The 141,387-nt window shown below is 50.7% G+C and overlaps 2 protein-coding genes and 1 long non-coding RNA gene across 5 annotated transcripts; 2 read left to right on the top strand and 1 right to left on the bottom strand.

Moving 5' to 3' along the window:
* The first annotated feature begins 3,170 nt into the window (after positions 1–3,170).
* SNAPC1 (small nuclear RNA activating complex polypeptide 1) lies at positions 3,171–17,231 on the top strand. Its single transcript, XM_077323916.1, has 10 exons — positions 3,171–3,372; positions 4,751–4,910; positions 5,233–5,373; positions 7,830–7,937; positions 8,907–9,065; positions 9,864–9,914; positions 12,401–12,463; positions 13,513–13,657; positions 14,689–14,802; positions 16,803–17,231. The coding sequence occupies exons 1-10, from the start codon at positions 3,242–3,244 to the stop codon at positions 16,835–16,837; spliced, it is 1,107 nt and encodes a 368-aa protein (XP_077180031.1). The 5' UTR covers positions 3,171–3,241; the 3' UTR covers positions 16,838–17,231.
* A 2,703-nt stretch (positions 17,232–19,934) lies between these two features.
* SYT16 (synaptotagmin 16) lies at positions 19,935–130,566 on the top strand. Of its 2 annotated transcripts, XM_077323913.1 has the most exons (9): positions 46,843–47,089; positions 63,131–63,310; positions 81,485–82,109; positions 99,975–100,187; positions 107,089–107,345; positions 115,393–115,836; positions 116,961–117,150; positions 125,242–126,686; positions 126,823–130,566. In XM_077323913.1, exons 3-8 carry the CDS (start codon positions 81,569–81,571, stop codon positions 125,553–125,555), a joined length of 1,959 nt encoding a protein of 652 aa, XP_077180028.1. In that variant the 5' UTR covers positions 46,843–47,089; positions 63,131–63,310; positions 81,485–81,568; the 3' UTR covers positions 125,556–126,686; positions 126,823–130,566. The 2 variants fall into 2 exon arrangements, with proteins under 2 accessions (XP_077180029.1, XP_077180028.1); XM_077323914.1 differs by lacking the exons at positions 46,843–47,089; positions 81,485–82,109 and adding an exon at positions 19,935–20,279.
* Positions 130,567–132,428: 1,862 nt separating this feature from the next.
* LOC143830838 (uncharacterized) lies at positions 132,429–138,846 on the bottom strand. 2 transcript variants are annotated; one of them, XR_013228610.1, is made up of 4 exons: positions 138,722–138,846; positions 137,327–137,441; positions 136,020–136,376; positions 132,429–132,604 (listed from the first exon to the last, which is right to left on the bottom strand). It is a non-coding gene; the product is annotated as an uncharacterized LOC143830838 (long non-coding RNA). The 2 variants fall into 2 exon arrangements; XR_013228609.1 differs by lacking the exon at positions 132,429–132,604 and adding an exon at positions 135,127–135,385.
* Between the last annotated feature and the right edge of the window lie 2,541 nt (positions 138,847–141,387).

Raw genomic sequence — 141,387 nt, 5'->3', positions numbered from 1 at the left:
CAGCCAGGCAGGAAGGTCACATCGCAGCAACCCCCCCTCCCTCCCTCCCTCCCTCCCTCCCTCCCGTGCTGGCCAAAACTTCCTCCCCTTCGCCTTCCCCAGCGCTGCGGTCCGAAGGTGGCGACCCCTTTGCCGAGCGAGGATGCTTCTCAAAGATGCAGGAGGGCGATGCAAATGAGCCGAACTCCGCCGGCCAATCCCAGCCGCCCGGCCACGCCCCCCATACGTGCGGTCCGGCACCCGAGACGGGAAGGAAGGCGCTACCCCGCCTGCGCATCACCGACGTATTGGCCCACCTACGTGTGTTTGGGCATGTTGGAGGAGGCAGCCTGCCTGGAGAGCGCTCAGCCCGACCTCTGGAGCCTTGGGGCACCTGTAAGGCCAGGTCGGTGGGGTGAGGCCAGGGCAGTTAAGATTTGGGCTCTCCCAGTCTCTCTGTATCTGCTTCCCTCCCAGGCGTTATGGGTCTCCTGGGAGCAGGAGCCTCTGTTGCATGGATTTTTTATTGCACGGGGCTTCTTTTACTTGGGAGATTCTTTTATTGTTACCTGCCACCAGCCTTCTAGGAGTCTTGGGATAGAAACCCAAGTATAAATAAAATAAATAAATAAAAGAATCTCCAGGGATAAGCTTTCCCTGTGCAGTCAAACGTCTTCAGAGGCACTGCAAGGGATACCTTACAGCGGCCTTTCTCAACTTAATTAATTGATTAATTAAATTTATTACCTATCACTCCCAAATGGCTCCTGGCGGGTTATAGTCTGAATAAAATCCCAGTAAAAACCCCATTAATACCCTCCCCCCCCCCGTACATAAAAAAAACATAACACAGACCCAACTAATCACAATAACAAAAAGGAGATACGGTGGAAGAAACTAACTCAAGTCACTATCATTCCTCCAAGAAGAATCTCATAGAGGGGTGGGTGGGAAGAAGGGTGCAGATGGGACCCACATTGAGAACCCCCTGAAGGGTTCTTCAGGCTTTGAGAACCCCCAAAAGTGGTGCCATTGTGCAGGCTCACCCGGGGCCCCTCCCCTTCCCAACCCCACCCGGTCCCTCATTGGCCGTTTTGGGAGGGGGGAACAGGTAGCCACGACTATTTATCGTCATATCATCTGATAAATGTTTCACAATTTTTAAAAAATATATAGAAAAAATAGTTAACTCCCACCTATTCAGGAAATCCTTCTGGGGCTGTCAAGAAACTTCAGGGTTTCACGAAACCCTGGTTGAGAAAGCCTGCCTTACATACCAGTAGAGAGAGGATGGGGTGGGGTCACGTTCGGTTGATGTAACACGTGTGGAACGTGCTATGGCTCACGCTTCCAGGGTCCTGCACACTGCCTCCCCCTCCTCCATGGATCAGGGTAGTACCTGTCTCCTCCCCCTTTCCCCTTTTTAAGGACATTCACACCCCTTTCCACTGTGGGGGGCTCCTCTGTCCCCAGTCTGGCTGCCTCCAAGGCTGTTGTTCTCTGCTGGCCCCCTGCAAATCCTTCAACTGGCTCTGGTGCTATGGGCTCAGCGAATCCTTAAACCACACCTGGGTGGAATTAGTTGCCAGGAAGAGCTAGTGAGGGTCAAGATGCATAAGTAACTGGGTGATAAATATAGCTTTGGATTAAAGCAGTTGTCGGACCTGTGGATGGCAGCAAACTAGCATGAAATGAACAAGAGTTAACACACAAATGCGAAAACTAGGGTTACGTCCAGTGGCACCTTTAAGACCCACAAAGTTTAATTCTGGGAATAAACAAGAGCTGAACAATTTTCCTTCTGGGCAACCAGCAACATCACTCACCTATATGTGAGGCTTGACTAAAATGTTTTCAATTTATCTGAAGTTGGCACGCACACAAAAACATATACCCAGAATTAAGCTTTGCTGGTCTTAAAGGTACCACTGGACTCAAATTTTGTTCTCAAAGGTCTATTGTGTGGTGGACTGCCCACTTGGCCAGTTGTCTGAAGTATGGTCTGAATTGACAATTAATGGACAGAGAAAGAAGTAAAAGAGGAGTTGGTTTTTATACTCTCCTTTTTACTACCCAAGGAGTCTCAAAGCAACTTACAATCACTTTCCTTTCCTCTCCACACAATAGATGCCTTCTGAGGTAGATGTGGCTGAGAGAGCTCTGACAGAACTGTTGAAAGAACAGCTCTAGCAGGACTAGGTCAAGGTCACCCAGCTGGTTGTATATGGAAGAGTATGGAATCCAACCGCTGCTCGTAACCACTACACCAACAAAGTGTAAACAGTAGAAACAAAAGGCAATTAAATGCAAGGGCTACAGAGAAACCCTCCAGCATATATCATTGCATTTCAGGTCCCCCAGAAGAGTGTATGTGTGAAACACAGAGATAATTGTTTTATATGCATTTGCCAAACAAGAATGCAGTTTTTCCATCTGGTGAAGCGAGCTCAAGTCCAGGAAAGCTGCTTTCACAATAAAGCTGCTAGCCCTTAAAGTGGCCCAAGACTCATCTTCCTTCCAGTCAGCAAAATATTAAGCCCCAAAACCCTTTTTTTTTTAAGTCAGCTGATCGAGACTTCAGGCAAATTACACAGTGCAAATCAGTGCAAATCAACAGGAAGGGAATCCTTCAAGGGATTTCAAGGGATTGTAGCATAACAACAATAATAGTAATATAATGATAGTAATGACTCCTTCCAAACATCTAAAATGAATAGTGAAAAGAATGGAAATATCTTAATGTACGGAAAAATTACAGGATTGGCTAAGGATGCCAACCTCCAGGTGGGGCCTGGGAATCCCCCGGAATTACACCTCATTTTCAGTTCCCCTGGAGAAAAGGGCTGCTTGGGAGGGTGGACTCCTCAGCGTTATACTCCACTGAGGTCCCTCCCCGCCCACTCCCACCTCCACTTTCCGAAGCCTCCAGGTATTTCCCAACCCACAACTGGCAACCCCAGGAACGGGTCATACAAACCAGGTTGAATAACAAAAAAAATAACAAAAGCATTTCCCTTTTAAACCATTTTCCAAACGCGGACCAAAACAAGCCTTCGGATAGGAGGACAACTCAGCCGGGGCGGATCGAAGAGCCAAGCGGTGACGTTGATTGGTTGAAACCGCCGGCTCGCGTCTTTCTTAAAAGGGCGATCCATCATAAAACGAGGCTTAGGCCTCCTTCGTCTGTGGCATTCCAAGGGTTAATGCAGCGGCCGGGAGGAAGCCGAGTTTCTTTGCGCACGCGCAGTAGGGCCGCGGAAAGATGGCGGGCGGCTGGCCGGGCTTGAAGGCGGACTGCGAGGCGCTCCTCAGCGCCTTCCAGGAGACCGAGAACGTCCGCTTCGAGACCTTCGTCGCCCTCTGGCGGCAGCGCCGCTTCCACACCATCTTCCAGTGAGCGCGGGCGGAGGGAGAGAGGGCTGTCTCCCGTACGGTTGCCAACCTCCCGGCGGGGCCTGGAGATCTCCCGGAATCCCAGCCGGTCTCCAGGCTGCAGGGGTGACTTCCCCTGGAGGAAACGGCTGCTTTGCAGGGCGGCCTGGGAGGCATTTCCATTTACTTCTTGACATTGTCGCGTCTTTTCGTGCCGCCCTTCCCCGAGGGCTCACCCCGTCTCCAGGCGATGAACGAGATATAAAAACATTTATCTTTTAAAACCTGGATTTGCATTTGGAAGCCAGGGTGCTTGCTGCTCTCTCTCTCTCTGGTGTAGAGTGCTAGGATGCTTTGGCCTGTATATATATTTAAGATATACATTTTATTTATCCAGAAAAGGAAAAAAAAGAGATTCCATGATAGAGAATATCAAAAGACACTACAAGTTTCATTTTCAGAACTAGAAATATCACGCTGACCTGTCACCTCCTATAAGTCCATGGTTTCTTTCCCTCTCATTTGCATCAAGGTCTTGGAGGCATCATTTCATGTATTGTTGATTAGTTGAGGCTCAGGGCGGTTTACATTAAACTAATCAACAATACATGAAATTATGCCTCCAAGACCTTGATGCAAAGTGAGTTGTCTTGGTTAGAGATTTGGAGCTGGGTTCAAATGAAGGTTGCATGGGGGGAGTGGTATTTGAGACTGTCAGAGTTTCTAGGCCTAGCCTGCTTTGCAAGGTTGTTGTGTGGATGGGAGGACTGTGCGCTCCGTTCTGAGCTTCTGGGCAGTTCAAGCAGGTAACAAGATAAGAATTGGAAATAAACAGTGGCTGTCCACTGTTTTATTCGAGGTTTAAGCTTTCACTTCATCAGATGCAATTAAGCAATGTACGCCAGTTCTGTGTACACCATCACGAGATGTCATAGTGAGGGGTGATATGTAAATTGAATGATTAATTAAAAGTAAATAGCAATAACGGAGGGAGGATGGTGACGAGGAAAGGGCCATGCACAAACGTCTCAAAGTGGTGGCATCTGCACATGTCCAGAGTGATTTTTGCATATTCAATAATATGGTTATGTGTTATGTACATAGAAATGTTTAGTCAGAGGATATAAAACAGGGGTGGCCCCTGGGGCTCATGGGAATTGTAGTTCATTGAAATCTGGAGAGCCACAGTTTGGCCACCCTTGTGGCAGTCAAGCAGACTTCTGGCCCTATTGCTGGTGTTCCCTGTTATTAGAACAAAAGCCCTGTCTGCCAATAGAAAAGTTTCTTGTGTCCCTCCTTGGCTGAGCCACACCAGGCAACTGGCCTCATTTCTGCTACCGTATTCTGTGGTTTGTGATTCTGTGAGCTCCACCCACGATGTGTCCTTTATTTTGTCTAGTGGGAAAATTAGAGCTCTGGAGCAGAAGAAGTTCACCAAAGAGTGCATGGCTCTTGCCTGGCCCTACTTCTTGCCTCCGTACGCTTTCCAAATCCGGGTTGGCGCTCTTTACCTCCTCTACGGGTTGTACAACACGCAGCTTTGTCAGCCAAAACAGAAGGTAAGTGAAAATCGGGTCATGTTTCCTTCCTTCCTTCCTTCCTTCCTTCCTTCCTTCCTTCCTTCCTCCCTCCCTCCCTCCCTCCCTCCCTCCCTCCCTCCCTCCCGATTGTCTGTCTCACTGTATCTCTTTCATTCTCTCTCTCTGCTTAGCTCTTAGCTATTAATTGGCACCACTGTCATTTGCATCTTGGTTAGCAACATAAATAATAATAACAAATAAATCTGTATTTCCCTAAGCCTCCCTTCCCGTGAGCTTTTCTCAACTTCGCTGTCTCTGGATTGTATTTCTGACCTGAATCTCTGTGTGATTCTCGTCCCAGATCCGCGTTGCGCTCAAAGATTGGCCTGAAGTCATGAACTTCCAACAGGAGCTGTTAAACGCCCAACATTATGACACGGCTTACATTTTCAGGAAGCTCCGCATGGACAGAGCATTCCATTTCACTGCAATGCCAAAGCTGGTGAGTTACCAAACCCTCCGACTGTTTTGTGAAATCACTTTATGTCCTTTTTGGGGAAAGGGGAAACAGCGCCGGCTCACTTTTGATCACGAATTCTTATAACAAGATCGGAGAACTCTTGATATTAAAAATGGACTCTTAACATCGATTGGGCTTAAGTGTGCAGTTGGGCACTTTTTGTGTGCTCCAACATGCGTAATAATGTATTCCCAGCATGTCTCCTTGGCCTGTAGAATCCTGCTGGAGATTCTCTGAGCCCCACAACATCCTCAGATCAGATGATGAAGAAGAAGAGTTGGTTCTTATATACCGCGTTTCCCTCCCCGAAGGAGGCTCAAAGCAGCTTACAGCCGCCTTCCCATTCCTCTCCCCACAACAGACACCCTGTGAGGTGGGTGAGGCTGAGAGAGCCCTGATATTACTGAAGAAGAAGAAGAGTTGGTTCTTATATGCCGCGTTTCCCTCCCCGAAGGAGGCTCAAAGCAGCTTACAGCCACCTTCCCATTCCTTTCCCCACAACAGACACCCTGTGAGGTGGGTGAGGCTGAGAGAGCCCTGATATCACTGCTCGGTCAGAACAGTTTTATCAGCACCGTGGCGAGCCCAAGGTCACCCAGATGGTTGCATGTGGAGGAGCGCAGAATCGAACCCGGCATGCCAGATTAGAAGTCCACACTCCTAACCACTACACCAAACTGACAAGGAAACACAGGGTCTACCAGTTGCGACCGAATCGTGGCGATCCCGTGAAGTTCCACTTTGGGATTCCTTGACCTCAAGCCTTACAGAAACAATATGTCCCCCACAGGGCATGGCGCTTGGCTGGTAACCCCTATCCCCGAGGACGTTCGCTTGGTCTCGACCAAAGCCAGGGCATTTTGGCCCTGGCTCCACCCTGGTAGAATGGGTCGCGAGTTGACATCTGGGACCTGATGGAGCTGTCAAAATATTTTTTAAATTTATTTATTTAATTTGTATAACGTCCCTCTCAGACACGCTGTCTCAGGACGGTGAACATTGTAATCAAAAGACTATTTATTGCAGTTGTAAAATTCAGGACTTAGCTTAAAAGTTTCAAAATTACACTTAAACCAGTTGTCAGGACGGTTGACGTAGTTTCCGGCATGGTCGCTTTACAACAAGGACATGTGAGGAATCGGCAGCCCTCTTCCGCCAGGCCTGTGGTTGAGATCAGGGCAGCCCAAAGTGTTATCAGTCCCCACCTCCACCTCTTTGGCTCCCCACTTTTTTGATATTATCTTCAGCCTAGTGCAGCTGGCGGAGAGCGCAAGGTTGGGGGGGGGGTGATGGAATATTTCCCCTGATAGTCTCCAAGCAGCGGCTGGACAGGATTCTAAATTTTATTGCATTTTACTGCGACATTATTATTATTATTACTGTAATTGTTCTTATAGAATGATTTATTGTTGCGAAACTCCCCAAGCCCATATGGGGAGAGGCGGTATAGAAATTTAGTATTAGTATTAGTATTAGTATTAGTATTAGTATTAGTATTAGTATTAGTATTAGTATTAAGAGCCTCTTGTGGCGCAGAGTGGTAAGGCAGCAGACATGCAGTCTGAAAGCTCTGCCCATGAGGCTGGGAGTTCAATCCCAGCAGCCGGCTCAAGGTTGACTCAGCCTTCCATCCTTCCGAGGTCGGTAAAATTGAGTACCCAGCTTGCTTGCTGGGGGGTAAACGGTAATGACTGGGGAAGGCAAACCACCCCGTATTGAGTCTGCCATGAAAACACTGGAGGGCATCACCCCAAGGGTCAGACATGACTCGGTGCTTGCACAGGGTATACCTTTACTTTTACCGTGTTAGTATTAGTATTAGTATTAGTATTAGTATTAGTATTAGTATTAGTATTAGTATTAGTATTAGTATTAGTATTAGTATTAGTATTAGCATTACTTTCCTGCTTTGTGAAGACGACTACTGTTGTCTTTGTGGAAACCGTTGTGGAGATTCCAGAATGTGTCCAGCATCAGCACCTAGAATCAGAGAGTCGTAGAATCAGAGAGTTGGAAGGGGTTTCCAGGGTCCTCCAGGGTCATCTAGTCCAACCCCCTGCACAATACAGGAACTCACAACGACCTGCCCACCCAAGGTGACCCCAGTTTTATGCCCAAGTGATCCCCACCCCCACAAAAAATCTCCAGAATCCAGGCTGGCCTGGAGGAAATTCACCTACCATCCCACAGTGGCAATCAGCAATTCCCTGGGTAGGCAAGGAAGGGCCACAAGAGACAAACCTGGGCCTATCCCTTCCTGCCCACCCACTCACCATCTGCAGAAGTTCATTCAATCAGCATTGCTGTCAGATGACTATCTAGCCTCTGTTTAAAAACTTCCACACTCCCCACCTCCTGTTCACGTTTCACTTCCCCAGGGTCCCATTTGATCCGTGTGGCTTCACATCTTTTTAAAAACCCCGACCTTCTCCCCGCAGCTTTCTTTTAGGGCTAAAATGACACCACCCAAGAAGGCCGAGATCAAGAAGGAGTTTAAGGACCTGAGCGACCGGGTTTCCACGCTTGCGACCGAGGACGTCTTGGAGGTATGTTAAGTTGTTCCCTTGCATGTGCTGGATTGTGCTTTTTAATCTGACATGGAGCCTGTAGTTGTTGAGGAATATACTATTAAGCTCCATCTGTTTTATCTGTTTGAACTGCCAGTGCCCTTTCCCACTTTATTATTTATTATTATATTTATATACCGCCCTCCCCGGGGGCTCAGGGCGGTTTGACATCACCGCTGGGGCGCTGTTTTCTGTCCGCCCCCCCCCCCCCAATTTACCTTGCACATGCTCTGCATCGGACATTGCTGTGTCCTTGACAAGACCTGTTGATCTTCATTGCTTCCCTTTGCTGTGTCTTTTGAAGTGAGGGGTTTGGAGACCAAGATGTATGAGGAAAGGTTGGGGGAGCTCGGTCTGTTTAGCCTGGAGAGGAGACCACTGAGAGGGGATCTGATAACCACCTTCAAGTATTTAAAAGTCTCCCATGTAGAGGATGGAGCAGAGCTGTTCTCTCTGGCCCCAGAGGGACAGATCAGAACGAATGGGATGAAATAAATGCAAAAGAAATTCCAGTTAGAGTGATTTCTCAGTGGAACAAGCTTCCTCGGAAGGTGGTAGGTTCTCCATCTTTTAAACAGAGGCTGGAGAGCCATCTGATGCAGAGGCTGATTCTGTGAAGGCTCAAGGGGGTGGCAGGTGACAGTGGATGAGTGAGAGGGTTGTGAGTGTCCTGCACAGTGCAGGGGATGGACTAGATGACCCTGGAGGACCTTTCCAACTCCATGATTCTATGATTCTAAATTCCGTCTAAACCTCCAGAAGAAGTTCCTGACAGTGAGAGCAGTTTCTCAGTGGAACAGGCTTCCTTATTTGGAGATTTATGGAGATCCATATTTGGAGATTTTTCAACAGAGGTTGGAGAGCCATCTGACGGAGAGGCTGATTCTGTACTAGGATACTCATGCCTGAGTTTAGGAGCTGCTTTGCCACTTTCTTCTTCCTTTTAAGGAGCTTGAAAACGTTCACAAGCACTACCAAAGCATGAAGTGCCTGATCTCCACGGACAAATCCAGGCCTGACAAGGCCCTTGATCTGATCAAAGATGACTTTATAGTCAGTCTCAAGAACATGGTCCTGGAGCATCAGCAGTGGCAGAAGGACAAGTTGGTAGGTGACTCATACTCTGATTTCTGTTCAGATTGCATAACTCTTTCACCTTGTACTGAAGCAGGTAGGGGACTTCTATAATTCTGTGATTCTAAATTCCGTCTAAACCTCTGGAAGAAGTTCCTGACAGTTAGAGCAGTTTCTCAGTGGAACAGGCTTCCTCGGGAGGTGGTGGGTTCTCCATCTTTGGAGATTTTTAAATGGAGGCTGGGGAGCCATTTGATGCAGAGGCTGATTTTGAGAAGGTTCAAGGGGGTGGCAGGTGACAGTGGATGAGTGATAGGGTTGTGAGTGTCCTGCACAGTGCAGGGGTTGGACTAGATGACCCAGGAGGTCCCTTCCAACTCTATGATTCTAGGAGAGCCTTGCTAGATCAGACATAATAGTCCAGTATCCTGTCTCACAGAGAGGCCAACCAATTCCTGTGGAGGGTCAGCAAGAGGGCATGGAGGCCAGGGCCTTCCCTGATGTTGCCTCCTGGCTCTAGAATTCAGAGACTTAGTGCCTCTTATTGTGGAGGTCCACTTAAGTCACCATGGCTGGAAGCCATAGATAGACGTATCCTCCATGAACCTATCTCATCCCCTTTTCAAGCTGTTTCCTCCGTCACTGCATCCTCTGGCAGCGAATAGCACATTTTTATCACTCCCTCTGTAAAGTAGTAAACGTGGACGTCCAGAATCTGCTCCTGTTGAGGGGTTAGCCATGCACGGTACTAATAACCACAGTTCCTCTTGGTCATGTGGACCTCTCACCTCCCTTATCTCTATGTTGATGTTGAAACATTCGCTCTTCCAGGAATCGTCTTTAACAGGCCGGAGCAAAGAGGGAACTTCTCAAGAGTCAGAGGTAAGGAAGTTCCTATGGTGATTCCTAGGACTGAGAGTGAAATCCTAAACAGAGTTATTCCAGTCTAATCCCACTGAAAGTAACTCCCCTTAGAACAGAAGTAGCTCTCCTTAGGACTGCATTGCAAGGAACCTGAGAGTCATTATCTGGGTCGGTGAAATGTCCCACCAATGGAAGACTGAACCATTGTAAATTTAGGGGAGTCCCGTGGTGTGGTCAGATTTCAAAGGGAGCCTGCCTGGTGCAGTACAGTTTAGCTACTGCTGCATCATAAACACCTTTACCTGATTTAATTGTGCAGGACAATGAGGTGGTATTTGGGGACAAACTGGTACCTCTTCCAGTGATGAGTCTCCTGTTGTCTGTCAGTCAGTCAGTAACCTTTTATTGGCATAAAATATGTATGTTGTTATGTGCGAAGCCGTGTCCGACCCATCGCGACCCCATGGACAATGATCCTCCAGGCCTTCCTGTCCTCTACCATTCCCCGGAGTCCATTTAAGTTTGCACCGACTGCTTCAGTGACTCCATCCAGCCACCTCATTCTCTGTCGTCCCCTTCTTCTTTTGCCCTCGATCGCTCCCAGCATTAGGCTCTTCTCCAGGGAGTCCTTCCTTCTCATGAGGTGGCCAAAGTATTTGAGTTTCATCTTCAGGATCAGGCCTTCTAAGGAGCAGTCAGGGCTGATCTCCTCTAGGACTGACCGGTTTGTTCGCCTTGCAGTCCAAGGGACTCGCAAGAGTCTTCTCCAGTACCAGAGTTCAAAAGCCTCAATTCTTTGACGCTCGGCCTTCCTTATGGTCCAACTTTCGCAGCCATACATTGCAACTGGGAATAAATATAAGATGTGTATAAGACATATAAAAATAGGGTTTAAAATTTCAACTAATAAAATTGGCCATGGGGTTACATAACCAAAGATCTTAAAATGATTAAATAAACTATAAAAGATAAAATACAAGGTAGGCAGCATATTATAAAAGCATCTTAGTTAAAACTCTAGCAACTAAAATGGTTACCTCTGGGTCTTTGTCAGAGAGCAGAAATTGCAAGGTCATAGGTTTACTTACAGAAGACTTGTTTCCCAGCAAAGCAACAAAACTGTCATCCCGACACTGCTCATATAAGGAGCAATCTAGCAAAATGTGTGAGACAGAGTCAGGGCAGCCAGAACCACACAGACAAGAGTCTCGCATGGTATGGGATACGATGGAATCTCCTGTTGTGTGCTGAAATGCAGCATGTTTAGGGGTGGGCACAAACCGGAACGTTCCAAATCACTTCAGGGTTGGGGGTGATCCCAAACAGACCCCTCCCCCCAACCCGACTGGCCCCAAAGTGCCGGCTGGATTTGGGCTGGTCCGTTTCCTTCCCTCCCCAGGCTTATAAATGGGAGGGAAGCCAAACAGAGTGCCGAAACAGCTGGCAGCCACTTTGGTCTTGCAGTGGACAGACAGGCATGCTCTGCTGTGAAGCCAAAATGGTGAGGGAAACAAAACAGAGGTTTTAAATGTCCCAAAGCTAACCGGACAGTGTTTGGGGGAGGCACCTCCTCCAAATTTGGGTTCGGGGGTGGGGTGGGATGGGGGATGAACCGGTCAAATCTGTGACCATTTTAAGGTTAGGAACCAGTTGGTGCCCATCCCTGGTCATGTACTCAAGACAAGCAGCTGCCTTATACGAAATCAGACCCTTGGTCTGTCAGGGTTGGCATTGCCTACTAGACTGGCAGTAGCTCTTCAGAGTCTCAGGCGGGCTGAGGTCTTTCCCATCCCCTCCTGCCTGGTCCTTTCACTGGAGATGCCGGGGATTGGACCTGGGACCTTCCGCATGCAAAACAGGGGCTCTACCGTTGAGCCACGGCCCCTCCCCGCAGCCGTGCCAGTCCCTGGGGCGCTCTCCGGTGTGGGTGCGAGCACTGCAACTCCTCCCCAACGAGAGCTGTCCAGACAACCCTTAAGGGGCAGCAGTTCAGAGGGCAGGAACAATCAGTGCCCTTGCCCCGTCTTTGAACTTTTCTTCAGGATGTCATAGAAATAATTATTCTCCAGCTCGGGAAGGGCGAAACAGGTGACCTGTGAAACTGGGTGTGAACTTTCCTAACTTTATTATTTGTTTGTTTGCTTATTTCATATATTTGTATATTATTACTACTACTACTACTATTACTACTGTTACTATCATTACTAGTACTAGTACTATTGTTACTACAACTATAAGTACTACTATTATTAGATATAGGCTAGATATCAGGAAAACATTTTTCACAGTCAGAGTAGTTCAGCAGTGGAATAGGCTGCCTAAGGAGGTGGTGAGCTCCCCCTCACTGGCAGTCTTCAAGCAAAGGTTGGATACACACTTTTCTTGGATGCTTTAGGATGCTTAGGGCTGATCCTGTGTTGAGCAGGGGGTTGGACTAGATGGCCTGTATGGCCCCTTCCAGCTTTATGGTTCTATGATTCTGTGATTCTATTATCCCTCCTCAGGCATTGGAAAGAGGCAGACTGGCAACCAGTGTCGTATCCAAGGGTTACTCTTCAGTCGTTCAGGTGTGTGTACAGCGTTGGTGGGGGCTGGTGCTTGTGCACATGCAGAATGCGAAACATGTGCAGCAGTCAGGAAACAAACACCTCCAGCCCCAATATATTTGCTGGGGCATCGCTGAAATTGCTGCCTTGGACCGGGTGGGTTGTCCTTGGAAGGTTCTCGGTGGCAGACGTGTGACCATTGGAGCAGGTTCTGGTTTTGCCACTACTATCCCCCCTCTGATTAAAATGCCCATAAAATGAGGAGGGTTTCTAGGCAAGGAGCCATAACTGGACTAAAGGAAAAGAAATTGCCGAGATATTTTCTTCTTCTGATAGTACCAAGGGATAAAAGGGCATTTATGGCGCAGAATGAATGCTCTGCTGTCAGCAATTTTAATTAATGAATTAATTATATTATATTTATATATACCGCCTTCCCTTCCGGTTCAGGGTGGTTCATATTGTAACTCTCACACGGTGCAGTACGATAAACATTTAGTATAGAACTGCTATAGCAGTAAAAAACTTGTGTCAAGCAGTGTAATAAACAACAGTATTCAATAACAACAGTAACAAACAGTGTGATACAAAACTATTAATGGCAAGATATCAGGATATACCATTTTCTGATAGATTAAGGACCTGTGGTTCAGATCGAACAGCCCGCTTGGTGTAGTGGTTAGGAGTGCGGACCTGTAATCAGGTGAGCCAGGTTTGATTCTCCGCTCCTCCTCCAGATGCAGCCAGCTGGGTGTCCTTGGGCTTGTCACAGTCCTGATACAGCTGTTCTCACAGAACAGTCCTGTTAGAGCTCTCTCTGCCCCACCTCCCTCACAGGGTGTCCGTTGTGGGGAGAGGAAAAGGAAGGCAACTGTAAGCCGCTTTGAGACTCCTTCAGGCAGTGAAAAGCGGAGTATACAAACCAAAATACAGCATGTTGTCCCTTGAAAGTTGAAGAATTATAGTGCTGAATTTATTATATTGTTACTTTGTGAACATATTCCTCAGGATTTTCTCCCCTCCCTCCCCCCATTACTTACTTTTTACCTGTCTGGCTTGAAAATTTCCAGGTTTCCAAATCGAGGCGACATCGTCAGGTTCAGGTAGTGCCCGCCACAACGGGGTCAGGTCACAAAGCGAGGAAATCCCAGAAAGCGAAAAGAGCCAACCCAAGATTGCAGCCCGTGACGAAGAGAGGTTCTTTACAGAACACAGGTAGCCAGGAGATGAATTTTTGCCGCTATGAATGTAAGGTAAAGGTAAAGGTATCTCCCGTGCAAGCAGCGGGTCATGTCTGACCCTTGGGGTGACGCCCTCTAGCGTTTTCATGGCAGACTCAATACGGGGTGGTTTGCCAGTGCCTTCCCCAGGCATTACCGTTTACCCCCCAGCAAGCTGGGTACTCATTTTACCGACCTCGGAAGGATGGAAGGCTGAGTCAACCTTGATCCGGCTGCTGGGATTGAACTCCCAGCCTCATGGGCAGAGCTTTCAGACTGCATGTCTGCTGCATTACCACTCTGCACCACAAGAGGCTCTTGCTATGAATGTAAAAGGTAAAGGTGAAGGTATCCCCTGTGCAAGCACCGAGTCATGTCTGACCCTTGGGGTGACGCCCTCTAGCGTTTTCATGGCAGACTCAATACGGGGTGGTTTGCCAGTGCCTTCCCCAGGCATTACCGTTTACCCCCCAGCAAGCTGGGTCCCCATTTTACCGACCTCTGAAGGATGGAAGGCTGAGTCAACCTTGAGCCGGCTGCTGGGCTTGAACTCCCAGCCTCATGGGCAGAGCTTTCAGACTGCATGTCTGCTGCCTTACCACTCTGCGCCACAAGAGGCTCTTGCTATGAATGTGTTCACTCCCTAATGGTGCACTTCGTAATGCAGGAGTGCAGAGAAGTTAAGACCTGGGGGGAAAAGTCATTTGTTTTGTTTTTGTCTCGAGTGACCTCCCCCTCCCCCCTCCCCAATTTTTCCTGTTTCAAAAAAACTGGACAATTTGGGGGGACATTTTTTTTTTTTGCGGGCGGGACATCCTTTGGAACACTTTCTCTGTTTGTAATGGGTGATACGATTTTTAATGCAAGCGTCTCCTCGCTCAAAATACATAGGATGGGACAGCTTTCTGCTCCGACCAAGCTCTTAAACCAGGGGTGGCCAAACTGACGGGCATGTAAACGTCACCTAAACTCCGGAGTGAATCCAAAGCGAAGTTAATTTTTTTGATTGTGCTATTTTCTTTGCAGGAACGTCTCAAGCCACCAGGGAAGAAGGGGCTGTGGTGAGACTGAGCATGCCCGTGATCACAGAGGACGAGGTGGAAGAAGAGGATGAAGAAATCGATGATTCTTCTGATGAAGGTATGCTGTAGGGCAGGATTCCCCAACCTGGTGCCCCCCATTCCTTGCACGGTGCCCCCATTCCCTGGACTAGCGATCCCCAACCTGTGGGCCGTGGACCACATGTGGTCCTTCGACTAATTGGAGGTGGGCCCCGAAGGGCGCCTTCTCCCCCCCCAGCCCTTTACTTCATCCCCCCCTTTACAACACACTTCGGGTGTCATTGTCTCCCATCACTCCCAGACGGGACTCTTTCGTTGCAAAGAAACAAGCTCAGGGTTCCCATTGATTTGTCATTGTCATGAGTTAAAATGTCCATGAAAATAAAATGTTCCTTATGTTCATTGTTGTGGCGTGTCTGTCTCTTATTTTGAAGGGATGTTTAAACATTACCATTGCGATCAGAGAGTGTCAGGGCAGTGGTTGAGAGTAGAGGAGTAAACTACCCCCCCCACACCGGGCCTCAATAAAATTGTCAAGCTTTGAGTGGTCCCCAGTGATAAATGTATCATGTTTCATGTATCATTGACTAGTTTTAATGTAAACCGCCCTGAGCCTTTGGGGAGGGCGGTATATAAATCTAAATAAATAAATAAATAAATAAATAAAAAGGTTGGGGACCACACCATCCAGGTCCTCTGCACAGCAACCCTGGCCTTCCCTGGGGGTCTCCCATCCAAAACCTGACCAGGGCCAACCCTGCTTAGCTTCCATGATCTAATGAGATTGGGCTGGCCTGGACCATCTGGGTTGGGGCAAGAGATGAGCAGAGGTGGCGGGCCTTGCCAGCCTGTGCACAGCAACCCTGGCCTTCCCTGCGGGTCTCCCATCCAAGTACTAACAAGGGTCATCTTTGCTTTTCTGAGATCTGTCTGTACTGGGCTAGCCTGGGCATGCAGTGTGTCCATCTATCCTGTGGATTTAACTCCCAGGAAGAGCGTTTCTCTGGATTGACCTCTTGCTGGAATGAACTTCTGCTTACTGTCTGTCCATGTTGTTTGCAGGTGGCAGCTAGTTGGCCACATTTCCTTTGAATTCTTTTATTAAGACATCTGTCTTGATTTAAGCACTATGTGCGTATCCTCACCTGATGTGGTGTAGTGTGTGTGTCTACCAGTACCCAAGACATAGTGTCCTTTTTTAGAAGAAGAAGAAGAAGAGTTGGTTCTTATATGCCACTTTTCTCTACCCAAAGGAGTCTCAAAGCAGCTTACAATCTCATTCCCTTTCCTCTCCCCACAACAGACACCCTGTGAGGTGGGTGAGGCTGAGAGAGCGCTGATATCACTGCTCGGTCAGAACAGTTTTATCAGTGCTGTGACTGGCCCAAGGTCACCCAGCTGGCTGCATGTGGGGGAGTGCAGAATAGAACCCAGCTCACCAGATTAGATGTCCACACTCCTAACCACTACACCAAACTGGCTCTCGAGAGTTGAACTAGAGAGTCGAACTAGATCTGGGAGACCCAAGTTTGTTTCCCCCTTTTCTGGTCACTCAGGCAGTCAGATGCTCGCAGCCTCACCTACCCCGCAGGGCGGTTTTCAAGATAAAATGGAAAAGAAGATGAAAAAGAAAAGCTGTTTTTTTTTTGTACCCTGCTTTTCACTCCCCTAAGGCAGGGGTAGTCAACCGGTGGTCCTTCAGATGTTCATGGACTACAATTCCCATGAGCCCCTGCCAGCATTTGCTGGCAGGGACTCATGGGAATTGTAGTTCATAAACATCTGGAGGACCACCAGTTGACTACCCCTGCCCTAAGGAGTCCCAAAATGGCCTACAAGCACCTTTCCCTCCACCTCTCCACAACAGACTTTCTGTTGGGGGTGAGACAGCCCTAAGAGAACTGCTCGAACAGGACTGAGACTAGCCCTAGGTCACCTAGCCGGCTGCATGCAGAGCAGGGAATCAAACCCGGCTCTCCAGATGAGATTCCACGCTGGCTCTTGACATCATCAGCTTTGGAATAAGTAAGGAGAAGCTAGCACAGCTATTTATCAATTCGTTCTTTTTTTATGTTTCAGATTTCCTCCCGACAAAGAGGAAGAGGAACCTTTGAAGGGTCATCCAAAAAGGAAAATAGGTTTTTGATTGGACTGCGAATGTTGCCAGTGGAAGGGGCAGAGACGGGCCTGAAAAGGCACAAATGCCAATTCCCATGTTTTCGAGGCACAGAGCAAAAACTACCTCTGTGCAAAGAGAGTCTGAATGAAGGAATGCATACTCTGTGTGTCCCACAGTTTCTCAGAGGGCTGTGCGCTTCGGGGAGGGGTATTGTGCTTCCGTACCTGGATACTTGCTGATGAGCTGTTCTCAGGTACAGATGTCAACTTGTACAGATAACTCATGTTTAAAGCAGATGTTTGATAGAACATCTGACAGTGTGGAAGTTACATAGATTTGCATTGTAGTTAATTGATTTTGCAATATACCCAATTAAATTATTACTGTTATATTTTGCAGCTTCGTATGTTTCCAAGCTATCCTCATGTTCGTAGCTATGGTAGAATCATAGAATTGCAAGGGGCCATCCAGGCCATCTATCCCAACCTCCTGCTCAGTGCAGGATCAGCCTCAGGCTGCTTGAAGACCGCCGGTGAGGAGGAGCTCCCCACCTCCTTAGGCAGCCCCTTCCACTGCTGAACTAGACTCCTAGAATCCTAGAGGGGGAAGGGGCCATCCAGGCCATCTAGTCCAAGCCCCCTGCTCAGGGCAGGATCAGCTTCAAGCATCCAGGAGAAGGATCTGTCCAGCCGCTGCTTGAAGACTGCCAGTGAGGGGAGCTCCCCACCTCCTTAGACAGCCCCTTCCACTGCTGAACTAGACTCACAGAATCCTAGAGTGGGAAGGGGCCATCCAGGCCATCCAGTCCCACCCCCTGCTCAAGGCAGGATCAGCCTCAGACATCCAGGAGAAGGATTTGTCCAGCCTGCTTGAAGACCGCCAGTGAGGGGGAGCTCCCCACCTCCTTAGGCAGCCTATTCCACTGCTGAACTACTCAGTCTGTGAAATAATTTTCTTCCTATCTAGCCAGTACCATTCTACACGTAGTTTAAAGCCATTCCTGCAGGCCCTCTCCTCTGCTGCCGACATTAACCGCTCCCTGCCCACCTCTAAATAACAAACTTTCAAATACTTCAAGAGGGCCTTCCTGACTCCTCTCCACGTCTTCTCCAGCCTGAACATCCTCAAGGCCCTCAGCCTCTCCTCCAAGGGCTTGGTCTCCAGGCCTCGGATCATCCTCGTCGCTCTCCTCTGCTCCCTCTCCATTTTGTCCACGTCCTTTCTGAAGTGAGGCCTCCAGAACTGCACGCAGGACTCCAGGTGTGGTCTGACCAATCCGGTCTCCATTGGGACATTTAATTTCCGTACCGCAAGCACCACTCCGATCCATTTGTGATCCGGGAAAAATGAGTTCTTCAATGTGTTGAGTCTCTTCACCATCAACTGCTCTTGTGACATGTCTGTTTTTTGTGGCAGTTGTTCTTTTTGTCTTTGTAGTGATCTTTGTAATCGGCTGTTCTGGGCCTTCCTTAGTTTCTGACCGGAGGGTTGTGTCATCAGCATACCGAAGATTCCTTATATTCCTTCCTCCAATCTTAATTCCAGGGTTTGATTCTTGGATTTCAGCCTCTCCCGTAATGACCTCAGCATGCAAGGGGGAAAGAAGACAAAATTGGTGCAACTCCTTTCTCTGTTTTGAACCAGTCAGTGTCACCTAATGGTGTCCGTACGACGGCTTCTTAGTTGGCATAGAGCGACTGCATCAGGTTAATCAAACGCGGCGGCACCCCTAAATTATCATCAGTTTGGTGTAGTGGTTAGGAGTGCGGACTTCTAATCTGGCATGCTGGGTTCGATTCTGCGCTCCCCCACGTGCAGCCAGCTGGGTGACCTTGGGCTCTCCACGGCACTGATAAAACTGTTCTGATGAAGCAGTGATATCAGGGCTCTCTCAGCCTCACCCACCCCACAGAGTGTCTCTTGAGGAGAGAGGAAAGGGAAGGCGACTGTAAGCCGCTTTGAGCCTCCTTTGGGTAGGGAATAGTGGCATATAAGAACCAATTCTTCTTCTTTATCAGTGAAGCAAGTGCCTGTAAAACGTTTGTGGCTGCCGTGTAGGCATTCACACAACCCCTGTTCAGTTGATGGGGGTTCATTGTGCTAAGCTCACAACACGTGCGGGTGTCCTACCCATGACTCTGTGGGGGTGCCACCTCCAGGTTGGGAAATTCCTGGAGACTTCTGGGGGGTGGAGTGGAGTAGGGTTACAGCATCCAGGTGGGGCCCCCAGAAATCTGCTAGCATGAGTGCTCTCCCGGCAGGCAACAGAGATTGGTCTCCTTGGAGAAAACAGCAGCTTTGGAGGGGGGACTCTGGCATAGGACTGTGCTGACGCCTCTCCCCTTCCCAACTCCCCCTCCCCAGGCTCCCCCCCAAGCGTTTCTCACCCCACCCCTAGGATGGACCTCAGTGGTCTACAATGCCAAAGAGCTCCCCCTCGAAAGCACCATGTTCTCCAGGGGAGACCAGCTGTAATTCTGGGGGATTCCCAGGCCTCATGGAGGGGGGCAGCCCTGGGGGAGGGTGACCAAGGCTCCTATGCACAGATGGGCCCAGGATAGTTCAGGTCCATAGCCTAGAAGCATCATGAATTTATACTGTGATTTGTTGGCCGCCGCTCTCTGCGTCTTACAAAATCAGAACTAACAATGAAACTCCCAGTCTCCCCTCTATATAACAACCGTAAAACTGAAGCCCCAGATGTTTCCCTGGCAGCTCCATGCTGAATGAGGAGGAAGAGGGAAGGACTTTTTTCATCCGGAGCAAGTGAGTGGAGGGAGAGGGGGGTGGTGGTGGTGGGGTGCCCAAAGACCCAACCCCTGGAGGGAGAGCTCTGTCGGGGGAGGGGGGGAGCGCAGCTCTCCCGGATGCTCATTCCACCAGGCTGTCACTCCAGGAGAGCTCCACTCTCTACGGATGCCAACCTCCAGGAGAGAGACTGGAATTCCAGACAGAGATGGAGAGAGCGGCTGCTTTGGAGGGGGGGGGGGAGCACTCTGGCATTCCGCCCCACCAGGCTCCATCCCCAAATCTCCATGCCTGCTACACTTATGCCCCCCAATATCCCTGGCAGGCCACCTTTGGGAGCTGGAAACAGCCAGGAATCTCTTCTGCGTGGAGCAGGAGGTGGGGGGGGGGGGGTTGCATGCACGGTCTCCCCGGAGCCAGATCGCTCCAGCCCCACTCCATCCCGCATCCCCGCAGGCCCGACCCGCGTTCCCACGTTCCGCACGCGCGCTTCGTCTCCCCGGGCAGGGCGCGCGCTCGGGCAGGAGCCGGCGCTCGCGCGCGTGCGCCAAGCCTCCTCCCGGGCTCGGCTCGGCTCGCCTGGAGACGCAGCGAAGATGGGCTGAGCGCAGCGGCAGGACCAGACGGGACGGGACGGGACGGGAGCGCGGCGCCGGCAGCGCCTTGCACAGCCGGGATGGCGACGGACAGTAAGTGGCCCGGACTGCTGCTGCGGCGGGGATTTTTTGGAGAGAGGCCGGGGATCGAACCCGCCACCTCGCGGGCGCCGAGCGGAGGTTTCCCCCGGGAGCCAGCGCGTCTCCCTCCTTCCGACCCCGCCCTGGCCGACTGCTTTCTCTCCCCCCCCCCCCCCCGGTCCTGAGGATGCGGCGGCAGGACGGAGCCCCCCGCGGTGGGGCAGGGCCCGGCCAGGCGGAGAGGGCGAGCGGGTCCCGGAGGGATTCCACGGCTCTGCGTGGCCCTGGGGAAGAAGGCAGAGCTCCCTGCTCCAGGCGCAGCCCGGCCCTGGGTCGGGGAACGCAAAACGGGGGTCACCTTTTGGGGGTTATCCGGGAAGGCCAGGATGTACGTTGTCGCTGCTGCGGCTGCTCTCATAATGATAATGCGAATAATATATTATTAATAAGAATAATTTGGTGGTGGGTCAGAACAAGTCTTTTTTTGCAGACAAAAGGGGTTCAATCCGAAATGGGGTCAGAGCACGTACAAAAGGGGTTCAATCTGGCGCTGGGCCAGAGCATGCTCTATCTATCTATCTATCTATCTATCTATCTATCTATCTATCTATCTATCTATCTATCTATCTATCTATCTATCTATCTATCTATCTATCTATCTATCTATCTATCTATCTATCTATCTATCTATCTATCTATCTATCTATCTCTAATAATACAAAAGGGGGTTCAACTTTTATTGTTACCTGTCTGAGCAAGGGAAGGTCAGGGTATAAATTTATTACTATTACTATTACTATTACTATTACTATTACTATTACTATTACTATTACTATTACTATTACTATTAATTGGTGCTGGGTATACAGAAAGGGGTTCAATCTGGCACCGGGTCCGAGTCCATCTTTGTGGTATCTAGGACGGTTCAGTCGTGAGGAGACCCGTGAGGTCTCTCTGGGACCCTAATTGCTGTCAGTCAAGAGGAGAAGATGCTGACCCAGGTGGACCCCTCATAAACACAGGTTCAGATTTTCCCCTCCCCTTCCTCATCTGCACATGCTGAAAGTTCATGGGTGGCTGAATCCCCCCCTTTTTAAAAAATCACCCTTTTTTGTGTTGACTGTTCCTCCTGGGAGAGCCCAGGGATTTTGGATGTTACGAAATAAACTCCCTTTCTCCAAATCTGACTTTCGAATGGCTAAACTTCCTAGAAAAGAGAACTACGTATACATTTGTACCTGTGCCTTTGACAATTTCCGGCAGCTTTCCCCCCAGGCTGTTCCCCTGCTTAATAACCGATGTATTAGTGCAAAACACAAACAAGAGCATCAACACTATAAAACAATGCCCCCCCCCCGAAGTTTTCCAGTAATTAATGTTTAAGCTCTTTACTTCCAGTAATTAATGTTTAAGCTCCTTTTACATCCCGTTAGCCAACTTAGAGAGCCGATGTGAGGCAGCTGTTAAAGCATTGGATTCGGATCCGGAGACCCAGATATGAATCCCTATGCTGCCCTGGAAGCTTGATGGCTGATCTTGGGCTTTTATGGAATCATTGAGCTGGAAGGGCACTCCAGGGTCATCTAGCCCAACCCCCTGCAGTATGCAGGGCATTTACAACTCTCAGCCTAGCCTACCTCACAGGGTTGCTGTGAGGGTAAAAACGGAGAGGAGCCACAGTGCAGTGACTAGATTTGGCCACTGAAGAAGGCCGTTTGGTCGAAACACATGTGGTCAGGGTCGCAGGAGGTCTATATCCCATATAATTGTATGATTTCATTCTGCCTGCAGGCTTATAGTTGGGCCTGGAGGAATGAGTTGCCTGCAGAGATCTGAACCCTGTTGGTACTCACTGGCAGTCTTCAAGCAAAGGTTGGATGCACACTTTTCTTGGATGCTTTAGGATGCTTAGGGCTGATCCTGTGTTGAGCAGGGGGTTGGACTAGATGGCCTGCATGGCCCCTTCCAACTCTATGATTCTATGATTCTGTGGCCTGTATGGCCCCTTCCAACTCTATGATTCTATGATTCTATGGCCTGTATGGCCCCTTCCAACTCTATGATTCTATGATTCTCTGATACTCTCAGAGTGCCGAGGGGCCTGCAAAACTTCACTCTTCAGCCGGGCATATGCTGGAGGACAAAATGGGCCACGAAATCAAACTGGGCCTCCCTTCTCTCCTCTCTGCTTCCCCTTCAAGAGTAATTGAGTCAGCCTTTTTCAACCTTTTGACCATGAAGGAGCCCTTGAAATAATTCCCCGTATCGCCAGATTAGAGGCCGCTGCTCTTAACTGCTACACCAAGCTGGCTCAGTGTTAGGTACTGAGATATAGCATTATGGGGCCTTTACATCTGGGTTTCTTTAACCTTCTGGTAGCTTTTCCTTTAGACGGTGCAGCTAAATTGTGCTGTTCCGTATGCCTTTGCCTTGCTTCCGTGGGCTGGTCCGTCCTAGGCCGTTCTGCTTTTGAACTGCAGCCAAAGCGAGCAGGAAGAGTTTTGGGGACCCTCTTTAGTCCAGAAACAAAAGCCTGTTATTGGGCTCGAGCCCAAAATGACCAAAAACCAAACCTAAACCAATGTGCAAGATTTTGAGTCATACAGAGTTCCTCATCAGGCTGATGAGGAGTTCTGGAGAACTTGAAAGCTCACATGCTGTTTTATCTCACGCACAAAAGTGCCTGATGTTGAATCAGACCCTTGGTCCAGCAAGGTCAGTGTTGTTTACTCAGACTAGCAGTGGCAGGACTCGGTATGTCCCTTTCTTAGCACTCCAAGAGTGCCCATGGGCTCAATCAAGAATCCTTGATTGTTAAGCCAGATTTTAGATCACAAGCCCGTTGGGTAAAATCCCCATAAGCCTCGCTAAGCTCCAGCGATGGGACCGAATATTGAGCCAACAAAGAAATCAATGCATTTCTTCTTCTTTTGTTAGTGGATCAGATGTGCATTACAACTGGGCAAGGAACCGCCGGTCAGAACATAAGCCGGGCTTAACCATTATCCCAGCTGATACTGAAGATTCCCTTTAAATCAAAGAGTTTTGGGAAGTACAGCTTCTCACATTATTGTACTGCAGTGGACGAAAAAGCTCCTGAATTCTCTGCTTACTGCAGCTGGTGGTAGAAAGTTAGTCCCATTAGAGTTCTAACAACCCAACAATAAATTCACACTCAGCATTTATGAATTGCTCTTCTAAACCACTTGCAACTTCTGCATGTATAACAACATCAGGAGAGCCCTGCTGTAATAGAGCAGTGGTCCATCTAGTCCAGCCTCCTGCCTCACATAGGGGCCAGCCCGTTCCTCTGGAGGGCCAGCAACAGGGCAGAGAGGCCGAGGCCTTCCTAAGGACATCAGGAGAGCCCTGCTGGGTCAGACCAGGGGTCCATCCAGTCCAGCCTCCCGTCTCACACAGGGGCCAGCCAGTTCCTCTGGAGGGCCAGCAACAGGGCAGAGAGGCCGAGGCCTTCCTAAGGACATCAGGAGAGCCCTGCTGGGTCAGACCAGGGGTCCCTCCAGTCCAGCCTCCTGTCTCACACAGGGGCCAGCCAGTTCCTCTGGAGGGCCAGCAACAGGGCAGAGAGGCCGAGGCCTTCCTAAGAACATCAGGAGAGCCCTGCTGGGTCAGACCAGGGGTCCATCCAGTCCAGCCTCCTGTCTCACACAGGGGCCAGCCAGTTCCTCTGGAGGGCCAGCAACAGGACAGAGAGGCCGAGGCCTTCCTAAGGACATCAGGAGAGCCCTGCTGGGTCAGACCAGGGGTCCATCCAGTCCAGCCTCCTGTCTCACACAGGGGCCAGCCAGTTCCTCTGGAGGGCCAGCAACAGGACAGAGAGGCCGAGGCCTTCCTAAGGACATCAGGAGAGCCCTGCTGGGTCAGACCAGGGGTCCATCCAGTCCAGCCTCCTGTCTCACACAGGGGCCAGCCAGTTCCTCTGGAGGGCCAGCAACAGGACAGAGAGGCCGAGGCCTTCCTAAGGACATCAGGAGAGCCCTGCTGGGTCAGACCAGGGGTCCATCCAGTCCAGCCTCCTGTCTCACACAGGGGCCAGCCAGTTCCTCTGGAGGGCCAACAACAGGGCAGAGAGGCCGAGGCCTTCCTAAGGACATCAGGAGAGCTCTGCTGGGTCAGACCAGGGGTACATCCAGTCCAGCCTCCTGTCTCACACAGGGGCCAGCCAGTTCCTCTGGAGGGCCAGCAACAGGGCAGAGAGGCCGAGGCCTTCCTAAGAACATCAGAGGAGCCCTGCTGGATCAGACCAGGGGTCCCTCCAGTCCAGCCTCCTGTCTCACACAGGGGCCAGCCAGTTCCTCTGGAGGGCCAGCAACAGGGCAGAGAGGCCGAGGCCTTCCTAAGGACATCAGGAGAGCCCTGCTGGGTCAGACCAGGGGTCCCTCCAGTCCAGCCTCCTGTCTCACACAGGGGCCAGCCAGTTCCTCTGGAGGGCCAGCAACAGGGCAGAGAGGCCGAGGCCTTCCTAAGGACATCAGAAGTGGTTCATCTACTACAAGCTTTCTGTGTAAAGTAGTTTTTCCTTTTGCCCATCTTGAACCTCCTGCCCATCACCTGAGGTTTGGGAGTGTGAGGAAAGGTTCACTTTGTCAACTCCCCTCCTCCCATTCATAAACCTCGATCATTCCCCCCCCCCCCCAACACCCTTTGGTGCCTCTTTTCTCAATGGAAAAGTCCCAGACTCTTCAGCCTGTCCTCATGGGGAAGGGGCTCCCACCCCCTCATATTCCTCTTGGTTATCCTCTTCTGGACATCCTGAGCTCAAACCTCCAGCTCATTCAGAGCTGACCGCCGTGGCTATCCTGCAGCGTTAATGGCTTTTTGAATTGCCACCCAAATTAAAATCTCAGCCACCAGCGCTCCTTTGTTTTGCTCCTTGTCTCACAGAGAGGTTGCTTAGCTACCAGAATTGTTTCGGTCGTTGGCCCAGGGTTGAATTAATACGTCGTGCACCAGGGACCTGTTCCGTTGTTCATCTGGGTCCCTCCTCTGCAGGGCTGGAGTCTTCCGTGGACGAGAGTACGAAGTTTATAAGCAATGTTGTTTGGGGCAGTTTTCGGCTTTGCCCTTGCCGCTGGATCACGCCCCCAGGAACAGTTTTCTGGGGGTCAGAGAGACTGTCTCCCCTGGGAGTCCAGCAGCTTTGGTGGGGAGGGCTAGTTGGACCTCTCCCTGATTTGGGTGGTGTAGGCCAGGGGTAGTCAACCTGTGGCCCTCCAGATGTTCATGGACTACAATTCCCATGAGCCCCTGCCAGCATTCGCTGGCAGGGGCTCATGGGAATTGTAGTCCATGAACATCTGGAGGACCACAGGTTGACTACCCCTGGTGTAGGCTGACCCTGCCTTGTCCAGTCTCGGAAGCTAAGCAGGGTCCGCCCTGGTTAGGACTCGGATGGGAGGCCACCAGGGAGGGGCTACGGCAGGGCAGCCAAACTGTGCAGGGGAATTCAAGTCTGTGGACATCTGGGCCTATTCTGCACACATAGGATAATGCACTTTCAGTGTGCTTTGTCAGCTGGATTTTCCTGTGCAGAACAGGAAAATCTACTTCGAAAGTGCATTGAAAGTGCATTATCCTATGTGTGCAGAATAGGCCCTGGTGAGCCACAGTTAGCCCCCCCCCCCAGTGCTATGGAAAGGGAGGCCGTAACAGCCGTTCCTCTGGAATGGTGGTCCTGGCAGAGTTGTTGTGCGGGAAATCTGTTGCATAACTGAATGGAAGAAGTTGTCATAAAATATTTGCACTCAACTTTTGCTCTCGACTTCCGTATCGTCTTGCCCTGTGACCCTGGCTTCGTTGCTGAGCCTGAACAACCCTGGCGTAGATGGACTATTGATCTGACCCAGCACAGCTCTTCTGACATTCTTGTTACATTTTCAGGACCGATGCTGCTTAGCTCCTGAGCCCATTCAAGATCAGGCTAGGCTGGGCGTTTGAAGTCAGCATTTCCCCTTCTGTAGCCATGCAAATTCCTATGCAGTTCTATCCCCTCCCTGCTCTCAATTATCTTTTTGTTCTAAACGGAAACGTTTCCAATGCTCCAGCCTCGTCTTTGCTGGGAAAGCGACAGACCCTTTTGGTTGATTTTTTTCCAGCACGGCATGTCACACCTCCCTCTAGCTGCTGGAGAAACAAGAACTGTACGCGCTATTCCCAGGGCATGTCTGTCGAGAACTAGTTTATCTGTTTTTAGATATTTGTGCCTGCCTTGAACTAGGCGGCCCAGTCTGGTTTTTGAGTGATGAAGCAGGGCTGGCCCTGTCTAGCCCTTAGGTAGGCGACCAGCAAGGAGGGCCAAGGTGGCTACGTAGACGCAGGTAACAACAAACCTCCTTGCTCAGCTCTTGCCTTGAAATCCTGGATGGCCCAGGTGAGCCCAGACTTCTCAGATCTCAGAAATCATGCAGGGGTGACGCGACTTAGTATTTGGATGGGGGACCACCAAGGAGGGCCTAGGTTTAGAGGGCAGTGATGCTCTGTCTTCTTGGTGCTTGTGGGGCAGCAGTGGAAAAGCTGCTGGAGACCTTCTAGCCCTGCTGGTCGACCTCCTATTGGGACCTGGGGTTTGGGCATTCCGTGTTGGACTGGATAGGCCATTGGCCTGAACCAACATGGCTACTCTTTTCTTTTCTTTGCGTGCACGGGTATGTGTGGAGATGTCATTTGGGTCTTCCACCTTTGGCTGTGGAATGTTTTGTTTGATTTACAAAATTTGCATGCCACTGTTCCGCCCAAACAAGACCACAGAGGCAGCTGACTATTAAAACGAAACATTATAGAAATAGCTCATGCCAACAATTAAACCCCAACTGCAAATGCACCTTTGTTGTTGTTAGGTGCGAAGTCGTGTCCGACCCATCGCGACCCCATGGACAATGATCATCCAGGCCTTCCTGTCCTCTACCATTCCCCGGAGTCCTTTTAAGTTTGCACCGACTGCTTCAGTGACTCCAGCCAGCCACCTCATTCTCTGTCGTCTCCTTCTTCTTTTGCCCTCGATCGCTCCCAGCATTAGGCTCTTCTCCAGGGAGTCCTTCCTTCTCATGAGGTGGCCAAAGTATTTGAGTTTCATCTTCAGGATCCGGCCTTCTAAGGAGCAGTCAGGGCTGATCTCCTCTAGGACTGACCGGTTTGTTCGCCTTGCAGTCCAAGGGACTCGCAGGAGTCTTCTCCAGCACCAGAGTTCAAAAGCCTCAATTCTTTGACGCTCGGCCTTCCTTATGGTCCAACTTTCACAGCCACACATCACAACTGGGAAGACTATAGCCTTAAAATACCAAATGCACCTTAAAAGCATGTAAAACCTAATTCAGCACCTTGCTCCACTTCTGTGGGTCTCTGTGGACTTTCACACCCTGAGTGATACTGCAGAATGGGAGCCCTTGGCTTTCCGCCCTCCTGGTTTGCATTCCCCCTTCCAGGCAGTGGATTTGCATCTTTCCTCTTTGCATAAAACATCAGCTGCCCATTGGGAGAGCCTGCTGGGCTGCAGATACCCACCTCAGTGTTTTGTGTTTGGTCTTGTAAACAGTCATTTCATGTTTCCATAAAAAAAAGATTTGATTTCTACTCATTCTTATGTGAACATCATGACAACAGAAGAGCCCTGCTGGGTTACATCCCTGGTCTATCTAATCCGGCATCCTGTCTCACCAGTTCCTCTGGAGGGCCAGCAACAGGGCAGAGAGGTCGAGGCCTTCATAAGAGCATCAGAAGGGCCTTGCTGGATCAGACCAGTGATCCATCTCATAGAATCATAGAGTTGGAAGGGGCCATGCAGGCCATCTAGTCCAACCCCCCGCTCAACGTCGGATCAGCCCTAAGGATCCTAAAGCATCCAAGAAAAGTGTGTATCCAGCCTTTGCTTGAAGATTGCCAGTGAGGGGGAGCTCACCACCTCTTCCTCATGTTCTTACTTAACAGTTCATGTTCTTACGAAGGCCTTGGCTTCTATGCTCTGTTGCTGATCCTCCAGAGGAACTGGTTGGCCACTGTGTGAGACAGGAGGCTGGACTGAATGGACCCCTGGTCTGACCCAGCAGGGCTCTCCTGATGTTCTGAGGAAGGCCTCGGCCTCTGCCCTGTTGTTGGCCCTCCAGAGGAACTGGCTGGACCCTGTGTGAGACAGGAGGCTGGACTGGATGGACTCCTGGTCTGATCCAGCAGGGCTCTCCTGATGTTCTTAGGAAGGCCTCGGCCTCTCTGCCCTGTTGCTGGCCCTCCAGAGGAACTGGCTGGCCACTGTGTGACAGGAGGCTGGACTGGATGGACTCCTGGTCTGATCCAGCAGGGCTCTCCTGATGTTCTTAGGAAGGCCTCGGCCTCTCTGCCCTGATTTTGGTCCTCCAAATGAACTGGTTGGCCACTATGTGAGACAGGATACTGGATTAGATGGACCCCTGGTCTGATCCAGCAACTATCTTCTTATGCTCTTAGCCTGTCTGTAGCAGCAGAAGAGTCCAGGACTAGCTTAACGACTAACAAAATGAGTGGCAAGGAAGGTGCTTTTGTGAGTCACGGCTCAAAGGGAGTCCCAGATGCTCCTTCCCTTCTACAAATGTTGTCAGTCTTCAAGGTGCTCCTGGACTCTTGCTCTTGGTCCGAATAAAGTGCATTTGGTGGGTTGTGGCTTGTTCTTGCATCCCATCCAGTTAAAATGCTGCAGTTGGTGACTATCAACCATGGTGTGTGTTTTGTTCTCTCTTCCGATTTCTGTGCTTTGGGAATTTTGGTCCTGGAATGTTTGCAGCAGCCTCCGAAGGGGGGCAGAGTTGATCCGCGAAAGATGAAAAACAGAACAGGCATTGCCGGCAGGAAGAAACGCCATCAGACCTGGCTTCTTAAAGAACGAGGATCTCTGGATTTGGTGTGAGAAACTGCTAGTCTTGGAGAACATAACGCATTTCCCCCGAGGAGTTTACCATTTTTAATGCAACTTGCCTTTGAATGCATATTTACTTTTTTGGGGGGTATATTATGGTTGTTTCTATCCTTTTCTGCGAGCCAGCTTGACGTAGTGGTCAAAAGCAGCGACTTCTAATCTAGCGAGCTGGGTTTGATCCCCCGCGCCTCCACATGCAGACGGCTGGGTGACTTTGGGCTAGTCACAGTCTTGTTAGAGCTGATCTCACAGGGCTCTCTCAGCCTCACACACCCCATAGACTGTTGTGGGGAGAGGAAGGGAAGGGCCCTCAGATTTCTGAAAACAGCCAAATTAGGGATCTGGAAGGGGAGCATTTGTGGCAGTAGGGGAGAAGTATTCTTGAGTCCAAGCCTGCGATGGCTCATTGGTAGTACTTCTGCTTGGTGTCCAGGTGTTCCCAGGTTCAATCCCGGGCAGCTCCGTTTAAGAGAACCTGACAGCAGGTGATGTACAAGTCCTCGGCCAGAGTCCCTGGAAACCAGTATCTGTTTCTGTATAAACCACTGCACATTATGTGTCCAGTCCCACAACAACAATTCTGAATTCGCTGTCACAAGAATAAACAGCCTCCAAAGGGGATCAGATGGATTCATGGAGGATGTGTGTATTTTCCTCAGGATCTCTTCCAAACTGGGCCTTGAGGGTTGTCACAGTTTGGGATCTAGTACAGGGACCCCCTGTAGGGACAAGAGCCTCTTGTGGCGCAGAGTGATAAATCAACAGACATGCTGTCTGAAAGCTCTGCCCATGAGGCTGGGAGTTCGATCCCAGCAGCCGGCTCAAGGTTGACTCAGCCTTCCATCCTTCCGAGGTCGGTAAAATGAGTACCCAGCTTGCTGGGGGGTAAACAGTAATGACTGGGGAAGGCACTGGCAAACCACCCCGTATCGAGTCTGCCATGAAAACGCTGGAGGGCGTCACCCCAAGGGTCAGACATGACCCGGTGCTTGCACAGGGGATACCTTTACCTTTTACCTTTTTACAGGGACCCCCAAGCCTCTCGAGCCTGCGATCGCCTTCCAAATTCCGACACCATTCAGTGGGGAAAGCCACAAAACGGCTGCCGCTACTTTTCTTGAGTCCCACTGTAAAAAGCAGTGTTTTTCTTTTTAAAAGAATGACACAGCCAATCAGATCACGGGCATCCCATTGGGGACCTTAATCTAGGGCAGGGATGGCTTTCCAGATGTCCATGGACTACAAATCCCATGAGCATACTGGCAGGGGCTCATGGGAATTGTAGTCTCTGGACATCCGGAAGGCCACAGTTTGGCCACCCCTGATCTAGGGCCACTTCTCCCCGAACCACCCTATACTGTTGCAAGCAGCATGCTAAATGACAGTGTAACATGAGCCTTTGCATCCTCTCTCATACTCCTGCCTCTGTGGGTCCCTGCTGCACTTGCACATCAGCGTTCAGTGGGGTGCTCAGTCACGTGGGGGTGACATGAGGTCGTTCCCAGCTGGGGAGTGGAAGGATTCAGGGCCACCCGCCGTCCTCTGCTGGTTTGAATGGCCTTCTTGGAAATCAGTCTGCCTGCTTCTGAAGTGCCCGCATTGAGCAACATGATGAAAATAGCTCTCCTTAACCAGTGACAGATGGGCACGGCTCCCCCCCCCAAAAAAGAAATATGTTGTTTTCCTTGCTCGTGGAAGAAACACTTTGGAATCATAAATGGCCCGTTAAGGGAGTATTTCAGTACTAGAAGATGCTCAGATCCCTTGATCGTGGTGAAACCTTGATGGTTACGAACAGGTAAAACACTAATAGGTGAGCATAAGAACATAAGCGAAGCCATGTTGGATCAGGCCAGTGGCCCATCTACTCCTACGCCCTGTATCACACAGAGTGGCCACAACCCAGGGCCCATCAGGAGGTCCACCAGCAGGGCCAGAACTCCAGAAGCCCTCCCACTGTGCCCGCCCCAAGCACCAAGAATACCAAGGATCACTTTGCTAGATATAAAAAGCCATGTTGGATCAGTCCAATGGCCTATCCAGTCCACCACTCTGTGCCACACAGTGGCCAAAGCCCAGGGGCCATCAGGAGGTCCACCAGCAGGGCCAGAACTCTAGAAATCCCCCACCCACTGCTCCGCCCCCCATGCACTAACCATCGGGGAGGGCAAAGTCGGGGTCTGCAAGGGAGAGGAACCTGGATTCAGTGGCTGAGCATCTTGCACGTAGAAAGTCTCAGGCCCCATCCTTGGTATCATGAGCTTAAAAGAGGACCAGGCGGTTGATGATGTGAACAATCTCCACCTGAGACCTTGATGGGTCAAAGCTGTTCGTAGATGGGATATGCTGCCTCGGAGGGTGGTGGAGTTTCCTTCATTGGAAGCTTTTAGGAGGAGATTGGATGACCGTCCATCAGGAGGGTGTGATTTAAAGTCCTTGAAAAGGGACAGGGGACTGGACTGGAGGTCCCTTGGGGTCCCTTCCAGATTTCTGTGTGATTCTGATTCTGATCGGTGCTTGGACAGAAGACCACTGAGGAAGTCCAGAATTGCTAGTAGGCCAGCCTAATTGCTAGGCACAGAGAGCAGGAAATCTGACCTAGAAAAGCCTCCCTTTTAGTTACGTCTCGAGAAGAGCAGCATTTGGAAACCGAAATAGACGCAGTGCGGGGGAAAATCCAAGGAGGTCACATGTTTGATGATGATGATGGAGGAGGAAGGTGAGAATAGCCGGGCTGCTGAAAGCATCCCGCTGCTGCTCCCTTCCTGTTAAAATTCGCCCTGCTTTGTTTTTCTGGTTGTGTGGAAAGGGAAGAACACTGGGCAGCGGAAAAGCACCAGTTCTCTTTAGCAGTTGTGGGAACAGTCACGGTTGTTCTTTGCTTGCTTTGACACCTGTTTGGATTTGACCTGGGAATGAGTTTTATGGAAAGCTCCCTGGAAATGTGTTTGAGAGATTACCAAAGGTGGCCTCCAGAGAGCAGTAGAACACTCTTCCTGAACGGACGCTGGTCTAAAATGTGGAATTCACTGCCAGAGGCTGTTGTGATGGCCACGGGAACACTTTTCAAAGATGACTTAGGGGAACCTCCAGATTCAGAGGTTGCAGAGCCAGAAGGCAAAATCAGGGGAAGGCCTCGGCCTCTCTGCCCTGTTGTTGGGCCTCCCGAGGAACAGGTTGGTCTTTGTGTGAGACAGGAGGCTGGACTAGATGGACCCCTGGTCTGATCCAGCAGGGCTCTTCTGATGTTCTTAGGAAGGCCTCGGCCTCTCTGCCCTGTTGCTGGCCCTGCAGAGGAACTGGCTGGCCCCTGTGTGAGACAGGAGGCTGGACTGGATGGACCCCTAGTCTGACCCAGCAGGGCTCTTCTGATGTTCTTAGGCCCTGCAGAGGAACTGGCTGGCCCCTGTGTGAGACAGGAGGCTGGACTGGATGGACCCCTGGTCTGACCCAGCAGGGCTCTTCTGATGTTCTTAGGAAGGCCTCGGCCTCTCTGCCCTGTTGCTGGCCCTCCAGAGGAACTGGCTGGCCCCTGTGTGAGACAGGAGGCTGGACTGGATGGACCCCTGGTCTGATCCAGCAGGGCTCTCCTGATGTCCTTAGGAAGGCCTCGGCCTCTCTGCCATGTTGCTGGCCCTCCAGAGGAACTGGCTGGCCCCTGTGTGAGACAGGAGGCTGGACTAGATGGACCCCTGGTCTGACCCAGCAGGGCTCTTCTGATGTCCTTAGGAAGGCCTTGGCCTCTCTGCCCTGTTGCTGGCCCTCCAGAGGAACTGGCTGGCCTCTGTGTGAGACAGGAGGTTGGACTAGATCGATGACTGGTCTGACCCAGCAGGGCTCTCCTGATGTTCTTAGGAAGGCCTTAAAAGAGTTGGTTTTTACATCCCACTTTTCTGTACCCAAAGTAGTCTCAAAGCTTCTCCTTCCCTATCCTCTCCCCACAACAAGCACCCTGTGAGGTAAGTGAGGCCGAGAGAGCTCTGAGAGAACTGTCATGGGCCCTAGGTCACCCAGCTGGCTTCATGTAGAGGAGGAATGGGGAATCAAACCCGGCTCTCCATATTAGAGGCTGCTGTTCTTAACCACGTCACCCAGCTGGCTCTCGAGTTGTAGGTGACCGGACTGGAAATGCCCTGCCTGAGACCTTGAAGAGTTGCTGCCAGTTGGAGTCGGCAATACTGATAGGGAGGGCGGGGCTGTGGCTCTGTGGAAGAGCCTGCCCTTTCAATTTAGGAGGTCCCAGGTTCAATCCCTTTGGATCTCTAGTTCAAAAGGACCAGGGAGTAGGTGGTAGGGAAGACATCTGCCCGAGAGAGCAGCTGCCTGCCAGAGCAGACAATACTGACCTGCAGGGATCAAGGGTGTGATTCAGTAGAAGGAGGCTTCAAGTTGGCCTTTTCCCTTGACAGACGGGGCCAGCGCCCCTCTCTTTCCTTGGTGCCAAAGATTTTGAAACTGTTCTTTCCAAGTGTCTCTGCAGAGGCGGTCCCTCTTGTCTGCCTTTGCCAGAGCAACAGGAAATGCCAAGGACGGGTCCCGATTCGAACAGCACAGACTTAGTTTGGATTTTGCTTTTCCGTTGCAAGAATTCTGCCCTGCCGATATTCTGTAGCCTTTCAGCATCATGTATGGCAGGGGTAGTCAACCTGTGGTCCTCCAGATGTCCATGGACTACAGTTCCCATGAGCCCCTGCCGGCAAACGCTGGCAGGGGCTCATGGGAATTGTAGTCCATGGACATCTGGAGGACCACAGGTTGACTACCCCTGATGTATGGGATGGCTTTGAGCCTGTGGGATTTGCAAGTCTTCGGGAGAGTACAGGAGCTGTCCAGGGTCCTGCAGCCCCAGCCTCTTTTGCAGAACTCCTCCACACGGAGCCAACTAGGTGAAACTGGGCCAGTCACAGTTCTCTCAGTGTTGTTGTCACAGATCAGTTCTCCCAGAGCTCTCTCAGCCTGACAAGGTGTCTGTGGTGGGGAGAGGAAGGGAAAGGTGTTTGTAAGCCATTTTTGGGACTCCTTCAGGTAGTGAAAAAGTGGGGTCTAAAACAACCAGATCTTCTTCCTCTCCCCCAGGCAATTCTTGCTCAGTTCAAAAGGGCCTGCCCATAATATCGGACAAACCTTTTGAAAGGCCTTTAAGAAATCCCTTTCCCCAATCCCACTTTCTCCCTCCCTTAGCTGAAGCCTCTGCTTGCTTTTTTAGGGATGTAGCAGGCAGGTTAGCCCCCCTCCCAACACATCAATCTAAATCAGGGGTAGTCAAACTGCGGCCCTCCAGATGTCCATGGACTACAATTCCCAGGAGCCCCTGCCAGCGAATGATCTAAATTGACCCAGCGAGAAATGTATGATTCATCTGCATGACATCACCCCAGCATTGTAAATGTGAGAACTTGATTTCCACAGCAGTTCCCCTCCCTCCTCGCCCCACCGCTCTGCTGGGTAAGTCCAGCCTGCAGGAGAATAATCCCCCGTTCAGGGATCAAAGGGAACTCAGGCCTAAACACTTCCTGGGGGAATAGGATGGAAAGCCTAAAGGGCATAGTTAAGGCAGCCTGTTTAATAGAGATGTGTCCTATTTCTGCAAGATATCAAAGTCCCACTGCCTTGGTCAGACCGCCTCTGGAGTCCTGTGTGCAGTTCTGGAGGCCTCACTTCAAAAAGGAGGTGGACAAAATGGAGAGGGGACAGAAGAGGAGGAGGAGGAAGATAAGAAGAAGAAGAGTTGGTTCTTATATGCTTTTTCTCTACCTGCAGGAGTTTCAAAGTGGCTTACATTTGCCTTCCCTTTCCTCTCCCCACAATAGACACCCTGTGATGGAGTTGAGGCTGAGAGATATTACTAAAGAAGAAGAAGAGTTGGTTCTTATATGCTGTTTTTTTCTACCCGAAGGAGGCTCAAAGCGGCTTACAGTCGCCTTCCCTTTCCTCTCCCCACAACAGACACCCTGTGGGGTGGGTGAGGCTGAGAGAGCCCCGATATTCCTGCTCGGTGAGAACAGCTTTATCAGTGCCATGGCGAGCCCAAGGTCACCCAGCTGGCTGCATGTGGGGGAGCGCAGAATCGAACCAGGCATGCCAGATTAGAAGTCCACACTCCTAACCACTACACCAAACTGGTTCTGAAGAAGAATTGGTTCTTATATGCCGCTTTTCTTTACCCGAAGGAGTCTCAAAGCAGCTTACATTTGCCTTCCCTTTCCTCTCCCCACAACAAACACCCTGTGAGGGAGGGGAGGCTGAGAGAGCTCTGATATTATGTTAGGTCAGAACAGCTTTATCAGTGCTGTGGCAAACCAAAGGTCACCCAGCTGGCTGCAATTGGGGGAACGGGGAATCAAAACCGGTTCGCCAGATTAGAAGTCAGCACTCCTAACCACTACACCAAGCCGGTGATGAGGATGGTCCGGGACCTGGGGACAAAGGAAAGGCTTAGGGACTGGAGAAGAGGAGTTGGAGAAGGGACAGGATGGTTCCCTTGAAGTATCTGAAAGGTTTGTCAGTTGGGGGAGGGCAGGGAGCAATTTTTTTGGCCCAGAGTAATGGCTTTAGAATACGTGTAGAATGGGACAGGCTAGCTTTCAGGAGGGAAATGTTCACAGTCGGAATAGTCCAGTGGTAGAACAGGCTTAAGAAGGTGGAATATCCCCCCTCAGTGGCTGGACAGATCCTTCTCCTGGATGCTTGAGGCTGATCCTGCACTGAGCAGGGGGTGGGACTAGATGGCCTGGATGGCCCCTTCCCACTCTAGGATTCTGGGAGTCTAGTTCAGCAGTGGAAGGGGCTGCCTAAGGAGGTGGGGAGCTCCCCCTCACTGGCCGTCTTCAAGCAGCGGCTGGACAGATCCTTCTCCTGGATGCTTGAGGCTGATCCTGCACTGAGCAGGGGGTGGGACTAGATGGCCTGCATGGCCCTTCCCACTCTAGGATTCTAGGAGTCTAGTTCAGCAGTGGAAGGGGCTGCCTCAGGAGGTGGGGAGCTCCCCCTCACTGGTGGTCTTCAAGCAGTGGCTGGACAGATCCTTCTCCTGGATGCTTGAGGCTGATCCTGCATTGAGCAGGGGTGGGACTAGATGGCCTGGATGGCCCCTTCCCACTCTAGGATTCTGGGAGTCTAGTTCAGCAGTGGAAGGGGCTGCCTAAGGAGGTGGGGAGCTCCCCCTCACTGGCCGTCTTCAAGCAGGGGCTGGACAGATCCTTCTCCTGGATGCTTGAGGCTGATCCTGCACTGAGCAGGGGTGGGACTAGATGGCCTGGATGGCCCCTTCCCACTCTAGGATTCTGGGAGTCTAGTTCAGCAGTGGAAGGGGCTGCCTCAGGAGGTAGGGAGCTCCCCCTCATTGGCGGTCTTCAAGCAGAGGCTGGACAGATCCTTCTCCTGGATGCTTGAGGCTGATCCTGCACTGAGCAGGGGTGGGACTAGATGGCCTGGATGGCCCCTTCCCACTCTAGGATTCTGGGAGTCTAGTTCAGCAGTGGAAGGGGCTGCCTCAGGAGGTGGGGAGCTCCCCCTCATTGGCGGTCTTCAAGCAGAGGCTGGACAGATCTTTCTCCTGGATGCTTGAGGCTGATCCTGCACTGAGCAGGGGTGGGACTAGATGACCTGTAGGGCCCCTTCCCACTCTGTGATGCTCTACTTCTTTTTAACTGCCATGCCGTGGAGTCCCTGGGGCTCATGGGAACTGTAGTCCATGGACATCTGGAGAGCCACCATTTGGCCTCCCCTGCCCTATAGGGTTGCCGCAAGTCGGCTGCGACTCTGCGGTGCTTCCCACCATGGGGAGACGCATGGAGAAACAGGAAAGGCCTTCCGCTCCAGCAGTGCCACCATCCCACCACTAGAGGGAGATGCAACACTTGTAGTTATTCGGTCCCCAGCCCTTCCGGAGCGCGGACGGATCGATCGGCATCGAAATCGGACCTGCCCCACCGACCGCCTGGAAGGAAACGCGAGGCCAGCCGTCAGGAAGCAGAGCACTTACTCTAGCCCCTCTGGGGGGCATTAGATCACTCCCCTCGACGCTACGTCGGGGAGGCTAAATTGGAAGGCCTCGTCTGGTCAAGGTCGTCTGGCTTTTCCCGTAAATTGCAAGCGGGTCGAATCCGGAACGCGATAAACCTAGGGCGACGGTGGGTCAGCTCCCAGCAAGAGGGATGGCCCCTCTGCGGACGAGGAGAGCTCTCCCGCTGCCCAGCAAAGCATCTTTGTATCGACCGGAGCAGCTCGACTTCTCTTCTGTTGCTGAAGAAGAAGATCAATGGCCGATGACGCAAGCCTTTCGAAACGTAGACTGGCTTTCTAATCATGGCTAAAAGCTCTTCTGATAGGTGCAGTTCTGAGGCCGGCAACAATGGTGAGGGGCCGTGGCCCAGTGGGAGATCATCTGCTTGGCATGCGGAAGGCCGCAGGTTCGATGCCCAGCATCTCCAGGGTGAAAAAAGTCCAGCAGTCGGAGAGGAGAACCTGGAGGGCAGTTTCCGGTCAGAGTAGACCACACTCGTCAGAGAGCCAGTGTGGCCGTTAAACAGCGACCGACTGTAATGTGGAGAGCCCGGTGTGATTCCCCACCCCTACATCCAGTCCAGCCTCCTGTCTCACACAGGGGCCAGCCAGATCCTCTGGAGGGCCAGCAACAGGGCAGAGAGGCCGAGGCCTTCCTAAGGACATCAGGAGAGCCCTGCTGGGTCAGACCAGGGGTCCATCCAGTCCAGCCTCCCGTCTCACACAGGGGCCAGCCAGTTCCTCTGGAGGGCCAGCAACAGGGCAGAGAGGCCGAGGCCTTCCTAAGGACATCAGGAGAGCCCTGCTGGGTCAGACCAGGGGTCCATCCAGTCCAGCCTCCTGTCTCACACAGGGGCCAGCCAGTTCCTCTGGAGGGCCAGCAACAGGGCAGAGAGGCCGAGGCCTTCCTAAGGACATCAGGAGAGCCCTGCTGGGTCAGACCAGGGGTCCATCCAGCCCAGCCTCCTGTCTCACACAGGGGCCAGCCAGTTCCTCTGGAGGGCCAGCAACAGGGCAGAGAGGCCGAGGCCTTCCTAAGGACATCAGGAGAGCCCTGCTGGGTCAGACCAGGGGTCCATCCAGCCCAGCCTCCTGTCTCACACAGGGGCCAGCCAGTTCCTCTGGAGGGCCAGCAACAGGGCAGAGAGGCCGAGGCCTTCCTAAGGACATCAGGAGAGCCCTGCTGGGTCAGACCAGGGGTCCCTCCAGCCCAGCCTCCTGTCTCACACAGGGGCCAGCCAGTTCCTCTGGAGGGCCAGCAACAGGGCAGAGAGGCCGAGGCCTTCCTAAGGACATCAGGAGAGCCCTGCTGGGTCAGACCAGGGGTCCATCCAGTCCAGCCTCCTGTCTCACACAGGGGCCAGCCAGTTCCTCTGAAGGGCCAGCAACAGGGCAGAGAGGCCGAGGCCTTCCTAAGGACATCAGGAGAGCCCTGCTGGGTCAGACCAGGGGTCCATCCAGTCCAGCCTCCTGTCTCACACAGGGGCCAGCCAGTTCCTCTGAAGGGCCAGCAACAGGGCAGAGAGGCCGAGGCCTTCCTAAGGACATCAGGAGAGCCCTGCTGGGTCAGACCAGGGGTCCATCCAGTCCAGCCTCCTGTCTCACACAGGGGCCAGCCAGTTCCTCTGGAGTGCCAGCAACAGGGCAGAGAGGGCGAGGCCTTCCTAAGGACATCAGGAGAGCCCTGCTGGGTCAGACCAGGGGTCCCTCCAGCCCAGCCTCCTGTCTCACACAGGGGCCAGCCAGTTCCTCTGGAGGGCCAGCAACAGGGCAGAGAGGCCGAGGCCTTCCTAAGGACATCAGGAGAGCCCTGCTGGGTCAGACCAGGGGTCCATCCAGTCCAGCCTCCTGTCTCACACAGGGGCCAGCCAGTTCCTCTGGAGGGCCAGCAACAGGGCAGAGAGGCCGAGGCCTTCCTAAGGACATCAGGAGAGCCCTGCTGGGTCAGACCAGGGGTCCCTCCAGTCCAGCCTCCTGTCTCACACAGGGGCCAGCCAGTTCCTCTGGAGGGCCAACAACAGGGCAGAGAGGCCGAGGCCTTCCTAAGGACATCAGAAGAGCCCTGCTGGGTCAGACCAGGGGTCCATCCAGTCCAGCCTCCTGTCTCACACAGGGGCCAGCCAGTTCCTCTGGAGGGCCAGCAACAGGGCAGAGAGGCCGAGGCCTTCCTAAGGACATCAGAAGAGCCCTGCTGGGTCAGACCAGGGGTCCATCCAGTCCAGCCTCCTGTCTCACACAGGGGCCAGCCAGTTCCTCTGGAGGGCCAGCAACAGGGCAGAGAGGCCGAGGCCTTCCTAAGGACATCAGGAGAGCCCTGCTGGGTCAGACCAGGGGTCTATCCAGTCCAGCCTCCTGTCTCACACAGGGGCCAGCCAGTTCCTCTGGAGGGCCAGCAACAGGGCAGAGAGGCCGAGGCCTTCCTAAGGACATCAGGAGAGCCCTGCTGGGTCAGACCAGGGGTCCATCCAGTCCAGCCTCCTGTCTCACACAGGGGCCAGCCAGTTCCTCTGAAGGGCCAGCAACAGGGCAGAGAGGCCGAGGCCTTCCTAAGGACATCAGGAGAGCCCTGCTGGGTCAGACCAGGGGTCCATCCAGTCCAGCCTCCTGTCTCACACAGGGGCCAGCCAGTTCCTCTGGAGGGCCAGCAACAGGGCAGAGAGGGCGAGGCCTTCCTAAGGACATCAGGAGAGCCCTGCTGGGTCAGACCAGGGGTCCCTCCAGCCCAGCCTCCTGTCTCACACAGGAGCCAGCCAGTTCCTCTGGAGGGCCAGCAACAGGGCAGAGAGGCCGAGGCCTTCCTAAGGACATCAGGAGAGCCCTGCTGGGTCAGACCAGGGGTCCATCCAGTCCAGCCTCCTGTCTCACACAGGGGCCAGCCAGTTCCTCTGGAGGGCCAGCAACAGGGCAGAGAGGCCGAGGCCTTCCTAAGGACATCAGGAGAGCCCTGCTGGGTCAGACCAGGGGTCCCTCCAGTCCAGCCTCCTGTCTCACACAGGGGCCAGCCAGTTCCTCTGGAGGGCCAACAACAGGGCAGAGAGGCCGAGGCCTTCCTAAGGACATCAGAAGAGCCCTGCTGGGTCAGACCAGGGGTCCATCCAGTCCAGCCTCCTGTCTCACACAGGGGCCAGCCAGTTCCTCTGGAGGGCCAACAACAGGGCAGAGAGGCCGAGGCCTTCCTAAGGACATCAGGAGAGCCCTGCTGGGTCAGACCAGGGGTCCATCCAGTCCAGCCTCCTCTCTCACACAGGGGCCAGCCAGTTCCTCTGGAGGGTCAGCAACAGGGCAGAGAGGCCGAGGCCTTCCTAAGGACATCAGAAGAGCCCTGCTGGGTCAGACCAGGGGTCCATCCAGTCCAGCCTCCTGTCTCACACAGGGGCCAGCCAGTTCCTCTGGAGTGCCAGCAACAGGGCAGAGAGGGCGAGGCCTTCCTAAGGACATCAGGAGAGCCCTGCTGGGTCAGACCAGGGGTCCCTCCAGCCCAGCCTCCTGTCTCACACAGGGGCCAGCCAGTTCCTCTGGAGTGCCAGCAACAGGGCAGAGAGGGCGAGGCCTTCCTAAGGACATCAGAAGAGCCCTGCTGGGTCAGACCAGGGGTCCATCCAGTCCAGCCTCCTGTCTCACACAGGGGCCAGCCAGTTCCTCTGGAGGGCCAGCAACAGGGCAGAGAGGCCGAGGCCTTCCTAAGGACATCAGGAGAGCCCTGCTGGGTCAGACCAGGGGTCCCTCCAGTCCAGCCTCCAGTCTCACACAGGGGCCAGCCAGTTCCTCTGGAGGGCCAGCAATAGGGCAGAGAGGCCGAGGCCTTCCTAAGGACATCAGGAGAGCCCTGCTGGGTCAGACCAGGGGTCCCTCCAGTCCAGCCTCCTGTCTCACACAGGGGCCAGCCAGTTCCTCTGGAGGGCCAGCAACAGGGCAGAGAGGCCGAGGCCTTCCTAAGGACATCAGGAGAGCCCTGCTGGGTCAGACCAGGGGTCCATCCAGTCCAGCCTCCTGTCTCACACAGGGGCCAGCCAGTTCCTCTGAAGGGCCAGCAACAGGGCAGAGAGGCCGAGGCCTTCCTAAGAACGTCAGGAGAGCCCTGCTGGGTCAGACCAGGGGTCCCTCCAGTCCAGCCTCCTGTCTCACACAGGGGCCAGCCAGTTCCTCTGGAGGGCCAGCAACAGGGCAGAGAGGCTGAGGCCTTCCTAAGAACATCAGGAGAGCCCTGCTGGGTCAGACCAGGGGTCCCTCCAGTCCAGCCTCCTGTCTCACACAGGGGCCAGCCAGTTCCTCTGGAGGGCCAGCAACAGGGCAGAGAGGCTGAGGCCTTCCTAAGAACATCAGGAGAGCCCTGCTGGGTCAGACCAGGGGTCCATCCAGTCCAGCCTCCTGTCTCACACAGGGGCCAGCCAGTTCCTCTGGAGGGCCAGCAACAGGGCAGAGAGGCCGGGGCCTTCCTAAGGACATCAGGAGAGCCCTGCTGGGTCAGACCAGGGGTCCATCCAGTCCAGCCTCCTGTCTCACACAGGGGCCAGCCAGTTCCTCTGGAGGGCCAGCAACAGGGCAGAGAGGCCGGGGCCTTCCTAAGGACATCAGGAGAGCCCTGCTGGGTCAGACCAGGGGTCCCTCCAGTCCAGCCTCCTGTCTCACACAGGGGCCAGCCAGTTCCTCTGGAGGGCCAGCAACAGGGCAGAGAGGCCGAGGCCTTCCTAAGGACATCAGGAGAGCCCTGTTGGGTCAGACCAGGGGTCCCTCCAGTCCAGCCTCCTGTCTCACACAGGGGCCAGCCAGTTCCTCTGGAGGGCCAGCAACAGGGCAGAGAGGCCGAGGCCTTCCTAAGGACATCAGGAGAGCCCTGCTGGGTCAGACCAGGGGTCCATCCAGTCCAGCCTCCTGTCTCACACCGGGGCCAGCCAGTTCCTCTGGAGGGCCAGCAACAGGGCAGAGAGGCCGAGGCCTTCCTAAGGACATCAGGAGAGCCCTGCTGGGTCAGACCAGGGGTCCCTCCAGTCCAGCCTCCCGTCTCACACAGGGGCCAACCAGTCCCTTCAGGCAGCCAACAACAGGGCCGAGAAGCTGAGGCCTTCTTTAGGGCTTTAAGAAGAACAGTTCTGAACTTGGCTCTACTGAAAGGTTTGTTTGTGTGAGGAGGAAATGAATACTTTCTTTTTTTGCCCAAGAACTATCGTACTCTTGTTTGTCAACCATTAACCAGATTGCAAAAAAGAAAAGAAAAAAAAGCGTTCTTGTTTCTTTGCCCCCCTGTTAAATGTCAAACGTCTATTTTTAAACATCGGTGTGGTGATCTTCAAAGAAGCTACTGCGCCATGTGTATTTGTGTGTGTGTGTGTGTGTGTGTAAAAAAATCAAACATCTTTTTCGGAAGAGGGACAACAGAGGAAACGGTTGCCTAGGCAACGTCATTTTGGCGCTTCCAGTTCAACGGAACCGCCGAGCGGGTTTGCCGAACGCAGCGGCCGTCTTGGGGCCCGGAAGAGCCGTCGATTTTCCTTGGAGAAGCTTGCAATGTATCAGTTTGCCCGGGCGCCCCTGGGAGATCAAATGAACAGCTCGGGAATCGATTTCCGATACGTTCTTCGCGGACGGGGAGGGAAGGCCGTGGCCGCCCTCCAAGAGAGGCAGATGGCTTCAATACTGAATTGCTGAGTCTAACGTTCCTCAGTTTCGTTGGTCTCAGAGGCAAGACGGGACTCTCGACGAATGCAGGCATTGAAAAGACGGCCTCTACGTGTCCAGGACCCCAGCTGGCCTGTCTTCTGTGCCCTGCAGCTTTAAGGACAGATTGACCTCCCACCCAGCATCTCCTTCGGAATGTTCGGAGCCCCTTGTGGCTGGTTTGCAGGGGGCTCTCGGGTTGCCAGCCTCCAGGTGGGCCCTGGAAGTCTTCCACGATTATGGGGATCCCCAGAGATCTGCTGCTCTGGAAAAAACGGCCTGCTTCGGAGGGTGGGCATTATAGCCAGCTCTTGGGCATTATAGCCAGCTGAGGTCCCTCCCTTCCACCCACTCAGAGCTTCAGGTTTTCTCCCCACCCAGAGCTGGCCGACCTCAGTGGGTTGCTTCCATTTCATTTTATTGACTGATTTAATCCATAGCTTGCCAAAAGGCCGAATTCTTGATGAGATCCAAGACCCCTCAACCAATAGAACACAATGCTCCAAGGGAGCAGGCAAGAGTCCCAAATAGAGCAAAAAACCCAGAAAAGGTAGATTTGGAAATATAGGAAGATCACAGCAAGGATGGGGCGGAGGTACAGATCTCTGCCCCAACAAAGCTAACACAAATCTTTTGGAAGAAGAAGAAAGAAGAAGAGTTGGTTTTTGTACCCCGTTTTTTACTACCAGGAGGAGTCTCAGAGCGGCTTCCAATCACCTTCCCTTCCTCTCCCCACAACAGATGCCCTGTGAGGTAGGTGAGGTTGAGAGAGCTCTGACAGGACTGTTCAGTCAGAACAGCACTAAAAGAACTGAGACAAGCACTCTGCCAATCAGGGCTAATCAGTTCAAATTGCCTGCAGGCAACTCACTCCCTGCCTGATTAGCCCTCCCTGGGGGTTTGCCACTAATAGGGAGAGAGCACTCTGCTGATGAGAACCAATCAGTTTAAATTGTGCTCTGCCAATGAGGGCTGATCAGTTAAATTTGAGTGCAGACAATTCACTCACTACCTGATTGGACTTCCCTGGGGGTGTGCCACCAATAGGGAGAGCATTCTGCCAATCAGGGCCAATCATGGGGCTTATCTGTTTTCTTCTTCCTCTTCCTGATGCTTGCTGGGTGGAAGAGGGCCTTGTCTCTCTGAAAGGCTCTGCTGTTGGTAAGTCTCTTTATCCTCATCCTCTTCCCACCCTCCATCCCCATCTGTGGGCTGACAAGGTAGGGTGCTGCAGCTAATGGCTGGGCAGAGGAATGAGGAGCTCCTGCAACAACTTTGGTATCTAAGCCCTGGTTTGTCTGCAGCCCCATTCCCTCCTGCTGGTCAGAGCTCTCTGCTGGTTCAACATCTGGCTGAATTAAGCACTCATCCAGCTCAGGCTTAGATGAAGCTGGGAGCTCTTGGTAAGGCTTTTTCTCTAAGACTCACAACACCTCCCCATGGACCTGCAGTTGGCCGTCAGAGTACTCTGCTTTCCCCCACCCTCTTCCTCCTCAGAGGGGCTGGGGGGATCCAGCAGTCTTCTCCACCCAGCCTGGTCCTTGGGAGATGGGGGATGGGAAGGATGGAGCCCACCCCCCACAGCATTACCTGTCCTGCCTGTTCTTTGGGAGATGAGGGGGGTGGGAAGAAGGCAGCCACCCCAAACCTTCCCAGCCTGGCACAGCTTTTAAGAGATGGGGGTGGCATTAAGTAGGCACCTCACCCCTCATGGAGTTTCCTGCCTGCCCTGCCCTTTGGGAGATGGGGGTAGGTGGGAAGGAGGCAGCCCATCCTCTTCCACAGGTTACTCATTTGTTGTTGTTTGGTGCGAAGTCGTGTCTGACCCATCGCGACCTCATGGACAATGATCCTCCAGACCTTCCTGTCCATTCCCTGGAGTCCATTTAAGTTTGCAGGGTTACTCCTTACAGATGTTCAATCTCAAATTCTGTACCATTTGCAGCCTTGAAGAGGGCAACAGGGAAGAGATGGCCCTTTGGTCTGTGGAATTCAAACATCCGTGAATGTGACTCTCTCACTAGTAATCATGGAATATCTTTACTGCCCTCCCCGGGACCCAAAGTACCTTTCTTCATTCTCCTCTCCTGCACGGCATCCTCATAACAGTCCTGTAGTAGTGAAAAGCTCTTTTCCTTCTTCTTCAGAAGATGGCCTGCTGTGGGGAGAGGAAAGGTGTTCATAAGCCACTCCCAGTCATTCGCATAGTGAAATGCAAGCTGTAAAAAGCAGCTCGTCTTCTTCTTACAAATGCAATGGGCCATTTCTCTCTCTTTCTGTCCCCTTATTTGGTTTCCTGCACAGCGAGCAGGAAATCATCTCATAAGCCACGCTGAGAGGCCGAGAGCCCTGGCATTTCTGCTCCACCCACCAAGAGCAAGGTGGCGTGCCAATTGCTCAGAGAGGAACCTGGGATCGTTCTGTCCCCACATTGTAGGAATGCCACTTAAGGCACCGCAAGCTCAAAGCTGGATGATTTGAATGCCGTTAAAGTGTCCTTGGAGACCGGCGAGCTATGCGTTTGCATCCCACTCGATCCACTCGAATGCCTCTTGCATTGAGGGAAGGCTCTCCGAGTTAGCCGTTAGTTAGTTAGATGCTTTCATCTTAAGGTGAGGTCCATGCATTCGTCCTTTTTCTTTGCAATCCTGTAGCGCTCCAGGCTGTTGGAGAGATGTGTCATTGGAGCGCAGAGGTGAACGACCATGATGAACCCATAGGTGCGGTTGGAATTTTGGGAAAGGGTCGTGGAATTTTGGAATTCTCTTGGAATCTTGAGGATAGGAATTGCCATAAAAGGTTTCCAAGGGGGATGAGAACCATAAGACGTACCAGCGACCCATCTAGTCCAGCATCCTATCTCACGCAGTGGTCAGTCTGTTCCTCTTGAGGGCCTTCAACAAGGCATAGAGATGAAGTCTTCCGCCTGATGTTGCCTCCTGGCTCTAGGATTCAGAGGATTCGTGCCTCTGAATGTGAATGTTCCCTTGAGTTGCCGTGGCTAGTAGCTACTGATAGACTTGTTTCACAGACTGAGTTGTTCAGCTCCCCCTCACTGGCTGTCTTCAAGCAGCGGCTGGACAGATCCTTCTCCTGGATGCTTGAGGCTGATCCTGCATTGAGCAGGGGGTGGGACTAGAGGGCCTGGATGGCCCCTTCCCACTCTATTTTTCTATGAGTCTTATTCAGCAGTGGAATGGAGTATCCAGGAGAAGGATCTGTCCAGCCGCTGCTGTGAACATTTTTCCTGGCGTCTAGCCAATATCATTCCCCACATAGTTTAAACCCATCCCTGTGGGTCCTCTCCTCTGCTGCCAACAGGAACCTTTCCCTGCCCTCCTCTAAGTGACAACCTTTCTGATACTTCAAGAGAGCCACCCTGTCTCCTCTTAACCTCCTCTTCTCCAGGCTGAGTATCCCCAAATCCCTTTGCTCCGAGGGCGTGGTCGTCTGGATTCCCCCCACACACGTCAAGAATAAATGGAGCACCATGAAATACTAGAGAGCCATCTGACAGAGAGGCTGATTCTGTGAAGGTTCAAGGGGGTGGCAGGTGACAGTAGATGAGCCATAGGGATGTGAGTGTCCTGCATAGTGCAGGGGGTTGGACTAGATGACCCAGGAGGCCCCTTCCAACTCTATGATTCTATGATTCTATGTCAGTGGGCATCTCCTAGGGGGATTGCCATTCCAGTGGTTCAGGATTATTCACGGCAGGTGTCTTGAGGCAACCTGTGGGGAAGGAAATAACATCTTGGCAAAGGGACATCTTGAGCGTATGATCTGCTGCTCTTCTCCTTAAGCAGAGAAGGAAAAAGATGTCCTCCGGTGTAGAAGGAGCTAATGATTTGAGTCACCTAGGGAGTATCCAGGTGTCCTTTTGAAGCCCTTTGGCACAGTGAAGAGAGGTGATTATTGACAGCTTTTAGGGGAAACGAGTCCGGCCACTTCTGCTCACATTCCTCTGGGGCCAGTCACATATTTACAGACTCTACGGAGTTTCCTGCTTCCTCTGGGACAATACGGAGGAGAGAGAAAGGGCCACTCCCCACGCTAAGCCCTGGGGAGACAGCTCCCTTTGGTTTGGTCCTGAAGGGCTCTACCGCAGAGCTGAGAAAACAGGGATCTCTTGAGAGATGCACAAAATCTGCCCTCTGGGAATGGCAAAGACTCTCGGGGATTCTTTATTCTTTGGTAGGGCGTGCCAAGGTTTGGTTGCTTGTTGGTTTATGTTTCAGCTGCTCAGAATGAAAGAACCCGGGTAAGTCATTTATTCCAAACGTTCCTTCCTTTGAGAGCCGGTTTGGTGTAGTGGTTAAGAGCGGCGGCCTCTAATCCAGAGAACCGGGTTTGATTTCTCGTTCCTCCACATCTGGGTGACCTTGGGCTGGTCACAGTTCTCATAGAGCTGTTCTCGCAGAACAGTTCTCTCAGAGCTCTCTCAGTCCCATTTATTTCTCAGGGTGTCTGTTTAGGGGGGAGAGGAAGGGGAAGGTGTTTGTAAGCCACTTTGGGATACTTTTGGGTAGTGAAAAGTGTGGTATAAAAATCAGCTCTTTTTCCTCATGAATCCAGCTGGGAGACCTTGGGCAACTCACAGTTCTCTCAGAGCTCTCTCAGGCTCACCCACCTCACAGGGTGTATGTTGTGGGGAGAGGAGGGAGAAGCTTGGTGTAGTGGCTAGGAACGCAGACTTCTAATCTGGAGAGCTGGGTTTGATTCTGTTCTCCCCCACATGCAACCATCTGGGTGACCTTGGGCTCGCCATGGCACTGATAAAGCTGTTCTGACCGAGCCATGATATCAGGGTTCTCTCAGCCTCACCTCCCTCACAGGGTGTCCGTTGTGGGGAGAGGAAAGGGAAGGCGATTGTAAGCCGCTTTGAGACTTCTTCGGGTAGAGAAAAGCAGCATATAAGAATCATAGAATCATAGAGTTGGAAGGGGCCATACAGGCCATCTAGTCCAACCCCCTGCTCAACGCAGGATTAGCCCTAAGCATCCAAGAAAAGTGTTTATCCAATCTTTGCTTGAAGACTGCCAGTGAGGGGGAGCTCACCACCTCCTTAGGCAGCCTATTCCACTGCTGAACTGCTCTGATTGTGAAAATTTTTTTCCTGATATCTAGCCTATATCGTTGTACTTGAAGTTTAAACCCATTACTGCGTGTCCTCTCCTCTGCAGCCAACAGAAACAGAATCCTGCCCTCTTCCAAGTGACAACCTTTCAAATACTTAAAGAGGGCTATCATGTCCCCTCTCAACCTCCTTTTCTCCAGGCTGAACATTCCCAAGTCCCTCAACCTATCTTCATAGCAGCTTGGTCCCTTGGCCCCAGATCATCTTCGTTGCTCTCCTCTGTACCCTTTCAATTTTATCTACGTCCTTCTTGAAGTGAGGCCTCCAGAACTGCACACAGTACTCCAGGTGTGGTCTGACCAGTGCCGTATACAATGGGACTATGACATCTTGTGATTTTGATGTGATGCCTCTGTTGATAGTTTTCAGATAGTTAGGTGGATAGGGAATTGGTTAGAGAACCGCACTCAAAGAGTTGTTGTCAATGGTGTTTCATCAGACTGGAGAGAGGTGAGTAGCGGGGTACCTCAGGGCTCGGTGCTCGGCCCGGTACTTTTTAACATATTTATTAATGATCTAGATGAGGGGGTGGAGGGACTATTCATCAAGTTTGCAGATGACACCAAATTGGGAGGACTGGCAAATACTCCGGAAGATAGAGACAGAGTTCAACGAGATCTGAACACAATGGAAAAATGGGCAAATGAGAACAAGATGCAATTTAATAAAGATAAGTATAAAGTTCTGCATCTGGGTCAGAAAAATGAAAAGCATGCCTACTGGATGGGGGATAAACTTCTAGGTAGCACTGTGTGTGAACGAGACCTTGGGGTACTTGTGGATTGTAAACTAAACATGAGCAGGCAGTGTGATGCAGCGGTAAAAAAGGCAAATGCCATTTTGGGCTGTATCAACAGGGGCATCACATCAAAATCACAAGATGTCATAGTCCCATTGTATACGGCACTGGTCAGACCACACCTGGAGTACTGTGTGCAGTTCTGGAGGCCTCACTTCAAGAAGGACGTAGATAAAATTGAAAGGGTACAGAGGAGAGCAACGAAGATGATCTGGGGCCAAGGGACCAAGCCCTATGAAGATAGGTTGAGGGACTTGGGAATGTTCAGCCTGGAGAAAAGGAGGTTGAGAGGGGACATGATAGCCCTCTTTAAGTATTTGAAAGGTTGTCACTTGGAGGAGGGCAGGATGCTGTTTCTGCTGGCTGCAGAGGAGAGGACACGCAGTAATGGGTTTAAACTTCAAGTACAACGATATAGGCTAGATATCAGGAAAAAGTTTTTCACAGTCAGAGTAGTTCAGCAGTGGAATAGGCTGCCTAGGGAGGTGGTGAGCTCCCCCTCACTGGCAGTCTTCAAGCAAAGGTTGGATACACACTTTTCTTGGATGCTTTAGGATGCTTTGGGCTGATCCTGCGTTGAGCAGGGGGTTGGACTAGATGGCCTGTATGGCCCCTTCCAACTCTATGATTCTATGATTCTATGATTCTATGATTCTATGATTCTATGATTCTATGATTCTATGATTCTATGATTCTATGATTGATACAGCCCACAATGGCATGTGCCTTTTTTACCGCTGCATCACACTGCCTGCTCATGTTTAATTTACAATCCACAAGTACCCCAAGGTCTCATTCACACACAGTGTTACCTAGAAGCGTATCCCCCATCCAGTAGGCATGCTTTTCAGAAGAACCGACTCTTCAATAATATCAGGGCTCTCTCAGTCTCACCTCCCTCACAGGGTGTCTGTTGTGGGGAGAGGAAAGGGAAGGTGATTGTAAGCCGCTTTGAGCCTCCTTTGGGTAGAGAAAAGCGGCATATAAGAACCAGCTCTTCTTCTTCAGTAATCTCAAGGCTCTCTTAGCCTCACCCACCTCACAGGGTGTCTGTTGTGGGGAGAGGAGAGGGAAGGTGAATATAAGCTGCTTTGAGCCTCCTTCGGGTAGAGAAAAGCTGCATATAGGAACCAACTCTTCTTCTTGCAATTTGTTCACATTGCAGGAAAGGAGGTTCCACTTAAGTATCAGAAAGCATTTTCTGACACTGAGGCCTGTCTGTCGATGGAATCTGCTTCAGAGGATGGTGGAGTCTCCTTAGTTGCCAGTTTTTAGGAGGAGATTGGATGAGCACCTGTCAGGAGGGTGGGATGCTTAGTTCCTTGAGAAGGTGTGTGTGTCTGTGTGGGGTTGTTGGACTGGATGGCCCTGGGTGGGCTCTTCGGATTCTGATTAGATGACCCTTGTGGTTCCTGCCAGTGCTGCGTTTCTGTGCTCAAGGGGAGCGCACTTCTGGTGAACCTAAAATGCAATCTCATGTTATCGCTCTCCGAAGAGCCATTGGTTATACCAGGCTTTCTCAACCAGGGTTTCATAAAACCCTGAGGTTTCTTGTTGGCCCTGGAAGGGTTTCCTGAGTGGGTGTCATTCATTCATTCATTCATTCATTCATTCATTCATTCATTCATTCATTCATTCATTCATTCATTCATTCATTCGACTTATTTCCCGCCACTCTCCGTAGACTGTTTTATTTTTTTTAATTTATTTTTAAAAATGTGTTAAACGTTTATTGGGTGATATTGACCATATATCGTCATGTCAACTCACCCACTTGCCCCTCCCAACAATGATGGGCCTGGAGGGGAGGGGGAGGGGCCATGGGTGGGCGTGTCCATGGCTCTGCTTCCCAACCCTATTCTGCACGATGGCGCCCCTTCTGGGGTTTCTTGAACCCTGAGGAATGTCTCAGGGGTTTCTCAGTGGTAAAAAAAGCTGAGAATGGCTGGGTTAGAGTGTTGGACCAGGATTAGGGAGGCTGGTTTTCACAGCTCTGCCTACAGGATACCTCCAAGGTTTGTTGTGAAAATGGAAGAGCAGAGAACTGGGCAAGGGCAGGGCAAGATAAAAAAGGGGACAGATTCTAGTCATCCCTCCTTCACATGTTGTTGTTAGGTGCAAAGTCGTGTCCGACCCATCGCGACCCCCTGGACAATGATCCTCCAGGCCTTCCTGTCCTCTGCCATTCCCCGGAGTCCATTTAAGTTTGCACCTATTGCTTCAGTGACTCCATCCAGCCACCTCATTCTCTGTCGTCCCCTTCTTCTTTTGCCCTCGATCGCTCCCAGCATTAGGCTCTTCTCCAGGGAGTCCTTCCTTCTCATGAGGTGGCCAAAGTATTTGAGTGTCATCTTCAGGATCTGGCCTTCTAAGGAGCAGGCAAGGCTGATCTCCTCTAGGACTGACCGGTCACATGTTACGTTTATTAAAAAATGAAGTGCATTGGCATCTCGGTATTTGTATCAGGGCATGCCCAAAGCTCAGCGGTAGAAGAAGAAGAAGAAGAGGAGTTGGTTCTTATATGCCGCTTTTCCCTACCCGAAGGAGGCTCAAAGCGGCTTACAGTTGCCTTCCCATTCCTCTCCCTACAACAGAACCCTGTGAGGTGGGTGAGGCTGAGAGAGCCCTGATATTACTGCTCGGTCAGAACAGTTTTATCAGTGCTGTGGCGAGCCCAAGGTCACCCAGCTGGCTGCATGTGGGGGAGCGCAGAATCGAACCCGGCATGCCAGATTAGAAGTCCGCACTCCTAACCACTACACCAAACTGACACCAAACTGTCCTCTCAAAGAGGACAGCTCTTTGGCATGGAGAAGGCCTCAGGTTCTGTCTTCTGCATTGGCACTTAACCGAGCAAGGGGGGAGAATTTTTGGAAGAGCTCAGCATGAGACCCTGACAAGCGCCTGCCTGTCACAATAGACAATACTGAGGGTTTGATTCCGTAGAAGAAGAAGAAGAGTTGGTTCTTATATGCCGCTTTTCCCTACCCGAAGGAGGCTCAAAGCGGCTTACAGTCGCCTTCCCATTCCTCTCCCCACAACAGACACCCTGTGGGGTGGGTGAGGCTGAGAGAGCCCTGATATCACTGCCCGGTCAGAACAGCTTTATCAGTGCTGTGGCGAGCCCAAGGTCACCCAGCTGGCTGCATGTGGGGGAGTGCAGAATCGAACCCGGCATGCCAGATTAGAAGTCCGCACTCCTAACCACTACACCAAACTGGTAACTTGATGTGTGTATCGTGTGATTGTGGCACTTACCTTTGCTGTCTTCTGCCTTGTCGCCTTCCTAGGGCACACCGCCATTACATGGATCATCAACAGGATATGGAGGCCAAGGCCTTCATTAGGGCATAAGAAGGTTGGATACCCACTTTTCTTGGATGCTTTAGGAAGCTTAGGGCTAATCCTGCATTGAGCAGGGGGTTGGACTAGATGGCCTGTGTGGCCCCTTCCAACTCTATGATTCTATGATTCTAAGGGCCTTTTGGATCAAATTAGTGGTCCATCTAGTCCAGCATCCTGTCTCACACTGTGGCTAACCAGTTCCTCTAGATGATCAGCATCAGGGCATAGAGGCAGGGTCCTTCATTAGAACATGAGAAGAGCGTTACTGGATCAGACCAGTGGTTCATCTTGTCCAGTTGTTCACCGGAGGGCCAGCAACGGGGTTTAGAGGCTGAGGTCTTCCCCTGAGAAGAACATAGGAAGAGCCCTGCTGGATGAGACCAATGAAGGTCCATCTTGTCTTACACATAGACCAACCAGTTCCTCTGGTGGGCCAGCTATGGAACATAGAGCCTGAGGCCCTCTCCCCATATTGCCCCCTGGCATGGATTCAGAGGCCTAGTACCTCCGAACATGAAGGTTCCCTTTAGTCGCCATGGCCAGTAGCCACGAATCTTTAAGCGCGTAAGGGACTGAGATTGAGGGGAAATATCTCCTTTTCCTCGGCCTCCCTCTGCCGAAATCGCTCTTGTTGTAACCGATTGACAATTCCTGACAAAACCCCCACACAAGCCAGGAAAAGAGGCAGTAGCGTCAATGTGAGGGGCATCTCAGCCTGCTTCTTCTTCTTGCGTAATCTGTTATCTGAGGAGGGTGCCTGAAGGTGAGACAGGTAAATATTTGTAGGTCAAGGGGAAGCCAGGTCTTTCCATGCCCCCCCCCCCGGCTGCCCCTGCATGTCTCGTCGGGGCACTGTGGTCTGCAGATGGGCAAGTCTGTGCCTATTAAAAGGGCAAGGTTTGATTAAGCCGAAAACATTTTGTTTGGCAGCTCTTCGTTGCTTCCTGGCGTAATGGAGGTTAGGCAGGTAGCCAAGGAAACATACTCAACCTTGAGAGAGGCCCGGTTTCTCAGGAAAAGCGGCTGCCGGGCGGCTTTTGAAGGTGGTTAGTCTTTATTATTCCGGTTGCCAGCCTCCAGGTGGGGCCTGGAGACCTCCCAGATCTCTAGGCTTCCGGTATCAGTTCTCCTGGAGGAAACGGCTGCTTTGGAGGGTATTATATCCACAGTCTGTCCTCCGAAGGAGCCATTGTTCTCCACGGGAACAGATGCCAGATGCTTGGAAATCCAGGAGGTCTCGAGACGCCCACCTGGAGGTCAGTAAACCTCTCTAAGAGAACTGTGACTGGCCCAAGGTCACCCAGCTGGCTTTAGGTGGAGGAGAAGTTGTGAATGAAACCTGGTGCTCCAGATTAGAATCCACCACACTGTGGATCTTCTCTAGACGTCTCATATATCTAGAGCAGGGGTGGGCAAACCGTGGCCGTCCAGATGTCCGTGGACTACAATTCCCATGATTCCCAACAAATGCTGGCAGGGGCTCATGGGAATTGTAGTCCATGGACATCTGGACGGCCACAGTTTGCCTGCCCCTGTCAAACTGCGACCCTCCAGATGTCCATGGACTACATTTACCACGATCCCCTGCCAGCGGATGCTGGCAGGGGCTCATGGGAATTGTAGTCCATGGACATCTGGAGGGCCGCAGTTTGACTACCCCTGCTCTAGAGGGTTGTTTGCCGTCGCTCAGTCCTGATTCACAGGGACTTGCTGATCCGAAAACTGGCAAGAGGCCCAGTGAACGGAGGTGAAAATCTGCACCTTGTTTTCCAGGTGTCACCTTAGCATCAGGGATATGCCCCCCCTGCAGTGCCACTCACAGAAATAAACAGTGTTTGTTAATTAGGCGTGCGACGCCCTTCCAGGAAAGGACAGTCTGTGCCGTACTTTGCCCGGCTGCCAGGTGTTGAGGAACAATTGTGTTTCACCCCACCCCGGGTGTCTCCTGCAGGGCAGACCTGGTTTTAGGTGACGCCGTCGGTGTCAGTGGCTTGGGCTTGGCCAAAGTGTCCCAGTGTGGCTGGAGAAGCCTCTGCCTTTGATGCGGAAGCAGAAAGAGAGAGAAAGGGCTTTATTCTTCTAGAGCACCTTGAGGTTACAAACCGCATAATACATTATCCCCTTAATTAGGATCATAGACTCCTAGAGGGGGAAGGGGCCATGCAGGCCATCTAGTCCCACCCCCTGCTCAGGGCAGGATCAGCCTCAAGCATCCAGGAGAAGGATCTGTCCAGCCCCTGCTTGAAGACGGCCAGTGAGGGGGAGCTCCCCACCTCCTTAGGCAGCCCCTTCCACGGCTGAACTACTCAGACTGTGACCCCCCCCCCCTCCGATATCTAGCTGGCACTGATCTCCATGTAGCTATTTTCCCACCTGGGTTCTCTTCATTAGTACTATCACCATTAATCCAATTTCTGGGAAAGGCTGCCCTGTTGTTGCAACCCCCCCCCCAGAGGAGCTGGTTGGCCCCTGTGTGAGACAGGAGGCTGAACTGAATGGACCCCTGGTCTGACCCAGCAGGGCTCTCCTGATGTCCTTAGGAAGGCCTCGGCCTCTCTGCCCTGTTGTTGGCCCTCCAGAGGAAGTGGTTGGCCCCTGTGTGAGACAGGAGGCTGGACTGGAGGGACCCCTGGTCTGACCCAGCAGGGCTCTCCTGATGTCCTTAGGAAGGCCTCGGCCTCTCTGCCCTGTTGCTGGCCCTCCAGAGGAAGTGGTTGGCCCCTGTGTGAGACAGGAGGCTGGACTGGAGGGACCCCTGGTCTGACCCAGCAGGGCTCTCCTGATGTCCTTAGGAAGGCCTCGGCCTCTCTGCCCTGTTGCTGGCCCTCCAGAGGAAGTGGTTGGCCCCTGTGTGAGACAGGAGGCTGGACTGGAGGGACCCCTGGTCTGACCCAGCAGGGCTCTCCTGATGTCCTTAGGAAGGCCTCGGCCTCTCTGCCCTGTTGTTGGCCCTCCAGAGGAAGTGGTTGGCCCCTGTGTGAGACAGGAGGCTGGACTGGAGGGACCCCTGGTCTGACCCAGCAGGGCTCTCCTGATGTCCTTAGGAAGGCCTCGGCCTCTCTGCCCTGTTCTTGGCCCTCCAGAGGAGCTGGTTGGCCTCTGTGTGAGGCAGGAGGCTGAACTGAATGGACCCCTGGTCTGACCCAGCAGGGCTCTTCTGATATCCTCATGATCTCTCCCTCAGTTAATTCTGCTCCAGTTTTCTGTTATCTTATTTACTTAACTGTTGCCATGTTTGTTTAATGAGCCGTTTCTGGTTGACCGTGTCTCGGTTCTTCATGCCTCATATTTGATCATCCATCAGGGCAGACGCTGTGTAAAAAGGGGGTTGGCCAAGGCTGCAGGGAGGCTCAGGTGTTCCCAGCCTGCATGTGGTGGGAGCCAAAAAGACAATCGACAATGGCAGTTCAATAAACAGACATTCAAAAAATCCACAAAGTCTCTTATTATGGTGTGATTCTTTCAAAGAACATGCAGAAAAACCAAAATCCAGATTAAGTCAGCCAGAATGGGTACCTTGGTTTATTGCTTCAGTTTAGGATGTAACCCTTTACTCAATGGCCGTATTCTTTCGTTTAATGTATAATGGTTGGTTCCAAAAATATTCTCTTTGATTTATTCTCTCGAAACATCGCCTCGGCTAATTGGCTTCTCTCTTTCACGTAAATGAAAGAATGCAGCCGTAGAAAAAGGGTGATTTCCGAAAATCGAGGTAATAAGGTTATAAGCCTAGGTACCTGTTCTGTCTGACTCAATCTGGAGTTTGGTTTTCTGCATGTTCTTTGAAAGAATCATGCCCTAATAGAATAAATCTGTTTATCGGACTGCCATTGTCGATTCTTTTTGGCTCGATTGACCATCACTCTTTGGCAAACTCCAGGTGGAAGCTGGAGAATCACCTGTTATTACAACTGACCACTGGGCCGACAAGAGATCATTTCCCCTGGAGGAAATGGATTTTTTGAAGGGTCGATTTTATGGAACCACATCTCTGCTTAGCTCCTTCCCCTTCACAAAGGGGAGGCACCCTGCAGACCTCTGAGAATTTCTCAGCAGTGGGAACTCCACACTGACTAAGGAGGCCTCACTTCATAAAGAATGTGGACAGAATTTAATTGTGAAATTTTGATTTCCAATACTATTTTTTTGTGCATGTGGTATTCGAAAACTTGAGAACCTGTTTTGTAGATGGCTGGAGGTCTTTTCTAAATGTGTGTTTTTTTGTTATTGTGTGTTTTTTGGTTATTGGGGGAGGTGTCTTTATTATTATTTGTTTTGGGGGGTTATAGCAGTGGTGTTGCTGGCAGTGTTTTATAGGTTTTGTGTCTTTTTTGCAGTTGTGTAAAACTTTCAATAAAAAATGTAAAAAAGAATGTGGACAAAATTGAGAGGGTGCAGAGGAGAGCAGTGGGGATGATCTGGGGCCTGGGGGCCAAGCCCTGTGCAGACAGGGAATTGGGAATGTTCAGCCAGGAGAAAAGGAGGCTGAGAGGGTACAGGATTACTGTCTTTAAGTATCTGAAAGGTGGACATTTGGAGGAAGGCAGGGAAAGGCTCCTGTTGGCAGCAGAGGAGAGGACCTCTCCTCCTGGAGAGGAGACGACTGAGAAGGGATCTGATAACCATCTTCAAGTATTTAAAAGGCTGCCATGTAGAGGATGGAGCAGAGTTGTTCTCTCTTGCCCCAGAGGGACAGACCAGAACAAATGGGATGAAATTAATTCAAAGAAATTCTGTTTAAACATCCGGAAGAAGTTCCTGACAGTTAGGGCAGTTCCTCAGTGGAACAGGCTTCCTCGGGAGGAGGTGGGTTCTCCATCTTTGGAGATGTTTAAACAGAGGCTGGAGAGCCACCTGATGGAGAGGCTGATTCTGGGAAGGTTCAAGGGGGTGGAAGGAGCGATAGGGGGGTGAGTGTCCTGCATAGGGTTGGACTACATGACCCAGGAGGTCCCTTCCAACTATGTTATTCTTTTATTCTATGACCTGTAGTTTAAAATGCATGTAGAATGGTACTGGCTAGACACAATTGCAGCATCTCCTGATTTCAAGACACTTACTGGATCCTGAAAGGGCTTTCCTTGACCAGGGCCTGTTTTTGAAATATTAGAGGTCTAAAATAGATTTATTTTGTTCCACAGAGTGTCCTGAATATATCTTTTAATGTAAAGGAGCCAACTGGCCATAACAATTACAGTATTTATTGCATATTTAACATATGATGGTTTTATTTGATGCCTGACCACTGATAAAGGCAGTAACACCGAAACGCATCTGGTCAGTGGAGGCATAAGTATGTTTGCATGGGTTGATTTTATTGATGCTATGAAAAAACGTTGTTTTTTTATTTGATTAATAAATAGTAGTATTATATATTTTTAAAAATTGTGTTCCATCCAGTTCAGCCTTCCAGGTTTGTGGGAGCGGCTGTTCACAGTGTCAGATGGACATTAAGTTCATTTCCCGTGCGTTGACCATTTTTGGGTTCTCAAGATTGATACCGGCTAGATGCCAGGATTTTTTTTTCTGAGTAGTTCAGCAGTGGAAGGGGCTTCCTAAGGAGGTGGGAAGCTCCCCCTCCCTGGCCGTCTTCAAGCAGCGGCTGGACAGATCCTTCTCCTGGATGCTGGAGGCTGATCCTGCACTGAGCAGGGGGTGGGACTAGATGGCCTACATGGCGCCTTCCAACTCTATGGTTCTATCCTCCAGTGTCTGTCAGTTAGTGCAGTTATGCAAAATGAAAAGAGTTGACGTTTTGGCTCCTGTGCAAGTCCGCGCCTCATCAATGGTTCACATTTCCATAGGAAGTACTGGTGGGCATCGTGCTGCCCCTATAGAAGAAGAAGAAGGAGGAGGAGGAGGAGGAGGAGGAGTTGGTTCTTATATGCCACTTTTCTCTACCCGAAGGAGGCTCAGAGCTGCTTACAGTCGCCTTCCCTTTCCTCTCCCCACAACAGACACCCTGTGGGGTGGGTGAGGCTGAGAGAGCCCTGATATCACTGCCCGGTCAGAACAGTTTTATCAGTTCCATGGCGAGCCCAAGGTCACCCAGCTGGCTGCATGTGGGGGAGCGCAGAATCGAACCTGGCATGCCAGATTAGAAGTCCACACTCCTAACCACTACACCAAACTGGCTCTCATGTATTGGGGTCCCATGGAATAGCAGGGGTGGCCACACTGTGGCTCTCCAGATGTCCATGGACTACAATTCCCATGAGGCCCTGCTTGGCAGGGCCTCATGGGAACTGTAGTCCATGGACATCTGGAGAGCCCACAGTTTGGCCACCCCTGGAGTAGAACAGCTCTGACTTTGATGGACCCATGGCCCAGTTCATAAGTGCCAGTTTTGTCTCGAGCGTGTGTTACTTCTGGCCGCTTTCCCCGGCCGAAAACCTCTTCCTTTCCCGCCCTTCCACGCCTGGCGATTGATGAGAAAGGTCACCTTCGGAAAGGCGGGGAGGCCCGGCGCATCCCCTCCCGTCCCCGGCGAGGAGCAAAGCACGGCAATAACTCAGCCTTGTTTGAAATAGATAATCAGCAGCGAGCCCCGCCGTCCTGCAAAAAAAAAAAACGCGACACGTTTTATTTCTGGAGTGTTTGCACATGGCGCACGCCTCGCACATGAATAAAAGTGCCACCTGTTTGCAGCTGATAACTGCGGCTGGCGGTGCGCGTAACGCCCCCCTTCCCTTCATCGGCAAGCTGCTTTTTGTCGAGGTGGGGTGGGGTGGGGGCTGTCAAACAGCTACGGCGTGACCCGCATTTTGTTAAGACAGCTGTGTGGGCTGTTCAGTCAGCTTTAATAAGCCCGAGCTTCGTTTGCACAGGACCCAGCGGCTTCTACCCCGAGCGAGATAAGCTTGGGAAGTTGCTATAGAGGCACGGCGAAGAAGCAGCGTCGAAATTCGGGGCAGGGGGTCTGCTGGGGGGGCTGGCATTCTAGAGGCCGGTGCTGTTCGCTGCAGCTGGCAGATGAATAGGAAAAAGGGGCATCAATGTTCCAAGCTATTTGGGTCTCTTGCAGAGTCAGTTGCATTTCTTGATTAAATATTTTTTTGGGGGGTGGGGGGGACAGTGGATAGGGCAAACAGGTTCTCCTTGGCCACTGCCTAGAGATGGAAGGGGGGGGGTATTGGGTTGCCAGATCCAGGTTTGGAAACTCCCGGAGATGTGGGGTTGGATGACAGGGACCTCGATGGGGCCCAATGCTCTACAGGTCCTGCGGGAAGTTTTGGGGTTCCACAGGGCCTGCGAGACGGAGCTCTTCCGCCAGGGTGTAAACTGCATGGAGCTTTTATTCCAACCCCAGATCGATTCAGTCCCTGCCCTCTACACAGAATGCAATTTCTGTTTGGATTTTGGGCGGTTTTAATTTTCCTTCTGCAGCAAGAAGGATTGTTCCGGAGTGACCCTACCTTTATTGTGCGATATCTCAGACTGCTTTTTATCCTGAATATCCAGCTTGGGAAAGAAAGTTCCGTGGTAGAGAACCTCTGATAGGCTACACCTGGTCATGTGACATGCTTGCCCCTAATTTCTCTCAGCTTCTGTCGGTCCTGGATTTTTCCTCCCTCCACTGCCTTTTTCGATCCTCTCCCCCTCCCCTCCAAGAAAAGAAAGAAAGAGGCTTGCCTCCCCCCCCTCTGAGCCTCCCTAACCACGTGCAGAAGAATCATAGAATCATAGAATCATAGAGTTGGAAGGGGCCATACAGGCCATCTAGTCCAACCCCCTGCTCAACGCAGGTGTCAGGATTGTAGAATCTCTGTCATAAATTAGCTTGAGTTCTTCCATGTCAGTTATATTGTTTTATATTGCTTGGCGCCTGCTTGCTCCAGGTCCTGTATCCTTGCTAGTCATAAAAGTGAATAGTTTGTTATGTTAACCTTATCACATGTTGTGGGCTCCCGGGATTGTTGTCACCTCCTCAAGGTTGTGAGAATGTATTCCTGTTTTTCTTACACATATGTCTTTTCTCTTGTCTCCCCTCCCTTGGGAACTGTCAAGTTTTGGGCGGGAGAATTGTATTGATAAGCAGAGGCAAATCTGAGCTCTGGTCAGATTTGACTTTTCAGTCCTTAGCGTATAGTACATTTCCAATAAAGCTTTCTTTAATTAAGAAGCCTGTTGTGAGTTTTCTGTACGTTTGACAGCAGGATTAGCCCTAAGCATCCTAAAGCATCCAAGAAAAGTGTGTATCCAACCTTTGCTTGAAGACTTCCAGTGAGGGGGCACTCACCACCTCCTTAGGCAGCCTATTCCACTGCTGAACGACTCTGACTGAGACAAACTTTTTCCTGATATCTAGCCTATATCGTTGTACTTGAAGTTTAAACCCATTACTGCGTGTCCTTTCCTCTGCAGCCAGCAGAAACAGCATCCTGCCCTCCTCCAAGTGACAACCTTTCAAATACTTAAAGAGGGCTATCATGTCCCCTCTCAACCTCCTTTTCTCCAGGCTGAACATTCCCAAGTCCCTCAACCTATCTTCATAGGGCTTGGTCCCTTGGCCCCAGATCATCTTCGTCGCTCTCCTCTGTACCCTTTCAATTTTATCGATGTCCTTCTTGAAGTGAGGCCTCCAGAACTGCACACAGTACTCCAGGTGTGGTCTGACCAGTGCCGTATACAATGGGACTATGACATCTTGTGATTTTGATGTGATGCCTCCGTTGATACAGCCCAAAATGGCATTTGCCTTTTTTACCGCTGCATCACACTGCCTGCTCATGTTTAGTTTACAATCCACAAGTACCCCAAGGTCTCGTTCACACACAGTGCTACCTAGAAGCATATCCCCCATCCAGTAGGCATGCTTTCCATTTTTCTGACCCAGATGCAGAACTTTACACTTATCTTTATTAAATTGCATCTTGTTCTCATTTGCCCATTTTTCCATTGTGTTCAGATCTCGTTGAACTCTGTCTCTATCTTCCGGAGTATTTGCCAGTCCTCCCAATTTGGTGTCATCTGCAAACTTGATGAGTAGTCCCTCTACCCCCTCATCTAGATCATTAATAAATATGTTAAAAAGTACCGGGCCGAGCACCGAACCCTGAGGTACCCTGCTACTCACCTTTCCTGTTTCAATGGGGAGGGGGGGGGGAGAAGAAGACTTGAGTTCAAAGCGATCTGAATTCAACAGGATTGACAATGGAATAAAGAAAGTAAGTGCAGACTCTGCCCAGGTCTAGGTTTGAGGCTGGCACGCTAAGGAAGATCTGGACCCCCCTCCTGGATCACTCTACTGGCAGCCTGAGATCTGAACTCCCTTGTCCACCCCCCGGAGGTGGTATTTAGGGGGGGTAGTTGTTTTTTACGTCGCCGCATTATATCTTGGACACTGGATAGGAAAATGTGGATTGTATATTTTTAGGGGTAATCTTTTATTTTGGGGATTTTATCTGTTGTAACCCGCCATGAACCTTTTTGGGAGTGGAGGGCTAAAAATCAAATAAATTAAACTAAAGTCCTCCCTCCAGAGCCTTCCAGGTTTGGGGGAGGGGCGATCCACCCTGCCAGATTCCCCCCCTTTTTTTTTTTGCGAGGAACGTAGCTGTCCACCCTGGTTCGGTTCTCGCCGCGCTGAATCTGCCGCATGTAGTTTTCCCTAGAGGACTCCTGCCCACACAGCAGCTCTCAGTGTGTAGGCCTGCAGGGGTATATTTCTGTGCATGCACGGGACAAGCAATTAGCCGCCGATTAAGAAAGGAACCCCGGCAGGCCCATCATGCATGGCTCCAAAACCTGTAATGAGGAGCAATTAGCCCAAAGGGGCTGAATTAGCAGACTGTTGCGTGGGGTGGCTGATTTGGAGGAGGGGGGGCTGTAATAGGAAAAGAACCATCGACGGCTGCCGTCTCCTCTCTCCTCCCACCTTGCAGCCAGGAATAAATCGGAAGGAAGGGGTTCATTGCTTAGAGCAGGGCTGGCAGCTGGAATGGGGTGGGGTTTTGGGGATGGGGAGGGAAGGAAACCGCCCTTGACTTCAGCATTGTGTCGTCATCCCCCACGTTGAGGAGGGTCTTTCTGTGCTGCCTTTGCGGGGTTCAGGTGTCTGCCTTAGGATTCTTTTGGAGACAGAGCAAAATAGACGGTTCTATATAAACAAACTTCTGCTTGTATATTCCCACGGTCATGATGGAAGTTCGTAGTCTGTTGAAGAGCCATTTTCTCCAGGGGAACTGATCTCTGTAGTCTGGAGAAAGACACGTAAAAGCCCTATCTTGCTTGTGTCCGATCTGTCTTCTCCCATAAGTTCCTACCCAGAACTTAAGATCACAAGACACCCTTCTACCTGTCCCACCAAATAAAGATTCTAGTTTAGTAGGTATTCAAGAGAGGACCTTTTCTGTGGTAAAGGTAAAGGTATCCCCTGTGCAAGCACCGGGTCATGTCTGACCCTTGGGGTGATACCCTCCAGCGTTTTCATGGCAGACTCAATACGGGGTGGTTTGCCAGTGCCTTCCCCAGTCATTACCATTTACCCCCCAGCAAGCTGGGTACTCATTTTACCGACCTCGGAAGGATGTAAGGCTGAGTCAACCTTGAGCCGACTGCTGGGATCGAACTCCCAGCCTCATGGGCAGAGCTTCAGACTGCATGTCTGCTGCCTTACCACTCTGCGCCACAAGAGGCTCTCTGGTAGTCCCGCAATTATTGCAACCGTCTCTCCGCGGAGCCACGCCTGCCCCTTTCATTATCCCTCTCCAGAAAACAAATTTATTTCGGGTTGCATTTTGATTGAGGGCCTTTTTATTAAGGGCAGTCCTGATGGTGTTTATTTAAACCGGCTTTTACGGGTTTTATAAGGGCTGCTTTCATTCGCCTGCCGTTTCATTTGTGTCGTAGGCCACCTGAGGATATTTGAAATGCAATAAATTTCGTTGAAATGCACGTTTGAGAACACGCTGTACTACGAGTGGCCCGTGAGCAGCCGCCATGGATAGATTCCCCACCCACTCCCCCCGAAAGTGGACCAATTTAACACATTGCTCTCTTCTGTGTGTTTTTGTCTCCAGTTACCCCTGAAGCGATTGGCTTCCTCTCCGCTGTCGGGGTCTTCATCATCCTGCTCACCATCCTGTTCCTCTTCATCAACAAGAAGCTCTGCTTTGCAAATATCGGGGGGCTCCCCTGCTTGGAGCCACGGGGGAAGCGCAAGAACTACCGAGAAAGGTCCGGGGTTCACGAGGGACTCGGTAAGCGCTTCGGTATAACAGCTTTGTCATCAACTTCTGGACCTTACTTGGGCTTTGACTGAAATCAGGGGTCCCCAACATTTTGAGCCTGTGGGTTCCTTTGGAAGCCTGGGGGGGATGCAGGCGCAATATGGCTGCTGCAGGAGGCGGGGCCAGCTCCAAAATGGCTGCCGCAGCTGACCTTCAGCCGCACAGGGAAGATCCTTGGGTTGTTTCGGCAGCTGCCAAAGCAACATTTTTGCAAATCTGGACCGCCAATCATATCTCCAGTGACCAATCAGAAGTCTTGCTGGGGGAAAGCTGTAACTGACCACGCCCACTTTCTTAAAAAAACACCACTTGACTGGGTGTCACAAAATCTGTGCCCACAGGCATAATGTTGGGGGACCCATGAATTATAGAGTAAGATAGGTATGACTCATATAAAGATATTTTAATTGCTCTGCTGTCCCTTGGTTCTGAGACTCCATCTTATTTGGCTGAACGGTGATTGTATTTGTGTGGAACACAGTCTGAAATCGCTATTATTATCCTTTTTGGAGGGTGCCTCTAGGAAATGTCTGGGTCTTCCTGCTGAATGCTTTCTGCTTGGTGATGGGTGCTCTCCTTCTGGTTCTCTTCCTTTGGGTGGCTACCGATGGTGGATCTGGCAGCACTGAAAAGCAGGGCCTTCTGAGTTCTAGAAGCACACTCTTTGGGTTTATCCCTTCGGATGAATGTCCTCCAGCATTTTATACAAGTTTGTAGTAGTCAAGTCAAATTTTATTGCTCTAGGCCTTAGGCCATCGCAAGATAAGGCACACGATGAAATTGTCCAGTACAGTAGATTGGTTCAAAACAAACACACTGTTATCAACTAAAAAGAGCAAAAATTAAATTTAGAAGAAGATAATGAGTTGGTTCTTATATGCCACTTTTCTCTACCCGAAGGGGTCTCAAAGCATCTTACATTCGACTTCCCTTTCTTCTTCCCACAACAGACCCCCTGTGAGGGAGGTGAGGCTGAGAGAGCCCTGAGATTACTGAAGAAGAAGAAGAGTTGGTTCTTATATGCCGCTTTTCTCTGTTCTGTTTTCCTTCCTTGGATGTGCACTGATTCAAAGGAAGACAGCTAGATCTGAGTCCAGTGGCACCATGGAAACCAATACATTTTTCGAAGCAGAAGCTTTCTAAAGTTAAGGAGGATAAAACAGAATATGTGTGGGGGGAGGCAGGGTAGCCTCTGCCCCTCCCACTATGGTGGTCCCCACCAGAATTGGGCCCACGTAATGCAGTTAAAAGGAGCTCTCGTCTGGGAACTCACTTTTTAAAATGGGGCTACCTTCCCAAGAGAGCCTCTGGTGGTGCAGAGTGGTAAGGCAGCAGACATGCTGTCTGAAGCTCTGTCCATGAGGCTGGGAGTTCAATCCCAGCAGCCGGCTCAAGGTCGACTCAGCCTTCCATCCTTCCGAGGACGGTAAAATGAGTACCCAGCTTGCTGGGGGGAAAACGGTAATGACTGGGGAAGGCACTGGCAAACCACCCCGTATTGAGTCTGCCATGAAAACGTTGGAGGGCGTCACCCTAAGGCTCAGACATGACCCGGTGCTTGCACAGGGGATACCTTTACCTTTACCTTTACCTTCCCAAGGTGAACCCCGGGAGTCGGATGCAGGTCACATCTAGCGGGCCCTGCAAAGTGTTCATAATAGCAGAATCCTCAGCCAGCAAATATTTCTTGTTCCTCCCCTGGATATCGGAGAATCCTACCGTGTGTCTCTCTGAGGACAGGTCCCATTTTGCTGGCTGAGGATCCTGCTATTACGAACACTTTTCAGGAGCAGAACTAGCCAGAACGGACTAAATAAGGTTTTTTGCACCCCACTGTTGAAAATTGTAAAAATGTGTTAATTGTATCTGTGTACATCAGAAGAAACTGCCAACGAAAGCGCATTTAGTCAAGGCTATGGTCTTCCCAGTTGCAATGTATGGCTGCGAAAGTTGGACCATAAGGAAGGCCGAGCGTCAAAGAATTGAGGCTTCTGAACTCTGGTGCTGGAGAAGACTCTTGTGAGTCCCTTGGACTGCAAGGCGAACAAACCGGTCAGTCCTAGAGGAGATCAGCCCTGACTGCTCCTTAGAAGGCCAGATCCTGAAGATGAAACTCAGATACTTTGGCCACCTCATGAGAAGGAAGGACTCCCTGGAGAAGAGCCTAATGCTGGGAGCGATCGAGGGCAAAAGCAAAAGGGGACGACAGAGAATGAGGTGGCTGGATTGAGTCACTGAAGCAGTAGGTGCAAACTTAAATGGACTCCGGGGAATGGTAGAGGACAGGAAGGCCTGGAGGATCATTATCCATGGGGGCGCGATGGGTCGGACACAACTTCGCACCTAACAACAACAACTTAAACCTATGGTGATATGTTAGTATATGTTAGCGTATATGGTTAACTCTCCAAATGGTTCTATAGTATCCAAAATACGAGTCTACATGCTAATACTTGTAGACCTCTGTATATTGGATACCATAGAACCATTTGGAGAGTGAACCATCTACACTAACATCTCACCATAGGATTAAGTTTATATTCTTCTGATACATGTTCATCATAGATTCTTGGCAAATGGCAAGAGGCTGACAGGTCCTTGTCTTTCTCCAGATTGCTGTGCAATTTCCCCCCTTTCTTCTTTCAGGCTCATTCTGCATGCATTGGATATTGCACTTTCGAAGTAGGTTTTCCTGTTTCACACAGGAAAATCCAGCCTCAAAAGCACACTGAGTCCATGATCCAGTGTGTATAGATGTCATTAGGAACCTATCTCCGTCTCTCCTCCTTTCTGTCCAGTATGTTAGTTCCTAAATAAACCTTTATCGACTTTTTAAGCAGGTTGTGCACCGCTGCTGTGCCAATTACTCTGACAATGGGAGGAAGCTAGAAGTATCTTCTTCTTTTCACAGGCTCTTCTTTACAGGCCAGTGTGGTGTCGTGGCTAAGAGCCGCGGCCTCTAATCTGGCGAGTCAGGTTTGATTCCCCGCTCCCCCACATGCAGCCAGCTGGGTGACCTTGCACTTGTCACAGCTCTGATAGTACTGTTCTCACAGTGTAGTCTCTCAGAGCACTCTTAGCACCATCTTCTTCACATGGTGTCTGTTGTAGGGAGAGGAAAGGGAGGGTAATTCAGACTCCTTCAGGTAATGAAAAGCATTGTATAAGAACCAATTATCCTCCTTCCTCCTTCCTCCTCCCTCCTCCCTCCTCCCTCCTCCCTCTTTCCTCCTTCTTCCTCCCTCATCCCTCCTTCCTCTTTCCTCCTTCTTCCTCCCTCCTCCCTCCTCCCTCCTTCCTCTTTCCTCCTTCCTCTTTCCTCTTTCCTCTTTCCTCCTTCCTCTTTCCTCTTTCCTCTTTCCTCCTTCCTCTTTCCTCTTTCCTCTTTCCTCCTTCCTCCTTCCTCCTTCCTCTTTCCTCTTTCCTCTTTCCTCTTTCCTTCTTCCCTTTAACATCAGCAGCATGTTTCTCCCCCCCCCAGGCATGATGGGGAAAAGCCTTGCTTTCCTTTTTTTGCCAATCAGGCACGAGAGCGTAGCTGTTCAGAGCATCGGCGACCCTAAACAGAGCAGTTTGGTGAGCATGCCCAGGTCGGGCCCAGTGGCCAGATGGTTCATGCGCTCTGCAAAAACCCGGTTTGGGATTGAGTCGCAGTTATTATCTGTTGAGGTCTCCGTTTCCAAAGGCTTGTTCTCGCAGTTCCAGGTAACAGAGCAGGTTGGGCACAAAAGCCAACAACAGCAGGAGATAGCGATCGCCCTGTTTCCAAGCTTTTCGGAGGCGTGTGGGCGGCTGCTCTTGGAAACACAAGAGCGGTCTCGGGTGATCCTGCTCAGATCATGCAAGGCAGCTCTGGCCTTCGAAATGCAATCATTGATTATTTATTTTATTTATTTATTATATTGATATATATCACCCTCCCCTGATGCTAAGGGTGGTTGGCATAAAACAGCAGAAACTATACAGATAACTTAGTAATAAACAGTAACAATATATTGATAACAATATGATAGAACAGTAGAACAATGGTGAGAACATCAACTACAGCAGGGGTAGTCAACCTGTGGTCCTCCAGATGTCCATGGACTACAATTCCCAGGAGCCCCTGCCAGCAAATGCTGGAAGGGGCTCCTGGGAATTGTAATCCATGCACATCTGGAGGACCACAGGTTGACTACCCCTGAACTACAGCATACTGATGGCCCCGTGGGCTGGACGAATCTGCGGTGGATTTCACGGGAGGGAAGCTCGGGTGCCAATGGAAGGTGATTGATTCAGGTCGACCTCGACCAAATGCCTGGTGGAGCAGCTCCCATTCGCAGCACTTGCTGTGTTCTGTTAGGGCCTTGATCTCCTCTGGGAGCTCGTTTCAACATTTGGGGGCCAGGATGGAGAAAGCTTCTAGACATGGTTGAGGTCAGGCAGGCTTCCTTGGGGCCAGGGACCAACAGGCAGTTGGAGGTGGTGGAAAGGAAGGCTCTCTGAGGGGTGTAGGCAGGAAGGTGGTCCCAGGTACGCTGGGTCCAGACCACATATGGCCTTAAAGGTGGTTACCAGAACCTTAAGCTTGATCCAGAATTCAACTGGAAGCCAGTGCAGCTGTTGGAGAATGGACCGAATGTGGGACTTCCCTGGTGTTGCTATGAAGACCCTGGTTGCTGCATTCTGGACTAGCCATAGTTTCCGGATCAAGATTAAGGGCAGGCCTGCATAGAGTGAGTTGAAAAAGTCCAGTCTAGAGGTGACTGTTGCGTGGATCACTTTGGCTACGTGTTCTGGGGCCAAGTAGGCACTAGTAGTTTGGCTTGGAGAAGATGGCAGAATGCCAGCCCTGCTACTTTCATGACCTGAGCCTACATTGAGAGGTAGGCATCAAGAATCACACCCAGGTTCCTGGCTGCATTCTGTCCAGGTTGGGGAGGTGCGCTTCCTTGCTTGGACCCTTTCTGCCCAGCCACAGGACCTCTGTCTTTGAAGGGTCGAGCTTCAGACGACTCTGCTTGAGCCATCCTGTCACTGCTTCCAGGCAGCTGGCTAATTTCCAGCAATCCCTCTCTTCCTACCGCAGACCCTCCCTCCTGAGGTTCCTTAGGGTTTCTGTGATGGATAGGTCTGGTTCTGCCTTTCTTGGCATGCAGCCACTGGGAGGCAATAGAATACTGGGGGAAGGGTGACGATGGATAGTTAGGACTGCACAAGCTGTGTGAGACGGAGACAGATTTAAACCTGCAATTGCCTAACCTACCTGGACATCTGAGCTTGAGAGAGGTTGTAATGGACAATGGGGTTGGAGAGCATCATAGCCCTAGGGCACTCGTCCTCAAAAGCCCTGCCTCTCCGCCAGGGCTCTGAACCAATCCTTCAATAGCTTCATGCAAACGCAAGCCAACCAGAGCTTATGGAATACCATCGGATGGGAGGGGGAGAGACAGTGTCAGTGGAAGGAGGGCGAAGAAACCATTTAATCTTTTTTTAATGGATAGGGTTTCATGGTTCTGGGAAGGATCATCAGCTTAGCCAGGCTTTTCTTTGGCTTTTTGGTTAGCGTGTGTGTGGGAGTCACTTGGCGGAAGGAAACTTATTTTAGTGGGACAAATAAGCATCCCATAGGGCAGCCTTTCTCAGTTTTGTGAAACCCTGGAAGGGTTTCCTGAATGGGTGGCAGTTAACTAAATTGTTATAAATTTTAGATATTTATCAGGTGACCACTCAACGCAGGATCATAGAATCATAGAATCATAGAGTTGGAAGGGGCCATACAGGCCATCTAGTCCAACCCCCTGCTCAACGCAGGATCAGCCCTAAGCATCCTAAAGCAGGTTATGTCCACCTGCTCTCCCCTGTCCTCAAATGGCCCATGATGGGCCTGGAGAGGGTGGTAAGGGGGGGCGTGGTGGGCATTTCCACAGCTCTGCTTCCCAACCATATTCTGCACCATTGCCCCATTTCTGGGGTTTCTCGAAGCCCCAAGAAAACCTCAGGGGGTTCTCAATGGTAAAAAAGTTGAGAAAGGACTCATCGGGGGGCTCCATCATTCCTAATTGGTGTGTGTAGATTCTGTGGAGAGGTGTGAGGGGTCAGTGGGTTGCAGCCGGAAGAGATTCTGCCACTGGACAATTTAGTTAATATCTAGCCCACTATCAGACTGCCTGGTGGTTCTTAGATCATAGAATCATAGAGTTGGAAGGGTCCTCCTGGGTCATCTAGTCCAACCCCCTGCACTATGCGGGACACTCACATCCCAGTCGTTCATCTACCGTCACCTGCCACCCCTTTCCCTTCAAAGAATCAACCTCTCCATCATATGGCTATCTAGCCTCGGTTTAAAAATTTCAAGAGTCATCAGTTTCTTGTGAATCTTCAAGATAGGTGGGAGGGAGCGAGACCCTGGAAGAACGACGGCGGAGCGCAAAACTATTCCCTTTTCCGCACATCAATACCCGCTTGCAGAGACATGTAAATAAGGCAGCTCTTTGTGCTCCTTTGTTCTCATCTCTGATATACAGAGATCTCTGGTTACATAAATGCCAATATTCTTCTTTTCGGGAGAGGGGGAAAAAAAAAGGGGGGAGAGAGCACCTTTCATAAGAACGTTGCAAAAGCTCTCGTCTTTTCAACCCCCAGCTCGGTTGACAAGCAGCAGTTCGGGCGTCGAAATGACAGCTCCTCTCCTTCCACCGCGCACGGGGGCGTCGACGCTTGCTGGAACTGCCACAGACAATCATGCAAACATATATTTATCGAAGCTTTTTAAAAAATGTGAATTATTAATAAACAGGGTAGGTTTTAAAACCGAGTCAAGTGGGAGGCTGGGCTTTCTTTGCACGCGGCATCAATTGGCACCTCAAAGTGATTCTTGCGTGACTGACACATCCGTACCTTGGAAACGCGTTTTTTTGTAACGGAGGGCTAAATAGCGGCTCTAACCACAGCATGGGCTTTGCGCGCCAAGATGGCAGCGGCGTGTGCTTTTGTTGTGGTCCTAGAAATATAATTGCAGGGGACTGGAATGTATTAATTATGCTGGGAAAGCCGGGGAAGGAATGGTTTTCTTTTTTCCCCACTATAATGGACAGGCAGAGTTGGAACTTGTAATTTCCTGCATGGCCGTCTTACGGAGGTGGGGACGGACCTACAGCTCTCGTTGTGGTGTGGAGCTCAACAAATGATGCACGAGCGTCAAGAGAAAGTAGGCTGAAAACTTCTGTGTCTGCGGGTTATTTAAAACAAACATTAAGAACCGAAGAGAAGCCATGTTGGATCTGGCCAAGGGCTCATCTAAGCCAACACCCTGTGTCACACAATGGCCAAAATCCAGGTACAATTACGAGATCCACCAGCAGGACCAGAACTCCAGAAGCCTTTCCACTGTGGTCCCCCAGCACCAAGAATACAGAGAGTCACTGCCCCAGAACAGAAGAGAAGTCATGTTGGATCAGGCCGGTGGCCTATCTAGGAGGGTTGAGTGGTTTGTTTGGGCAGCCTCCTCTCCTCTGTTCCCCGCACCCACTGCTTGATAAGATGAATGCTCAGAGTACTGGTCCTTACAGATGAAAGACACCAAGTTTGAGATGTACCAGACCCATGCAGTTTTGGAGGGAACATAAGAAGAGCCCTGCTGGATCAGATCAATAGTCCATCCGGTCCAACATCTTGTCTCCCACAGTGGCCAACCAGTTCCTCTGGAGGGCCAACAACAGGGCAGAGAGGCCGAGGCCTTCCTAAGGACATCAGAAGAGCCCTGCAGGATCAGACCAGGGGTCCATCTAGTCCAGCCTCCTGTCTCACACAGGGGCCAGCCAGTTCCTCTGGAGGGCCAGCAACAGGGCAGAGAGGCTGAGGCCTTCCTAAGAACATCAGAAGAGCCCTGCAGGATGAGACCAGGGGTCCATCTAGTCCAGCCTCCTGTCTCACACAGGGGCCAGCCAGTTCCTCTGGAGGGCCAACAACAGGGCAGAGAGGCCAAGGCCTTCCTAAGAACATCAGAAGAGCCCTTCAGGATCAGACCAGGGGTCCATCTAGTCCAGCCTCCTGTCTCACACAGGGGCCAGCCAGTTCCTCTGGAGGGCCAGCAACAGGGCAGAGAGGCTGAGGCCTTCCTAAGAACATCAGAAGAGCCCTGCAGGATGAGACCAGGGGTCCATCTAGTCCAGCCTCCTGTCTGACACAGGGGCCAGCCAGTTCCTCTGGAGGGCCAACAACAGGGCAGAGAGGCCGAGGCCTTCCTAAGAACATCAGAAGAGCCCTGCAGGATCAGATCAGGGGTCCATCTAGTCCAGCCTCCTGTCTCACACAGGGGCCAGCCAGTTCCTCTGGAAGGCCAACAACAGGGCAGAGAGGCTGAGGCCTTCCTAAGAACATCAGAAGAGCCCTGCAGGATGAGACCAGGGGTCCATCTAGTCCAGCCTCCTGTCTCACACATGGGCCAGCCAGTTACTCTGGAGGGCCAACAACAGGGCAGAGAGGCCGAGGCCTTCCTAAGGACATCAGGAGAGCCCCGCTGGGTCAGACCAGGGGTTCCTCCAGTTCAGCCTCCTCTCTCACACAGGGGCCAGCCAGTTTCTCTGGAGGGTCAGCAACAGGGCAGAGAGGCCGAAGCCTTCCTAAGGACATCAGAAGAGCCCTGCTGGGTCAGACCAGGGGTCCATCCAGTCCAGCCTCCTGCCTCACACAGGGGCCAGCCAGTTCCTCTGGAGGGCCAGCAACAGGGCAGGGAGGCCGAGGTCCTCATTAGATCATAAGAGAAGCCCTGCTGGATCAGACCGGTGACCCATCTAGTCCAGCATCCTGTTTTACACAGTGACCGGGCACAGGGCACAGAGGCTGAGGCCTTTCCCTGATGTTGTTTATTCCTGTGGCCATCACACCATCCTCTGGCAGCCAGTTCCACGTTTTAATCACTCTATGTAAAGTAGTATTTCCTTTTATCTGTACTGAACGTACTACCCATCCGTTTGATCACATGCCCGTGAGCTCTAGTATTTTGGGAGAGGAAGAAAATGTTATCTTTGTGATAACAGATGTTATCTTCGCTCCACTCCGTGCATGATTTTATAAACCTCTATCATATTTCCCCCCCCCCCCAGTTGTCTCTATTCGAATCAGAAAAGTCCCAGATTCTCTAGCCTTCTATAACCGATTGGTGCTGCAAACCCTTAATCATTTTGTTTGCCCTCCTCTGTACTTTTTCCAGATCTGCAGTGGCCATTTTGCGATACGGGGATCAGAACTGGACACAGTATTCCCAATAAGGCTACACCTTAGATCTGTACAGCATGATATAGAATCATAGAGTTGGAAGGGGACACACAGGCCATAGAATCATAGAATCCTAGAGTTGGAAGGGGCCATACAGGCCATAGAATCATAGAATCGTAGAGTTGGAAGGGGCCATAAAGGCCATAGAATCATAGAATCATAGAGTTGGAAGGGGCCATACAGGCCATAGAATCATAGAGTTGGAAGGGGCCATAAAGGCCATAGAATCATAGAATCATAGAGTTGGAAGGGGCCACACAGGCCATAGAATCATAGAATCATAGAATCATAGAGTTGGAAGGGGCCATAAAGGCCATAGAATCATAGAATCATAGAGTTGGAAGGGGCCATACAGGCCATAGAATCATAGAATCATAGAGTTGGAAGGGACCATACAGGCCATCTAGTCCAACCCCCTGCTCAACGCAGGATCCTTCCAAAGCATCCTAAAGCATATAGTGTTCAAGTGTGGCAGCTCCCAATCTAGCAGGCCGGGTTTAATTCCCTGCTCCTCCACATGCAGCCAGCTGGGTGACCTTGGGCTTGTCACAGCCCTGATAGTGCTGTTCTCACAGAGCAGTCTTGTCAGGGCCCTCCCGGCCCCACCTACCTCACAGGGTGTTTGTTGTTGGGGAGAGGAAGGGCGGGCAATTGTAAGCCACTTTGAGACTCCTTCGGGCAGGGAAAATCAGGTTATAAAAAAACAGCTCTTCTTCTAAACTCTAAATATGTAGTTGATTCCTTATAAGGAGCCAGCGTGGGGGTAGTGGTTAAGAGCGGCAGCTTCTAATCTGGCTAGCTGCTTTTGATTCCCCGTTCCTCCACCATATGCAGCCAGCTGGGTGACCTTGGGCTTGTTACAGCCTTGATAATGCTGTTCTTACAAAGTAGTCTTGTCAGAGCTCTCTCAGCCTCCCCTACCTCACAGGGTGTCTGTTGTAGGGAGAGGACAGAGAAGGAGGATGTAAGTTGCTTTGAGACTCCTTTGGGTAGAGAGAAGCGGCATATAAGAACCAACTCTTAATCTTCTTCTGCATTAATATCAGGGCTCTCTCAGCGCCACCTCCCTCACAGGGTGTCTGTGGTGGGGAGAGGAAGGGAAGGTGACTATAAGCCACTTTGAGACTCCTTCAGGTAGGGAAAAGCGGCATATAAGAACAAACTCTTCTTCTTCAGTAATCTCAGGGCTCTCTCAGCCTCCCCTCCCTCACAGGGTGTCTGTTGTGGGGAGAGGAAAGGGAAGGTGACTATAAGCCACTTTGAGACTCCTTCAGGTAGGGAAAAGCGGCATATAAGAACAAACTCTTCTTCTTCAGTAATCTCAGGGCTCTCTCAGCCTCCCCTCCCTCACAGGGTGTCTGTTGTGGGGAGAGGAAAGGGAAGGTGACTATAAGCCACTTTGAGACTCCTTCAGGTAGGGAAAAGCGGCATATAAGAACAAACTCTTCTTCTTCAGTAATCTCAGGGCTCTCTCAGCCTCCCCTCCCTCACAGGGTGTCTGTTGTGGGGAGAGGAAAGGGAAGGTGACTATAAGCCACTTTGAGACTCCTTCAGGTAGGGAAAAGCGGCATATAAGAACAAACTCTTCTTCTTCAGTAATCTCAGGGCTCTCTCAGCCTCCCCTCCCTCACAGGGTGTCTGTTGTGGGGAGAGGAAAGGGAAGGTGGCTGTAAGCCGCTTTGAGCCTCCTTCAGGTAGAGAAAAGCGGCATATAAGAACCAACTCTTCTTCTTCTTCAGTAATATCAGCGTTCTCTCAGCCTCACCTTCCTCACAGGGTATCTGTTTTGGGGAGAGGAAAGGAAAGGTGAATATAAGCCGCTTTGAGACTCCTCCTGGCAGTGAAAGGCATAGGATAAAAACAATCTCTTCTTCCTCGTTACAATATCGGCCTCTTTACACCGACTCCCTCCCTAACTGGGTTTTTCCATTGTTCACTGCTGCAGCCCACTGGGGTGACACTTTTCTTGAGCTATCCACTACGACCCCAAGATCTCTCTCCCTCTCAGCTTCAACAGGTTTGGATCCCGTTAGCCTATCCTTGAAGCTGAGTTTCTTTTCTTTTCTTGTCCCAATGAGATTTCACCATCTGAAGAGAAAGCAAAAGAGGACGCGGGGTGGCACAGAAGTCCATTACAGCAGAGGCCGTCTTTCAAGGCCAGAGAACGGTATGCCGCCCCTGCCGTGAATACAAGGCCCTCCATCCATCGGCGAGCTGGCTTTGCTGTAGGCCGAGGAGACGCATCTCCCGTCACAATGCCGAAGGACGCATCTGGCTGCTCGAAGCTCTCATTAGATTTGCTCTCGGCAGCCCGGTTGGGGTGATTACGAAAGGGGCCAAGTAGCCAAAGAATCTGTGTGCAAAAGGAAGAATTAATTATCGAATCCTCCAAGGGGTTGGAAGACAATGAGATTTTAATAAACGGAACGCCGCAGACGTCATCCGAGGCCTTTCGGTTTGGTGTTGATGTCTCCTGTTTTGGGGCCGCAGTGTCCTGAACTCAACCCTTTAGCAAATAGGTAGGATCACAGAGTGGTAAGGTTGGGAGGGTCTGTAGGGGTCATCTGGCCCAGCCCCCTGTGCAGTGCAGGATCAGCCCCGAGCATCCCTGATGAGTGATCATCCAGCCGCTGCTTGAAGACCGCCAGTGAGGGGGAGCTCCCCACCTCCTTAGGCAGCCCCTTCCACTGCTGAACAAGACTCCTAGAATCCTAGAGTGGGAAGGGGCCATCCAGGCCATCTAGTCCCACCTCCTGCTCAGTGCAGGATCAGCCTCAAGCATCCAGGAGAAGGATCTGTCCAGCCGCTGCTTGAAGACTGCCAGTGAGGGGGAGCTCCCCACCTCCTTAGGCAGCCTATTCCACTGCTGAACTACTCTGACTGTGAAATTTTCCCCCCTGATATCTAGCCTAAGTACAACGATATAGGCTAGATATCAGGAAAAAAAAATTCACAGTGAGAGTAGTTCAGCAGTGGAATAGGCTGCCTAAGGAGGTGGTGAGCTCCCCCTCACTGCAGTCTTCAAGCAAAGGTTGGATACACACTTTTCTTGGATGCTTTAGGATGCTTTGGGCTGATCCTGCGTTGAGCAGGGGGTTGGACTAGATGGCCTGGATGGCCCCTTCCAACTCTATGATTCTATGATTCTATTTTGTCCTAATATCCATCCCGTAGTTTTCTGCCCATCATTTAAATGTACTATTGCAAATAGTGAACAGGCCTTTAAAATCCTTCAGGAGAGCAATTGTTTGGGGGTCCTGGGAGCATTTGTGGACTGTACGCTAAATACGAGCTTCCCCTCACAGGCAGTCTTCAAGCAGCGTATGGACCGATCCTTCTCTTGGATGCTTGAGGCTGATCCTGCACTGAGCAGGGGGTGGGACTAGATGGCCTGGATGGCCCCTTCCCACTCTAGGATTCTAGAAGTCTAGTTCAGCAGTGGAAGGGGCTGCCTAAGGAGGTGGGGAGCTCCCCCTCACTGGCTGTCTTCAAGCAGCGGCTGGACAGATCCTTCTCCTGGATGCTTGAGGCTGATCCTGCACTGAGCAGGAGGTGGGACTAGATGGCCTGGATGGCCCCTTCCCACTCTAGGATTCTAGGAGTCTAGTTCAGCAGTGGAAGGGGCTGCCTAAGGAGGTGGGGAGCTCCCCCTCACTGGCTGTCTTCAAGCAGCGGCTGGACAGATCCTTCTCCTGGATGCTTGAGGCTGATCCTGCACTGAGCAGGAGGTGGGACTAGATGGCCTGGATGGCCCCTTCCCACTCTAGGATTCTAGGAGTCTAGTTCAGCAGTGGAAGGGGCTGCCTAAGGAGGTGGGGAGCTCCCCCTCACTGGCTGTCTTCAAGCAGCGGCTGGACAGATCCTTCTCCTGGATGCTTGAGGCTGATCCTGCACTGAGCAGGAGGTGGGACTAGATGGCCTGGATGGCCCCTTCCCACTCTAGGATTCTAGGAGTCTAGTTCAGCAGTGGAAGGGGCTTCCTAAGGAGGTGGGGAGCTCCCCCTCACTGGCGGCCTTCAAGCAGCGGCTGGACAGATCCTTCTCCTGGATGTATTAGGTTGATCCCGCCTTCAACAGGGGGTGGGACTCGATGGCCCCTTCCCACTCCAGGAAACTATGATTCCGCGTGGCCTAGCGAACCCTTCATCCCTCCGAAGTCTAGTCTCCGGCCTGTCCTTGAATACCTGGATTCCATAAAAATGTATGTTCTTCCGTACGCCGATGCCTGGAAGCGCATCTGAGACTTGGCCTCTTGCCTAAAGCATAACATCATCTCGTCCTTGGCCAAGTGGGAAAGAGATCCATCTTCCTAAAAGGACGTTTGTAAGTCGACTTAATAACAAACGGAGTGACACACCCGGATTGTGCCAGAGAGGTAGATGGCTGGGGTAGGAACGCATTTGTCGGAAACGTTTTCAGCCCAACGGGCCAAGGTGCCTCGCATCAGATTCCAAAATGAAAACGCCAATAATAAAATAATCCCCAAATAGTAAACGTGAACAAAATCCTAAAACCAGCAAAAAATCCTTTACGCTTTCCAATTGCAAAGCCCTCAGCAGAGTGAGAAATACGCATATTCATCAGGGCTGCTAACACTGGATTGGGAATGGAGATTTTTTGGGGGGAGGGGCATTGGATCTTGAGGAGGGACCTCAGTGGGGTCTAGTACTATAGAGTCCACCAAAGCAATCATTTTCCCCCCAGGAGAACTGATCTTGATTATCTAGAGCAGGAGTAATCAACCTGTGGGCCTCCAGATGTCCATGGACTACAATTCCCATGAGACCCTGCCAGCAGTTGCTGGCAGGGGCCCATGGGAATTGTAGTCCATGAACATCTGGAAGACCACAGGTTGACTACCCCTGCTCTAGAGTAGCGATCCCCAACCTGTGGGCCTCGGACCACATGTGGTCCGTTGACTAATTGGAGGTGGGCCCCGAAGGACGCCTTCCCCCCCCTTGGCCCTTTACTTCACCCCCCCGGCCCTCTACAACACACTTTGGGTGTCCTTGTCTCCCATCACTCCCAGATGGGACTATCTCGTTGCAGAGAAACAAGCTCAGGGTTCCCATTGATTTGTCATTGTCATGAGTTAAAATTTCCATGAAAATAAAATGTTCCTTATGTTCATTGTTGTGGCATGTCTGTATCTTATTTTGAAGGGATGTTTAAACATTACTATAGCGATCAGAGAGCGTTAGGGCAGTGGTTGAGAGTAGAGGAGTAAACTACCCCCCCACCACCGGGCCTCAGTAAAATTGTCAAGCGTTCAGTGGTCCCTGGTGATAAAAAGGTTGGCGACCACTGCTCTAGAGATCAATTGTGAGAACAGGAGATCTCCAGGTGCCTGCCCTAGCCTGGCAACTGGTTGGGGACAGTGGGGGCTATGTCATGTTATCGATGTCGCTTTTGTGTAGGAAGAGGAGAGAGAGTCCCAATAGCCTGACTGTCTAACTGTTGTTCTGCATCCACGAGTCCTGTTCTGGAGGCCAGCAGGGAGGAAGGGTGCTCTAAGGAGCAGGAAGCCAGGATCCTGGAGGAGAGTATTTGAAAAACATCAGGAAGTTCCTATTCTATGTCATATTAACATCTTCTACGATGCCCCCTGTAGGATATTCTACAATGCCCCCTGTGTTTGCATTATGCACATTGCAAAGCTTGCATATTACAGTAGGGTAGGCCCAATGACTGTCATCATTCTGCATCGGGGGCAGCTGGATGCTTCGCTCCCTCCTGATACAGAGACGACACCAAGCGACCTGTCCCGAGAGAAGGCATGCCCTGAGGGATGTTGGCTTTTAGACGGGACTCCTCTGAGACATCATGCCCCAGAACAACTACAGGTTCTGTGCCCCGTTCTTTCCTATACATGGGAGCACTGGTGGTACGCACAGGCATTTGACTGAGGCCAGGTGGTGGCTCGGGGTTAAGATCGGACCCCCTCTCCTCTAGGGATAGAGGCCAGTATTAGATAGGGGCCAGTATTGGCCTGCATTCCCAGATCAACCCACCCTATGCCCATTCATTCATTCATTCATTCATTCATTCATTCATTCATTCATTCATTCATTCATTCATTCGTCTGCCTGCCTTTTTGACCATTCAGTGAGCCTGTGTGGGAAACAGTTCATTAAACATTGTAACGCCATCGTTGTGAGTTTATTGTTTTATGGGCCTTTTAATGGGGAATTTTCGTGTTTTAATGCATCGATTTGTATATGAAATATTGTAAACCGCTGCGAGCCGGTATCTAAGAACGGCCGTCATACAAATCTAAATAATAACAACAACAACACAATCATTCAGTAACAACGGATGCTTGTTCTGTAAGACAACCTCGGGTTCTAGAACAGCTTCTAGTGAGTAACCCAACGCCTGATCTCAGAGTTATGCAATACCGTCGTCTTCCTTTTTGTCCGTGTGCGTTGTTCTCCGTTGGTGAGCCGTCGTTCTATAACCGCCACTATTTTTAATCGTAAAGCACAAAAGACTCGGGGGGAACAAAACAAAGAGGCCGGCCGCAAGAACAGGCAAAGCCTCGTTTCATTTCCCCCTATCTGCGAATGAGTTATTTTCGGAGGGTCAGAATTGGATTCCGGGACGGGCGTCTTTGGAATGGCGGAGCGTTTAGAACTACGATGATTCAAGGCAGGGTTATTGTGTCTGTTGCCCTGCCGAGGACCGAGCTTGAGGTCCAAGGCAGGATCCTAGCCAACATGGAAGTGACCAATGCATGGCTAGACCTCACCTGCGGGATCGGGTCAGTTTAAAGTGAAACTGACTGGCAGGAAGCTCTCTTGTGGGGCTGTGTAAATACGTTGGGGTGTTTTGCTGAGTTTTTGGTTCAGTTCTCAGCTCTGTGTGTGCCATGCTGAGGTCTTAAAAAAGAGCTCACATCACTCCCAATATGTATGTCCAACTCTGAACCCACAGATTTAACAAAGGTGTTACTAAGGGATGCCAGTTGAGACAGTAGAACCTTTTTTGAAACTCCTTTTTAATATTGAGGGAGGCTGCATTTCCCCATCCATCCATCCATCCTTCTATCCTTCTTTTCATCTTTCATCTCCATCCATTCATCCATCCATCTGTCCATCTTTCTTTACTTCTTTCATCTCCATCCATCCATCCATCCATCTTTTCATCTTTCATCTCCATCCATCCATCCATCCTTCTTTTCATCTTTCATCTCCATCTCCATCTCCATCCCCATCCATCCATCCATCCATCCATCCTTCTTTTCATCTTTCATCTCCATCTCCATCCATCCATTCATCCATTCTTCTTTTCATCTTTCATCTCCATCCATCCATCCATCCATCCATCCATCCATCCATCCATCCATCCATCTTTTCATCTTTCATCTCCATCTCCATCCATCCATCCATCCATCCATCCTTCTTTTCATCTTTCATCTCCATCTCCATCCCCATCCATCCATCCATCCATCCATCCATCCATCCATCCATCCATCCTTCTTTTCATCTTTCATCTCCATTTCCATCCATCTATCCATCCATCCTTCTTTTCATCTTTCATCTCCATCTCCATCCATCCATTCATCCATTCTTCTTTTCATCTTTCATCTCCATCCATTCATCCATCCATCCATCCATCCAATCTGCCAACCTACCCAGTTGATTTATATATACTCAGTAACCCTGTGTCCTCAGGGTCACTCGCACATTATATATCGGCATTTAGACATACAACCTTTATGGAAATCCTAGGTGCAATACCCATGTTTTTTTCTTGTTAATTGGTGGGGGAGGGGGAAAACAGCATTTGGGGATGAAGTAAAATACACATATGACTCTTGTTTATCTTTCCCCAACTTATTTTATTGTCCTAACAACATAAAATACATCCAGGTGGGGAGCCGTGTTGGTCTGAGGCAGTGGTGCAAAATTTGAGTCCATTGGCTGCTCGAAGACCAACCAAGTTATATTCAAGCTATGTAGGTTTTCGTGTGCAAGCACCCTTCTTCAGGTATCCTGAAATAAAATTTCCTCAATTGTAGACGTAGGTCGAGCGGGCAGGATGTGAAAATGGGTGTGTGAATTGCCTGGAAGGTTTAGCTAGATCTCAGATGTGTGATTAAATTGCCCAGTTAATTCTGAACATTAGCTAAACCTTCCTGGCAATTAATGTCCCCCCTGCCCTCTCTCTATGTCAGCCTTTATCCTTTGGGAAATCCCTCAAATGTTCTTCAGGCTTCGAGAAACCCCAGGAGTGGTGCATTTGTGCAGAATATGGTGGGGGAGTAGATCTGTGGACACGCCCACCCGGGGCCCCTCCCCTTCCCACCCTCTCCAAGCCCATCATTGGCCATTCTGAAAAGGGAGGGGGGGAGCTCAACATGACCATATATGATCATATCGCCCGATAAACATTTAACACATTTTTAAAATATGTATTAATTGACTCCCACCCATTTGGGAAACCCTTCCCGGAGAGTCAAGAAACCCTGGTTGAGAAACCCTTGTTGAGAAAGCCGGTTCTACATATATCTATAGTGGAGAAAATCTTGTTTCATTAAATCTGAAGTAGTGTGATTGCAACCGAAAGCTTGAATAAATTGTTGTGACTTTGCTGCATTCTGCAGGGGGTTGGACTAGATGACCCTGGAGATCCCTTCCAACTTATGATTGTATAATTCTAAAAAGTAAAGATGCCGCTGGACTCAAGCATTATGGGCACTCTTTGCTCTTGGCTTTTGCTTTGGTGGCTCCTTGGTGGCTCCTGCAGGCGCTGGTGGAAGGGTTCTCTCCTTTCTGTGCTGGCGCATGCATCCTTCCTCGGCTTGGTCATTTCAGTCTTTAGCAGAGGTCAACGGGATGGGCGACGGGTGATAATGTATTGTATCGCTTGCTCTGTGGCTTGCAGAACTGTGAGCCAGGCATGCTGACCAAGAGGAACCGGCGGCGTGCATGATCACCGGACTCTTGGCTCGCGTTGGTGATTCGAAACATGGCTTCTCAGGACGTTCAGAGTTTCTTCCAGCCCCTTTCCTCCTGGATGTCTCGGGTTTATGAGGCCGTCCAACAAGCCGGGGACTCCTTATCCTCTTCCTTGACCAGTCTGGGAAACAAAGGGGGGCGGCGAGCCGAGGACGATGAGGACTTAGGAGACAGCGACGGACCTTACGAACGTTACTCCGAAGGATCGGAGGACGAGAGCACCTCTAGCCAGGAGAGCGGAGGATCAGACCGCTTTTCGGCATCCGGTTGTTGTGACCCTGCTTCGTGGAACTCTCCCTGCCTTCCCGGCCTTTACTGGCAAGCGGAAGAAAGGAATGGCCTTGTCTTCTCAGAAGACCTCGATGACGAATCTCAGACCAGCCGTGGAGCCCACCAAAGTTACAAGGGCCACCAGCCCAAGGAAACCCTCCCAACCATCCCAGAGGAGGAGGAGCACCTCCCTTCCAAGCACAGTAAGAACTTTCCACTTGACGGGGACGATCAGAGGTCTCGGTTGGTACAAAAGAATGGCGGAAATACGAACACGGCGGGTAAGTCGACGGCCTGGGCCAGCGGCGTTCATACGTTACTATGGTTTTAGGTTGAATTTCTTCCACTGCTTTTCATCACCACCTTTCCCTATAGAGTCCCTGAACCGGCGAATCTATGTAACGTGCTTCACAGATCCCATGCTTTGGCAGATCCATATTTTTCAGTATCTGCTGAAAAGGTAGCAGCCGTGGGGCCCATCGAATTTGACAGTCCTGGCCAAGACCACTTCCTCACCCTCGTTCTAAGAACGTTGCTTGCAAAGGCCTTGAGAATTAACCATCTGTTTGTTCAGGCATATTTGTTATGTCTGCCAGCACTTTCCGGACGTGCCGTCTACAAGTGGGTGGGGCTTTTGATCAGCAGGGCTTCTGATTGGCTCTGCGGGTTTACAAGCACGGCACCATTTCAGGCAGAAAAGGTACTGTTGACATCAGATATGACCTTGCTATCTGATGCTTGTGGTTGGCTCCGCCTCTGCCAGCAGCCATTTTGGGATTGGCTCCACCTCCCTTGGTAGCCATTTTGTGCCCATTGCCCTATATCAGAAAATGGGTTGGGGTCTCCAATGTTATGTAAACATCCCCAGTGCTGGATGTGTTTAGCAACTGGAGAATATGGACATTTAACAATCCCATCTTACTTCTGGCTGTTGGGTTGGATTTGGCAGTCCAGCAGTGGGAGTACTGATGGTCACAGTTTTTCCTGCCCATTCCTGCAGTCCTTTCCTGCCTAGAAAAGCTCATTGTCGATGTTGTGGGTGCTCGTGGTCTAATAAATCCCTGAGGATAGGGTGACGGAAACCAAATTCAGCTGCAATGACAGACAAAAAGGGAAGGGCAGATTTGTCCCCTTTCCCCTGTAGCTTCCTATCCCTTGAGGCTATTCAACTACATGGATTCTGTGGCCTCCCAGAAATCAGCCTTCCTGGGGTCAGAAAGACTGCCAGCATGGGAAGGGTCCTCAGTCTTTGCCTCCATGAATCATAGAGCGCAACCCACAGTTGGCCAGAGAGGACAAAAATGGGCAGCTATAGATTAATGGTTCCTAGGATTCCATTTGCCTACCCATGTCTTCTATCTGACCATCTTAATTTACATCTTGGCATCCGGTATATCAAGTTACATGATTTATAGCATTACATCCAATTAACTTTAGCTGATATGAAAACTGCGGAGGGGAGAGATGAACTGAGAGCTTGTTGACTAGATTAAGAAATGCATTTCTGCAAATATGTTCTATAGTCACTCTCCACCACCGACCATCCCCAGCCCGGTGTGGTAAAGCCAAGACATTTTAAATCATGGGATCGAAGCAGGAACAACAGAATCATAGAATCAAAGAATCATAGAGTTGGAAGGGACCTCCTGGATCATCTAGTCCAACCCCCTGCACTATGCAGGACACTCACCACCCTCTCGCTCCTCCACTGTCACCTGCCACCCCCTTGAGCCTTCACAGAATCAGCCTGTCCGTCAGAATGTAAGAAGAACCATGCTGGGTCAGACCAATAGTCCATCTAGTCCAGCATCCTGTCTTTCACAATGGCCCACTGGTCCCTCTGGAGGCCCAACAACGGGGCACAGAGGCTGAGGCCTTCACAAGAACACAAGAAGAGTCCTGCTGGATCAGACCAATGGTCTATCAAGTCCAGCATCCTGAATATGTCTAATTCCCCTTTAAAGTTGTTTATTCCTGCAGCCATCCCAATTTGTTTTCTCTGTTGCACTGTCTTGGATTCTGTAAGGCTACCCTTGAAAATGCTCCAGAAACTCCAACTGGTCCAGAACACTGAAGCTCGAGTCCCAATGGCAAGCTCACATTAAACCTGTCCTCTCTCTGTTGTACTGGCTCCAGATTGGAGACCGAATCAGATTCAAGGTTCTGATCCTTCCTTTCAAAGCCTTAAACGGTCTTGGAACCGCGTGTACCTATGGCACGTCTTTCACTCTGCCCCCAAATGATCGTTAAGATCGTGACCAAAACCTGCTTAAGATCCCCGGCCCCAAAGAGGTAGAACTGGCCTCAAATAGGGCCAGGGCTTTTTTGGTCCCAGCCAAGTGAAACACTCAGTATAATGAGATCAGGGCTCCTCCGGAAGGCCCATTAGCCCTATTAACCGGAGCTGTTCCTCCAGGCCTCTAGCTGAGGCCAGGAATAACATCTTGAAAATGCCGGCCTCCTTCCTCAAGAACCCGCCTAACTACCCGCAGATTAAACATCATTTACCCGCTCAGAAGATCTGAAATGGTAAAATAGGTGGCTGTAATGTAATTATTTATTTATTTATTTATTTATTTATTTATTTATTTATTTATTTATTTATCATACTTCTATACCGCCCTCCCTGGAGGCTCAGGGCGGTTTACATTATAACAGAGAACAATACATAAAATTAAAAAAACGAATTATTTTAACGTCAGTTTGTTATATATGTCTTATTGTATTGTTCTTATTTCATTCATTCATTCATTCATTCATTCATTCATTCATTCATTCATTCATTCATTCTTTGATTTATATACCGCCACTCTCAAAGACTCGCAGCGGTTTACAATAAAATAGTAAAAACACAGAACCCTTAAAATCCCCAACACATCAAAACATGTTAAAAGATGGCTATTCATCTCTCCCCCACCCCAAATCCAGCTAGCAGTCCGGATCTCTTTCCTTAGGAGTGAGGGTCCTGATCCCACCGGCTCTAGGGGATCCCCTGATGCCAATTCCGGGACCTCAGCCTGGCCTCAACCATACGCCTGTCGGAAGAGCTCCGTCTTACCAGCCCTGTGTAAATCTGATAACTCCGGCTGATAACATCACGTTATCTGATGATGTTACCCACCCTGAATCCTTGCCACATTTCAACGCTTTATCGCTCGTGGAAGTACGGTGGAACTGCAAGTACGGCGGAACCGCCCAGAGTCACAGGGAAGAGCAGTATAGAAATCTAAATAAATAATTAAAATAAGTCAGCGGTGTTATTTCATGGGGAGGGAAACCTTGCAGTGTTCTGTTGTTCAATGCGCCATGCTCTTCTGAAACCACAGGGCTGCTCGGCCTGCACGTTACACAGTGGCTTGAGAAAGTACCTCCACTCCGTGTTTTCATGCTGGGCTTTGCCTTGGGATCGATGGCTGGAGCCGGAGCTGCCTCCTCCCAGCGAGATGGCGTGGACAGGGCAAACGCGGCAGTGGAATCCCGTTGGACGGCGACGGAAAACCACACCGTTCATTTTCACCGAGGCCTTCCGCTTGCTTGCCTTCGAGGCTTGTCGCTCGAGTACGGATTATACGGAACTGCACGGCACAAGCCCTGACCTGGGCTAGCCCCAAACTCGTCAGAACTCAGAAGCTAAGCAGGATCGGCACTGATTAAGACAGATGGGAGACCACCAAGGAGGTACCAGGAGGCCATGCAGAGGAAAGTTATAGCAAACTGTCTCTGTTTGTCTCTTCCATATTGGATCTCGGAAAGTCAACTGCGACTTGATGGCTCTTTCCGCCCACAATACAGGAGGAGTGACTTTTTCATATCATTGACTTGAAAATTGAAATCAGGAGCATGCAAAGCTGGAAGAGACCACCACGGGACATCCTGGCCAGCCCTCACCTTCTCAGGAACTTAAAAATCACCCCCTCCTGACAGCTGCTCATCTAGTCTCCTCCTCAAAACTTCCAATGGAGGAGACTCCACCCCCCTCCGAGGCAGCCTAGTTCATCTATGAAAATGCTTCCTGATATTTAAGCGGAACCTCCTTGCCCGTCATTTGAAGCCATTGCTCTTAGTCCTTGGCTGAATCTGCACTTTGTTTATTCCGCTGTGTTTCCTGCTGAATTGAGATCGATTTGAACTCGGGTCTTCCTCTATCCCCCCCTCCCCATTGAAACAGAAAAATGTTCTGCACGTGGTTAGGGGGGGGGGGGAGCCAAGTGCAGCAGGAGCCTCTTTCTTTTCTTGAACGAGGAGGGGGGGGGAGAGAGGATTGGAGTCAGCAGAGGAGGGAGAAAAAAAACTAAAAGGCAAATCTCTGCTGAGAGAAGTTATGGCTTCTCCTTTATGGCAAGCTTGCCACCTGGGAACGAGGAAGCCTTTGAACTGATGCCCAGGATGGGATTCTCGGGGGCTTTCCACACCGGGATCCTTATAGCAAATTGTTTGCTGAACGAAAAATCGCCATTTAAAATAGTGGAATTCGTCATTATGCATACCTGACTTTGTAGTGGAATCCAGTTGCGTTTCTATCGTTTCCCAAAGGCTTCCGGTCTCAGCATAAATCGCTAGAAAGGAAGCACTATTGCCAAGCTCGTCCCGCCCCTGGCCGTCAAGCAGCCAATGGGCAACCGTTAGCATGCTCCCAAACAGCCCCTTTCCCTTTAAGAAAGGTTTTTTTAAATAAAAAACACACCCATTGCAACGAATCTGTGTTGATTCGTTGCAACAGAGAGACCCATCCAGCTGGCAGGTGTGTTTGAGCTGTCATTTCATCGTTGCCACGCTCCTCCCGAGTAAAAAAAAAAAATCCCCCCCCTCACGGGCCCGATTTTCGGCCGAAAACAGTGTAAAAAATAAAGGGAAAATACATCAGCAAACGGGCTTGTCTGTTGTTTGTGCTTAGTGAATAAACAGCTCTGGGGAGGGACTGAAGCCGGGGAAGCCTCTAAACAGGGGAAGCCGGGGAAGCCTCTAATCCCACTGTTCTGCACCCTTGATTGCCTCCCTCCTTCCCCCAAAAGTGTCTGAATGATTAAAAATACCCTGTGCTATAACGTTACAACGCTGCTGTGCAAAACTGCTTTTTTATATCTTAGAAACTGCGTTGTAACGTGATCATCCCTTTAAAAAAACAGGCAGTTCTTTTGGAGGGGGGGGAGGAAGGGAGGGGGAGAGGGATGACAGTGATGCAGAAGGGGACATACCCAAAAAACTCAAAATGGCGGGCACAGGGACAAACCCAATTGCACGCATTATCTCATTGGTTAGCCCTGAAGTAGACTCTGCCTTGACTGATGAAATAGCTCTTAACCAAGAAATCACAAAGCTCACAGTAAGTCAGATGGCAATTCGAGACTGAGCCTGGACAGGCAAATTTTAACGTGGAAATGAACGGAAAGGCTGGTCTTTTAAAAATGCGAATGCAAAAGATATTGCTGGGATGGAAGCAACCTGAGAGAGCTCTGAGAGAGCTGCGTCTGGCCCAAGGTCATCCAGCTGGCTGCATGTGGAGGAGTTATATTACAGGAAGGTTACGGGGGATTCTGTGTTGGGAACATTAGCATGACCTGCGTTCGCTGGAAAAGAGGATCTGAGCATCAAATCAGTTTGTTCACAGCACGTCTCGGCCCTTCCACTGTGCTGCCCGACTGGTCAGGCTACCTGGGAGCTGTTCCACTGTCACTTCTGCTCATTTTTTCTCCTTGTAATTCTTCCGTTCCTCCCCTTGACACAAAGTAAATTAAAACCTCAGTTGGCGTCACGTTGGCTTGTTTCATATCTAAATGGAAGTGATCAAGGCAGGGTAGGGGGGAAGTTTGAAGCTTTTTGGGTTCTGCGCTTCTCCTTTTAAGAGTTAGACGCCTAATGAACTGAGCGGAGGAGGGAGCTGGGCTATGGGCTAGAACAGGGGTGGGCAAACTGTGGCCCTCCAGATGTCCATGGACTACAATTCCCAGGAGCCCCTGCCAGCATTCGCTGGCAGGGGCTCCTGGGAATTGTAGTCCATGGACATCTGGAGGGCCACAGTTTGCCCACCCCTGGGCTACAAGAAGGTGGAGGAGAAAGTGTTTGCTTGAGAATTTTGAACCATTTCCTCTGAGCATCCCCTCCCCGCCGCCCCAGCTCGATAAACACACTGCCCCTCTCATGCTCGACTTTGTTTATTCTTAGCGCGCCGTCTTCCAATCCTCTCCCCGCGAAGCAACAATGGAAGCTTTTAACGATAAATTGGCACAAAACGGGAGCCACACTCGAATGCTTTCTGTTGCCATAGAAGCGGATCGGGAGGCTCACCGTCCCCTCTCGCAAACAGTAAAGTGCGGGAAGAAAATAGATCCTCTTCGTTTAGCCCTGACTGATGACGAGGGTACAAAGGGGCCTTGCGGTGTTATTCCAACATAGGCTTCGCTCTGTGCCTCTGTTTTTCCTTCTTTGACAAAATGGCAAAAGGGGGGCTGATGTCTTCAGAGGGGGGTGCATAGTGAGGGGGGGGGGTTTCGGGGGTCAAAAAGAGAGATCTGTAAATAGCAAGGAGGAGGTTTCAGGAACACCGAGTGGTTTTGGTGTAGTGGTTAAGAGTGACGGTTTCTAAACTGGTGAGCCGGGTTTGGTTCCCTGCTCTTTTACACGCTGCCAGCTAGGTGACATTAGGCTAGTCACAGTCCTGTTAGAAGCTTTTCACACAGTTTCTCTTAGGGCTCTCTCAGTCGATGGTAAGCCACTTTGAGACTCCTTCGGGCAGAGAAAAGCGGCATTTTAGAACCAACTCTTCTTCTTCTTCAGTAATATCAAGGCTCTCTCAGCCTCACCTCCCTCACAGGGTGTCTGTTGTGGGGAGAGGAAGGGGAAGGTGACTGGAAGCCGCTTTGAGCCTCCTTCGGGTAGAGAAAAGCGGCATATAAGAACCAACTCTTCTTCTTCTTCAGTAATCTCAGGGCTCTCTCAGCCTCGCCTCCCTCACAGGGTGTCTGTTGTGGGGAGAGGAAAGGGAAGGCAACTGTAAGCCGCTTCCTTCAGGCAGCGAAAAGCGGCATATAAAAACCAGCTCTTCTTCTTCTATTACTTGAAAGTTCAATTTGGTGTCGGTGGAGAGTTTGATGGATACTGTGGACCACGCAAACGACAAACAGCTGGGTTCTAGATCAAATCCAGCCTGAACTTTCCCTAGTTGAGGTTAGATCAAGATGGGCAGCCACATTAGTCTGTCTGTAGCACTAGAAAAGAGCCTCTTGTGGCGCAGAGTGGTAAGGCAGCAGACATGCAGTCTGAAAGCTCTGCCCATGAGTCTGGGAGTTCGATCCCAGCAGCTGGCTCAAGGTTGACTCAGCCTTCCATCCTTCCGAGGTCGGTAAAATGAGTACCCAAAACGGTAATGACTGGGGAAGACACAGGCAAACCACCCCGTATTGAGTCTGCCATGAAAACGCTAGAGGGCGTCACCCCAAGGGTCAGACATGTCTCGGTGCTTGCACAGGGGATACCTTTACCTTTTAGCAATAGAAAGGAGTAACACTCCAGGAGCACCTGAAAGACTAACACGATTTGTAGCAGGGGAGGAGCTTTGGTGAGTCAAGGCTCACTTCTTCAGATAAGAAGATTAGAGAAGCCATGTTGGATCAGGCCAACAGCCCACACAGCCCAACAGATTGTGGCCCAAACCCAGGGGCCGAGCGGGGGTCCACCAGCAAGCCAGAACTCCAGAAGCCCTCCCACTGTGGCCCCCCTAAGCACAGATGTCAGAACGTCACTGATCTCAACATGAGAAGATTAGAGATGCCATGTTGGATTAGGCCAATGGCCAATCCAGGGGTAGTCAAACTGCGGCCCTCCAGATATCCATGGACTACAATTCCCATGAGCCTCTGACAGCATTCACTGGCATGGGCTCGTGGGAATTGTAGTCCATGGACATCTGGAGGGCCGCAGTTTGACTACCCCTGGGCCAATCCAATCCAACACTGGGTGTTACCCAGTGTCCCAAACCCAGGTGCCCTCAGGAGGTCCACCAGCAGGGCCCGAACTCAAGAAAACCCTCCCCACACTGTTGCCCCCTAAGAATACCGAGCAGGTTTCTGACTACCCTTTCCCTAGTCTTGAAACTAGCACAGCTACATTAATTTTTGTTTTTCAGAATGTGGGGAAAGTCATTATAAGTGGAAGGATGAATGGATATGCAGGTGGGTGGTCCACCTAATGCTTTGGACTGGTGGTTGGAACTAGCATTTGACTTATTGGTCCATGCAAGCCAGGTCATGATCTCCGGCTAACGCCGTGGGCGAAGAACCCGCTGTGGCTATTTTCTGAAACGCCACCTTAGCCGTTGAGGTTCCGAACAATTACGGGATCCGATTAGATCATTTCCCCAAGGTATTGTTAATAATTGCATATTTTGTTCCTGAGAGGTGGACTTCCTCACCTGCCTGTTCTAATGCATTGCCTGCCTACCGAGTTTACACAATCGGAAGCCGCTGGAAATAAATCGCAGTCTTTGAGGTTCACGCGTGGTCGTAGTGACGGCCCGCTAATCTTTGGCAAAGTTATCCGAGTGCCAAAAAGCACCCTTTACCCAAGAAGTGATGATTTCCACAGGGCAGCTTTCAAATAGGGTGGCCAACCCTGTTGGGGCAATTCCTAGACATGGGTAGCACCTGAGGAGGACAGAGTTAAGTACAAAATAATGTAAGAGAAGCCATGTTGGGTCAGGCCAATGGCCCATCCAGTCCCACATTCTGTGTACAACAGTGGCCCAAACTCAGGTGCCATCAGGAAGTCCATCAGTGGGCTCAGAACTCCAGAAGCCCTCCTACTCTGGCCCCCCAAGCACCAAGAATACAGAGCATCCCTGCCCCAGAATATAAGAATGGAAGAGAAGAGAAGCCATGTTGGATCAGGCCACTGGCCCATCCAGTCCAACACTCTGTGTCACACAGTGACCAAAATTCAGGTACCATCAGGAGGTCCACCAGTGGGGCCAGATCTCTAGAAGCCCTCTCACTGTTCTCCGCCTACCGCTCGTCCATTCCATTGTGTTACGCCAAATGCATGTCTGTAAGGACACGTGTGGGGAATCAGCTAGTAGGCCAGCAAGAGGCAGCGTGGCGTAACGGGGGACCTTGTATTGCACAGTTTACTGGGTGATTATGTCACTGAGATAGAACCAAAGCCGACAATGATCTAAACATGGAAGGACTTTATTTGTTGTTGTTGTTGTTGTTGTTGTTAGGTGCGAAGTCGTGTCCGACCCATCGCGACCCCATGGACAATGATCCTCCAGGCCTTCCTGTCCTCTACCATTCCCCGGAGTCCATTTCAGTTTGCACCGACTGCTTCAGTGACTCCATCCAGCCACCTCATTCTCTGTCGTCCCCTTCTTCTTTTGCCCTCGATCGCTCCCAGCATTAGGCTCTTCTCCAGGGAGTCCTTCCTTCTCATGAGGTGGCCAAAGTATTTGAGTTTCATCTTCAGGATCTGGCCTTCTAAGGAGCAGTCAGGGCTGATCTCCTCTAGGACTGACCGGTTTGTTTGCCTTGCAGTCCAAGGGACTCGCAAGAGTCTTCTCCAGCACCAGAGTTCAAAAGCCTCAATTCTTTAGGACTTTATTAACACACACTAATTGGACAAAAGACGACACATGCACACGCTAGCATAGAAATGTGCATTCCTAGCCACTAGCACACAAGGAAAAGGCTTATAGGGGAGGAACCTATACTAAGGGCTGATTGGAAGTGATATCTACCTATCTTCTGGGTGGATCAGAGGTCAGGAGGTCCGGGGAAGCAATTTGGGGCGACGGACGAGGGACCAATACGAACGTCGGACAGAGTTTCTGTAGCCTGGAAACTGACTGCCCTTTGTGGCTGTGGGAGCCCAATATTTAAAGCAGGGGTAGTCAAACTGCGGTCCTCCAGATGTCCATGGACTACAATTCCCAGAAGCCCCTGCCAGCGAATGCTGGCAGGGGCTTCTGGGAATTGTAGTCCATGGACATCTGGAGGGCCGCAGTTTGACTACCCCTGATTTAAAGGAAATTTGTGACCCGAAGTGATCGGGGGCTGATCCTACCTGGTCCAGGGCTCGGACAAAGAGTTTGATGGCTGCTAACGATCATGGTCCGGTCCCAACAAAGAAAAGGGTTGCTGAGACAAAGAAACTAGCTGCTGGGAATATGAAGAAATATTTCCTATCTAGAAGGGCTGATGGCCCATTTCTGGCAAATCCTGGATGATTGCTTGTGCCTGGGTAATAGTGGTAAGGGAAAAGACAAAGACCAAATCTTGGATTAGATTTGGTGTTGAAAGAGAGTGGCCAGTTCCCTTTACAAGACAATGTGCTTGGCTGGCTTGAGGGGAGTTTTTGGGGTGCCTTTGTCTCTCTGTACTTGCCAGGTGTGCTGACAAACTCCTCTTTTGTTTGCAAGCAAGTAGGTTGGGGGAAGCCTAGCTCCAAGTCCTGCTTGAGAGCAAGAAGTGGGTTTTAGTTGCTCTCCCATGATGCTTTGCAAGGCTTGACCTGGATTTTCTCCCCCTGGTGCCAGGGTCTGTGCAGGAGTGTCAGGAAGGGTTGACACGGGTGTGACAGCCTGCGATGGAGGGGTGACAGGCCACATAACAACTGAGTGTCCATGAGTTCTTGTATTGTTAGAAAGGGACTTCTTCCACCTTCTCTGTCTCATACTCAGTTTTGTAAACCTACATCATGTCACCCCTCAGTCGTTGCTTCTCCAAGCTAAAGGGCCCTAACCTCTTTAATCTTTCCTCAGAGAGAAAGTGTTCCTTCACCTTAATCATTTTAGTTTAGTTATCCTGTTCCACATCTTTTCCACATGCAGCTGCCTTCCTCTGAATCAGACTCATGGTCCATTGAGGTCCGTATTGTCTACTCTGACTGGCAGCAGCTGTCCAGGGTCTTTGCTGGCAGGGGCTCATGGGAATTGTAGTCCATGGACATCTGGAGGACCACAGGTTGACTACCCCTGGTTTAGACGGAATTTCTTAGACGGAGAGGAGACAAACGTCAGCCGGTTTGGGAACCCACGGAGGAGATACACAGGTTATCTATGTAGCAAGTCATGGGACAACATGGACTAGATGGCCTGTATGGCCTCTTCCAACTCTATGATTCTATGAGATTTGGGGAGCTCACTCCCTTTCCTTTCTTTGCTCCCTTCTCCTCACCCCTGCAGTCGCCCTCTCTCCTCCCCGCTCTCAGGAATGTTCGAAGTTTCCTCAGTTCCCGCCTCCCAAGAGGCAGAGTCACGTCTCCTTCCCACCTCACTAAAATGTCCGCCTTTTTTTATAACAGAGGACCCGCATTCTCCACTTAGACCTCCCTGATCAGGTAGAGCCGGCCCTCCTATGTTACAGGGTCATACGGGGAAAGGGTCACATCAGAATGCACCTTCCAGAGCCCGCCCGCCTCTCAAGCGGCCCGGGTTCTCCGCGAGGCAGCCAGCCAATCAATCAAGAGGAATGTTCTCTCCATGGGGTCGGTAGGGTTTGCCATATAATTGAGGAGATAATAGTTGCATGAAGAGCGGGTGGAGAACAAGAGGAACCTTCACCCGGCGTGCTTTGGATTCACAGCCGAGCTTCTGCCCTCGGTTCCCGTATTTTTTAATGGTACGGATAAAGAAACCCGCCAGCCGCTCCGCTTGACATGGTGTTCTTGTTGTTTGAAACACAAAAGCATCTGTGTGAGAGAACGAGAGAGAGAGAGAGAGAGATAGATCTGCTGGTAAAATGAAAACAGCAACATGGGAAGAGTTCCTTGAAACTCCTAAGATAACATCTGAGCGAGTTAATGACGCCTACGCCAGGCCGTTTGAATCCACTCAAGGTTCGACTGGCCCAAACTTTTTCAACCTTTTCCCGGCTCTGAGGAACCCCCGAAATGGTGCCATGCCCCTTCAGGGAAGTGGGCATCATATTATTATTATTATTATTATTATTATTATTATTATTATTATTATTATTATTATTATTATTATTATTATTATTATTATTATTATTATTATTATTATCATTATCATTATCATTATCATTATCATTATCATCATCATCATCATCATCATCATCATCATCATCATCATCATCATCATCATCATCATCATCATCATCATCATCATCATCATCATTATTATTATTATTATTATGCATTTTTATACTGCCGCTTCCATAACTGGCTCGCGGTGATTAACACAATAAAATTTACATACATGACAATGAGAATGGCGGCGACCTAGTATAGTTAGCCCCCCCCCCCCCATTCCGGTTATCGATCAGTATAGATGAAATCATAGCTGAAGCAAAAACATAAGATGGAATAAAACCGGTTAGAGGATGGAATTAGGCCCCTCAACAGTCTAGCACTGCCGTTCAATAGGGCCTTAAAAGGGGGGGGACCTGATTGAAAACCCCGGGGCTCCCTCCCGGCCTCAACCAAATGCCTGGTGGAAGAGCTCCATTTTGCAGGCCCTGAAGAACTCAGAGAGCCTTGACAGGGCCCACAGCTCATCCAGGAGCTCATTCCACCAGGTAGGGGCCAGGACCGAAAAGACCGTGGCCCTGGTCGAGGTCAGGCAGGCCTCCTGAGGCCCCCTGGACCTTCAGCAGATTCATACCTGCAGGGCGAAGTGCTCTGCAGGGGACATAAGGAGGCAAACAGTCCTGTAGGTAGGCGGGAGACAGACAGTCGTTAAATTGATCATTTACTGACGAGCCCTGTGGACAAGCCCACTGGACATAGACATTGCAGAACATTGGGAGCGGATCCAACCGGTGGTGTCTCCTAGTGCAGCCTTCCCGTTCATCCTGGGTCTGGACTGGCTGCGCAAGCATTACCCCAATGTCCAGTGGCGGTCTCGTGTAATCAGATTTACTGACCCAGGGTGCAGAAAGCACTGCCAGCTCACTCAGGGGAAGCCCTCCTCAGAAGGGCGGCGTGAGCACGCCGCCGTGTGTCACGCCGGGCCACCGGGTTTGCCAATAGACTATTGGGACCTGCAAGATGTGTTCTCGCGGAGAAGGAGTGTGACTAGCTGTCCCCCCACCAAAAAACAGACTGTGCCATCGAGCTTAAACCGGGAGAATCCCTCCCCCGGGCCAAACTGTACTCCATGAGCCCCAGGGAAATGCAGGAGTTGCGCTGCTTCCTAGGTAAGAACCTGTCCAGAGGTTTCATCCACCCTGCAACTTCCCCAATGGCATCACCCATACTCTTCGTAAAGAAAAAGGATGACACCCTGAAATTGTGCACGGACTATAGGGGTCTGAATTCAGTCTCCACATCCAATGCCTATGCTCTGCCTTTGATCAAAGAATTGTTGAGTCACCTAGGGAAGGCACGTATCTTTACTAAGTTAGATTTGAGGGAAGTCTACTATCGAGTTCGAATCAAGGAGGGCCATGAGTACCTCACGGCCTGGAACACGCCCTATGGATAGTTCGAATACACTCTCATGCCGTTCGGTTTGGCCGGCGCTCCCGGTATGTTCATGAATGTAATTAATGAAGTCATGCATGATCTTTTTTATGAATGGGCCCTGGTATATTTGGATAATATTCCTCTGTACTGAGATGAGCCCTCTGAGCATGTACAGTTGGTACGTGAAGTGCTGCGCCGGCTGCGGGCAAACCATCTGTATGCAAAGCTATCAAAATGCGAGTTTCACAAGACTTGTGTAGACTTCTTGGTCTACCGGGTGTCCCCGGCAGGCATTGAGATGGACCTGGGAAAAGTCCAGGAATTGTTGGCATGGGAGCCACCCCGTACGTGCTAACAATTACAAAGTTTCCTGGGGTTTGCCAATTTTTACTGTTCATTCATCCCCAACTTTGCCAAAGTAGCACTGCCTCTCACAGACTTGCTAAAAACCAAAGGGGGGGGGGCAGGCAGCCAATCCCAGCTTTCCATTGGAATTGTCCGAGAGGTGTCAGGCAGCCTTTGAAACCCTGAAGGCGCTTTTCACCATGGAGCCGGTGCTGGCCCATGCCGATCCCAGTAAAGTTTTTACGGTGCAAGTAGATTCCTCGGACGAGGCCATGGGGGTGGTGATCCTACAGGAGGGGGTGGATGGTTGTCTACACCCCCTCGCCTGCATCTCCAAAAACTTTTTCCGGGCCAGAAAAAAATTGGGCGATTTGGGAGAAAGAAGCCACCGCCATAAAGCTCACCCTGTCCACATGGCGACATTGGCTAGAAGGGTCTGCTCACCCCTTCGTAGTCTGGACTGACCATGAGAATCTCCAGGCCCTAAAACAGCCCCGCTCTTTGTCGGCAAAGCACATGCGATGGGCAGAGTTTTTCTCATGCTTCAACTTCACCCTGAAGCATCTGCCGAGCAAAATGAACTTTTTGGCTGATGCACTTTCGCACCTCCCCCAGTACGATTGCAAATGGGAGCAGTTGGTGGGCACTGTCTTTATGCCCTCCCAGTTGGGGTTGGCTGTAGTGACGCGAAGCCAGAGGGCTGGCGGAGTTCCTTCCCCAGGAGGTTGGGTCCAGAAGGACGTCATCAGCGATCCGGAATTAGCCCGCCTCCGGCTGGAGCTTCAGGAAAAGGACGGGTTGTTTTGCTGGGGGGGCAGGCTGTTTATGCCCGTGGCGGTGCGGTGGGTCCTTTTGAAACTTTGCCACGATTCTAAGGCGGCTGGATACTTTGGCTTTGTGAAAACACTACACCTGGTTCGGTGGCACTATTGGTGGTCCACTTTATGCAAGGATGTGGAACTGTATGTGCAGGGGTGTCCAGTTTGTCTCACGGCCAAAACTGCGGGGGGAAAGAAAAAGCGGTTGTTGCCATTTCTGCCCACTCCTTCAGCCCCCTGGAAAGAGATCACTAAGGACTTTATCACAGACCTCCCCCCCAGCCATGGAAAAACATTTGGGTGGTGGTGGATGCGTTTTCCAAACAAGCCCACTTCATCCCATGCGCAGGGTTGCCTTCTGCCCCCAAACTTGCCTCCCTGTTTCTTGAACACGTATATAAACTGCATGGAATCCCGGGGCGTATTTTGACTGACAGAGGCTCACAGTTCGTTGCCAAGTTCTGGCGGGAGCCCCTGGGTTTGCTAGGAGTGTAAGAACCCCCCACACCTGAGACTAACGGCCAAACGGAACAGGTGAACCAGATTCTGGAACAGTACCTTCGTTGCTTCATCAATCATCAACAATCTGATTGGGTGGCCCTGCTCCCATTAGCTGAATTTGCCTACAACAACGGAGTCCATCCCTCCACGGGGGTCTCCCCTTTTAGGGTTGTTTACGGCACGGACCTGACGGCCATACCCACGTAGGAACCTACAGCTGCCGGATCTGTGGATGTACAAAAATGGGCGAGTGGGGTACTGCAGCCTGGCCCAAGATTGTGAATTGCATGGAGGAAGCCAGACGTTCTTATAAAGTACAGACAGACGAACGCTCTCAAGCTATTATGTGGATGGCACCCCCCTCCCCCCGGCCAAGCTGCTTGCCCTGCTGTGACCCGTGTGAAAGGGTCATTTGACCCCCAAGGGGGTCTTGATCCCCAGGTTGAGAACCACTGCCTTAAGGGCTGCCCAATTTGAGCAGCCACGACGGACAGAGATCCAGATGGCAAGCGGCCTCCATGCCGCCTTCCAGCAGTATGATTCGATCTCAAACCTCGGCCCCCTAGGTTAGGAAATGCCGATGTCCATTGCGTCTTCACGGCCCAGCAGCTCCAAGCACGGGCGCACTTCCAGGTTGAATCCTGGCCCTGCAAACAGCCTGCCCTCCAGTTGAGCCCCACACCCGACCCCAGGTAGAAAGGAACAAACACTCTCCTAGTAACATTACTCCCTGCAGCTCCCTTCCTCGGGGGAACAGGGAGAGCGAGAGAATACTGAATCCCGCTTCCATCTGTTCCGGGGAAAACCGAACAGGAGGAAGCTTTCCTTTCGGGAACTCATGGGGAACAGGAGAGCTGTGGGTGTTAGGGACAGTTGGAGCTTCATATATTTGTGTGTGTGCTGGAAAGAGAGAGAGAGAGAGAGAGAGCGCATGCCAGCTGTCAAGTGTGTTACTATTTTGCATTGCTTACCCTTGAGGATGAAAGGAACAATTCCGGCACCAGCTGCGGGGGTGTACGGAGAGGCCGCAGCAAACTTTCGGCGCAACCGAATGGCCGAAATGTATGCAAACACAAAGGAAGAAATAAAAGAGCCGGGGTTTAAAAGGTAAAGGTAAAGGTATCCCCTGTGCAAGCACCGAGTCATGTCTGACCCTTGGGGTGACGCCCTCTAGCGTTTTCATGGCAGACTCAATACGGGGTGGTTTGCCATTCCCTTCCCCAGTCATTACCGTTTACCCCCCAGCAAGCTGGGTCCTCATTTTACCGACCTTGGAAGGATGGAAGGCTGAGTCAACCTTGAGCCGGCTGCTGGGATCGAACTCCCAGCCTCATGGGCAGAGCTTTCAGACTGCATGCCTGCTGCCTTACCACTCTGCGCCACAAGAGGCTCTTAACCGGGGTTTAGTACCCTGCTTTTTACTACCTGATGGGGTGTCAAAGCAGCCTTCAGTTGCCTTCCCTTCCCCTTCCCTCAAGAGACACCCCGTGAGGTAGGTGAGGTGGAGAGAGAGCTCTAAGAGAACTGCCATGTGGGGGAGAGCTCTGAAAGATCTGTCACTGGCCGAAGGTCACCTAGAGGGCTGTATTTGTAGGCGGGGCGTTGGGCTGAACTAAACCCGGTTCTGTAGATTGGAGTCCGCCACTACTGGCCAAGGCAGATCTCCACTTTGAGTTTGGGGTGTGTTTGAGGGTTACATGAAAATACTGTTTTGTGGTATGTTTGTTTACTTTCTCTCTGGATTTATCATCAGGTGATCCATTACAATTACCATCTGTGTGCAAGGGTCTATCGGCATGGCCATTGGGAAGGAAATTCTCACTGGCTGCCTATACTTTCTTAATGTGTGAAGGTCTGCCAGGGATCAGTAACAGAAGGGGGGCCTTCAAGATGGGAGGTAGGAAATCTGAGATTTGAGGGGCATGATCTTAAGGGCAGACAAACCATCAGGTTCCCGGAATGACACCTTGCAAGTAGATGGGACAGGAGCAAGCTATTTAGTGACTGGAGAGAGGCACAAATGAGTTGATACCCAGGGGTGTGTGTGTGTGTGTGGCTGAACTGGCAGGGGCTCATGGGAATTGTAGTCCATGGGCCTCTGGAGAGCCACAGTTTGGCCACCCCTGCTTAAGCCATAGCTTTTATTTACTTATAATCACCGCTCAGGAATGTCTCATGGCGGTTTACAACAAAATCCCCAACAATACCCGTAAAACATAGCAATATAACATCAGCCCTAAAACAAGATGGCAAACCTGAGCCAGAATTTGTGAATTCCTGTCATCCAGTCTGTAAGCCAGGGGTAGTCAAACTGCGGCCCTCCAGATGTCCATGGACTACAATTTCCAGGAGCCCCTGCCAGCATTTGCTGGCAGGGGCTCCTGGGAATTGTAGTCCATGGACATCTGGAGGGCCGCAGTTTGACTACCCCTGCTGTAAGCTGTGACTTCTTCGGGTGAATGCCTGTCATCTCAGTTGTTGAGCCAAGATGACCATGCTATGAACTTTGGGTGTTTATGATATCTGCCTTGACCTTTCAAGATCTGAAACTCATTGATGGTTGGTGCTCACCGATGTGTTTTTTCTTGTTTCTATGTTCCATGTACACTGCCTTGAGATCTCAAGTGAAGGGTGGTATAGATGTCAAACAAAATTAATAGATGGATAGATTCATGATGGATGAATGGAGGTGATAAGTTCTCCTACTTTGTAAATGTTTAAGCAGAGGCTAGATAGCCATCTAGAAGTGATTGTGTCGGTACTTCTAGAAGTGATTGTGTAGGGGGTTGGACTGATGACCCTGGAGGTCCCTTCCAACTCTATGATTCTGTTATTCTAAGACAGCAGCGGACAGGGCAGAGGCGGCCTTTGGGGAGGGCTGGCCGTGACCCACTTATTGTTAGGTCCCGACCCACAGGTTGGGAAACATGGCCAAATAACATGGCTTTTGGGCTTGTGCCCCATTTTTCGTTGTTTCTTGTCGTGAGGCGGGGAAAGATCCCAGTTTTCTCTTAATGCCGAACCGCGAGCTGTCCAAAGCATATCTGTGTGTGTCCTCTTTCCTCCCAGTGAACAGTTACGGGGAAGACGAGGATCTGACAACGTCCTCTGACAGCGACGACGAGGTGATTAAGCAGTTCGAGATCTCCGTCTCGCGCTCCCAGAGCTTCCGGTCGGGGGTTTCCGAAAAAGGGACCCAGGCGGGTTCCGAGCACAGGCCGAAATTCAACCGCTTGCTGTCGAACCACGAGGAATACAGTACGGAGGGATCGGAATGCGAAGGTATGGCCCGGCTCCAGCCGACATGAGTGTGAAGTGGTTTTCTCGAGACAGCTGACAACCCAACCTGAACTCGATCCCAGTTTTGTAGGGAGTGACCCTGCCGGGCAGTTGAAGAATTCCTTTTTTAATGAGCGTGCCAAATCAAGAGTTCCGGTGCTTGCATGCATTTTTCAGTGATGGGTATAGCATGCATCCTGCGTTAAAGATCTCTGTCAAGGCTCTCGCTGGGAAGTTTTACCGATGGGAGGGTTCTGCTGGCGTCTGCCCATTTCCTGCCGAAAGTCTTGGAAGAAGAAGAAGAAGAAGAGTTGGTTCTTATATGCCGCTTTTCCCTACCCAAAGGAGGCTCAAAGCGGCTTACAGTCGCCTTCCCATTCCTCTCCCCACAACAGACGCCCTGTGGGGTGGGTGAGGCTGAGAGAGCCCTGATATCTCTGCTCGGTCAGAACAGCTTTATCAGCGCCGTGGCGAGCCCAAGGTCACCCAGCTGGCTGCATGTGGGGGAGCGGGGATTCGAACCCGGCATGCCAGATTAGAAGTCCGCACTCCTAACCACTACACCAAAGTGGCTCTCATGAATTGCCTCAAAAACGTCACAGCTGAGTGGCCAAACGGTGACTCTCCAGATGTCCATAGACTACAATTCCCATGAGCCCCTGCTGTCAGCAGGGGCTCATGGGAATTGTAGTCCCTGGACATCTGGAGAGCCTCCGTTTGGCCACTCCAGCCCTAGGGTTTTCAAGGCAAGAGATGTTCAGTGGCGATTTGCCCTGGCCTGCCTCTACGACTTGACTCTGGACTTCCATGTGTGGTTTCCCATCCAAATCGTAACCCGGCCAGCCCTGCTTAGCTTCTGAGATCTGACAAGGTCAGGCTAGCCTGGTCAAAAACTTTGCCTATTAAAACTGCCTCTTGTGTCACCTGCAAAGGATTCTGGAACGTGTCCTTCTGGGCAGTGTTTATGGGGAGAGTGCCAGCCTGCTGCCGGGTGAAATAAAGCCACGTCCCTTTGGCACGGGCTTCATGAGATGTTATTGACCTGCCTGCCGTGGACGGCTTCATCTGCCCCTTCTCACCTGTGAAGCTTTTGTTCTAGGGAAAGGACATTTAAAAAATAATTATTGTATTTATTAACCGAACTCGTGGCGGTGTACAACAACAAAATAATGGTCAAAACCAGGGGTAGTCAAACTGCGGCCCTCCAGATGTCCATGGACTACAATTCCCAGAAGCCCCTGCCAGCAAATGCTGGCAGGGGCTTCTGGGAATTGTAGTCCATGGACATCTGGAGGGCCGCAGTTTGACTACCCCTGGTCAAAACCATACCTAATGTCTTTGCAACACCTAATCCCCTTTAAATCACACTTGTCCCCTGCAACCCGGCGCCTCCAGAGGGTAGGTAAAGATGGAGGATGGAGAAGAAGGAAGAGGGGCCCATGGTCTTCCTTGACCTGTCCTCAGCCAAACACCTGGTGGACAATCTCCCTCTTACAGGCCCTGCAGAAATGGGACAGCTCTGACAGCACTCTCAGCTCTTCTGGGAGCTCCTTCCACCAGGTAGGGGCCAGGAGCTGTATTTTTTTATTTGTTTACTGGATTTCTATCCTGCCGCTCCCAGCACAGCTGGCTCGTGGCGGCTCACCAAAACCAGTACAGCCAATAAAAGAATTCCAATAAAAACATTTTTAAAAGGTAAAGGTATCCCCTGTGCAAGCACCGGGTCATGTCTGACCCTTGGGGTGACGCCCTCCAGTGTTTTCATGGCAGACTCAATACGGGGTGGTTTGGCATTCCCTTCCCCAGTCATTATCGTTTACCCCCCAGCAAGCTGGGTACTTATTTTACCGACCTCGGAAGGATGGAAGGCTGAGTCGACCTTGAGCCGGCTGCTGGGATCGAACTCCCAGCCTCATGGGCAGAGCTTTCAGACTGCATGCCTGCTGCCTTACCACTCTGCGCCACAAGAGGCTCTTTAATAAAAACATTAACTTACAGTAAAACAATACCCACACCGGTTGCTTGTGCTAATAAAGTATACGTCCCAAGCAGCATCATATGATTTTTGTAATCGGGTTTGGCTGCTCTATAGAGGTGGAGCCATTAGACAGTAAACACATCCTGGCCTCGACAGAACACTTGATAGAAGACCTCTGCCTTGCAGGTTGTTTTCCTCCAGATCAGTTCATGACCCGACTTTTGACTCTGTCCTGTGCTCTTGAATGCGCCCCAGTTTTAACCTGTCTGCAGGCCACAGGGGATAGAACTTTCCAGGAAGTTTTCCTGCCGTTCGGTCTTTCAGGAGATCCCCTGGCCAGTTCCCGCAGCACCCTGTGGTCCTTCCACCCTGTGGTTTGAAAGCCACAGGGCTATGCAGTCTTCAGTCCCAGTGAAAACCCCCCTCCTACTGCATTTCTCAATAATCTCGATACATTTTTTTTTTGACGCTTAAATGAAACCCTGGCCGAAGGCCAAATCCGTAAAGCACTGGGTGCACACGTGGGAGGTGTGCAATTTGATTTCTCCGCAGAGAAGCACTTCTATTCTAAAAGTCTGTGGCATTTCCACTTATTTATTTATTTTTAAGCTTTTTTTTTTTTTTTAAAGGCCCTGCCTTTCATCCCATGGCTCTGATGGATGTCCTTTCATTCCAAATATATGTCAAGCACCAGTGTGTTAATTTCAGAGCGGCAATCTGTTGCGTACACGAGCCCCACTGGTTTTTCAGTGCAGCCGAAAATCCGTGTAAGTGGACGGAGGATTGATGGCTGCAACCCTACAAGTGCTGACTCGGGAGGCCCACGGCCAGCCCCACATTGGGCAGGACACTCCCAACCCTCTCGCTCCTCCACTGTCACCTGCCACCTCCTTGAACCTTCACAGAATCAGCCTCTCTATCAGATGGCTCTCCAGCCTCTTAAGTAGAGCTTGTGGGATCAGAACCCAACTTAAGTAGAGCTTGTGGGATCAGACCAGTGATCCAACTAGTCCAGCATCCTGTGTCAGATACTGGCAAACCAGGGCATAGTCTGCACTTACTTTCTTTATTCCATTGTCAATCCTGTTGAATTCAGATCGCTTTGAACGCGATTCTTCCTCCCCCCCTCCCATTGAAACAGGAAAGTCTTCTGCACGTGGTTAGGGAGGCTCAGAAGGTGTGTGTGTGTGTGGGGGGGGGGGAGCCAAGCCTCTTTCTTTCTTTTCTTGAAGGGAGGGGAGAGGAGCCAGGCAGGGAGCCTCTTTCTTTTCTTGGAGGGGGTGGGGAGAGGATTGAAAAAGGCAGAGGAGGGAAGAAAAATCCAGGACCGACAGAAGTTGAGAGAAATTAGGGGCTTCTCCTTTAAGGCAAGCGTGTCACATGACCAGGTGTAGCCTATCAGAGGTTCTCTACCACAGAGCTTTCTTTCCAAATCTGGATACTGAGGATTAAAAGCAGGCTGAGATATCGCACAATAAAGGTAGGGTCACTCCGGAACAATCCTTCTTGCTGCAGAAGGAAAATTAAAATCGCCCAAAATCCAAACAGAAATCGCATTCTGTGTAGAGGGCAGGGACTGAATCGATCTGGGGTTGGAATAAAAGTTCCATGCAGTTTACACCCAGGTCCCCTGGAGATCCAACTAATAGGGGCAGGAGTCAAGGCTTCTCCCCTGATGTTGTCTCCTGGCACTTGGATTGAAAGAATTACTGCCTCTGTTGATAGCAGCTCTGTTCAGTCACCAGGGCTAGTAGCCGCTGGTGGACCCCTCCTCATTGAAACTGTTTAATTGTCTTTTAAAGCTCTCTTCCAGCCACCATTATACCGACTGGTGGCGGATTCTGCAGTTTAACAACAATGGAAGGTGTCTATGGTCAACCATAGAGCAGAATTGTTCTCTCTTGCCCCGGAGGGACGGACCAGAACGAATGGGATGAAATGAATTCAAAAGAAATTCCATCTAAACATCCGGAAGAAGTACCTGACAATTAGAGCGGTTCCTCAGTGGAACAGGCTTCCTCGGGAGGTGGTGGGTTCTCCACCTTTGGAAATTTTTAAATAGAGGCTGGACAGCCATCTGACGGAGAGGCTGATTCTGTGAAGGCTCAAGGGGGTGGCAGGTGACAGTGGATGAGGGTGGTGAGTGTCCTGCATAGTGCAGGGGGTTGGACTAGATGACCCAGGAGGTCCCTTCCAACTCTATGATTCTATGATTCTGTGATTCATAGGCCCAGCAGAACAGCTCAGCTTTACAGGCCCTGTGGAACAGTAATAATTCTTACAGGGCCGATCTCAGCTGGCAGAGGGTTCCAGCAAGTTAGATGAGGCCAATTTAGTGGTGTGGCCATCCTACCTTAAATCCGGAGAAAATTCCTTCCAGCCTAAGGGGTATTCCCGCAACTTAAAGAGTTCTTCTATTGGAATAAGGCTGCAAAGTCTGTCTAGTGTCTGTTTAAAAAGGATGTGGACAAAATTGAGAGGGTGCAGAGGAGAGCAGTGAGGACCAAGCCCTAGGAGGAAAGGCTCAGGGACTTGGGAATGTTCATTCTGGAGAAGATTGAGAAGGGACTTAAATGTTCTCTTTTAAGTATTTGATAGGTTGTCACTTGGAGGAGGGCAGGGAGCAGTTTCTGCTGGCTGCAGGCAATAGGATCTGCAGTAACAGCTTTAAACAACAAGTAGAACGGTATTGGCTAAATATGGGGGTGGGGGATTCACAGTCGGAGTAGTTCAGCAGTGGAAGGGGCTGCCTGAGGAGGTGGGGAGCTCCCCCTCACTGGCCGTCTTCAAGCAGTGGCTGGGCAGATCCTTCTCCTGGATGCTTGAGGCTGATCCTGCATTGAGCAGGGGGTGGGACTAGATGGCCTGGAGGGCCCCTTCCCACTCTAGGATTCTAGGAGTCTAGTTCAGCAGTGGAAGGGGCTGCCTGAGGAGGTGGGGAGCTCCCCCACACTGGCCGTCTTCAAGCAGCGGCTGGACAGATCCTTCTCCTGGATGCTTGAGGCTGATCCTGCACTGAGCAGGGGGTGGGACTAGATGGCCTGGATGGCCCCTTCCCACTCTAGGATTCTAGGAGTCTAGTTCAGCAGTGGAAGGGGCTGCCTAAGGAGGTGGGGAGCTCCCCCTCACTGGCGGTCTTCAAGCTGCGGCTGGACAGATCCTTCTCCTGGATGCTGGAGGCTGATCCTGCATTGAGCAGGGGGTGGGACTAGATGGCCTGCATGGCCCCTTCCCACTCTAGGATTCTAGGAGTCTAGTTCAGCAGTGGAAGGGGCTGCCTAAGGAGGTGGGGAGCTCCCCCTCACTGGCTGTCTTCAAGCAGGGGCTGGACAGATCCTTCTCCTGGATGCTTGAGGCTGATCCTGCATTGAGCAGGGGGTGGGACTAGATGGCCTGGATGGCCCCTTCCCACTCTAGGATTCTAGGAGTCTAGTTCAGCAGTGGAAGGGGCTGCCTAAGGAGGTGGGGAGCTCCCCCTCACTGGCGGTCTTCAAGCAGGGGCTGGACAGATCCTTCTCCTGGATGCTGGAGGCTGATCCTGCATTGAGCAGGGGGTGGGACTAGATGGCCTGCATGGCCCCTTCCCACTCTAGGATTCTAGGAGTCTAGTTCAGCAGTGGAAGGGGCTGCCTAAGGAGGTGGGGAGCTCCCCCTCACTGGCGGTCTTCAAGCAGCGGCTGGACAGATTCAAGTGGATTGCCATGTTGGTCTGAAGCAGCAGAACAAATCTAGAGTCTGGTGGCAGCTTTAAGACCCACAAAGTTTTATTCAAGGTATGAGCTTTCGTGCGCATGCAGTCTTCCTCAGATACAATGTCATGGGATGGAAGTAATCAGTTCATACAGACAGAGTGTGAGAGTAAATGAACATGCAGCAGAATGAAAATGGCTAGCAGGTTCCAGAGATAAATAGGAAAAAAATGGCCATTTGGATTTGTTTGTGTTCATTTGAGATTGAAATGCATGGGAACCATTTGGCGTGCAATAAACATGTCCACATGAAAAGAATAATGGGCAACTAGATCATAGAATCATAGAATCATAGAGTTGGAAGGGGCCATACAGGCCATAGAATCATAGAATCATAGAGTGGGGAGAGGCCATACAGGCCATCTAGTCCAACCCCCTGCTCAACGCAGGATCAAACCAAAGGATCCTAAACCAGTGTCCACATGAAAGCTCATGTGGACATTAGTTTAGGATAAAATTGAATAAAATTTGTTGGTCTTAAAGAGGCCACTGGACTCTAAATTTGTTCAGCAGCTGGACAGCTACTTATCCTGGATGCTTTTGGCTGACCCTGCGTTGAGCAGGGGGTTGAACTAGATGGCCTATATTGCCCCTTCCAACTCTATGATTCTCTGACACAAGACCCATGTCTAAAGAGGCCATTGAGGCCTTGACTAAAGGACTAACTTGACCCGTTTTTTTGCATTGTGGCTAGAACAGATCATTTTTACACAGCATATTCCGTATTCTAAGAGCCTCTTGTGGCGCAGAGTGGTAAGGCAGCAGTCTGAAAGCTCTGCCCATGAGGCTGGGAGTTCAATCCCAGCAGCCGGCTCAAGGTTGACTCAGCCTTCCATCCTTCCGAGGTCGGTAAAATGAGTACCCAGCTTGTTGCTGGGGGTTAAAACGGTAATGACTGGGGAAGGCACTGGCAAACCACCCTGTATTGAGTCTACCATGAAAACGCTGGAGGGCGTCACCCCAAGGGTCAGACATGACCCGGTGCTTGCACAGGGGATACCTTTACCTTTACCTTATTCCGTATTCAGGATAGGAACTGAGAAATCTCCTCTCTAGTGACCACATCCAAGATCCAGACTGCGGTGGGTTAAAAGACACAAACACACTCACAAGGGAGGATAAAGGTGTCGACGTGAATCCCTCCCCAAATTATTTTTCTCTCCTTGGAATGTGTTAGATCTGGACGGCTTCAGCCAACTGAGTTACCAAGACAACTTCTCTTATCACGAAGATGATCGCCTCTCCTTCGATTCGAGGACCGCCTCGGAGAGCAGGGGCTCCGGTCCACCCAAAGACCGCGAAATGGAGGCCGGCGCCACGCCCAGCCTCAGCCGACAAGAAACCGAAGGGAGCTTGGAAATGGAAACGGCCTTTAGTAATCAGGCCTTCGATGGAATCGACGCGACAGATAGCTCGTCGGCCTGGAGCCCGGAGGTAGGATAAAGAACCCTGCTTACATAAGGGTGTTTTGATTCTCACTGAGGCCTCTCCAAAGGCAGCTGCTGTTGTGTTTATCATGTCGATGCTGGGATAACTTAGGTCACCTGCTACAATGTTATTATTATTATACTAGGCTAAAAGCCCACTGCATGCTTCAATGCAGCGGGCGCTAGCTGGGGATTGTTTGGCAGGGGGAGGTGGAGGGAGGCAGGGAAGGGAAGGGAAGGTGAAGCCGCTGGCTGGGTGAAGCGGCAGCCTGGGCAGGGATCAGTGGCTGGCGGGGAGTGTGTGGCTGTGAGGTGGTGTGCGCCTCGCGGCCGGGTTTTGGGGCGAACACTGCCCAATCTGTGCTGGCCATACCTGGATTGGCCAGCCGTGCCGGAAACAGAATCTGGATGCCGGATGTGTCCCGGACACTGTCCTGGATAGCGGACCGCCCCTAGTTCCGTTCCCGAAATATATAGAGGCACTATAGTTACAGATTTATTATATTTCATGGCTGCTCCATCTCGCACAGCAGGCTCAAGGTGGTTTACAAAACAAATGGTTGTCGTCAGGGCAGTTCCAGAGCCGAAAAGTGAGAGTGTTGTTTGCGTGTGTGGAGTCCCCCCAGAATAATAATTGGATGAGCAACCAGGCGGACTGCAGTTTTAGACCTGATTCTCACCAATAGAGAAGAACTCGATGTAAAAATTGTGGGTGAACTTGGTACTAGTGACTTGGGAATGTTCAGACTGGAGAAAAGGAGGTTGAGAGGGGACATGATAGCCCTCTTTAAGTATTTGAAAGGTTGTCACTTGGAGGAGGGCAGGATGCTGTTTCTGTTGGCTGCAGAGGAAAGGACGCGTAGTAATGGGTTTAAACTACAAGTTTAATGATATAGGCTAGATATCAGGAAAAAAAAATCACAGTCAGAGTAGTTCAGCAGTGGAATAGGCTACCTAAGGAGGTGGTGAGCTCCCCCTCACTGGCAGTCTTCAAGCAAAGTTGGATACACACTTTTCTTGGATGCTTTAGGATGCTTTGGGCTGATCCTGCGTTGGGCAGGGGGTTGGACTAGATGGCCTGTATGGCCCCTTCCAACTCTATGATTCTATGACTTTGTGATTTTGGACTTTATGATCTTGGGGAAGAGAAAAGCTGTACGTAGTCACGCAGGCTGGACTTCAAGGGAGCAAACTTTAATAAACTTAAAGTTATGTCAGGTTGGAAAAACCTAAGGAGATGGAAGTCCAAGAAGGTTGGAAGTTTCAGAAGTGAAATACTCAAGGCACAATCATAGACAATTCCCTTGAGAAGGGAAACTGGGAAGAACCTAAAGAAGCCAACGTGGCTCCACAAACAGCTTTCAAAAGAACTGAATAAGAAAAAAAACTCATTTAGGAAACGGAAGGAGGAATATAAACACATAACCAATGTTTGTAGGGAGAATGTTAGAAAAGCTGACGCGCAGTATGAGCTTAGGCTAGAAAGAAATGCTAAAAATAACAAGATTTATTTATATTTGACAATTCTTGGAGAACAGGTCAAGTGCCAGAAGACTGGAGGTGGGCAAATGTTGTCCCCATCTTCAAGAAGGGGGAAAAGGAGGAACTGGGTAAATACCGATCCGTCAGTTTGACATCTATAACTGGCAAGATTTTAGAACAAATAATCAAAGAGGCAGTCCTTGAGCAGCTAGAGCAGATGGCTGTAATTACTAAGAGTCAACATGACTAACTCTGTTTTTTAGAAAGTTACTACCTTTCTAGATCAGGGGAATGCTGTGGATGTAGTTTACCTTGATTTCACTAAGTCTTTTGATAAGGTTCTACATGATATTCTTATTGACAAGTTGGTAAAATGCGGTATGGATCCTATTACTGTTAGATGGATTGAGAACAGGTTGACAGATTGCACCTAAAGGGTGCTTGCAAATGGTTCGTCATCTTTTTGGAGAGGAGTAACAAGTGGAGTGGCTCAGGGGTCTGTCTTGGGCCCTGAATTGTTCAACATATTTATAAATGCTTTGGATGAAGGGATAGAGGGGGTACTTATTAAATTTGCAGATGACACTAAACTGGGAGGGGCTTGAGGCTGACCGACTCAGAACACCCGCCCATGACTCTGTCAATGTTACTGTTAATTGTTATTTATATTATAAATGTGGTTCTGTGATCTTTTGGTGCTTTATTGAAAATTGTTTTGATGTTATAGTCTGTATAATGTTCCATGTAAGCTATATAATGTTCAGTGTAAACCGCCCAGAGCTGCCAAGAAATGGGTGGTTTAGAAATCTAAATAAATAAATAAGTATCAAACACACCAGAAGACAGAATCAGGATACAGGATGGTCTTGACAGGCTGGAAAACTGGACTAAAATGAATTTAATAGTGAAACCTGTAAAGTTCTGCATTTAGGTAGGAAAAATCATATGTATCACTATAGGATTGGGTGAGACTGGTCTTGGCAATAGTAAAAAGGATCTGGGGGGTCTTAGTATACCAGACATTGAACATGAGTCAGCAGTGTGGCTCAGTAGCTAAAAAGGTAAATGGGATTTGGGGTTGTATTAAAAGAAGTACAGTGTCCAGATCATGCGAGGGGATGTTATCACTTTACTCGCTTGGAGTACTGAGTTCAGTTTTGGGCATCACAGTTGAAGAAAGATGTAGAGAAACTAGAGCATGTCCAGAGGAGAGCTACAAAGATGGTGAGGGGTTTGGGATTTTGCAGATTGTCATGGCTCTTTTGGCTACCATTGGTGTTCTTACTCTGATGTCACAAAAGAGATGTACTCCAGAGGGTTTCTGCATTTCAGTGGAAACACCGTTTATACACTGGAGGTTTCGTGCTGGGCTGCAGGCTGGAGTTTGAGTTTGGGCGGGTTGCCCTACCTCTTCCTGCTCCCGCATGGTGGAGCATTTGGCCCGGTGCACCTCAGTCCGCCCTGGATTTGTGCTCCCGCACAGGAGCTGGGGCAGTGAAGTCCCCAGTGCAGAAACAGTCTAGGCCTCAGCCATAGACCTCATTAAACAGCTGTGTTGTACAGGCCCTGCAGGCCTATTTTAAGTCCTGCAGGGCCCAGATCTCGCTCAGAAGAGCATTCCACCAGGCTGGGGACCAAGCCCTAAAAAGCCCTGCCTCTGGTTGAGGCCAGTTTGACTTCCCTGGGCCCAGGGATCTTGAGCAGATTGTGTATGTCCAACTGCAAGTTTCTCCGAGGGGTGTAAGGGGCATGCGACAAGAAATGATTGCTCCCATCCCAGTTTGGCAGTCTTTGGCTGCAGTTAGAATCATAGAATCACAGAATCATAGAGTTGGAAGGGGCCATACAGGCCATCTAGTCCAACTCCCTGCTCAACGCAGGATCAGCCCAAAGTTAGCGCCAAGCCCTCCCTTGAACAGAGCATGTTCTTCTTGAATTTGCCAGCACATGATCCGTTTCGACTGATGAGACATCAGCCCCGACCTTCTTTGGAAATCAAGCACGTCGACAAGTTACGGGGACTCTTCTGTTTGGCTTTGTGCGATCCTCATTTCCCCTGGGCTACAAGGATGCCTCCTTTCATCACAGACCGAACACGGGGGGAGTTTTAAATGGCATCTTCTAGAGACGGCTGCAGCCTCCTCATCAAGGCACTTCTGTATAAACAGCTGCATGCCAGTAAAGTCCCAGCCCTCCCACTCCCCCGACCCGAGCGTGGATTAAAAAAAAGAAAGAAAAGAACCACAAATAATATACAGAAGTGGCAAGATGGCTGAAGATGCTCGGCTTCCATTCAGTCTTCCTGCCGCTTGGTTCTCTTCCAGCTGCATTGTGTGTCTGAAGTAGAAGGCTGGCTTCTGGCTTTCTAAAAATATTTTGGCGCCTCGAGCACTCCATTCAAACACCCACCTGTTCAGAAATAAGAGAACAACCCTTTGCCATCGGAATCGCAAGTACGGTTTCATGGCCGTTCTCATAATTGGCTGTTAGGTTGGAGTGAGGTTGGCTTTTTTCCCTTCCCTTCCTTTCCCTTCCTGCATAGACGTATTTTCATAATTAAAAAACCCAGCCACGTGTCGAAGGGCACTTTTGAAAGAATGTGGCCTTTCTAACATCTCCCCGCTGCCCCGCAACCCAAAACAAAGAATCTTTCCCCGCATCCTTGTTAGATAACATATTCAGCAAGTATTGCTGGGGGAAGAAATGGGAAAAGAGGGTGAGGCAGTATCCTCAGACTTCAAGCCCAGGCCCAGGTTCCCCGGCTCACTTGCGCCGCTAGGAGTGCTGGTCAGAGGCGGGAATTGCGGGCAGCTCAGATCCGAATCCTGTGCCACCAAAGGGTAACAGAAAGTGAAAATACAAATTCTAGTTTGCTAATGTGTGGCATAATCCTCATCACATACAGAATGCTGGAAGAGAAGGACCAATAGAATGATCCAGCAGGGCTCTTCTTATGTTCTAATGAGGTCCTCGCTCTTCATTTCCTGTGGTTGGCTGTCCAGAGGAACTGGTTGACTACTGTATGAGACAGGATACTTGACAAGACGGACCATTGGTCTGACCCAGCAGGGCTCTCCTGATGTTCTTAGGAAGGCCTCGGCCTTTCTGCCCTGTTGTTGGCGTTCCAGAGGAACTGGTTGGCCCCTGTGTGAGACAGGAGGCTGGACTGGATGGACCCCTGGTCTGACCCAGCAGGGCTCTCCTGATGTTCTTAGGAAGGCCTCGGCCTCTGTGCCCTGTTGCTGGCCCTCCAGAGGAACTGGCTGGCCCCTGTGTGAGACAGGAGGCTGGACTGGATGGACCCCTGGTCTGACCCAGCAGGGCTCTCCTGATGTTCTTAGGAAGGCCTCGGCCTCTGTGCCCTGTTGCTGGCCCTCCAGAGGAACTGGCTGGCCCCTGTGTGAGACAGGAGGCTGGACTGGATGGACCCCTGGTCTGACCCAGCAGGGCTCTTCTGATGTCCTTAGGAAGGCCTCGGCCTCTCTGCCCTGTTGCTGGCCCTCCAGAGGAACTGGCTGGCCCCTGTGTGAGACAGGAGGCTGGACTGGATGGACCCCTGGTCTGACCCAGCAGGGCTCTCCTGATGCTCTTAGGAAGGCCTCGGCCTCTCTGCCCTGTTCCTGGCCCTCCAGAGGAACTGGCTGGCCCCTGTCTGACATGGGATGCTGGGCTAGATGGACCATTGGCCTGAACCCAAAGATCTCTTCTTATATTCCCACCGGAGTCAAGAGAACACAGACCACTTAGAGCCATTCATTTCTGTCAATTTGGACAGCGGTCCACATAGACATTCCCCTCTCATCTCTTCCCGGTCTGAGCCTCTTCTTGACTTACACCATCCGTGGTGGCTCAGGCAGAACCCAATGCACCTTTTTGTTCTGCTGTCTTCTTTGAACTCCAAAAACAGATGCGTAGCTGTGCGTTGGGCACCGGTCGGTTGTCCGGTGCCTGGCAGGCCACTGCCTGTGATGTGGGTGGTGCAAACAAGCCGGGCGGCTGTTGAGCCTGGGTTTTTTCCTCCCGGTGCGCCCTGTTCTCGCTCATCACATGCCCGTGTTTAAATAGAAAGGAGCGATCTCTATAGCAACCCATTCGAGCCTGAGATTAAAAAGCACCTTTGCACGGAAAACAGAACACGCCCAGGAGTCTGTCGGCCCAGCACCTGGCGCTTCCCTCCGTCTTCCAGGGCCGCTCCCCTCCCCTCCACTTCTCCCCGCCTTGCCCCGCCAGCCAGGGTTGTATAATCGAAAATAAACGGTTGATAGGAAGGCAGAGAGGCTTAACCGGACGGACCGTCTTCAGAACACGCAGGGAGATCTTGACGATCCCTGGCGTAAAACGGAAGGTCAGATGGGCTTAGGGGAGCTTAGAAAGTTTGCGTTGAAACAGCAGAAAAAAACCCAAACAAACAAAGGAGGCACATGTGCACATCAGTCTAATGGAAGCTTTGTCAGTGTGGTTTGTGAAGCCCTGGGGTGTCTTGACAGCCCTGGAAGGGCTTCCCAAATGGAAGAAGAAGAAGAAGAAGAGTTGGTTCTCATATGCTGCTTTTCCCTACCCGAAGGAGTCTCAAAGCGGCTTACAGTCGCCTTCCCTTTCCTCTCCCCACAACAGACACCCTGTGAGGGAGGGGAGGCTGAGAGAGCCCTGAGATTACTGAAGAAAAAGAAGAGTTGGTTTTTATATGCCGCTTTTCTCTACCTGAAGGAGTCTCAAAGCAGCTTACAGTCGCCTTCCCTTTCCTCTCCCCACAACAGACACCCTGTGAGGGAGGGGAGGCTGAGAGAGCCCTGAGATTACTGAAGAAGAAGAAGAAGAGTTGGTTCTTAGATGCCGCTTTTCTCTACCCGAAGGAGTCTCAAAGGGGCTTACAGTCGCCTTCCCTTTCCTCTCCCCACAACAGACACCCTGTGAGGTGGGTGAGGCTGAGAGAGCCCTGATATCACTGCTCAGTCAGAACAGCTTTATCAGTGCCGTGGCGAGCCCAAGGTCACCCAGCTGGCTGCATGTGGGGGAGTGCAGAATCGAACCCGGCATGCCAGATTAGAAGTCCGCACTCCTAACCACTACACCAAACTGGGCAGGAGTTAATTCATTTTTAATATCTTTAAAAAAAATTGTTAAACGTTTATTGGGCGATAAGACCCTATGTGGTCATGTCAGTCCCTTTCTACCCTCCCCAAAATGGCCAATGATGGGCCTGGAGGAGGGTGGGCAGGGGAGGGGGCGGGAGGGGCCCAGGGTGGGTGTGGACACAGCTCTGCTTCTCAACCACATTCTACATGATTACGCTGCTTCTGGGGTTTCTCGAAGCTTGAAGAATGTTCTCAACATTCATAAAGTTGAGAAAAGCTGGATTGATGGGAGGCCCAGAGAGTGGAGCAGAAGACGTCAAACGGGCTTCATCCAGTGCCAGGGCATTTTTGGGACCGGGTGGAACACTCAGCCTGCTGAAATCAGGGCCCTGCGGAACCTTAAGCAGTTCCGCAGGACCTATAAAATGTTCCGCCAGGTCTGAGCTTAACAACTTAACCATTTTTTAACAATTGGCTGTGGCCAGGGAAGAACATCAGAATCCCATCTGACCTCCCTACCTAAACCCATCTGACAAATTGTGACTACCTCTCCGTCCTCCTCTTCCTCACGACAAACAACAGCGCTTTCCCCGTATTCCCTGTTTGTTTTGCTTTTGTCCTGTTTTAGAAATCTGTATTAACTAGTTTTAAAACTTAAGATTTAAAATTGTGGACTGTTAACAAATTATATATTTCACAAGTTGTCACCAATTCTGAGTCTTTGGGAAAGGGCAGGTTAGAAATAAAGTATTAGTCATAGAATCATAGTTGGAAGGCACCTAGGGTCATCTAGTCCAACCCCCCCTGCAGAAGGCAGGAAATTCACAACTACCTGCTCAACCATAGGGACCCCAATTCCATGGCCAGGTGATGCTTCCCCCAACCCCCCCCCCCTGGAATTCGTGGCTAGTTTGGCCTGGAGGAAATTTGCCTCCCCGAGCCCAAAGTGGCAATCGGCATTTCCCTGGGTATGCAAGAAAGGGCCACAAGAGCCAATAATTGAGACAATCCCTTCCTGCCCACCCACTGATAATCCACCTAAGTCCGCAGAATCAGCATTTCTGTCAGATGGCTAACTAGCCTCTGCTTAAAAACTTCCCATGGAGAACCCCCCACCTCCCGAGGAAGCCTGTTCCACTGAGGAACCACTCTAACTGTCAGGAACTTCTTCCGGAAGTTAAGCTGAAATTCTTCTGAATCAATTTCATCCCATTGGTTCTTGTTGACCCTCTAGGTTGTTGTTGTTGTTACATGCCCTGAAGCCATAACGCAGAATAGCACCTCTTCATCCAGTGTAAAATCCAGGTGGATTCCCAGAGTGTAATTTGATGGTACACGTAGGGGTTTCTCCACCAGCTGGTAACTGGTAGGACAAGGTCGGTCACCGTATAGGTCTGGTAGAAGAGCAGACCTTTGAGTCTAGAAGCACTGTAAAGATCACCTTTCTGTGATATTTTTTCACCTTGCTTCATGTGACATTTTGCTTTTGTCTCCCAGGACCCTGATGGGGCACGAGCCCTCCCAGTGCACCCCAGTGCCCGCGAGCCCATTTCCAAATGCGGCGACCTAGATGTCCTCTTTGACTACCGGCCCTCCATCCAGAAGCTGGTGGTGACTGTCTTGGAAGCGAAAGACATCCCCGACAAGGACCGGAGCGGGGCAAGCAGCTGGCAGGTGCACACGGTCCTGATGCCCAATAAGAAACAGAGGGGGAAGACGGGCGTCCAGAGAGGCCCCAACCCGGCCTTCAAGGACAAGATGACCTTCACCAAGCTGCCCCCTGAGGAGTTGAGCAGCTACGCCCTCCGGTTCCGCCTGTATGCCGTGCGCAAAATGATCAAGGAGCGGATGATGGGTGAGAGGTTCTTCCATCTCAGGAACCTCCACCAGGAGGGGGAAATGAAGGTGACGCTGGTCCTGGAACCCAGGAGCAACCTGCACGTAAGTTTATCTCCCTCCCTCCCTCTCTCCCTCCCTCCTTCCCTTCCATTAATTCTTTTCATCTATCTATCTATCTATCTATCTATCTATCTATCTATCTATCTATCTATCTATCTATCCATCTATCCATCTATCCATCTATCCATCTATCCATCTATCCATCCATCCATCCATCCATCCATCCATCCATCCATCCATCCATCCATCCATCCATCCATCCATCCATCCATCCATCCATCCATCCATCCATCCATCCTTCCTTCCTTCCTTCCTTCCTTCCTTCCTTCCTTCCTTCCTTCCTTCCTTCCTTCCTTCCTTCCTTCCTTCCTTCCTTCCTTCCTTCCTTCCTTCCCTTCCCTTCCCTTCCCTTCCCTTCCCTTCCCTTCCTATATTCAATCTTCTTTTCTTTTCTTGTATTCATCTGTCCTTCTTTCTTTTTTGTTTTCATCATTTCTTTCTGGAGTCAGCCTTGTAAGAAGGATGTCATGTGCACCTGGGCACAGGACTAGTTTGCACACTTTTCCTGGGAACAGGGGGAACCCTGCCTGTTGTATATTTGTGTGTGTGTGTGAGGGGGGGGGTTCTGGGGTTATATTGCTCAGTGTATTGCCTGTCTGCTCAGTTTCAGCAAGAATAATCATGAGCTTCATGTCAATAAGCAGCTTTTGCTACTAATGCCCAGGGTGTTCATTGAGAAAATCCACAGGGGTGTCACAATGTTCTGGTATACCACCTCGAGCTGTGTGATAACAATGATCTAGAAAGACAAAGACAGGAATGTATCAGTCTAAGAACTCTCCCTGACCTTCTTTTAAGAAGAAGAAGGTTCTTATATGCCGCTTTTCCCTACCCGAAGGAGGCTCAAAGCGGCTTACGGTCACCTTCCCATTCCTCTCCCCACAACAGACACCCTGTGAGGTGGGTGAGGCTGAGAGAGCCCTGATATTCCTGCTCGGTCAGAACAGTTTTATCAGTGCCGTGGAGAGCCCAAGGCCACCCAGCTGGCTGCATGTGGGGGAGCGCAGAATCGAACCCGGCATGCCAGATTAGAAGTCCGCACTCCTAACCACTACACCAAACTGGCTCTCTTTTCTGACCTCCTTTTCTTTCCCCCCTCTCTGCAGCATGGAGGCTCCCAGGTCAGCCTATCTGCCGTCTCTCACAGTGACAGTGCCTCTTCGACCCAGTCCTTGTCTCACGGAGGGGTGCCGGAGCTGCTGGTGGGGCTCTCCTACCACGCCACGACAGGGCGGCTGTCTGTGGAGATGATCAAGGGCAGCCACTTCCGCAACTTGGCAATCAACAGACCGCCCGGTAGGTAGAACCGTTCCGTGGCCTCTAGGCTGTTCGGGCCCTTTTCCTTATACTGATCTCCTGTCCGGGTTGGAACTGCCACAGAACAGCCCAAGATGGGCTTACTGTTTCCTCAGCCTGCAGTAGCTGAGTTCTGAGAGTCATGTGTGCTCATGAAGCTGCCTTCTACTGAGACCGTTTCCGCATTAGGAGACATACCTCCGTATAGCCTCACTTTGGATTTCCTTTGGATGCTGCAAGTCGACTCTAGCCTTTCCACGTTTGGGCTTTCCTCCCCGGGCAGGAATTCGCAACATGCTTTTGGCAGCCTCCTTATCATGCTTTGCTCCTTCCTTTCCCTCTGTCAGAAAATGTGTTTTTTTGGAAAATGGTGCCTGCTTGCCCCTTTGTTTTCGTTGCGCCCCTTCATCCCAGCATTCTGGGACTAACGTAGCTGAAGGACTGCCTGTGTCCTTAAGAACCTGCCCAACCAATGAAGTTGGAAGGCCTGCTTCTTAGTTTATAAGGGATCTCTAGGGATGCCAGGCCCTTGCTGGGGCTGGGGGAAAACCCCACTTTGGAGTTGCTCCCCCTACTTTGGGGGGTTTCAGAAAGCGAGGGGAAATCCCACTTAAAAAAACAGCTGTCCCCCAGTCCTCCCACCCAGACTCACCACCGCTGCATTCACCGGGACCAAGAAGAATGTCCCAATATGCTGGCATCACTTGGAATTGGCCAGCCAATCGCCTTCCACCCCTCACCCCTGACCACCCCCTCCTCCTTCCACTTCCTTCCGAGGCTCGGAGGCTGCAGATCCCTGCTGTGTGAGAGCTGCCCCTGCCAATGAGTTCCCTAACAGCTGCCTGCAGCCTTTCCAGGTCCTGGGGGGGACGGAGAGGCCATCTGCAGAGTTCTTTCACCCAACCCCCCCCAATCTAGCGCCCATTGTATTCCTAAGTGCAACTGGCTAGGCCCCCAGGTACAATTATAAGATTGGAATAAATACATTTACATTTTGGTATGCCTCCTGTTTTTCCAGAACCAGCGTGTGCCTAGGGCATCATTCTGATAGGTAGGGCCTGTTAGATGTTATCATCTCTGCTCTCATTATGTTCTTATGCTCATACTTGCATTAGGGGAAGGACATCACTCGCTGTTAGAGGGGATGTGTTTTGTTCAGAAGGTGACAGGGTAAATCCCTGATAAGGCTGAACCAAGTGATAAGGACAGCCTGCATCTCCATGTCTTTGGTTCAAGGCAGCGGGGGTGGGGGGCTGGGGGTGGGGGTGGCCTATTGTTCAGGATTTGTCTTTCAAAAAAAGGGAGGGGAGGATCTCCTCCCACATACCTCATGGCTCTTCCACCACAATTAATCATGCGGGATAATTACAGCCTTGCGCCTTCCCTGATTATAGCAGCAGAACATTAGCCCCATTAAACAAATACAATAGCAGCAATTTGTGCGAGAGAGCAGAATACAAAGAGTGTCAGTCCGGGATTGGTGCTAAGAACGGGGACAACCTGTTAGAGACAAAGGGAGAGAGGAGGGTTGTCAGGTTTCCCACGGCAACCAGCAATGGGTGAGGGGGACTTAGTGTATTGGAAATATTTTACCATAGAGTTTTGGCCGATTCCTAGAACTACCTTACGTCACTTCTGGGTTTTCACCAGAAGTGATGTAACTGCACATACTTTATTTATTTATTGACTTGACTTGACTTGACTTGACTTGACGACTTTTATGCCGCTTTCCCATACGGCTCAGGGCGGTTTACATACAACGTTGTGGGGCATTACATGAAAGGACCCTAAGCGTAGAGCATAGTCAAAAACAACATCAACAGTAATCCAATAGTGGTTTAAATTAACATAACATCAATGAATTTGGTCAACAATAATATAACAGGAATAACTTAGATAAATCCCCAGAGAGGTCAGACTGGTGTAGGCCATGGAGGTGTCTGAAGGGGGGACCTGTAGGTATTATTGGGTTGGTCAGTCTCAGGGGAATTCTTGGTGGAGGAGCTCCCTTTTTCAGGTCTTTTGCATATGACATCACCAGTTTGTTAAAATTTTCTCCCAACTCCTCTCAGGGTGACACTGGGCAACAGGGACTGGAGCAGTGGATCCCCCACCATAACCTGGGGAATGATAAGCCTAATAGGAGTCAAGCAGGTCCATGTGACCTATTCCTACCAATTGACTTCCTTGCTGATATGGGCTGAACTTCTGAGATCGGGCGAGATGGGGCTAGCGTGGTCAGGACCATGGGCTTCTAGGGAACTTGAAACACCCAGTGTTTGTCGTCAGCAAAACAGCTGGATAGCAAACCAGATTTAGACTCCTGTTTTGTAGCAAGGCCACTGGGTTGCTGGAATGCAAACAAGGGCTGGGCCTCTAGTCTCTGGGCCGATAACAAAACGGAATTAGCCTTGCTTGGCTTCGCCAGCATCCCTCCCTGCAAAGCAAATTCATTCTTGTGTCGCGCCTCATCTGCTCTCTCCCCGCCCTGTTTGCTCATTCGATCTTATCGCGCTGCGTGGGAAGAGAAGGCAAGGATCAAACTTCTGCCATGCTTTATGGAGAACTTCCTTCTCCAGATGGCACCTTCTTATGAGGAGTCCCAGAAGCTGGAGTTTACCCAGGTTGAACTGCGTTCTTTCAGTCTGTTTATGGTCTCTGCTTTGCTCACAGATATAGAGGTGAAGGCACGAAGTAGGGTGTCCAACTCTGGGATGGGAAATACCTGGATGTTTGGGAGTGGAGTCTGGGGTGGAAGGTAGCCTCTGCAGGGGATAATGCTATAGAATCCACAATTCAGCTGAACTGATCTCTGTTGTCTGGAGATGTGCTGTGATTTGGAGAAATCTCCAGACCTGAGTACATGAAAACTGATTACATGATATTCCTGACAGGGCAGAAGGATGACAATCCCTGGTGGGACCTGGGAATCTCCTGGAATTATATTTCCAGACTAACAAAATCATGCCAGAAGATGAAAAAATGTCAATTTTGGAGAATGGACTCCATAACATGACGTTCCACTGAAGTCCCTCCCTGCCCCAAATGCCACCCACTCAACTCCGCTCCCAAAGCCTCCAGGAATTTCCCACTTAGAGATGGCAACCCTAAGACAGTCACAGACTAAGAACTAGAACCTGCATCTCTTTGTTCCCAGGTTGACACTCTAACCACTGTGCCACAATGTTGTCCCCTCTCTCTGAAATGAAGTTTGTTTATTTTCTGTAGCTTTACCTGCCTGTCTATCAAGGCATTCCAGATGGCCTAACCACCCCTATTGTTCTCCGAAACCTCGAAATAACCACCCCCCAAAGACAGAGTGACAGCATACCCCAGGAATAGCCAGATTTATATATTTATAATTGAATTTATATCCTGCCACTCCCATGACCGGCTCGTGGTGGCAAACAATAAATACAACCCCACCATAAAATCCCCATAAAAGAGCAAAAAGACCCAAACAATAAAATAATTGGTAACAGTAAAAATCCCATTTCCATTCCCCGCTCACAGAAGAACATAGAAAACACAGAAGAAGATAAAAAAATGGGTAAAATACAGAGAAACAAAGTCTCCACCAGTAAAATCTAGGAAAAACTCAATATGAACTAGGTAACTCAGAGTAAAGTCACCCCCTAGGAACTCAGAAATGAAACCATGAGAAGATATGAATACAGTAATCAGACTCTAGGTTTATCAAAGTGAGCATCGTCTACTAAGACTGCCTGGTCGTTTTAGGCTGGGAAAGCCAGGGATTGAACCGGGGACCTCCTGTATGCCAAGCAGAGCCACAGCCCCTCTCTAATAAATATGAACACCAGAAGCTTACTCTTCTAAGGCAGATCACTGGTCTATCATGGTCAGTGTTTCCCATCACCTCCTGCCTGGTCCTTTTTGGGGATTGAACCGGGGACCTCCTGTATGCCAAGCAGAGGCTCTGCCACTGAACCACAGGCCCTCTCCATAGATCTCCGGATTCTCAGGTGGAGAACTTTCCCATCACCTATTGCTTGGTCCTTGAGATTCCTCAGGGACTCTTGAGATTAGGCTTCTTTCTCTTCTTTCGACTGTGACCGGAATGTGAACTGGATATACTTGAATAAATGTACCTCTCTCTTTTTTTTTTTTTGCAATGTACTTCTTGAGAGATTTATTCACTGCACTCAGAATGCCTTTTCTTTGACCGGGCAGATCTCTGCTATTTTGAGCAGATATCCCAATATGGAGGCTGCCCCAAACCCCAATCTGGGCTGATTCTGCACTTACTTTGTTTATTCCATTGTGGATCCTGCTGAATCCAGATCGATTTGAACTCGGGTCTTCCTCTTCCCACCCCCTCCCCATTGAAACAGGAAAGTGTTCTGCACGTGGTTTGGGGAGTTCAGAAGGGGAGGGGGGAGCCAAGCAAAGCCAGAGCCTCTTTCTTTCTTTTCTTGAAGGGGGGGGAGGATTGGAGACAGCAGAGGAGGGAGAAAAAAAATGACAAATCTTTACCAACAGAAGTTAGGGCTTCTGGGAGCTTCTGCTGAGAGAAATTAGGGGATTCCCCTTTAAGTCAAACTTGTCACCAGGGCAGCCTTGGCCAGTCAGGGCTTCTCTACCACAGAGTCAGCAATAAATTCGAAGCAAGCAGAGTTTCGCATGCTTTCTCATGCTTTCTCACTCCGAATCTTCAAATATTTAGGGTTATATCCACTGTAGGATATTGCGGGGGAAAGGTAGGGTTGCTCCAGATCAATCATGCTTGTTGCAGAGGAAAAATTTAAATCGGACAAAATCATAATGGAAATCGCATTCAGTGGAGATGGCAGGGACTGAATCGACCTGGGACTGGAATAAAAGCTCTGTGCAGACTACACCCTAGTGAACTATGTAAAAAGAGTCATGGCAAGGATGTGGAGTGGGTGGGAGCTCTCCGGAGCAACCGTGGCCCCATCTATTTCTTTAATGTTGGCAGTTCAGGCGGATACGTTGGCTCTGCTGCCATGAGCCATATTGGGAGAGCGGTATAGAAATGTAATAAATAATAATAATCATGAACGGGCAAGTTTCTTTTCATGCAAGCTGGCACCGCTGCCCACAGACATTGCTTCCTGTCTCCCAGTTGGGGCTAGGGCTGGCAAGACATTCAAGGCTGCTGGCGGGGAATCGGGGGATCTTTCCGGAAGCGGGAAGGAGCTCCATAACATGTTGACATCACCTGGAAGTGACGTCAGAACGTCATAGTGGTTGGTGGGGCGTCGCTCTAGCTTTTGGGCAAAACTCTATGGTAAAACTGACTTCAAACCATAGAGTTTTGCCCAAAAACCAGAGCTTCGACAACCCCGACACGCTGATGCCACTTCCAGGTGATGCCGGCCGTTGTGTTAAAAGGTGGCGTTCTTCCTGTTAGAGGTAAGTTTGAGGAGGATAGGTGAGTCCGGAAAGTGGGGGGCTCCAGAGTGGTTGACCTCGGCGCCTATGGTAGGTAACCCAGCCTCCTGCACCTGGTTGATGGAACATAGGGGACTGCTCCTCTGCTTATGGCCCCCCCTCCCGACTTCAGCCTTCAGGGCTCTGCTTTACTTCATCCAAACCGTTCACGGCTAAAGGAGGAGGAGGGGAGGGTCTCCTTTCTTTTGAAGCACACAAGCATTTTCACACCCCATGTGTAATTTCACACTTTGGGCTTCTCAGGCAGAAACGTGTAAAATAGCACGTCTTATGGAAACGGTGTGGGGGGAGGGGGGAAGAGCTGACTGCTAGAAAGAGGCAACTACTGGCTGTGATATACATTTGAGCTGCACATCGCTCTGAGCATAACTATCGGGGCTCTGCCCGAGATTTCCGAAGCTTCTGTTTTGTTTTGTTTTTCCGCCGGAGGAGGTGGCTCAAGTTAATTCCCCTTGCCCTGCGTTTTAAAAACTCGGTCCTGGAATGGGATTTCTAGCTGGAGAAGGGTTCGTGCACACAGAAGCTTGTGTCCTGAATAATACTTGGTTGGCCCTGTAGGTGCCTCTTTGTGCTGCTGGGGGTTGTGGGATTTCCAGGCTCTGTGGCCAGTTTTAGCCCCTGACACTTCTCCCGCAACCGCTAGTGAAGGGCAAATTCAGTTCAGATCAGCTGAAAAGTACCCAAATCGATACTTTTCAGACCCATCTGAGCTGCATCGTCTGTCCTTGCAGTTTAAATGGACCGAGACAGGAGCGGTCCTGGTGGAAGACAGTTTAACCTCCCTGGCGCCAGGGATCCTGAGCACCTTGTGGTCACCAGACCTTCTCGTCCTTTGGGAGAGACACAGTAAGAAACGTGGTCCCGAAGGTATGAAGACTGTTTAAGGCAGAGGTGGCCAAACAGCAGCCTTCCAGATGTCCATGGACTACAACTCCCATGCTGGCAGGGGCTCATGGGAGTTGTAGTCCATGGACATCTGGAAGGCCGCAGTTTGGCCACCCCTAGTTAAGGGCTTTGAAAGGGAGAACCAAAACCTTGAAACTGGAGCCAGTGTAGTGGGGAGAGTACAGGCCGTATGTGGGCTGTACACTGGGTCCCAGTAAGGACCAGTGCAGCTGCGTTCTGGGCCAGCTGGAGTCTCCGGAGCAGCTTAGAGCACATGGCAGTAATCTATGTGTTCGTGTGAATATGTGTGGCTTCACCTCCCACGTTGGCCCTTTCGGGGCTCAAAACGGGGGGGGACCCCCTGGACTAGGATCCGGGAGACGCTAGTTCAAAACTCCACTCACACCATGGAAGCTCGGTGGGTGAGCTATGGCCAGTCAGCCCAACCTATCTTGCAGGGCGCTTGTGGGAATAAAACAAAAGGGAGGAGAGCCCTGGTTTGGGTTCCCGTCACAGAGAAAGCTGCGGCATAATAAAGAAAGAAAGAGACCCTGGGAGAGATATTCATTTGAGCATCAGCTGTGGATCAGCAAGACCAGGGGTTGCATTAATATTCAGCCAAGGGTGGGTGGGGGAAGATTCTGTTCATGGGGTGAGCTTGGGGCCATCCTTCCTCCTTGGCCTAGCCTACCCCACAGGAGTGTTGTGAAAAAAACCCCGAGGTTCTGAGAATACTGTAGTGCCACAGAACTAAGCTGATAGGGTTAGGGGAGAAGTCTGGTTTACCTGATTCATGTAACATCTTTCTTTGTTATGCAGGTATTCTCATTTATGTTTGGTTATTAAGTGAATTAATTTGTTCTGATTTTGATAATCATAGAATCATAGATATTGATTCTATGCATTGCTGCATTAATAATGCATGATAAAAGTTTTTTTTTTTTTAAATTCAGCCAGGGGTGGGTGCGTGAAATTCAGTTCATGGGGTAAGCTTGGGGCCATCCTTCCTTCTTGGACTGGCCTACCCCACATCCTTCCTTCTTGGACTGGCCTACCCCACAGGAGTGTTGTGAAAATAAAATGAGAAGAGAGAAGAGCTCGTTTTTTTAATACCCAGCAGCCTACCATCACCTGCTGGGTATTAAAAGGAGAGCCAGTTTGGTGTCGTGGTTAGGAGTGCGGACTTCTAATCTGGCATGCCGGGTTCGATTCTGCGCTCCCCCACATGCAGCCAGCTGGGTGACCTTGGGCTTGCCACGGCACTGAGAAAGCTGTTCTGACCGAGCAGTAATCTCAGGGCTCTCTCAGCCTCACCCACTTCACAGGGTGTCTGTTGTGGGGAGAGGAAAGGGAAGGCGAATGTAAGCCCCTTGGAGACTCCTTCGGGTAGGGAAAAGCGGCATTTAAGAACCAACTCCTCCTCCTCCTCCTCTTCTTCTTCTTCTTCTTCTTCTTCTTCTTCTTCTTCTTCTTCTTCTTCCCCTTCCTCTCCCCACAACAGACGCCCTGTGAGGTAATTGAGGCAGAGAGAGCTCTGACAGAACAGCTCTGTGAGAACAGCTCTACAAAAACTGGCTGGCCCAACGTCACCCAGCTGGCTGCACGTGGAGCAGTGGGGAATCAAACTCGGTTCTCCAGATCAGAGGCTCTTAACCGCCGCACCACGCCGGCTCCGGAAGGCGAGCCAACACTTCGGAAAGCTAGACTGCCCAAGTTCTTTAAATGGCTCCCCTCATTTCTATTTTTCTAACTATTCCCGTTTGCTTCTCGCAGATACTTATGGCAAGCTCTGCCTGCTCAACTCCGTCGGCCAGGAGATGTCCCGCTGCAAGACCTCCGTCCGCCGGGGGCAGCCGAACCCCGTCTACAAAGAGACGTTCGTCTTCCAAGTGGCCCTCTTCCAGCTCTCGGACGTCACGCTGATGGTCTCCGTCTACAACCGGCGCAGCATCAAGCGCAAGGAGATGATCGGCTGGCTCTCGATGGGGCAGAACAGCAGCGGGGAGGAGGAGCTGAGCCACTGGCAGGAGATGAAGGAGTCCAAGGGCCAGCAAGTCTGCCGGTGGCACACGCTCCTGGAGTCCTAACGCGGGGCGTGGCACCGCCGGCGGCATGCCCCTTCCCTCCCCAAAGGGGAGAAACCATCTCCCCAAATCTGACACGCAACGAACAGGACCGGACTTCGAAACGCACTGTCCTTTCTTTCTGCTGCTGTTGGGAATCTCTGGGGCACAGTCAGAGAGAAGGAGAAGCAGAGTTGGTTCTTATATGCTGCTTTTCTCTAAACAAAGGAGTCTCAAAGCGGCTTACAATCTCTTTCCCCTTCTTCTCCCCACAACAGACCCCCTGTGAGGGAGGTGAGGCTGAGAGAGCCCTGATATTACTGAAGAAGAAGAAGAGTTGGTTCTTATATGCCGCTTTTCTCTAAACAAAGGAGTCTCAAAGCGGCTTACAGTTGCCTTCCCTTCCTCTCCCCACAACAGACACCCTGTGAGACCACCAAGGAAGGCTCTGCAGAGGAAGGCCACGGCCAACCACCCCTGCTTCTCCCTTGTCTTGAAAGCCTCTCGCTGGGGTAGCGAGAAGTCAAATGGTGACTTAACAGCACATACATGCGTGTAATGCCGTCGTCCACAACAACCCTGCGAGGCAGGTTAGGCCGAGGCTTAATGACTGGATTTAAGCTTGGGCCTCTTCTCCCATAGTCTTTCACTGTCACCCCTTCACCCCACTGCTATGCATATTTTTTAAAAATAGATGAATTATCAGAGGCTCGCGTGCCCTTCGACTCGGCTGAGAGCCTCGGTGCCCTCTCCCACCCATACCCGTGGACCGAGATCCGGGCTGCCGGATCGGCTTCCTTCCCAACTGGCCGACTAATTGCTTCGAAACTGTTTCTGGCGCTCTTTGGGACGGTGGTCCCGCTCGTGCCCCATCCCCCGTCCCCCCGTACTCCTCGCTTTCCCACTTTCTTATTTTCATACCAATTGCTGGGGGCCAGTTTTCCTGGTTGACACAGATGAGGTCATTAGTCTAGCGCAGCATGTTACCCGTCTGTTCCTTGCTGGGTTTCCCCCCCCCCCTCCTTTCAAACCCCGTGTTTCTGTTTTCGGAGATGATGCGCGGGAGCGGGAGGGGAAGGGGGAGGTGCACCGGCCTGATTCCCTGGCAGGCGGAAGGATTGTCTCCTTTTCCGTTCAAATCCGGGGGACCCGTAGGTGACTGTCTAGTCCAAGGGTAGTCAAACTGCGGCCCTCCAGATGTCCATGGACTACAATTCCCATGAGCCCCTGCCAGCGAATGCTGGCAGGGGCTCATGGGAATTGTAGTCCATGGACATCTGGAGGGCCGCAGTTTGACTACCCCTGGTCTAGTCTCTTGTGTGCTCCGGAGATGACATGAGATCGATTGCTTCAGTCAAGGAAGCTGGGACCCTCCTTTTGCCAGGCTGTTAATGAGAAGATGTCGTAGTTCATAGGGTCTTCATAGAATAACAGAGTTGGGACCCCCTGGGTCATCTAGTCTAACCCCCCGCACTATGCAGGACACTCCCAACCCTATTGCTCATCCACTCTCACCTGTCACCTACTTGAACCTTCACAGAATCAGCCTCTCCGTCAGATGGCTCTCCAGCCTCTGTTGAAAAATCTCCAAAGATGGAGAACTCACCACCTCCCCAGGAAGCCTGTTCCACCGAGGAAGCGCTCTAACTGTCAGAAACTTCTTCCTGATGTTTAGATGGAATTTAGAATCATAAAATCGTAGAGTTGGAAGGGACCTCCTGGGTCATCTAGTCCAACCCCCTGCACTATATGGGACACTCACATCCCTATTGCTCATCCACTGTCACTTGCCACCCTCTTGAACCTTCACAGAATCAGCCTCTCCGTCAGATGGCTATCCAGCCTCTGTTTAAAAATTTCCAAAGATGGAGAACCCACCACCTCCCAAGGAAGCCTATTCCACTGAGGAACCGCTCTAACTTTCAGGAACTTCTTCCGGATGTTTAGATGGAATTTCTTTTGAATTAATTTCATCCCGTTCGTTCTGGTCTGTCCCTCTGGTCCAACAGAAAACAATTCTGCTCCATCCTCTATATGGCAGCCTTTTAAATACTTGATGATGGTTCTCAGATCCCCTCTCAGTGGTCTCCTCTCCAGGCTAAACAGACCAAGCTCCCCCAGCCTTTCCTCATACATCTTGATCTCCAAACCCCTCACCACCTGGCTTCTAAGCTGACTCTAGCCGGGTTGGATTCCCTGCTCCTACACATGCAGCTGCTGAGAAACCTTGGGTTCGTCACAGCCCTGATAGTGCTGTTCTCACAGAGCAGTCCTCTCTCTGCCCCACCTACCTCGCAGGTTGCCTGTTGTGGGGAGAACAAAATTTGAGTGTGTTAGCACCTTTAAGACCGACAGTTTTATTCTAGGTGTGAGCTTCTGTGTGCTTGCACACTTCCTGCCTTGCACACGCAAGCTCACACCTAAAGCTGTCAAATTTGGACTCAAATTTTGTTCTGCTACTTTAGACTAACACGACTGCACTCCAGAATCTATGTTGCGAGGAGAGGAAGGGAAGGCGATTGTAAGCCACCAAAACACCTTCCGGTTACTGAAAAGCAGGTAAAAACCAACTCTTCTTCTTCTTCTACCGGAAGGCGTCCTGAAATGGCCTTCCCTTCCTCTCCCTACACCAGAACTAATTTGTGTTAGCAGAGTAAATAGGTCATTGATATGCACACGCTCTATTTTAGGATTAGAAGAAAAGGATTTATTTAAGGAATGACCATATTTGATAGCGCAGAAGAGAGAGAAATAGAGCCTGACTATATGTCTAGCAGAGAGAGAATGAGAGAGAAGCAGGAAATGGCCCCTAAGAGTACCAATCTGGAGACAGACAAGAACACATAACAGGAAAGAAAGGTCCTGACCTTACTGATCTATCCAATGCTTTTCTTGCTGTCCCCTTCAGGCTCTTCTTCTCTTCTTCTCTTTCTACACCAGACATTTCCTATTCCAACAATTTTGAGTCCAGTGACCAAGAAAGAGTCAAGGTATAAGCTTTCGTATGCGGGGCACACTTGCTTAGAAACAATGTCATGTGTCGAAAGTAACTAGTTCATACGTATAGGCAAACTGTGTCCGAGGAAACGCGCATGCGCATGAAAGCTCACACCTCGAATCAACCTTTGATCTTCAAGGTGCCTCTGGACTCAAAATTCATTCAGACCAACCCGGCGACCCACCTGATTCTTATCTCCCCACAACAGATACCCTGTGAGGTAGGTGAGGCTGAGAGAGCTCTGAAAGAACTGCTCTATGCAAACAGCTCTAATGGGGCAGTGGCTGGCCCGAGGCCACTCAGCGGACTGCATGTGGAGGAGGAGTGGCAAATTGAACCTGGCTCTCCAAATTTAAGGTCACCGCCCTTAAACATGGCACCAAGCTAGCGCGCATGTGCTGTGATGAATGTTTAGTTAGCACAAAATTCCCGTTTTCTCCCCCCAAACCAACTTTGGCTTGTTTCTTCCTCTTACTCTGCCTCCGAAAGGTGCAGAAGAGTCTATTGAACGAGGCAGCTCGTTGCATGATCCCATTTTCCTCCTGATTTTTCTCCAGCAGACCTCGAGGGTAATGTATGTGGATCAATCTTCCCCCATTCCCTTTGTCACAAGAAACATCAGTGTAGAAACATACAGCTGGGAGGATCCTCAAAGGACATCTAGCCCAACCCCCTGCACAGGAAAGTGGCCATTTCCTTGCATCCCTCCACGATGCCCAGAGGAAGGCCATAAAAGGTCAATGTACACAGTGCTTTTCATGGTTGAGTGAGGGGATTTAGACTCATAGAGTTGGAAGGGGCCATCTAGGCCCTCTAGTCCCACCCCCTGCTCAATGCAGGATCAGCCTCAGGCAGTACAAGTACAACGATATAGGCTAGATATCAGGAAAACAATTTTCACAGTCAGAGTAGTTCAGCAGTGGAATAGGCTGCCTAAGGAGGTGGGGAGCTCCCCCTCACTGGCAGTCTTCAAGCAAAGGTTGGATACACACTTTTCTTGGATGCTTTAGGATGCTTAGGGCTGATCCTGCGTTGAGCAGGGGGTTGGACTAGATGGCCTGTATGGCCCCTCCCGACTCTATGATTCTATGGCCTGTATGGTCCCTTCCAACTCTATGATTCTGTGATTCTATGATTCTAGGATCTGTCTAGCTGCTGATTGAAGACTGTCAGTGAGACTGTGAAAATTGTTTTCCTGATATCTAGCCAATATCGCTCCCCACAGAGTATAAACTAATTACTGCGGAATCTAGATGGCCTGTGTGGCTTCTTAGAACTCTATGATTATGTTCCTGAGTTTTCACCCTTCTCTCTTATGGGGTATTTGGAAGTTGACGGAGATGCTACACCTCCTTCTGGTTCTTCCCTTCCTGGAGCTAGCATGGGCCTCCCCAATCACAGGGCTCCTGTTGTGTAAGAGAACAGATGCATGGATTTCATCCGGTCCCTATGCCATGCTTCCTCAACCAGGGTTTTGTGAAACCCTGGCGTTTCTTGATGACCCTGGAAGGGTTTCCCAAATGGGTGGGAGATAATTAATGTTAATATATTTAAAAAATGTGTTAAACATTTATCGGGAGATATGACCATATATGTGGTCATGTCAATGCACCCTCCCCATGGTAGATTATGGGCTGGAGGGGATGGGAAGGGGAGGGGCCCAAGGTAGGCGTGTCCACAGCTCTGCTTCCCAACCATATTCTGCACAATTTTGCCACTTCTGGGGTTTCTCAGAGCCTGAAGAATGTTTCCGGGGTTTCTCAGTGGGAAAAAAAGATGAGAGAGGATGCCCTGTGCTAAGGAATTCCTTCTATATGCCTATTTTCAATAAAGAAGCACAGATCATCCATGTGGGTTATCGGTCTGAATCAAAACCTAATTTCCCAAATTCTTAAGAATAAAAAGCACAATTTGATAGGCCCTATTTATACTTTCTGATACTTCGGTTCGTGCAACAGAATGTCCTTCGTAGCTCTGTGCATCATTTATGGTATGAAATTTTTAACAATATTCGTCTTGACGGTTTTCGCATTTCGGGGGGGGGGGGGGAACGGGAGAGGCGCCTGAAAGTGTGCGATTAAACTTCCAACCTTTCTCTTAATGACCTTGGTCTAGTCTCCTCTGTGTCCGCTTGAAATCGGGAGTTCGTACCGAGAGTTAATCATACGAAAGTCAAGGAGACCAGACTGTAAGTGGCAATTGAAATGTATTGCGGTCTTCTGCCCGAGCTACATTGACAGGTCTGCAGAGGAAGATAGAAAGGACTCAGTGGGTTCAGCCTGTTTTGAAATGTGTGGGTCGATCCAGTACGGAGGAGGGCAGCTAAGATGGTTAGGGGGTTGGAGCCCCTTCCGGCGAGAATAGGCCAAAGAGCCTGGTACTTGTCCCTTTAGAACAGGGGTAGTCATACTGCGGCCCTCCAGATGTCCATGGACTACATTTCCCAGGAGCCCCTGCCAGCGAATGCTGGCAGGGGCTCCTGGGAATTGTAGTCCATGGACATCTGGAGGGCCGCAGTTTGACTACCCCTGCTTTAGAAAATAGATTACCAAGTGGGCATGGAGAGGACAGAGGTTTATAAAATCACGCTTGGGATGGAGAGAATTGACAGAATTTTTTTCTCCAAAGTACTTGAAGGCATCCAGCAAAGTCGATGGGCGGTCAGTTCAGGATGGACAAAAGGGAAGACTTATTTATTTATTTATTTGGATTTATATACCGCCCTCCCCGAAGGCTCAGACTTAACAGTCTGCTGGCACCTTTAAGGCCTACAAAGTTTTAAATAAGTAATTAATAAGCCTGATTTGATTCGTTCTGTTGTTCTAATGAGGGCCTCGATTTGTGGGCTCCGTTCTGGGCCCCTGTGAGGAAAGACTAACAGTCCAGTGGCACCTTTCAGGCCAACCAGATTTAAATAATTAAGTGATTAATTAGCCCAAGATGATTAGTTCTAATGAGGGCCTGCATTTCTCTGCCCTGCCACGGACCCCTGAGAGGAACCGGTTCCTGGGCTAGATGGATTCGATTTCATCGAATCCTAGAATCATAGAGTTGGAAGGGGCCATACAGGCCATCTAGTCCAACCCCTTGCTCAACGCAGGATCAGCCCAAAGCATCCTAAAGCATCCAAGGAGGATTTCAACTTCGATCTTGTAGCCCATTGTCTGATCTGATCCAGCAGGGCTCTTCTGATGTTCTTAGGAAGGCCTATATTTAAAAAAAAATTAAATTGGTTTAACTCACCGGGGCTCTGATGTAACTCTAGGGTTACTCATAACCCTGGTTGGGAAACTCTAAATCAACCGTGGTAGGCAGAATGCTGGACTAGATGGGCCCCTGTTCCCATTTCTGGTCCCTTTTCTGATCCGCCAGGGCTCCTCGTAAAGGTTTACATCCTCTGGCCCCAGCCTCAGCTTGGCCTTCGGCGCACTGCGCATGAAGTCAGCGGGACGCTTAAAAGCAGCCCCTTGGAAAGAATTCAGCCTTTCCAGTGAATAGACGCCCTCCTCTCAAAGCGCTGCGTTTGTTTATTTATTTTTTTAAAAAATGTTGCCGTTTCAGCAACCATCTACTTCAGCCGGGCTCACTGGATTCCCAGCGCCACTTCCGCCCCCCGCACGGATGCTCCTTTTCATCTGTGGCAGCATTCCGAGTGCGCTTCTCTGATGTGGGATTGAGCCCACGCTATTGACTATTGATGGAGCATTTCTTTTTCTCCAGGGGGGAGGAGAGTTAAGATTCCACAGCTGCATCCTACCACCTGCGCCGGAGAGAAGATGCCAGCAGGATTCAACTCGTCAAAACCAGCATTTGCTTTTCTGGCTGAGGCACACGGTCCTCCCCCTTGCCCCCCCCCCCGCCCGCCCCACTCCGAGGCCATGGGGCATTGAGATCCCGAAGATGTCCTCGGCTTTTGTGGTCGGCCTGTCTGGTTTGCATGCCGCGTGCGACTCCACAGAGGCGTCGCATTGATCCGTTGTGTGGGCAGAGATTTCTGTGAAGCGCCGGCTTCCCGGCCCGTGAATGACTCTGTGTTATTAAGGGGCGAGGAGAAAGGAGCCATTTATCGATCCCGCTGCAAGGCAAGGTTAGGGAGGAGAAGACATTCTGAGAATCACGGCCCGGGCATCTGAGGGCAGGCGATGGCCTCCTCGGAAGGCGTTGGGGCCAGGTATCAGCTCTTGGGGGGAGGTGGACGGCGGGGGGGGGGGGGGTTAGAGTGCTCAACTGGAATTTGGAAGTCCTGGGTTCGAATACACCCAGGTGTGGGCGGTGGAGTTCTGCTCAGTGGGTATGATCTAAAAAAGTGCTGACGTTTTGGCACACAAGCAATTCAGATCTTTATCGAACCTATTAATAATAAGGATCTGTCCAGCCACTGCTTGAAGGGGAGCTCCCCACCTCCTTAGGCAGCCCCTTCCACTGCTGAATTGGACTCATCGAATCCTAGAGTGGGAAGGGGCCAAGAAGGCCATCTAGTCCCACCCCCTGTTCAGTGCAGGATCAGCCTCAAGCATCCAGGAGAAGGATCTGTCCAGCTTCTGATTGAAGATGGCCAGTAAGGGGGAGCTCCCCACCTCCTTAGGCAGCCCCTTCCACTGCTGAACTAGACTCCTAGAATCCTAGAGTGGGAAGGGGCCATCCAGGCCATCTAGTCCCACCCCCTGCTCAATGCAGGATCAGCCTCAAGCATCCAGGAGAAGGATCTGTCCAGCCGCTGCCTGAAGACGGCCAGTGAGGGGGAGCTCCCCACCTCCTTAGGCAGCCCCTTCCACTGCTGAACTAGACTCCTAGAATCCTAGAGTGGGAAGGGGCCATCCAGGCCATCTAGTCCCACCCCCTGCTCAGTGCAGGATCAGCCTCAAGCATCCAGGAGAACGATCTGTCCAACTCTCCCCCTTGTTACCTTTAAAAGGGATTGGGCAGATGCGTGGAGGGAGAGGTCTATCAGCGCCTACCAGCGATTGTGACTGAGGGGAGCCTCCACATTCAGAGGCAGTCAATCTGTGAAAACCAGCACCAGGAGGTGACAATCACAGTGCAGGATCATCCAAAAACAGCCATTATAAGTATCTGTCCAGCTGCTGCTTGAAGGCTGCCAGTCAGGGGGAGCTCACCACCTCACAGAATCCTAGAGTTGGAAGGGGCGTCCTGGGTCATCTAGTCCAACCCCCTTCTCTGTGCAGGACACTCCCAACCCTCTCGCTCATCCACTGTCACCTGCCACCCCCTTGAGCCTTCACAGAATCAGCCTCTCTGTCAGATGGCTCTCCAGCCTCTGCTTTAAAATCTCCAAAGATGGAGAACCCACCACCTCCCGAGGAAGCCTGTTCCACTGAGGCAGCCAATTCTACTGCTGAACTACTCCGACTATGAATATATTTTTTTCTCCTGATAGTTAGCTGGTAACATTCAAAGCATAGTTTAAACCCATTACTTTGGATCTTATCCTGCACTGCCAAAGGAAACTGCTCCTTGCCCTTCTCCAAGGGACAACATTTCAGATCATTCAAGAGAGCCGCCCTGTCCCCCTATCCACTTCCTCTCCTCCAGGCTGAAAACTCCCAAGTCCCTCAAGCCTTTCCTCCTAGGGCTTGGTCCCTTGGCCCCAGATCATCTTCGTCGCTCTCCTCTTTGCCCTTTCAATTTTATCTACGTCCTTCTTGAAGTGAGGCCTCCAGAACTGCACACAGGACTCCAGGTGGGGTCTGACTACAGCAGGACTAGGACATCTTGTGATACAGCCTGTCAGGGCTCTGTCCCCTGTTGTTGGCCCTCAAGAGAATTTGGTTGCCTGCTGTGCGAGAGACAGAATGCTGGATTGGATGGACCGCTGGTCTCATCCTGCATGGCCATTCTTATGTCCAGTTACTATTTCGGCCATTTCCCCCCATCCAGTTCTTTGTTCCCAGCCTTAATAAATGGTAGATTTTACTACAAGAGCCAGCTTGGTGTAGTGGTTAGGAGTGCGGATTCTAATTTGGTGAGCTACATGCAACCAGCTGAATGACCTTGAGCTTGCTACATCACTGATAAAGCTGTTCTGACTGAGCAGGAAAATCAGGGCTCTCTCAGCTTCACCCACCCCACAGGGTGTCTGTTGTGGGGAGAGGAAAGGGAAGGCAACTGTAAGCCGCTTTGAGACGCCTTCGGGTTAGAGAAAAGCGGCATATAAGAACCAACTCTTCTTCTTCTTGAGTAATCTCAGGGCGCTCTCAGCCTCACCCACCTCTCAGGGTGCCTGTTGTGGGGAGAGGAAAGGGAAGGCGAACGTAAGCCACTTTGAGACTCCTTCAGGGAGAGAAAAGTGGCATATAAGAACCAACTCTTCTTCTTCTTCTTCAGTATTATCAGGGCTCTCTCAGCCTCCCCTCCCTCACAGGGTGCGATGGATCTTCCCCAGGGAGAATAGCAGTACAGAGACGATGTGAATCAACAGAAGTGGAAATTCAGGGCTATCAGGAAGCCGCTTTGCCCTTCAGGAGGTGCCTGCAAAGCCCCCCCCCCCTCCAGAACAAGGTGACATTCATCTTTGTATCTCAGCCAAGTCTAAATAGCAGGAGCCTTTAATCCAAGCCCCTCAGTTCTGGTGACGGGCCAGATAACCTTTCCTCTCATTATGCAGACGGAATGGTCCCGCGTGAAATATCGTTTCCTGGAGGAGATGAAATAATCTTGGACTTCGGGGGGAGATGGTGCCCGGGGTACGGAGAGGTGGCACTTAGCTGCCGCTTGCACTGCAGCCTCTGCATTTCTGAGATGCCGCAGCCATTAAATATGTGTGGTGAGAGAAGGGGAGAATAGGGATGCCAATCCCCAGGTTGCAGCTGGAGATCCTCTGTGATTTAGACTGATCCTGCATGGAGTGGAGGAGGAGGAGGAAGAAGAAGAAGAGGAAGAGGAAGAGGAAGAGGAAGAGGAAGAGGAAGAAGGAGAGTTGGTTCTTATATGCCACTTTTCTCTTCCCAAAGGAGTCTCAGAACGGCTTCCATTCGCCTTCCCTTTCCTCTCCCCACAACAGACACCCTGTGAGGGAGGAGAGGCTCAGAGAGCCCTTAGATTACTGAAGAAGGAGAAGAGTTGGTTCTTATATGCTGCTTTTCTCTACCCAAAGGAGGCTCAAAGCGGGTTATAATTGCCTTCTCCTTCCTCTCTCCACAACAGGCACCCTGTGAGGGAGGTGGGGCTGAGAGAGAGCCCTGATATCACTGCTCGGTCAGAACAGCTTTATGAGCTCCATGGCAAGCCCAACGTCAACCAGCTGGCTGCATGTAGAGGAGCCGGGAAACAAACCCAGCTTGCCAGATTAGAAGTCGGCGCTCCGAACCACTACACCAAGCTGGCTCTGAATAGCCCCTTCCAACTCTATGGTTCAGTGATTCTTATCCTGGATGCTTGAGGCCGATCCTGCACTGAGCAGAGGGTTGGACTAGATGGCCTACATGGCCCCCTCCTATGCAATATAGAGACAGATCCTCAGCCTGGCCTACCTGACAGGGTTGTTGTGAAGATAAGGAGGCAGAGCTAAGGATATCATCTGCACCCCTTGCAGGAAGGGTGGTTGGAGTTCGTGACCATGTCCTGCCAGCCAGGATTGAAAACGTGCTCCTTTGCTGTAAGTATCACTCAAGCACTGGTGGGTGGATGCAGAGTCGGATATAAACAGTTTGTGGCGAGAAAGAGGGAGGCTATTTTTATTCGACAGCCGAGCGAGAGATCAGATGTTGCTCCACAGAAGGTTCACAGAAGGCGAGAGCCTGGCACTTTTTTGCCATCGTCGAGGGCTCACGGGTGCGTTGGTTTCGGAAAGTCGCTTGGTATCAGCTCAGTTTCTGTGCGGGTAAGCCCTGCAGACATGAAGGAGAAGGAGAAGGAGAAGGAGAAGAAGAAGAAGAAGAAGAAGAAGAAGAAGAAGAAGAAGAAGAAGAAGAAGAAGAAGAAGAAGAAGAAGAAGAAGAAGAGTTCTTATATGCCGCTTTTCTGGGTGAAGGTCTATGGACCCATAAAGCTGCCTTATATGGAATCGGATCCCTGGTCCATCAGGATCAGCGGTCTGCTCCAGGAATATGAGAAGAACCCAGCTGCATCAGGCCAGTGGTCCATCTAGTCTCACACAGTGGCCAATAGGGATTCCTAACCAGGTTTTTGTGGACCCACAGGGGGCCATGAGAGCTCTGGGGGGGGGGGGATCCGCAGCCTTGCCTCTCCTGCCCCCTTTAGTCTTCCTCGGGGATGCCTGTTAATGCGGATGGTGATGTCACTTCCGGTGAGATGTCACTTCTGGTGGGGGAAGGCATGGCAGGGAGGCATGACCAGCTGATACCACTTCCAGGGATCCTTGAAACCTGTAAAATTATTTCAGAGGCTCCTCCGCGGTCAAAAGTTTGAAAAGGCTGCTCTGTAGGACCAAGAACAGACAGAGAGCCCAAGGCCTCCAGAAGAACATAAAAAAGGCCCTGCTGGATCAGACCAGCATCCTGTCTCACATAGCGGCCAACCAGTTCTACTGAAGAGCCAATAACAGGTCCTCCTGATGGCCCCTGGGTTTTGGCTACTGTGTGACCCAAGGTGTGGGACTGGGCAGGCCACTGGCCTGATCCAACATAGCTTCTTATGGTGGACCTCCTGATGGCCCCTGGGTTTTGGCTACTGTGTGACCCTGAGTGTTGGACTGGGTGGGCCATTGGCCTGATCCAGCATGGCTTCTCTGAGGTTCTTCTGCATGCAAAAAGTCCCTCTCCTGCTGAACCAGGATGGCACCCCACGACCTTAGACACGGTTCTGCCTGGACATGTACCTTTTCCATTGCGACCGCCACCTTGTGGAACATTCCACGTGAGGACGTCTGGAAGGCTCCCGGTCTTACTGCTTTCCGCAAACTTTGCAAACCTGAATTATTGAAGAGGACTTTTCTGCAGAGGAGATGAAGCGTAACGCCGTACTAAATGATTCACAATGTTACTTGGAGAAATTATTAGGGACTGTGGTCTATTCCGCCACGTCTGTAACTGGACTCCTACTAGTGAATTCTGCACCCTTTCATGCATCACATTAACAATCATAGAATCATAGGGTTGGAAGGGACCACCAGGGTGATCTAATTCAGTGGTTCTCAACCTTCCTAATGCCGCGACCCTCTAATACAGTTCCTCATGATGTGGAGACCCCCAACTCTAAAATTAGGCAAGGGTTCTTTCACAGAAATTAAACCAAAACTGAGCGATGGCATGAAGAACCATGATTCATGATTGTATATCATCCCCCCCCCCCCGGGGTTCTCAGTTCAGCTCTGCCTCTTGTCCCACCATGCAGATCTCACTCTTTTCTGATGCTATATATAGACAAACACTCTATCTCAATCTACCCCGCAGGGCTGTTGTGTGGATGGCACCTCCCTCCCCCCGGCCAAGCTGCTTGCCTTGCCATGACCCCTGTGAAAGGGTCATTCGATCCCCAAAGGGGTCCCGACCCCCAGGTTTAGAACTAGTGATCTAATACAACCGCACGGAGAATGCAGGATGATGATGATGATCTGGGGCCAAGAGACCAATCCCTATGAAGATAGGTTGAGGGACTTGGGAATGTTCAGCCTGGAGAAAAGGAGGTTGAGAGGGGACATGATAGCCCTCTTTAAGTATTTGAAAGGTTGTCACTTGGAGGAGGGCAGGATGCTGTTTCTGTTGGCTGCAGAGGAAAGGACACGCAGTAATGGGTTTAAACCTCAAGTACAACGATAGATATCAGATATCTAGATATCAGGGGGAAAAAATTTCACAGTGAGAGTAGTTCAGCAGTGGAATAGGCTGCCTAAGGAGGTGGTGAGCTCCCCCTCACTGGCAGTCTTCAAGCAAAGGTAGGATACACACTTTTCTTGGATGCTTTAGGATGCTTAGGGCTGATCCTGCGTTGAGCAGGGGGTTGGAATAGATGGCCTGTATGGCCCCTCCCAACTCTTTGATTCTATGATTCTGTGATTCGATGATAACCAACTGCCCATTCACAGTGACCCCAATTCCATGCCCAGATGATACCCACCCCCCACAAAAAATCCCAGAATCCCTGACCAGTCTAGCCTGGAGGAATATGCATCTCCACCCCAAAGTGGCAATGGGCATTTCCCTGGGCATGCAAGAAAGGGCTGCAAGAGCCAAGCACCGACACAATCCCTTCTGCCCACCCACTCACAATCTACCTAAGTCCACAGAGTCACCATCTCTGTCCGATGGCTCTCTAGCTTCTGCTTCAAATCTTCCAAGGAAGGAGAACCCACCACCTCCCGAGGAAGCCTGTTCCACTGAGAAACCACTCTAACTGTCAGGAACTTCTTCCGGATGCTCAGCCGAAAATACTTTGGAATTCATTTCAACCCACTGGTTCTGCTCCACCCCTCTTGGGCAACAGAAGGCATCTCTGCTTTGCTTCCGGTCTGCGTTTTGACTTCTGGCCGGTGCTGCGACCCTAATCCTATTGCACCATTGACTGAATTGCATCGACCATCTCCGTGTAATCCACCCCAAGGCCAAGTGAGGAAGACAGACAAATAAATAATGTAAATAAAAATCAATCACTAAGATCCTTGGCCCGTCAAGGTCATTACCGGCTACCTTGGCCGGCAGGGGCTCTCCTGGGTCTTAGGCAGAGGTCTCTCATTCCTGCATGGCCTTTTTACCGGGGATGAAGAGAATGGAACCGACAGAGCCAGGAACCTTCTGCATGCCAAGCAGAGGCTCTGCCATTGAGCTACAGTCCCTCTCCATGGCTCTCCAGGGTCAGGCTGAGGAATTTCACATCACCTCCTGCCTTGTCCTTCTTAAATGGAGGTGCCGGGGATTGAACCTGGGACCTTCTGCATGCCAAGCACAGGCTCTGCCACTGAGCTATGGCCCCTCTCTATGGCTCTCCAGGGTCTCAGGCGGAGGTCTTTCACATCCCCTCCTGCCTAGTTCTTTTTAACTGGAGATTCTGGGGATTGAACCTGGTTGGTCTATTCAGGTCAGTCTTTCCAATCCCCTCCTGCCTGGTCCCTTGAACTGGAGAGGCCGGGGATTGAACCGGGGACCTTCCGCATGCCAAGCAGAGGCTCTGCCACTGAGCCACAGCAGCACCTTCTGTGGGATGGGGCGAGGGGGCATTCTCACTTTAACTTCCATGCCCCCCAGCTCAGCCCTACAGCCCTCAGCCTCAGCAAAAGGTGGTCACAGGAGTCCTTGAAGTGGCCAAAATTTGTTTTTGCGACCGGCGGTAATTGTTCCAGAACTGGAACATGATGCAGTCGAAAACACGTGTCTACCACTTTGGCAACTGCAACACTCGTGCTTGGAAAAAACAAAAAAAAAACAAATCAGGGAGGTGCTCGGTTACCATGGCGAGGAGACCCGCAGAAGAAGCTAACTGCGAACGGAGTCTGAGCTCAGCGGCTGGCGATTCGTTTCCGAGCAAGTCTTCTGATGCCCTTCTGACAGCTCGGGGGCTTCGGATGGGATGGGAGGGCCTGAGCGCCTCTAGTTGGTGCTTGGAGGAGAGGCCACCAAGGAAGGCTCTGTAGAGGAAGGCCTTGGCTAACCGCCTTTGAAGAAGAAGAAGAGTTGGTTCTTATATGCCGCTTTTCTCTGCCTGGAGTCTCAAAGCGGCATTCATTCTCCTTCCCTTTCCTCTCCCCACAACAGACACCCTGTGAGGTGGGTGAGGCTGAGAGATGTCACTGAAGAAGAAGAAGAGTTGATTCTTATATGCCACTTTTCCCTACCCGAAGGAGGCTCCAAGTGGCTTACAGTCACCTTCCCTTTCCTCTCCCCACAACAGACACCCTGTGAGGTGGGTGAAGCTGAGAGAGCCCTGATATTCCTGCTTGGTCAGAACAGCTTTATCAGTGCTGTGGTGAGCCCAAGGTCACCCAGCTGGTCGCATATGGGGGAGTAGTGGGGAATCAAACCTTGCTTTCCAGATCACAACACCAAGCTGTCTCTTGCCTCAAAGGTCTTGTGTTGGAGCTACCATAAGTCATTTGGAACCTGACTGCACTTCCATAGGTACACATTTCACCAGGGCACTAGACAGATGGGATGGAGAAGAGAAGAAGGGATGGCCTGCTCTTCCTCTCCCCACAGCAGAGGCAGGTGGGACTGAGAGAGCTCTGACAGTACTGCTGTGTGAGATCGGCCCCTTGTGGTGGATGAGGCTGAGAGAGCTCTAAGAGAACTGTGACATGGTCAAAGTCACCCAGCTGGCTGCATGCAGGGAAGGAGTGGGGAATCCAACCCAGCCTTCCGTAGGCTGCTGCTGCTAACTGGCCACTGCTCTTAACTACACCATGCGGGCTCTCCCTCTCCCAAAAGCATAGAACTTGAAGGCTTCCAATGAAACTGATGGGCAGTAGGTTCAAGCCGGGCACAAGGAAGTACTACTTTACACAGAATGACCATAATGTGGAATATGCTGCCAAAGGACACAGCGATGGCCGCAGGAATAAACAGTTTGAAAAGTGGATTAGTGAGATGCATGGAGGATCAGTCTATCAGTGGCCACTAGCCATGGTGACTGAGGAGAACCTCCACATCCAGAGGTACTATACCTGTGAATTCCAGAGTCAGGAGAACCGTGGCTCAGTGGTGGATCCTCTGCTTGGCATGCAGAAGTTACCAGGTTCAGTCCTTGGGATCAAGTGGACGTGAATGTGAAAGACCTCAGCTTGAGACCTTGGAGGCCCACTGCCAGTATGAAGAGTCAATATTGGCCCTGATGGACCCAATGGCCTGATTCAGTATCAGGGCAGAAAGTCCCCGGTTCGATTCATGGCATCGCCAGTTAAAAAGACCAGGTAGGAGGTGATGGGAAAAGCCTCAGCCTGAGACCCTGGAG

The sequence above is a fragment of the Paroedura picta genome, chromosome 2 (genome assembly GCF_049243985.1).
Source record: "Paroedura picta isolate Pp20150507F chromosome 2, Ppicta_v3.0, whole genome shotgun sequence".
In the NCBI taxonomy this organism is placed as follows: Eukaryota; Metazoa; Chordata; class Lepidosauria; order Squamata; family Gekkonidae; genus Paroedura; species Paroedura picta.
The sequence above is the reverse complement of the archived record's forward strand: the minus strand, read 5'-3'. Positions and strand labels throughout refer to the sequence as shown.

Excerpts from the sequence above, each read along its gene's own strand:
- SNAPC1 (XM_077323916.1), top strand. The coding sequence starts at position 3,242 with ATGGCGGGCGGCTGGCCGGGCTTGAAGGCGGACTGCGAGGCGCTCCTC. Across the intron at positions 9,066-9,863 it reads AGTGGCAGAAGGACAAGTTG|GAATCGTCTTTAACAGGCCG; the intron begins GTAGGTGACTCA and ends TCGCTCTTCCAG. Across the intron at positions 13,658-14,688 it reads AGGTTCTTTACAGAACACAG|GAACGTCTCAAGCCACCAGG; the intron begins GTAGCCAGGAGA and ends TTTTCTTTGCAG.
- SYT16 (XM_077323913.1), top strand. The coding sequence starts at position 81,569 with ATGGCTTCTCAGGACGTTCAGAGTTTCTTCCAGCCCCTTTCCTCCTGG. Across the intron at positions 100,188-107,088 it reads GGAGGGATCGGAATGCGAAG|ATCTGGACGGCTTCAGCCAA; the intron begins GTATGGCCCGGC and ends GGAATGTGTTAG. Across the intron at positions 117,151-125,241 it reads GGCAATCAACAGACCGCCCG|ATACTTATGGCAAGCTCTGC; the intron begins GTAGGTAGAACC and ends TGCTTCTCGCAG.